A 144,179-nucleotide genomic window follows, 5' to 3' on the forward strand; every position below is an offset into this window, starting at 1 on the left:
TTGAGTGATGTGGTCTCTTTTCGGTATGCTGAAGGCTGCTCTAAGAGCGCTGTTTTGAGTTGTTTGGAGTCTAGATAGTTTCTTTTGGAGGTACCGGCTAGGAGCGCATTACAGTAATCTAGATTGGCTCCTATGGTTGCTCTAGCGATGGAGAGGCAGTTATCCTTAGTTAGGAATGGTTTTATTGCATTGATAAGTTTAGTACTCAGTGCGGAGGCCGAGACTATGGCGCTGACTTGTTTGTCCATAGATAGGGTAGCGTCTATGTGAACCCCCAGTGTTTTGACTGAAGATAATACTGGGATGACACAGTTATCTATGTTGAAGTTGAGGTGCAACGGGTTGAGGTTGGAGAGTGTGGATTTCTGGCCAGAATGAGGATTTCGTTCTTGTCCCCGTTCAGGCAGAGGCCGTTAGTAGCCATCCATGCTTGTATGGTGGAGTAGATTTGCTGTAGGGTAGTGGCGTCTTGATGATAATGCCCCGTCAGGGGAAGGAGAACCTGTGTGTTGTCAGCGTAATTTGTGTATGTGATCCTAAGTGCATCCAGTTTATCAAAGAGAGGCTTGGTAAAAAGATTATAGAGCGTGGGGGCAGTACATGAGTCTTGTGGGACACCACAGTGGATGATATAGGGTGCTGCATGAGCTGTGTTTGAGAACACTTTCATAGCTCTGCCCTCTAGGAAAGAGGTTACCCAGGCGCTGCGTCCTTAGAGAAGTGTGCAGCATGCATCAGATGACTGGTAAGTGTGATGTGATCTACCAGATCAAATGCTGCAGAAAGGTCAAGGAGAAGGAGGAGAGCGGGCTTGCCTTTGTCAAGGATGTTAGTGATTTTGTTTTTTAGGTCTAGAAGGGCGGTTTCAGTTCCGTGCCCTTTGCGGGACCCAGATTGTCTTTTTCCTAGGATCGCGTTCGATTCAAGGTATAGTTGAATCTGTTTGTGGGCGGCCTTGTCTAATATTTTCAGGAGGAATGGAACTGTTGTTATGGGTCGGTAGTTATTGGTGTTAGCTGGGTCTAGCGTTGGTTTTTTAAGAGAGGGCGCACCCATGCCTCTTTAAGGCTGTCTGGGACTATGCCCATTTTGAATGAAGCATTGATGAATGCCGTGAGAAGAGGGGTGAGCGGTTCTGCGCAGTCTTTGATGATTTTAGGGTGGCACACATCACCCTTACATTGTGAAGGTTTGAGGTGTCTGAGGGTGTCAATGACCTCGGCTTCGGAGATTTCGGTGAATGCGAATTTGGGCATGTTGCTTGTTTTTACATTTGGTTGTGTCTGTACATGAGGGGTTTGCTTAGGTAAGGTATTGTAGTGGCGAGATATCTTATTTTGGAGGAGGTTTATCTTTTCAAGAATGGCTGATTGTATGCCTGTGCACCATGCTTCTTCTTTGATGATCTCATCAGGGCATGTGGGTGGTACAGTTAATTCTTTAAAGATACTGAAGAGTTCTTTAGAGTGGGAGTTGGCAGCGGAGATACAGTGGTTGTAGGCTTCAGATTTAGCAATGAAGATGGCGTCTTTGTATTTTTTGGCTATGGATTTGAAGTTGCCTTTTGTGGTGTCACAAGGATTACACTGCCAGTTTTTGAGCGCCTGGCGTTTGTCTTTGCGCAGAGTCTGGAGTTCCTCTGTGAACCAGGAATTGGAGTGGAAGGATTTTTTTTCTTTTTTGTTTTCCAATGGGGCAACGGTGTTGACAGCCATGGTAATGGTGTCTTTGAATATTTCTGCGAGGATGTTAGGGTCAGAGGAGAAGGGGGGCGCTAGGCATGGCAGATTAAGGTGTACACTGACGTTGTCCACTGTGAGTTTTTTGGCACTTCTGGCTAAGGTCACCGGTGCTGTGGTAGGCACTTTAGTGCATATTGAAACTGGGATGTCGAATTGGAGAAAGTTGTGGTTGTCCAGGGGAGGCTAATATTGGAAGTGATGGCTGTGTTACAATTATGGTCTATGATCCAATCTAGGATGCGTCCTTTTGTGTGATTAGGCAGAGTGATTTTTTGTGAGAAGCCTAAGTCGTGGAGGTCTTTGGCTAGCGAGATAGCAGTTTTGTCCTTGGGATCATTGAATCCTAGGTTAAGGTCTCCTATAAGTAGTGATTTAGTGGATTTCTTAATATTGTTTCCTAGGAGGTGATTGACTTGACCTATGAACTTGGGGGTGGGGCCAGGTGGTCGGTATATGATATGAATATTTATTGTGCTGTTTGGTGAGAGTGCTAGTTTGACTGATAGAATGTCAACATTCCCTTCCTCTTGGTGGGGTATGGTTCTGATAGATAGTGTTTCTTTGTGAATAAGGGCTACCCCCCTCCTGATTTGGCGATCCTGTCTTGTCTAAGGATGGCGTACCCTTGCGGTAAGGCTAGTGTGATGGCTGGGCCGGAAGCTTCGTTAAGCCAAGTCTCTGTGATAGCGAGTATGTCTAAGTCTTGGGTGGTTATTAAGTCATTTACTTCTAGAGCATGGGCATTGAGAGAGTGTATATTATATTGATTAAAGCGCACTTGTATAGCGTGGGGCACAAGTTATTTATAGGTATGGTAGGAGAGTCTGATTTGGAACAATGAAGTTACTCAGTTGACATAAATCATAGGACAACTAACATAAATACAACAATATCAGCTTTTCACAACATCATAAAAAAAGTGTGTTCCAGATAAAACATCTGTTCCCATCTTTTCCCATAAATACAACAATATCAGCTTTTCACAACATCACAAAAAGAGTGTTCCAGATAAAACATCTGTTCCCATCTGTTCCCGACATGTAACATGTTTCACTTCTTGTTGCCCTTAAATGGCTGAACTCTCTTCAGGGGAGAAAAACACTTATTTTCTGTCGTTTTCAAAAATCCTTTCAATATTGTGCAGTAGGGGTCCTAAGCACACCCACCAACGGATGTCATCAAAATGGCTGTGAAATACAAAGTCCAATATTATCTTAAAAACCCAGTAGTCACAATTTGTTAATTTAAAACACATCACCGGCCACACAAGTCAGAGGAAAACCTCAGACTATGAAGCAGGAGAAAAAACGTCACCATGACAGATATTATCAAGAGTCCAATAAGTCACCCTCGACGTGAAATAAAATCCAAAATCTGAGAAGAAGAGCTATTAATAAACACTTCTATTAGGGTGAAAGAACATAATAAAATGAATCGTCCAACCACTATAATTGTGGTTCATTGCATCCAGAGGGTGGGCAAGTCACCTGAGGTATATAGGAAGAAACACACCATCACCAGAAGTACACACTGAGAAGACAGGAAACCAGAAACTCAAAAAGGAGTTAATAGCTGCAGAGTACCTGGAGTAATTCACAAACAGTGTGCAGCTACCAGATCCCGTTACTTGCAGTCTTGAATTTGCAACGTCAACCATCAGAAATTACATGTCAAATCACTATGCACCAGCACGTTGATTATAGTCAATAACTGTCATTGTGTAATTTGCACTTTGGGTGCTTGCCTATATGAAGAATGGGCCCAATTTTACGGACTGCAGTACCTTCTTTAACCTCTCCTCCATGTGGGAAGAGAAATGTTGAATTAATGGTGTACGGATACCCGTTCTTTATTTGAACATTTTTTTGAGTGAATATTAGATGCAATTACTGCCTAGACCATCTGGCTTTATTGTTATCCCTACGAAGGTCCGTTCAATATTGTCCACCATAGGGAGTGTGTGACGGCGGCCATTTTTACTTCCAACATGGCCCCATCCATGATCTTAAAAATGAGCTGAGCCTCAGTCCTCTTTTGCTTGCTCTTTGTGTCCTGACGACGTGGAAACTGCAGGGCCGGGAGCTGTCGGTATGCTTCAGACGACAGCGTTACACCGTGACATTTGGATGCGAAGTAAGTGTGGGTGATGGCCCTTAAATGACTCTAGTGGCTTTAGAGATAAGTATTGACCACGTACCTGTTGTTTTGAGACCAAGTTCTTTGTTTGAATGTGGGACTTATCCGCTGTACTTTTCAGTACATGAGTGCATGAACCCGCATCAGTGTTATGAACCTTGATGATTTCCGTGCATAATTAGGTCTATGTGCATATTAGTTGTAGGCCTTTCTATCAATTACCAGGGAGAGTGAGTAGGTGAATCGTCCATCAGACGTGTAAGATCCATTGTATAGAAGCTTTTGAAATCTAAGCTTCTGGGTTTGTTTTCTTATCTTTCCAGTTATTGACTATAACCAACGTGCTGGTGCATAGTGATTTGACACGTAATTTCTGATGGTTGACGTTGCAAATTCAAGACTGCGAGTAACGGGATCTGGTAGCTGCACACTGTTTGGGAATTACTCCAGGTACTCTGCAGCTATTAACTCCTTTTTGAGTTTCTGGTTTCCTGTCTTCTCAGTGTGTACTTCGGTGATGGTGTGTTTCTTCCTATATACCTCAGGTGACTTGCCCACCCTCTGGATGCAATGGACCACAATTCTAGTGGTTAGGCGATTCATTTTATTATGTTCTTTCACCCTAATAGAAGTGTTTATTAATAGCCCTTCTTCTCAGATTGTGGATTTTATCTCACGTCGAGGGTGACTTATTAGACTCTTGATAATATCTGTCATGGTGACGGGTTTTCTCCTGCTTCGTAGTCTGAGGTTTTCCTCTGACTTGTGTGGCTGGTGATGTGTTTTAAATTAACAAATTGTGACTAGTGGGTTTTTAAGATAATATTGGACTTTGTATTTGACAGCCATTTTGATGACATCCGTTGGTGGATGTGCTTAGGACCCCTACTGCACAATATTGAAAGGATTTTTGAAAACGACAGAAAAGAAGTGTTTTTCTCCCCCGAAGAGAGTTCAGCCATTTAAGGGCAACAAGAACTGAAACTTGTTACATGTCGGGTACAGATGGGAAAAGATTTTTTATCTGGAACACACTCTTTTTGTGATGTTGTGAAAAGCTGTTTTTGTTGTATTTATGTTAGTTGTCCTATGATTTATGTCAACTGAGTAACTTCATTGTATGATTGTATGACTATATGTTGTGCTTTATTTGAGGGTCTATTCATTTATTTCTTTGCATTTTCATATTTTTTATGTATAATAAATTATATATTTTTGTATTCCTCTTTGTACTCAACCTATTTTTTCAAGGTATAAGTATGCTGTTTTTTAAAAAGAAACACGTGCAGATTCCCAGTATTACATTTACATATGATTATTGTATTGTCCTATCTCTTTGTTTGAGGAAATATATCTCCATTACCCCTGAAGGTAGAGATAGTGAATGTTGGGGGCAAATTTTGCTCAGTCTTTTTGATTCACTAGTGTATATAATATACAGTGGGCACGGTCAAAAGCCATAGCTAGTGGTTGGTTAGTGTTGTGTAATACACAGTGGGCATGGCCGAAGTTCATCACTTATTGCATTTTATTATTTTAAAATATACAGTTGACATGGCGAAAAGATGTACAAACTGCTCATGGTCAAAGGCCATGGCTAGTAGCCTATTTATATGTTAGAATATAAAGTGGGCACAGCCAAAGATTGTGGCCAGTATTGCGCTAAAGTCTATGGCCAGTGCCTAATCCTGTTGAAAGCTGTATCCATTGTTAAAGCAAAGCAGAAAAGTGATGGCTGGAAGGTCCACTGTTAAAGACCAAAATCTATGGTTGGTAGCCAGCCTGTTAGTGCACATGGATGATGGTTGTGACCACTGTCCATAGCTGAAGGCCATGACTAGTACCCCTTCATGTGTTAAAATATATTTGGCCATGCACACTTACCATGGTTGAAGGCCATGCTTAATGCCAGTTACATTTGTAATGTAATTAGTGATGTCATCAGTGATGTGATCTGTTATGTCATCACTGTGGTCATAGGCTGTGCAACAGGGGGTGCAAAGTTAAGGTGGCTTTAGCTGAATATCAGGGGTTTTGTTGCGTTATGTTCTCACCTTAACATTCCTGCAAATAAAGCTTTTCCTTGAATTTCAAGGGTTTTGTTACAATGTATTGCTCACCTTAAGGTCCCTGCAACTAAAGATTTTTCCTTCAACTTCAAGGGTATTGTTACAATGTATTGCTCACCTTGAGAGAAAAACAAGATGGCGGCCGGTCATTTCTGAAAACCGTGATCCTGCAATGCACCATAGGAGATATCTCTATTTTTTTGGGGAAGGGGATACGCCCTTCTCTGTCAAATATTTAAATAACTACTGCATAGAATAACCCCAAACGATGCAGTGGTTTGGGATGTGCGCTTTGGCAAAAATGTAGCTTTTTTTGTGTATGGGAAAATGAATGGGACACAGGGTGCACTTTTAGCCAAAACATTTTTTGCGGCAATAACTTTGTTATTTTTTAACGTATCTTTACAAAGTTTTGCAGTCTGGGTGGGGGAGGGGGTGCAGACTTTTAATCACCTTTGAAATTTCAGTAAAATGTGTTACTCGAATCAAAAGTTATTAACAATAGAATAGAATTTTGAGGGGTTCCATGTGTCTCCGAGCGACCTTAACTATAGGGTGGCCCTATAATATATATTACATGGCCACAGTAGTGGCCATGTAGTTATGGTTAAGTTGCTGTTTCCATAGGAAGAGCACTTTTTGGGCGGCTTATAACTTCGCTCTCCCTGAACGGATCCTCACCAAACTTTGCAAAAAAAGTATTTGGGTCACTCTGAATTTTTTGCAAAGTTTGGTGAGGATTCGTCCAGGGGGGGCAAAGTTATAGGGGGGGTCCCAAAAATGTTTTTTTCCCCATAGACTGAATGGGCAAAAAATTTTGCTCGCGTCTACAGCCCAAACCGCTGGACTGATTTTCACCAAATTTGGACCAGGAGCAGCGGCTTGGTCCCGAAAGCGTACTTTTGCAAATTTGGTGAAAATCCGTCCAGTATTTTTTTAAAAAATGACCAAAAAGTAGGTAAAAAAAATTAGTGATATCTGTGTTCGGTCCGCGGACACACTTCCCTGTTCGCTCCGCGGACAGTGTCCTGATTGGCCAATCGGCTTGCGTGATGTTCGTGGACATGCAACGTGTTTGCTGATTGGACGGCGTGGAGCGTGAAGCGCATCAGATTTTCGGTAGCGCCCGCCATCTTGGATTCGTGGTTGTCTGCGGACAGCGCGGTGAAACTTTGTTCAAAATTTGTATATAGTAGTGTGTGTTGGTGTGTAGGAGTGTTTGGGGAGGGTGGGAGTGTATGAGATAGGATGAAAGTTGAGTTTTTTATGTGTTAGATGTTCTTTTTGTGTTCGATTTGTCTGCGGACATCACAGGTGTTCTGAAATGTTCTAAATAAACTGAATGGGGGGTTTTCTGAGGACTCAATATGTGTCCGTTTTGTTTGCAAGCAAACTGAAACTGTTCTAAGAACACTCGCAGTGTCCTGAAATGTTCTCAAATAAACACAATGGGCGTGTCCTGAGGACGCTGTCCGTATTGTTCGTTGTCAAGTTGAATATGTTCTAAGAACACTCGCGGTGTCCTGAATTGTTTGCAAATACACAAAATGGGGGTGTTCTGAAGACGTTGTCGAACACTCGCTGTGCCCTGAAATGTTCGCGAATATGAATGGGGGTTGTGGTTGACAAGTTGAATGTGTTCTAAGAACGCTCGCGGTGTCCTGAAATGTTCGCAGATAAACAAAATGGGGGTGTCCTGAGGACGCTGTCCGTATTGTTCACTGTCAAGTTGAATGTGTTCTAAGAACACTCACGGTGTCCTGAAATGTTCGCAAATAAACAAGATGGTGGTGTTCTGAAGACGGTTCTAAGAACACTCGCGGTGTCCGGGGAATGTTCGTAGGGGATGTCCTGAAGACGCTGTCCGTATTGTTCTCTGTCAAGTTGAATGTGTTCTAAGAACACTCGCGATGTCCTGAAATGTTCGCAAATAAACAAAATGGGGGTGTTCTGAAGACGTTTCTAAGAACACTCCTGGTGTCCTGGAATGTTCGTAGGGGGCGTCCTGAAGGCGTAGTCCGTATTGTTCGCTGGCAAGTTGAATGTGTTCTAAGAACACTCGCAGTGTCCTGAAATGTTCGCAAATAAACAAAATGGGGGTGTCCTGAGGACGCTGTCCGTATTGTTCTCTGTCAAGTTGAATGTGTTCTTAGAACACTCATGGTGTCCTGAAATGTTCGCAAATAAACGAAATGGGGGTGTTCTGAGGACACTGTCCGTATTGTTCGTTGTCAAGTTGAATGTGTTCTAAGAACACTCGTGGTCTCCTGAAATGTTCGCAAATAAACAAAATGGGGGTGTTCTGAAGACGTTTCTAAGAACACTCCCGGTGTCTTGGAATGTTCGTAGGGGGTGTCCTGAAGGCGTAGTCCGTATTGTTCGCTGGCAAGTTGAATGTGTTCTAAGAACACTCGCAGTATCCTGAAATGTTCGCAAATAAACAAAATGGGGGTGTCCTGAGGACGCTGTCCGTATTGTTCTCTGTCAAGTTGAATGTGTTCTTAGAACACTCATGGTGTCCTGAAATGTTCGCAAATAAACGAAATGGGGGTGTTCTGAGGACACTGTCTGTATTGTTCGTTGTCAAGATGAATGTGTTCTAAGAACACTTGCGGTGTCCTGAAATGTTCGCAAATAAACAAAATGGGGGTGTTCTGAAGACGTTTCTAAGAACACTCGCGGTGTCCTGGAATGTTCGCAAATAAACGAAATGGGGGTGTTCTGAGGACACTGTCCGTATTGTTCGTTGTCAAGTTGAATGTGTTCTAAGAACACTCGCGGTGTCCTGAAATGTTCGCAAATAAACAAAATGGGGGTGTTCTGAAGACGTTTCTAAGAACACTCCCGGTGTCTTGGAATGTTCGTAGGGGGTGTCCTGAAGGCGTAGTCCGTATTGTTCGCTGGCAAGTTGAATGTGTTCTAAGAACACTCGCAGTATCCTGAAATGTTCGCAAATAAACAAAATGGGGGTGTCCTGAGGACGCTGTCCGTATTGTTCTCTGTCAAGTTGAATGTGTTCTTAGAACACTCATGGTGTCCTGAAATGTTCGCAAATAAACGAAATGGGGGTGTTCTGAGGACACTGTCTGTATTGTTCGTTGTCAAGATGAATGTGTTCTAAGAACACTCGTGGTGTCCTGAAATGTTCGCAAATAAACAAAATGGGGGTGTTCTGAAGACGTTTCTAAGAACACTCGCGGTGTCCTGGAATGTTCGTAGGGGGTGTCCTGAAAACGCTGTCCGTGTTGTTCGCTGGCAAGTTGAAAGTGTTCTAAGAACACTCATAATGTCCGCGGACATTAAAAGTTTCCATAGACCATAGTTGAAATGTTTGACTCTATGGATGTGATATGCTGCGGTGGTTGCATAGAGTCTTGCATAGAATTGCATAGAGTCTTGGGTGCATGGCCATTTGGCCATGCACCCAAGACTGTATGACCTGGCAACAACCACCGCACCATATCACATTCATATTTGCTTATAACTTTGGGTGAAAAACAAATGTATAAGGAACAAAGGTATTAGATACTACGGATGTGATATGCTGCTATGGTTCTCCTTATTATTGTATACTTACTGTTTGGTCTAGTAACGGGAGTCCATGTTTTTCTTGATCATTTCTGTGATAAAAGAAAATAGCATGTTAGTATTAGTATTTTGTAATGACTTATTACATTGTATGATCAATATACTTTTTTTTTGGACCCTCATATTTAGTAGATTACAAATCAGAGTACTGTGCAATTTGCTCAGTTTCTGTATTTGTTGCTAAAATCATTGGGTCTGTGGGAGAAAAAAAAATCCATGTTGGATTAAAAAAAACCTTTTTCTGTTATGCTACAGTTTATTTGTTTGTTTGTTTGTTTTCAGTGTTCACTTGTTGTTTCTGGCTAATGCTTTACACTTTGGCTTGTTGTATTTTTTTGGAGCAGTAACATATTATTTATTTGTTTTGATATTATAAAATTTTGGAGCAGTTAGATACCAAATGGCGTATTCTGTCTATTTTTTTTATATATTTTAGTGGTATTGATTTATCTATTTGGATATTGTAAAATTTTGGTACAGTTAGATACCAATTGGCGTATTCTAACTGTGTATTTTTTGGTCTAATTTAGTGGTATTCATTTATCTGATTAGTTGTAGAATCTTTGAGCAGTTAGATAGCGTTTGGAGTATTCTAACAGTTTATATTTTTTTAACACAAGTTTACTTAGGGTTTAAATACAGTTTAGTTATCAAATTTTGGTTTTAAGAACATCAAATAAGCGTTTGTAAGATTTCCTGGTAATCTCTGCTTTAGAGTAATGGTACTATCATTACATTCAAACCATCCACATTTCTTTTTTTATATGCAGTGTAGTGCCCTGAATTGGTTGTGGCTCCTGTGTGGTAGATTATACCTATTGTTGTGAAGGTTTTCTTACCAAGTGATATTTGACCATGTGTGAATCCAGTCAGCTTGCAGTTGTTTTTGGTACCATCTGCATTGTAACGTAGAAGCATTAGTATTACTATATGTTTGTATTACTAACGTGGAGCGATTATCTGAATTGCAGGTAGAGCATAATCTACCATGGTTTGCATTTTGTACAAGTCGCTGAAATGGAATGGATTCACAATTTGGTATTGATATATATATGAAGCGTTCATTGGGGATTTCTTCTTGTGTCACATTGTCACATTGTTGCAGAGAGTGCATGTATGTTTCCACATGTATGAAATCTGAAAGATTTCATTTATAGGTATGTTTTTGTTTTCCAGTACTTGTAGTAAGTACATTAGAAATTCTTGTGGATCTTCCTGTGAATTTATAGTGAATTTCACCATTCCAGCACAGTAGTCCAATTGTTGTCTTATTCCAAAAACACTATACGTGTTGTCAGGATTGTTTGCTGCATTTCTGTGAAGTACTAACATTTGCAAACACAATGGGTCTGTACTGTGTAAGTAAATGTTGTCAACAATTGGTGGTAATTGAAATAGAATATTCATTGCTACATTTGCGTAGCAACTTACACCAACTATATTCTATATTTGAGAATTTAAATGGTCCAGGTAGTTCTGTATCTAACTGCTTTTTTTGGAGTTCGTCTTCCTTCTTTAAAGAAGTACTTGGTTTACTTTCCCTAATTGATTCATTTTTGCTTGTGGTACTTGATGAAGTATTCTTTTCTTTTACTCTCTTTGGAGGATTTTCAGTGACATCCTGTTGCATTTCTGTTTGATTTATTTTTCTTTTATAACGTTTTACTTTTTGTGGAACAGAATATGTGTTTAGGTGGGGGGTGTATAGTGAGCAAAGTCTATTGTATTCTAAAATGCAAGGAATATCAGCGTTTATTTTACTTACATCAAAGTTGATTAGAAATAGACCGTCAAGTGTACGTAAGCGTGATAGTGCTACATAGCTCATGCCTTCTTTAAAGACTGTGTTACCAATATCTATCATTGCTTTGTCTAGGGTAAGACCTTGTGATTTATATTTTTTGAAATAATACAGAAAGTTTATAAATATATGAATAAAATTAAGTACACTTACTATTTCAGGTAAGATATGTCCTATGTACTCAGTGGGTCTGCTCTTGTTCTCAGTTCTGTTGTGTTTGTGAGGTAATTATGTTGGAAGCCAATTTAGTTTCTTGTGGTATATTCCATTTTAGAACACAGTGCATTTAAATGAATGGTTAGTGTGTTGTATATATGGGTTACATTTCTTATGTATTAGTACATATAATGTGTTTGTGTGCTTTTTTTTAAATTTGTTAAATGTTCCTATGTTATGATATAACAATCAAACATACCCCCCCACAGTTTTTTAGGTAGTGGTACTGTTCTTCGAACATGTCCGCGAACATTAAATGAGTACGCGGACATCAAGTACAGTAGAAGAGATTCAGTCAGTTCCATATGATATGTATATAAAGTGAAAGTCATTATTGTTAAGTTGCACTACTAAAAACCTACGAAATTCAATGAAAAAACTTTGTTAAAGGGACGTTATGGTTAAGTTGCGCTACTAAAAACCTATGAAATTCAGTGAAAAAACTTTGTTAAAGGGACGTTATGGTTAAGTTGCGCTACTAAAAACCTATGAAATTCAGTTAAAAAACGTTGTTAAAGGGACGTTATGCTTAAGTTGCGCTACTAAAAACCTATGAAATTCAGTGAAAAAACTTTGTTAAAGGGACGTTATGGTTCCAAGTAAAACCGAAAAACCCTTGAAATTCGCCAGTTATGGTAAGCTAAGCAACCATAACTCGCGCCACCACCGTGCACGGCTAAGACTAACACCCAGGACATCAAAGATGACATCACAAATGTCATTGATGACATCACTGATGACATCACATGTGTATGTACTTTTCATGAAATATGTGTACAAGGGATTCTTATTATAATGTTGCGAAAAAAGTGTCAAGGATCATTGCAATAAATATCATGCCCTAATTAGTGCATTGAACGATGCATTGATATAAATAGCATTCTATTATGGGGTTCTATCTAGTATACTAAGCTACTCATGCAGAAACATAGCATTGTGTGCAGTGTACAAGATGAAGGTATAATATTCGTAATGTTAATATGTTGAATAATGAAATGATAATTGTTTTCTTAATAGATTTTTGTGTACTGTGAAATATGTAATAAGTAGCTAATAAAACCCATGTATTACATAATTGCTTTACTATAGACAAAACACAAAGAGACAAGAACACATACCAATATGGGTATATACAGTGAAAGTGAAGTTAGCAAAAAAGCACAAGTAGTAGCAGAAACAATTCATAACCTAACTGATTATTTTTATGCAAATAAATGATTGCTGTTTCAAAGCTGCTATTTACCCTATGTATATGTATCACTTGATGTGATTGGACCCTAACGAAAGTAGTGTGAGTACAATGTAAACAAATATGACCGTATACAGGGAAAGTACAGCCATAAAAAAACAACAGAACTATCAGAAAGTGCTGATAAGTCTATTGATTATCTGTATGCACAAAAAGGATTGCTGTCTTTCAAGTTTGTGTCTTCCCCTATGTATATGTTTCATATGATGTGACTGTACTCTAAGGGAATTACTGTAAGAACCTACTTGAAGGATACGTCTACAAATAAAATAAAATTTTTAGTTTCTGACTGTTACTGAAGAAAACCATGTGGCCTAGATATGTCAGCAAAAGAAAAAAGAGTGAGCCAGACATGTGATGTCATCTTTGATGTCCTGGGTGTTAGTCTTAGCAGTGCACGGTGGTGGCGCGAGTTATGGTTGCTTAGCTTACCATAACTGGCGAATTTCAAGGGTTTTTCGGTTTTACTTGGAACCATAACATCCCTTTAACAAAGTTTTTTCACTGAATTTCATAGGTTTTTAGTAGCGCAACTTAACCATAACGTCCCTTTAACAAAGTTTTTTCACTGAATTTATATATAGTTTGTCATGGAAATGAATGCTTGTGTGAGACCCAATAGTGGGACTTGTGTAGGCAAAAAAGAAATTGTTTTGTTGACAAATTGTTCATGTATCTATAACATTATAGTGATTTCTCTGGTAAAACTGGAGACCGCTTCAGTTAAAGTTGACTCTATTCTATATTTCCAATTTTGAGAAAAATGCTGTCTGGTTTTCTTGCGGAATTTGGCTTTGGGACTGTATGCAGGGGACATTAAATGAATCATTTCACCCTAATGAGAATCTAAAATAAACATATTTCTGCCGTGCATTGGGATGTAGCCTGGAGACATCAAACTGACAATTTTTAGTTCAGTCCATCAAATTATGGAGCTCGTTCCCAGAACTTAATAGCAATATTGAGCATGCAGTAATATAGTCTTCTAAAGCTTTCAGTGCACGAACGGCCTCTTATATGCCATGGTGTCTGGAAACATAGTCCAGTACTGGAGCAGCCACAAAGCACGTCTCCTAGTGATGGGAAGGAGAGCGAAGGGAACAAACTGTAACAAATATAACAATTAGAGCATCTTAAAGCACAGAGGATGGTCCAATACTAAATATTGGCTGGAATAGTTTTACCCATTTTGGCTTTCTTAGATCATCAAGTTGTTTTCCACTTGCTCCTAGGGACTGTTCTGGAAACTGTTTAGAGTTTCCCCTAAGCATCCGGGCTACCCTTGCATCAAGAGATTGACTGTTGTTACTGTCGGGGTAATTTAATGCATCCCTTAACTGCCAAGAAAAGTTGTAGCCTTTTTCACAATTGGGTTTCTGAATGTTTTTATCAGAGATGCCCATATTTAAGTGGCCTCCAACCTAGGACACACAAAAGGGAGCTGAGGGCTGCCTTCACACATTTAAGAAGGGCATTTCCATACACCAATGGAAAAAGATTGTATACAAAGCTCCCTTATCTCCTTTTTAGAACTGGTGCATGGAGATGACCAACGCACTGAAAGGTAATGTTTGACTCTTTCTTTTAATTTTATGTCCTTCAGGAGACCATGGTATGACCCACTGTCATCACTTTGGTGCAAACAGGTTCCCTCCACATCATGTTCACCATTTGCACGTCACAGGGCAGAAGGGAGGTAGAAATTGGAGGCAAAATCACCATTACGGCTCCCGTTTGCAGTCTGCTGTTAGAATTCTGTTAACGCTGCCTACCATTTAGCTCGGACAGGCAGCATTTTCAATGGATTTTTAGACATCTGCCTGTTTTTTGCTGGTGTAAAAAGCAGGCGGGTTCCATGGAAATCCACAGTATGTATGCCAGCATGACAATAACATGCTGGATCAAATGTTTGATTATTTGTATGATGGAGAGGAAAGGGGAGGCGGAATTGTAAATTGCAACCGATGTGCTCTGTTCCCCCACACACATGAATGAAAATATGGTGTGGAGCAAAATTGATGTGTGAAATGGTATTTTAGGCATGTGTTTTACTCCATGCCATCACCAGCATTAGCCCATAGTGTGCTCAAGGGGGCACTGTACAAGCATTTTAACATAACATAACTCCCCCAATAGCTTCCATGTTTGAGTACGTTGATTTATCGTATCATATACCATTTTCTACATGCTAGGGCACTTCTTGTGCTGGTTGATCATGCCCACGCCTTGCATGTTATGTGTGCAGCATATTAACTTTGTATTCATCACATGGTTTGTGGGGACCTGTAAGAGATTGAGGGTGGCTAACCTATATCAGTCTCCTATTTCTGAGACACAAAAATAAACATTCTTCTGATGTCGACCCCATTGCCCGAGTGGTATTTGCCTTTGTCGGCGTTGAGTTTGATTTGTTCCAATCTAGAGAGGATGAGCTGCACTCAGGTTAATGCTTGGGCCATGGGTAAGCGTGGTAACAATGAGATTCAGCCTGTAAATTGACCTGGATCAGTTAGCAGTGTAAATAAATGCCACCTCCGGAAATGGTAGTTAACTCATAGCATTAGTCTTTCTTCTGTGTCCATTCCGCATGAGTTACTGGCCCAGAAAGTCACAGTAACTTCTTACATACAGATTGATCAGAGCAACTAAATGCAGGTCCATACGTGGTCTTGTTTTTTGCTAAATATCTCCTGCTGTGAAGTATGCCCCCTCATACATGTCAGTGTTCTGGGTATCTAAACAGGAAAGGATTGGCTGAAGCTGCTGCTGGTGGTGCAAAATCAGCTAAATTCCCCTTATATTTCCATTCTGCCTTTTTGCGGTAAAAAAGGATTCTGCACCCCAAAACCACCACCAAGAAACCCGAAAAATCCATCCGTGCTTCACGCACCCAATTGAAAATTAAGTGATTTTGTGGATTTCGCATATTTTGGAAGTACAAAATAAAGAGAATCTGTGCCAAATAAACCCCAAAGCCGCAGCGGAAAGCAATTATTTCCCATCCTTGTTCTTTTGTGCACGTTTTCCCAGCAGCCCTGCATGGGACGCATAACTGCGTAGCATGGCCGAAAGCAAACTCATGACTGGGGGAGCTGATGGCTCAGACTCTCCTGAGGATTTATAACATACTTTTACTACTGGTTTATAAAACCTGCACAGGAAGGCGACACACTCACCTAAGGAGAAATTTCTGCCAAAACCTAGGCCATAATATAAATACACATTTATGTGAGTCTTGGAACTTTTCCCACTTCAAATTTGCAAAGCCAGGGTCAAGGCTGCTGCCAGGCCCTTACGCTCGGAAAGACATTTCGTAAGTGATTTTCCTCAGTTGTAGACTTTTTTTTTTTTAATTGCGCAATGTTTTTCTAGCTCTGAGATAGGGAAAATATTCATTGATTTTGCTGTAGTTTTAAGTGGTCTTGATTGATTGTACCATGCTCGAATCTTCTTATCTGACAGACACAAGAATTTAATTTGCAGGGAAATGATTGCGATCCATTTGCGTGCATGAGCCGGCGGGCTGTACATGCTGATGAAGCATTCCGCACTATGCCATTTGGAAGGCAAACACTGCAAGCATTCCAATTTGAAAATCAATTAGCCGTGAGAGTGCAGTGCTGAAAATCTAACGCCTGGGTCATTGTGGTCTACCTTGAAAAAAGAGAAATGTACTAATGGCATTAACTTTTCATTTGGCTTGCCGCATTGATGACCGGTCAAGGCAGTAAGTGTTGTACCTACCTGTAAATTGCAGGAGTAATTGGTATTGTGCTAATTCCCACCACTAGAAGTTCACTGAAGTTCAAAATAGTCTGCAGTCGAAATTAAAAGGCTGCCCTGTTGTAAATGGCTGACTACAAGATGTAACGGGCGGCGGAAAATATTACTCCCCATTCCCATTGAGTCCGACAGGACTCAATGGGAATGGGGAGGACGGATGCACCGGCACCGTTCCGTCAAGGTCTGCGAGCTGGTGCCGGTCCGCCCGCCAGGTCTGACCTGGCGGGCGGAAAGGCGCCCGTCCGCAGACCTCGTAATTTGCCGGTCCGGTAACAACGGTGCCGGTAGCTTACAGCGGCACAACTCAGGAGCGTGTTGTTGCTCACCGGGGTGACATAGAACCGAGCCTTGATCGTCGAGCCCTCATGCTCCACCTTCGCCACAAATGCACCGTCCAGCGGTATGGGCTCCAGCCCTCCAAAGGCAAATATGCGGGCTCTCGGTGTGGCCAAATCTGGTGGCGGGCACATGCTATCGTAGTGTCCCCTCGCCATGACATTGACTGAGGCCCCCGTGTCCACCAGCACCGGAACCGGCGAGTGGTTCACCTCCACCACACACCTTGGCTGCCTCCTGCTCTTCCCTTTCAGGATCCCCACGCTCGAAACAAAGAAAATGTTCTCTTCCTCGTCTTCCTCTGCCTCATCCAGCTGGGCCTCCTCCTCACCTTGGTCTACCTGGGCCACATTTGGTGGTCGGCTCTGGTGCGGAGTCCACGTCCGGGCCGGCCCCCTCGGTACCAGCACCGGCAGAGCCGCTCTGCACACTCTTGAGAAGTGGTCCGGCAGGCCGCACCGGCCACAAACCTTCTGTCGGGTGGGAGAGGTCATAGCCACATTTCTGGCACGACTCCCCTGATCTTCCTGCCCTGTCCCGGGGTCCTCCACCAGGTCTTCTTGTTCCTCTGCCACCCCGCCAGACCGCACACACCTCCTCCGACTTCATCGAGCGTGACCCCGCCTCCATCTTATTGGCGCGAGCCTCGGCCACCTCATGACACCGGCCTAGTTCCAATATGCGGGGTAGGGTGAGGCCTGGCTCTCTCAGGACCTGCCTCCTGAGTTTGCCAGAGGAGCATGCCTGAATCAGCATTGTGCGCATCATGTCCTCCGCGTCCCCCCACGCGCATCCTTGGGAGAGGCGGCGCAGGCAGCCATAAAAGGTATCCAGAGTCTCATCGTCCTTTTGCTTGGCCGACAACATGACAAACCTTTCGTAGTCCACATTGGCAAGGGGCAGAAAGTGAGCAAGCAGGACTGCCTTGGCCGCATCATAAGACTGGTCCACCGGGGTGAGTGATTCGAAGATCTCCTGGACCGCAGGCCCAGCCGAATACAACATTGTGGCCACCATGCTGTCATTGTCTGTCACCTGAGCAGCTCTGCAGTACATGTCCAGGCGAGCAACCCACCTCCTCCACCGAGGCCCCATGCTTGAAGGTGGGCCCGATGCATCGAATTCAGGGATGGGCTGCAGGGCAGCTTGGGCAACCTGGGCTCTAGCCTGAGCCATGACGGGAGGTACTTGAGGAGCACCTAGCTGTGCCCCGGGGAGAACCTGTTGAGGTTGTAGCGCTGGCCGCTGTCCTGGAAGCACTGGAGGCTGTAGGGCCTGCTGAGGCTGTGCCACCTGGTCACCACCCTCCTGATCATCAGAGTCACTCATGGGCCTGAGCGCACAGGCACCCCCACCTTGTGTCCTGGGGGCCGCAACTCAATTGCCCCTCAGCACCACACCAACAGACCTTCTCCCCCTCTCCAGGCACAATGGCAGTCCAAACTAGGGGATCTGTGACGATGCACCAGACGAGAAGAAGAGCATCCACTGCAGCCAACCTCGTGATGATGAAGGAGACAAAGAAGAAGCCACAGCGTCCAGATGATGAAGGGAACAAAGAAGAGCCGTGCCTCCACCTTGCTGCAGGCCACAGTGGTGTGGATGTCCCAAAAATTAAGCTGAGATGGTGGAGTGGACTAATTCGGCCCAGCCATCTTAGTCCTTCCCCTACCTTTCACTCGACGTAGGAATCCCAAAACTGGAGTAAAATACACAAATCAGGCATGGGCATGCAGGTTATGCTGCCTGCAATCAGAATATCCAAAAATTGGACCTGGACCGCTTTCAGCCTCCAAACCGGAGCCTGGTGAAACTCCACGGCCTCATAAACAAAACGGCCACCAGCCGCATGTACGGTTCGCAGCCACGGCGTGAAACGAAACATCCACGAACGTTCCGTGTCATGGAGAAAAATTCGGAATGCCTTTCACCGCCGGGCCCGGGCATCCGTCTGCACTCGTCGCCACTGTTGGGGGTGTGTCCTGGCCCCCATGCGTGCCCGTGAGCCCCCACACCAGACAGACCACACACTACACACGCCGTCTAGTTCGGGCTCCCCGGTCGCTCTATCGCGTCCGGGAACGCCCCGTTTATTTAACTTGCACGCGGCGACGTGCAACGTCACGCCGCCGCGTGCGCGTCCCATACGAGGCGGCGCCACACTGACTATTAAACTAGGTGGAAGAGTGCACCGGAGATCCCACGTGATTGGACAGAGTTTTGAGACTTGGAGGCCATGCCGGGAAGTTGGCAAAGAGTTCTGGTGGTAGCAGAAAACCCTGGAGATGCTGTGCCAAAGTCCTCCACCCATCTACTGGAGTTTTGGGTGGCGTGGCCATGATAACTGGGGGCCACCATCGGCGGCCTGATGCAGGTCCAGAGGTGAAACATGGGAATCCCCAGGATGACTGCACCATATCCTAGCTCTGCGGCAGAGGACCCACGATATAGCACCAGGGTCAAGCATGATGCATTGCTAAACCAATCTGGTACTCTCTATATGTTATCTTGATTTGTAAAGCGCACCGTTCACCTAGAGGCATCGTGGCACTACAGGCCAGAAACACCAGAACATATGGTTCAAATAGAAGGGTCTTCAAAGCACGACGAAAGGATAGGTGATTAACAATTACCCGCAAGGTCCATGCTTTTGCTGCCACCACGGAGAAAGCACGTCCACCAATACGGTAATACTTTACCCAATGACTTGAATAATCAAGCAAATTCAGATTGACGTGCTCTAGGAGGAACATAAGGACAAAAATCAGTCTGGAGATATTGTGCCCCTTGCTTATAGAAGGATTTATGCACAATGCACAGAGACTTAAATAGCACACGCTACTCAACAGGAAGCCAGTGTAGCTGACGGAGGATTGGTGTCACAGGAACTGTGTTCCCCTCTGCCAAGACACTGAATCAGCCTTCTTGGTCAGACACAGTGTGAAGGCAGAGTGTTGGTCAGTGGTGGAATCTCACATTAAGCATTCCAAGATGATGTTCAAGGATTGTAAAAGCTCAGACCGCAGTACTGCACAACCTCATGGGTCCTCATTGAGGGGATGAAGCTGGTAGAACGTATTGTGATAGCATGAGTGCATGTCAGTCTTGTTCGGTGGTCTATAGTTTTGCAAAAGAGAGGAGGGAGATATGTCCTTAAATGTTGTGATGATTGGGTTGTGTTTCCAAGGCAGACTTGGGGAATGGAAAGACAGTTCACAGCATGATGTTGGATGCATGAGGGGTTCGAGAGTGTGATTAGGCAATCCTGGAAGGTAAGCAGGGTATTTACCCAGCCAGCTCTATACCCTGTACTATAACCCTGTACCCCAGGTCAAACTCTAGAAAGTTAATTCTTGGACTGCCAACCCTGAACGAAGAGTGGCCTAGTGAAGGATAGGCTGTGTATAAAGGCAAAAGCTGTGGGTATTAGAAGGTAAGGAAATGGAGTGGTCAAAAAGAATACAATATAACTGAACAAGCCTGGCACTTTGATTACAAAAAGTTTATTATCAAGAGTTTGTTTAGTGTCATGTCATTCTAAACTTAATTATGGAGAACATTAGAGAGGAGGTTGCAAGGAGCTGGGTGGAAGGAGACGGGGAGCATATCAGAGAGGAACTGTAAGTTAGGAGGCAGAACTAACTTCAGAGAGGGGAGTGGAGGCTACATCAGGAGGGGGATGGGAAGAAACACAAAAGAGATGGCTGAAGGAAGAAGGCAAGAAGGAGGAGCGAGAACTGAAACTGCGGTTTAAGGGGATACCTTACAATAACGCTCCCAGTTCTCCGTTTTTACTGCTTTTTACATATAAATGCTGACAGAAATGACTCAGGTTCCTTTCATTATTTATTTGTAAAAAGCAGGAAAAAAACAGTAATACATGTCTCATGGTTGGGTCCTTAAGTTGTCATTCATGCATTGTGCATCAATGGCTTTACACAATAGCATAACAGAGAGGTTGAAAAGGTAATTGCATGTATTTGTAAGTTGCTTAAATGGCTGCAGACATGCAGACCTTGACATGCTCTGCAAGAGCACAGCGTTAGGAGCTTCCCATTGGAGGTCCAAGTGCTACTCTGCTTCTTTCATGTAAATGAATGTGGCAGAATACTAGTTACACTTTATTTTTATTTTTACATAGCAAAGAATAAATACAGATAACATCATCATACAATACATATAGATAAATACAGATGGAAAGGGTGCAAAAGTAAAAAACCATTAAACCAGGAGGAGTTGAAACAAAGCAGACAAAGAAGGGGAGCAGAGTGTAAGGGTTAAGGAAAAGACAGTGCCAGGTGCACCAGCATGGTGAAGGTGATAAATGTTAAGGAGGAGGATGGTGACAGTGACATCAGAGGTGGGAATAACTGATGAGGTGGTGGTGTGACTCAGGTGGTAATAAGTGAGGAGGAGGCTGTGGTTAGAGGTCGGAGAGGGTAGTTGAGGTGGTACAATATGATGAGAAGGAGGTATGTATTTGTATTTGTATATTTATCGTGCGCTAATCATGAGGGGACCGGACAGGAGACCCTGTATCTGGACACAGTTATTAAAATACAGAATTCCAAACTGAACTCCATGAATCAATCAACAGAAGGGAAAGCTTTTCAGTTTAGTCCTAAGAGTGAATAGCTTGTCAGCGTTGCGTAGCTACCTGGAAAGCTTGTTGCACAGTGTGGGGCCAGTTACTGTAAAACGTCTATCGCCCCTGGCACAGCAGCGCATGCAGGGGATTACCAGGAGGTTTCTGCGCAATGACCTGAGACATCTTACTGGTTGAAAACCAATTAAGCAACGTGCTCAAATAAGGCAGAGCATGGCCCAATTTACACTTAACGACCCAGCAGAGAACATGAAACTGTATCCTCTGCTGGACCGGGAGTCAATGAAGTTCTCGCCAAAAGGATTTAATGGGTGTAGCTTTAAGAATTGAAAAATGAGGCATACTGCAGATTTTTGAATCTTTTGGAGCCTTGAGATTTGATAGTTCGGGAGACCAGCATATAAAGTGTCACTATAATCAATGTATAAATTGATTAGGGTACCAGTAACTAGTTGCCAATATTCTTTGGGAAAGTAAGGCAGAACTCTTTTCAATTGTCAAAGGGGTTGGAACGGCGGCTCCAGAGACTTTCTTGATCTGTGATGAAAAAGATAAATCCTGCTCCCATATAATCCCTACATTTTGATGCATTATAAAGTAGGGAGCCCAAAGAGCAGATTAGGGAAAGGGATACAGTGAGAGTTATCTAGCAGCAAGTTCCAACCCAGCAATAAGACCTCCGTTTCGGTCGGGTTCAGATGTAAACTATTGTTAATCAGCCACTCATGGACCTTGGAAATGTGCACAAAGGACAAGAAACCTTGACAAAAATCTGTGTATCATCTACGTAAGAGTAATCCTTCAACTGAAACCTTTGTCAAATCTTCATCAAAAGTTGCAAATACAGGTTAAACAATAGACGTGAGAGAGCCCTGGTGGACACTACAACCTAACTTAATGGGTTCCAACGTATAGGAACTAATATTGACCATTTGTTCTAGGAAAAAAAGAAAACTCAGGAACCAATTAAGGGTCAAATCGGTCATCCCTGTTAAACTATGAAGCCAAGACAGGAGGAAATCATGATTCATGGCATCGAAGGCTACTCTGAGTTCCAACATAATTAGAAATGGTATCTGACCATTGTCTGCTTGGCCAAGATGTCATTCCAAACCACCAAGCGAGCGGACTCAGTGCCATGCTTAGGGCAAAAGCTTGATTGTTAGAGATCTAGAATTCCATTTTACACACTAACCGTTTTCTTCAAGACCTTTGCCGCATGAGGAGTTAACATTAGGCCTAAATTTGTTAAAACTAGAAGGGTCCAACTAAGGTTTTTTTCAATAATGGCAAAATTAAAACCTTCTTAAATGAACTAGGCACTGTACCTTGAGAAAAGGAAATCTTAAAAACATGGTAAACCATTGACACTAATTGGGCAGCAAAATTGCACGCTATGATTGCCGGACTGATATCCAACTTGAACTGAGTAGGTTTTATTTGCAGAAGTAAAGATGAAACAAGGAAGTAGACGTAGAAGTGGCAACAACTGAGGATGAGGTGGTAGTAGCAGAGGTGGAAGAGGAGGTGACCTACACGGTGGAGGTGGGAGTAGCAGAGATGAAAGAGGAAGAGATATCTAAAGAGAAAAATATAGCAGCACAGGCATAGGGGGTTCGATATATAAAATAATTGTGGATTGAAGAATATCACATTGAAGAGATGAAGAAGGAATAAAGTGAGGAGTTTGGGGAAGAGTAGGAAGAGCCTGAGCAGGAAGAGGCACATTACGTTGACTGGTGGGGGAGAAATGAAAGAGCCTAAGAATTAAGAGAACAAACTTTCATGAAAGAGTTGATCAGCAAAGGGGAGGCATTAGATAAGGCCAGTCAGACAGAATAGGAAGGTACTCAAGGGATATGTCAGGCCCTAGGTAGGACCAGGGGGTTCCTGCTGGGTCAGGGAGCATAGTTACAGTTCAGAGTATTAATGGGAGGAACCTATGGACACCAAGGAAAGAGCAGTACTTTTCGATCCATCTCCCTCTCTCTCGCCGGGAATACCTACTCTTTCTGGGAGGAACCGCTGCACATGTTCAAGGACCTGGAGGACTTGTTTAACATTGCGGTTCTGGACCCAGGAAGGTCCACATCTAGATTCTGTTGAATCAGAAAATGGTTTGGGACCCCATGTAAACCTGCAACCTGATCATGGGGTGTGGCAAAACCCACTTGCACTTTTCAGCATTGACTGTCCCTCAAGGTCTATGAGGGTCTGGGTTCCCATACCCAGTTGAAGAGAGCCTGGGACTGGGATTCTACCCTGTCTATCATCTTACATTATATATACTTTCTGGGAGCTGTCCTGGTATTAAAGTTGGCCTCTTTTTGCACACATTCTGTAATAAGAATAGAAGTGTGAACTGAACTGGCATCTTGGCTGGTCTGTTGACTCTGTTGCCTATGTAACACAGCATACAGGCACAATTTCCGAATGGTCTCTCAATTAATATTGAAGACAAAGGAAAATATCCAATCTCAGTGCCAGAGTAAAAAATAGCAGACTGGCCAATCAACGTGCAACAAGGTTTTCCCTAACACATTGTGGTATAATAGTAAACACAGATACAACACTTCATTTGTAATCATTTTCTCCAAATGACGACAATACAATACTGGATTTCTATTGTTTGCATGGTACACATCAAAAGCAAAAAAAGAGGGCGTGTGTTCACTATTCATCCATAGTGATGTCACACTCAATAATTTCTTTCAATAAGGCCTCATATCTGACTATGAACTGTTCCTACTATCTTAGACTATTAAGAGCTATCAAACCCTATTTTAGCGAAGGGAACTGCACTACGATAGCTAGAGCAATTATACTTTGCGGCTGAACTATGGGAATGCACGAATGCTGCGTGCAAATAAACAGTGTATTACAAAATTCCAGAACATCCAAAATAATACCATCAGGATCGTTAAGCAGAAATCCAAGTCTGACCACATTAGTAATGCCAGAAGGGAGCTTCACTGGCTCAAGGTAGAAGACAGGGTCTTGTTCAAGGCCATGATGCCGGTCCATAAAGGCCTTCATGGGAAAGCACTGGCATATCTCAAATCTAAAATATCCAGACACGTGCCAGGACGCACATTAAGATCTGAATCCATGGGCCAAAATCAAAGTAGCCCCCCACAAGAGACCTAACGGATTGGGTAAGGCTTTCCCTATATCCCCAGCTGTCAAATGGAATAGTCTACCTGTAGATCTGAGATTAGAAACCAACCTCCGGTGCTTCAGAAAAAAACACTGAAATCCCACCTCTTTAAATAATTATCTATTACAATTCCAGACTAAGCCCCTAGTTACCCTGCTCTCACCATCTGTCCCGTCCCCATCTTAGTGTTTTCCATTTGTTGTGGCATCTCTGTGTTGCACCCTGATGCCCGTGGGCGAACGGTGCTATATAAATAAATAAATTAAATAAATAAATAAAACAGGGAAAATCATAGGTTGGGTGAACCACCAAAATACTAATTACAAAAACAAATGCCAAAGAATTCCCCAGTTCAAAGTTGACAGGGTATAAAGTGTCAATGCTGGCTTTCTGTTGTTATAGTCACTAATGAAGTACATCTTTAAAATTATTTGAGACCCTTCTAAAGGTAATCAATTTGTAATGGAAATGGAGATAAAGCGAAAACTAGACTCAGCTAACAATCTTAAGGAAGATGTGTTGTTAGATTTGTCCTTCATCAGAGCTTTATGAATTGTCTGAACAACACATATCTACACATCAAAGCAGTTGCATTTCCATGTATATCAGTGAGCAAAGCATGGCAGAATTGTGCAGGAGGGAAAATATCCTGCACCCACCACCTTACCATCTACCATTCAGTGGGGCTTGAATGGGAAATTCATCTATAGCTCCAATCTTTTGGACATCAAGCCTTATACTTGTGTCTGCAGAGAAGAGAAAACAAAGAGGGAAAATAAACTCATGAGTTATTGTATCCTTGATATCATTGCCACTATGCAATAAGCAAACCTGCAGCCCTGCACATGTTTTTTACTGTGATTCCCATGATCTGTTACTCTTGAACTCTGCTGATTAGGGCTGATGGGAGTCAAAGTCCAAAACTCTGGAGAATCAAAGTGTGCAGGCCATTATCACAGAGGTAGAAGAGTTAAGTGCCAGAAACCTGGAGAACCAAGATCCCAAAGGCTTAGGATGGAATGAACCTTGTGAGGTGAAATTTGTGTAGTCTATGAGGATATACTGAATTGAAACGCTGAGTCTCAGTCATCATATGAAGTCCATGTAGAAAATAGGAGTCGGCAATCAGCAAGGGTATGACTCAGAGACAAGTATTGTGCCCAAAGCACAGCCGGAAAGGTCAAGAGTCCATATTACTCCGCATTAAGAGATCTGCGAAACCACTGTGTAAAGGGAAACATAAGAGAAGAAATGGCCTGAATGGGGTCGCTGTTTTTCATGTTGGCGATATCTTCACTTCAGTATTGTTAAACGGGGTCGGGCAGAGATGAAGAATTACATGAGGTAATTTTAGCTGCTCGTGAAGGAAAGGTTGCACAAAACAGACCTATTCAAAGCTTTGTGCGGCCAGATTACTAACATCTATGGAGGAACGAGTGTGAAATTAACGCATCCCATTATTAAAGGCACATAAAAAAGGCCAGGAGAAATAGCTCCCTTATAAAATGGTTCAAACATGCTCTGTGTACTCAAATCCCACTGAGGCCGACTGTTGAACAAAGTACTCACTGTCCAGGGGTAAACAGCCTCATAATTTAGAGAACAGCAGAGCCAACATGGGGCCTTTGTGACAAGATACTGAAGATAGAAAACCCTGCATTTGAATAAGCGATTTGGGTAATTGTAGGAAAACAGGGGTCCCAAGTAGCAATACTTTCCAGTTGCAAATCGTGGCATCTAATCACTATGGTCCATTATGGATATTTTATGGAATAATTAGGAGCCCCTCCAATAGGATCCTAACGTAAATGGGTTCACCCGGTTTCAAGATATTTTGTTTATTATAATTGTTAATCACTTATAAGGTACACCTAATTGAACATCACCATATTCAATCCCACCCCACCATTCTGGGACATGAAACAGGGTGTATTATGAATTGTATTCAAATAAAATCACTTAAAAGGTGGTTCCCTGAATCTATGCCGGGAAGTCACCACAATCAAATATCAATACATTTGTAACTGGTTTACAGAAACAAGAATTGGCCTGCCTGTGGAAATCTCACTAAGAAACTATGCACACATGCAGTCACACAATCAATCAATTAATTATATTTTGGATTCGAATTCTAACATTTCCAAACTTCCCAAATCTAAGTCCATAATTACATGGCTGCTTATTGTCCAGTGTTTTCAACTGCTTCAGAGAGCAAATGAAAGCACTTTATTCTCTTCAGTATCAATATAAAGTGAAGGTATCGGAGAATAGATGAAAAGAGAAATGACAATGTAAATAAACCTTTACATGAACTCCCCCTATATCTAAATGTCGTGGTCTGGGTTTCTTTGATATACATGGAAGTTGAATGCAAGCTGTGGTTAGTTGCATAGTTGCATCCGACACTTTAGGCATGTGTTCAGGGACCCAGTGTTATAGATTTAGAACTCACAGTACAGGGTTTCATCCACTTAACATTGGAATATAGTTTTATGATATTCTAATAAAGAGATATATACCGCCCCCACCACTTTACTTCACAGATTGGGTCTCACCAGTACAATGCCACCCCCCCCCCCCCCGCTTTGTGATGTTAAGAGTGAGGCGTTGATGTACCATACTTTGGCATCATTTACTATGTACTATATATTTTTATTGAATTTGTATAGCACTTATCAGAAAACAACATGGTACACAGAAACGAATCAAATGAATGAATTCATAATGATAGCAACACGTCCGTAAGATGAGAATTGAACAGTGTATAGGAAGACAAACATCAAAGATTGAGGGGAAGTTTATTGCAGAAATAAGGGGCAAGAAGTGAAAGGAGGAAACCTGGATTGGGTACATGGGGATGAGGAACCGAGAGCAGGGATAGCGACTGGGAAGAGAGAGATTGAGAAGGATAATAGAAAGAAATCAAAATAAGAAAGATAAGCTGGAGCCAAGTCCTCAAGACATTTAAAAACAACTCAAAAGAAAATGAAAAAGAGTGATTCAAAAGAATGCCATTAAAGTAACTGGAGGGCAGGCAGTATAGATTCCTGAAATTAAAGACGAACGAGAAGACAGATAGAAGAGTTTTGTATAGAGTGGAGATAAGCTAGCTGATGGGCTGGAAGACCAAGAAAAAGAATAGAGCAGTAGAAAAGCCAAGAAAAACTAAGAGATGAAACACACATTTTGGTACCATGAAAGGAATGAAAAGGACGAGCTTGTCAATCAATATATAGATGCAAGTGGCAGGAGCAGGCAACTCGGGAGATATGTGAGAAAAACTATAAGAGTCGAGAATAACACTGAGGTTCTGAGAAGTGGTAGAGACTGAGAGAGAAGATGATGGAAATGAAATAGAGGCAGGTGGTAGGAGCAAAGAAATAGTAGTGGCAGGAAAGAAGAAAGAAGAGGACTTCAGTTTTAGAAGGATTAACATGGATATAGTAATTCGACACACACGATTTGATGAAGAGTGACAGGCAGGAACCGTGCAATTAATAGTATCAGTGAATGAAGGAAAGAAGATAAAAATCTGTGAGTTATCTGCATAAACCTGCTGAGAAAGCCCAAAGGAAGATATTATAGTGGCAAGAGGAATGGTGTATTGAGAGAAAAGAAAGGGACCAAGAACCAAACCTTGTGGGACACCGTATTAGAGAGGAAGAGTAGAAGAGGATTGACCTAACAATCAAACTGGATAAGTGTGGTTGGTACGATAGGAATGAAACCAGTCAGAAACCCTGAAAACCAAGACAAGAAAGAGTGCAAAGTAGAAAAGAGTGATCTACTGTGTCAAAGGCTGCTGCAAGATCAAGCAAGATAAGCAAGGAGGATTGTTTAGCATAGCGTGCAGACAGTAAAGAACTAGAAACAGATTGATTAGCCATTTTTGTTTAATGAAAAGGACGAAATCCAGATTGGTAGAGAGGGAGAAGAGCAGAATGGGTTGCGTGAGCTGAGACATGGTTCTAAACTGCAAGGTCCAAAATTTTACAAAGAAATGCGAGCAGAGATCAAGGATGATAGATTGCAAAGAAGGGTTAAGTGACAGATTTTTTGGAATCGGTAGAATAGAGGGGCGCTGTTGAGCAGCCAAGAAGATGGCTGCTTGAGCTGGGAGCTCCAGTCCCATAAAATCCTTCAGTGAAATATTCCCTGTTCTACACTATCGATTCAGCGTTAAAAGCTCTCCACATGCAGCATTGTGACTGAGGAACCTACGGCTCAACTATCGAGTGGAACCGATCAACTGGGTTGTGTAGTATCTAATATTATAATAGAAGCTGCCTGATGACTGTGGGACATGCCTGGCCATATTATGGTGGCTTATATTAGAACACCTGGAGCTCAGGTGTAAACAGAGTTCTAGAAGGGAGGACTGGAATTGAATTATAACTGTCCAGCTCCCTCTGCTACTAGTTGTCTCCCTTCTCCTTTTCCTACATTGTAATCTAGTTATACTATTATATATGAACTTACAATAAATCCATATAACTTTATATAGTCTCCTGCTCTTCATAATATTTACCGCGGCTACTTCAAGTGGCGACGAGGATGGGATACAGTCGAATTGATGAAGCATCGAAGTACACGGAGCTGCTCCGCTCATGCCCGAGCGTAGAAGCGGCCCCGTTTTATGGTTCCTGAAGGTAACGCTCGGCGACTGCAGTGCAGCATACGAAGAGGATGACAGTCTATGCTGTACACCAATAGCCTCTGCAACAGTTATTTTGACTTAATCCGGTTACGTTACCATCGGAGCTCGCGCATGCGCTCAACGTGTTCAAACAGGAAAAGTTTCTTAAAGGCGCAGTACGCCGCTATTTTCCCAGAGCAAGCCTGCAATTCTCACGCGCTGTGAGTGTGTGGCGTAGGCTCATCGTAGGAGTTGGAAGTCCTGTTCTGTTTATATTGCAATTTGATGGAACAGTTTTATTAATCATATACGAGTGAACACCCAGCTGCTGATATATAGTAATGACTCATCAATATAATGATACAATGTGCATTGGAAACAAGTTTCAAGTGAAGATGAATACTCATATACTAGCGACGATTGCATAAAAAGTGCTCACGTTTCTTAAGCATCTGTTTACTAGGCACGTTGCACCTCAGCACAATTTGAATTGGCACGGTTTTGCGCTGCAGTGAGTTTAAACCGGTTCAAATATATATAACTGTCATGGCATTTAGCAGTGTGCCACCACCTGCTTTCTTCATGCCCAGCACTGATGAACCGGCTTTACCTTGGAAGAGGTGGATAAAATCCTTCGAACATTATGCAGGGGTAATTTGTGGTCCCAATTGCAGTGCGGAGAAAAGGAAGTCATTACTATTGCATTGTTTAGGCCCTGTGGGTCAAGAAAAATATGAAACACTTCCAGAATTACCGGAAGAAGACAGTGTGGACCTAAATGAATACCAGTTGGCTGTAAAGAAAATTGATAAACATTTTGAAAAGAAAGTAAGCATAATTCTAGAACGTTATAAGTTTGGCAAACGCACACAGGAGGAGGGAGAGAGTGTGGAAAAGTTTGTCACGGCATTAAGGAAATTAGCAAAGTCATGCAATTTCAATGAACAACTAGATGAGAGACTCCGAGACCAATTTATGTTAGAGTGTCGCAGTAGCAAAGTAAGGGAAAGATTGTGGTCAGAAAGTGATCCTTCTTTTGACACTGTTCTTCGAGTAGCAAAAGAAGTAGAGCACACAGAGGAGTGTGTTAAAGAACTGGAGAATAAAATGAAACAAGTGAAAATAGGAAACAGTAACAGTAAAATGCATGACACACAGGATGAGGAATCGATTTCAATGATCAATAATGACACCAGTAAGAGGAGGTCTGCCACTAAACAATATAATTCAATGAGAGCGGACAAAAGATCAAGCAAATATGCTCAAAAGGGTTCATCATATGAAGTTTCTAAGAAGAACAGTCCAGAGAATCAATTAAGGAAAGTGGAAAAGAAACTCCAAGGAAAGTGTTACAGATGTGGCAATGTGAATCATTGGGCTGATGACCCAGATTGTCCAGCATTAAAGATCATTTGTAACAAATGCAAAGGAAAAGGTCACTTTTCTAAATGTTGCAGATATCGTGACAGTGCCACGAATTGGATAGGTGACAATTCTGATAGTGATCGCAGTGAAATGGAGGTTCAAGACGATTGTGTATGTACCATAACTGATGATAATGATGAAGAAGTGTTGGAAAGTCCCAGGGCTATGGTGTCGATTGATGGCAATGAAGTATGTATGATGATTGATACAGGTGCAAAATATACGCTTCTGCCAAGACAGTTTTGGAACAAGAATAAACATGAATATTTACATGAAACGGATATCAATCCAAGAGCCTATGGAGGTGTGAGAATCAATGTCATCGGTTGGCATTGGGGAAAGTTGAAATTTAAGAACAGAGTTGCAAATGGTAAAATATATATCACAAGTGAAGGGAAGACTGCTCTACTCAGCTGGACTCACCAGAGTAAATTACGAGTGAAAGTGGATTCCACTAGTGTAGAATCAGTCTTGTCTATAAGTAGTGGAAGTACTGAATCGATTGAAGGTGGGGATATTATACGTAAAGCTGGTTTGCTAAAGGTTTTCCGAGATAATATAGGATGTTTTCAAGGCTTTACCCATCAGATATTGCTCAAGCCAGATAAAAAACCTATAGCTCAAAAATTGAGAAACATTCCTTTAACGGTACGAGAAGAAGTCAGCAAGGAATTAAAGAAAATGGAAGCAGATGGAATCATAGAAAGTATTGATGCCAGCGAATGGGTTTCCCCACTTGTTGTGATAAGAAAAAAGTCAGGAAAACTTAGAATTTGTGTTGATTTACGTGAGTTGAACAAATGTGTCATACCTGATCGCCATCCTTTACCAAATATACAAGAAATTGTTTCTACCATTGGACCCTCTAAAGTATTTTCGACGTTAGACTTATCATCTGCCTACCATCAGATTAAATTGCATAGAGATTCAAGGAAATTGACAGCATTCATAACTCCTGATGGTTTGTATCAATTTAAAAGAATGCCTTTTGGATTAGTGTCGGCAGCATCGGTTTTTCAGAAGGTTATGCATGGTATGTTCAAGGATAATGATGGAGTGATATGTTTTCAAGACGATATATTAATTCATGCTGTTACTCAAGAATTGCACGACAAGAGGTTACTACATGTATGTAAAAAATTGTATGATGCTGGCATGACGTTGAGCAAAGACAATGTAAGATAAATTGCACGGAAATTGAATATTTGGGACATAAAATTAAAGCAGAAGGGATTTTTCCGAAACCCCAATTAGTCAATACTATTGTGGGAATGCCAAGCCCAACTAACAAAGATGAGATTCGTACCTTTATTGGCATGGCTGAATATTACTCAAAATTTGTCAAGGATTTTGCCATACACACCGTTCCATTAAGAGAGGCACTCAAGAAGAAATGGTTTGAGTGGAGTATGGAGTGTGAAAATGAATTCAATTTCATAAAGAATGCAATAAATTCTGCTCCTGCATTAAAGAATTTTTGTACCAAAGACAAGATTATCATCACTACGGATGCCAGTAACATAGGATTGGGAGCTGTATTGTCCCAAGAGAAAAATGGTCAGGAAGCAGTAATTGCCTTTGCGTCGAGATTGCTTAAAGGCGCAGAGATTTCATATGCCACTATAGAAAAGGAGGCTCTAGCTATTAAGTGGGCAGCTGCCAAATTTAGAAGCTTTATATGGGGCAACCAAGTTGAGTTTCGAACTGATCATAAGCCCTTAACTCAAGTGTTCATGTCAAAAGGTCTTAATAAGGTATCCAACAGGATTAGAAGATGGGTCATGATGCTGCAAGAGATCAACTATACTGTGTCATATGTTCCAGGAATAAAGAATGTGTCTGGCGATTGCTTATCTCGATTAACCAATATCTCTGAGATTGTCGAGGAGGATGAAGACATGGAAGTGGTATTTTGTGTGGAAACTTCTTCCATATCCAAGGATATTTGGGATCAGGCTGAATCTAATGATAATAACATCAAGAAATTGAAAGAATTGATTCAAGGTCATGATTCCATGAAGAAATCTAAATTTGAGGAGGCTGGGTTAAGTGCTTTCTGGACGGTTGCAGATGAACTGCATGTTCACGATAACTTTGTGATGAGAGGAGATAAAGTCATTCCTCCGACGGATCTGCGTTTGAAGATTATAGAATTGGGTCATGAGGGTCACCAAGGAGTGATAAAGACTAAACAAAGAATTAGGAATGACTATTGGTGGCCTGGTTGTGATCTTCAGATTGAACGATATATTAGGGAATGTATCCTTTGTTGTGACGATGAAAAAAGATGTGTGGGTTCCAGGCAACCAATGGTTATTACTGATATTCCCAATAGTGTATGGAGGGATATAAGCATGGATATTTTAGGTCCAATATGTTGTAAAGGTGTACAAAAGTATTGCTTAGTAGTCATAGATCTTCTCACCAGGTGGTCAGAGATTTTAATTACTCCTAGTGTCACAGGTAAAACTGTGGTGGAATTTTTATCAAGTATATGTGAGAGGGAAGGATACCCGGGAAGTATTCTTTCCGATAACGGTACTCAATTTATGTCCAAGGAAGTGGCAGATTTCTGTAAAAAATTTGCCATTGAACATAAGACTAGCTCAATTTATCATCCTCAAACTAACGGAGTAGTAGAACGTTTTAATAAAATTCTGAAAGAGACCATCAGAATGGCGTGGGCCAATGGGTTGGATTGGGAGGATGCCGTTAGGGAGAAAGTAATTGCTCATCGTTTCACTCCGCACACCAGTACCGGTGTTTCTCCTTTTGAGCATAGCAGAGGAAGAAAGGCAAACACCAAATTAGCTCCCATTTGGCTTATTAAAGGGGGTAAAGAAATAAAAAAAAATCTGGTTAATGCAAAAAAAAAAATCAGGGAAACACAAAGGAGAAACAAGGTGAACTATGATAAGAAGGTACATAATAGCAAGTATGATATGTGTAAAGCTGTTGGTAAATTTGTCAAAGTGTTACTTCCTCCTGCCCTAAGAAATGGACCATGTAAATGGTCCAATCCTATTAGAGTCATAGAGGCATTTCGTAATGCTGTCAGGACGGAGGATAAAAGAATATGGAATGTAGAAAGAATTTGGATGTGTGAAAATAATGAGTGTATCAGAAAAGAGATATGTAACAGGAAAGAAATGAGAGATGTAGGCAAGAATACAGCTAGAAATGTTAAGATATCCAGAAATGCAAGCAGTAGTGAGGAAAGTAAGGTTAATAGTACTGTTGAGAAAGGATATAATGACAAATTTGAGCAGTTTAAACTTTCCTTGCCAAGTACTTCCAGACATGGAGGATGTACGTCCAGAGCTGGCAGATCCTATCGGTTACCAAAGAAGATGGAGGACTATATGGAGTTCAAGTGAACCAGCTGGGACAATTGTTACAGAAATTTGTACATAGTTTGTGAATTAATTGAAAGGAATATAGTTTGTTAGAACAATATAAAGAGAGGGAGATGTGTAGTATCTAATATTATAATAGAAGCTGCCTGATGACTGTGGGACATGCCTGGCCATATTATGGTGGCTTATATTAGAACACCTGGAGCTCAGGTGTAAACAGAGTTCTAGAAGGGAGGACTGGAATTGAATTATAACTGTCCAGCTCCCTCTGCTACTAGTTGTCTCCCTTCTCCTTTTCCTACATTGTAATCTAGTTATACTATTATATATGAACTTACAATAAATCCATATAACTTTATATAGTCTCCTGCTCTTCATAATATTTACCGCGGCTACTTCAGGTTGGTGCAGCACGTCACTGAAGTCAGAGCCAGCGGTGGGAGGAGCGCTTCCCACCCAACAGATCCAGATGCACCGGCAGCTTAAGCCGTACAACCTCGAGGCGGGAACCCTCCGAAACACTAAACATGGCGGCCAGCGAACTATAAGAGAGCTTGGAGCTCAGCCCGACACCCCACCTTCATCGCCATGCTGCTGGACTGCGGCAACTTATCCCATAAGTGTTTGCGCATGGGTGAGCCCTCCTGAAATGCGAATGCATTTACCCTGCTGTGATTAGCTGCCATCACACGCGCCGAGTCAGCCCAGGACCACTGTAATGCCGCCCAAAGAGCAGATCACCTCTTAGCTGCCAAAGGCAACTGCTTGTGCAATACTACGGCCTTTCTTGCTGCGCTTCTTATCACCCCACAACCTTTTTAAAGCCCCGTCCAAGGAAATACAGAGACAGACTCCCGCCCATTCAGGTGCTACTTGAAATCGGCCGAGTTACCATCCGAGGTTAGCCATGCTCCCTGATACACGCTTATGGAGCTGGTCACCTGGGAAACAGCGATCTCTTGGACGTGGATGCTCTGAGCTGTCCAATCTTCCATCCCACGCAAGCAGTGCGGTTGCGGGAGCTGGCAACTCCTGCACAAATCACCCATAAGTTGTGTCATGATAGGACCCACTGAGGTGGCGGCTCATACTGAGAGCCTTCGAATCCCAAAATAAAGGCTCACAGGTGCTGGTGGAAAATTTGGCCCTGGGGCACACTACTGCTATAGTCTCAGAGCACCCCCTTCAACCGTTGTGCTGTACATGCTCACGCTAGTACGGGCGCATATGAGAAGTCACGCCATTGCTCCCCTGCCGCTCCCTAGTGCACAGTATAATCAACAACTCGGACTGAGAGATAGCCTGCGCACAGCCAGCAACCAGCAGTTGTCCCTCCAGCTGGATCCCTGTCTCCACGACTGTCCGACACCTGTCTATGAAGCATGGCCTCTGTTAACCTGATTCCTAGTGGTGTTCCAGCTTTCACGATACTGAAGTGGTGAAGCGAGCAATCCCCCAGCCACAGACCTCCGGTAACTTCAGCCATCCAATCCTATCACTCTTCTCACCTGTCCACTGATCCTACCAACGCTACTAGAAGGAAACATGATGAAGGGGTCTGGCGGGCAGAATAAAAGGACCAATGGACTCATTCAGCAACACCCTGCCAAGTCCCTGGGTACTACAGATTCATCGCCTAATAGCAGACAAGCCTCTACCTCTGGAGATACCCGCAATGACTATTTATTAGCGGCAATGCAAATTGGTTTCATGGCTATCAACATGAAGCTTATTGATACTGTGTCCACCATTGGTTCACTTAAAGCTAAATTGGAGAAAGAAAGTACACACATAAATGAGGCAGAGACTAGGATTGGCGACACAGAAGACAAGGTCGACAGGCATGATCATGATATAACACAGCTGAAGCTGGAGATCAACAAAATCTGTGATCTATGTGAAGACCTAGAGTCGTGCTCGAGACGCACCAATATTCGTATAATCAGGATTCCCGAGGCGGCCTGCAAAGGTCCTATGGAAACGTTTGTCGAAGACTTGCTCAAATCTTTGTTTGACCACACAAAGTTCTCCTCGCAATTTTTGGTCGAGCGCGCACATCGCGTCTTGGCTCCTGTCCCTCAACCAGGAGCCTCTCTGCACACTATTCTGTCAAGAATGCTCAATTACCGGAACAGAGATTAAATACTATGGGCCTCATTACACGGAAGGCGGTGAGACATGGCGCTATTAGCGCCATGGCTCATGCCGGTAAAATACCGGCACCGCCTTGGCGGAAAGGGGATTTACCGCCCTATTCCAAGGTTGGTGGGGCGGTAAATCCCCCTTCCGCCATTGCCCTTCCCCATTCCCATTTCTGCCCCATAGGGCTCTATGGGAATGGGGAAGGCGCTAATTACGGCACCGCAATTTTGCGGTGCCGTAATTAGCTCCGAGGTCCCTTAGCGGCTTGGTTTTTAACGCCTGCAAAAAGCAGGCGTTAAAGCACCAACCCGCTAAGGGACCTCGTAGTAAGGCGGTAATGGTTAACGGTCACCGTTACCATTAACGGTGGCCGTTAACCATTACCGCCATCCGTGTAATGAGGCCCTATGTTTGGCCAGGGACAAAGGCACGCTTCGCCACATGTCATCAGACTTCCATATTTGCCCAGACTTTTCTGCTAACATACAAGCCCTACGGAAATCATATGTTCCTGTTAAGAAACTGTTGCGAATCAGACAGGTTCCTTCTGCATTAATGTTTCCCGCCAAACTACAGATTCAACATGGAGACCGTGCAAATTTCTTCGAGAACCCGTCCGAGGTTGCAGCACACATAGAAGAGTCAATCCCTATTCCCCTTCCGCAATGCGACCATAACCACAGCCCGCGCCAGCATAACAACGAATTTGACAATATGGACAATGACTGACCAACGCTGAAACCAACCAAAGATCTCCTACCATAAGATTGTACATCGTCATACAATACTACTATAATTGGGACCGACTGCAGGCACTGCACCCAGCTGCAGGGTAGCAGTCACTGTTCATAGCGAACCCCAGGAAATATCCACAGTTTTATTTGGGCTACATTGTCAAGTTGGGGGTGATGATGAGGGAAGTGAGGAGGATGTCTGTTGAGTTGGGGTTAATGACGTACATGTTCACCAAAAGTTAATGAGGTTGAAAAGGTTCGAAGTTGTATTTATATGTTCTTTGAAAATAAGTGCTGTCTGTCTACCTAACACACACCAAAACAAATATCTTTGTTTTACTCATGTGTGTGAGATATATTCATCAGTTAATACAAACAGGACACTATAGGTGACAAGATCTCCTCCCTGACATGGAATGTCCAGGGCCTTAACAACCCTATTAAGGCGAGGAAAGTACTAGCATATATTAATCGCCACAGGCCTAAGGTGGTAATGTTGCACATACCCAGGGGGCACTCACCAAAAGATTTCCTCCCTACTGAGGGACCCAGCGGGGCTACACCAACTACTCATCTCAAGCTAGGAGGGTGCTGACTCTGATACATCGTTCGCTCCCCTTCCAGGAAACCAAGCGCTGTATTGACCCTCAAGATATGTGATTCTATGGGGTAAGCTGTCTGGTATAGATACATAGTTAGTCAATAAATATGGGCCTAACTTAGATGACCCTGAATTTCATGGGCAAGTGATGGGAATCCTAATTGGGGGATGTCACTCCCGGACTATATGGCGAGGCGATTTTAATACAATCCTGGACTGTGCGGTGGACCGATCGAGAGTCACTCAATGTGATTTGACAAATGCTGGCTGCATGATATTGCAAATTATGCAAAAATGGTTGACGTATGGAAGGTCCGTAACCCCGGCCTGCTTGAATATACCTATTACTCATTGGTGCATGATGCACAGTCCAGCATTGACTATTGGCTGGTCTCTGTGGTGCTTGTTGCGTGTGTGCATGAATGCAAGATATATCTTAGAACCATTTCTGATCATTCACCGGTTTCTCTGATGATGATAAGGGGCTGCCCTTGCTCCCCTCACTCACCATGGAGAAGGCCTCCCTCATGTCTTCTAGATTCAATGTTTCTTGAGTCATTGCAGGATGGAGTCGTTGACTTCTTCCAGAGGAATGAGGGATCCGTTCCTCATTCTACCATCTGGGAGACATTTAAGGTGTGGTTGAGGGGCAAGGTGATTTCGGTCTCCACTGGAAGTCTAAAAGAAACGAGGAGAGAATTAGGAAGGGTGGAAGTTGACTTGAGACAGCTTGAAAATGAATATTGCACATCACACAGTAGGGTTCTGTTAGGCCTCATTAAAGGTAACCTGCTGTTATTTACAGAATTGGCAGGCAGAGAAATCCGCTTGATGAACCAGCCCACCCAGGCTAGGCGATACGGGAGGCGGATAGACTGGGCCGCTTCCTCGCAGGTGTGATCAGGTTAGAGAGAGGGGCTCAACACATCACTGGGATTTTGGTCAGGCAGGTAACATACTCACCACACCTGAAGAAATCAACAGTGAGTTCCACCAATACTAAAAGACCTTATATGCCAAATCTGATATGTGTACTGATGCAGAACTGCCGAGTTACTTCAACGAGATTCCACTCCCATTGTTATTACAGGAAACACAGTTGCTTCTCAACTGTCCACTCGCACTTGATGAGGTAGTGGATGCAATAATGACCCTTCCATCGGGCAAGGCTCCTGGCCCCGAAGGAATAGGTGTTGAACTATATAAAGAGCTTTATCTGATCCTTGCACCCAAGAATCCCTTCAGTCCGGTCATTTACCAACTACATTTTCGGAAGCCGTAATTACTATACTGCTAAAACCAAACCGGCTAGCCTCCGAAATGGCCTCGTGTAGACCATTATTGACAATCAACACAGACACCAACATTTTCACCAAACATTTATCTGCCTGTTTTCTACCTTTCATGTCAACCCTGGTTCACCCAGACCACTCCGGTTTTATTCCTGGACACTCTACGGCGTTTCATTTGCACAGACTCTTCTGCACCATGTCCCAAATAAATCCAAAAGTGGTTTGTCTTTGCAGTACTTCAACAGATGTAATTGGGGAATCACTTCATAAAATATATACACCTGTTATACGCTTGTCCAACAGCCAAAGTTCGCACCAGCGGCACACTCTCATCCACTTTCTGCATGGTCCGCGGTACAAGACAGGGCTGCCCATTATCCCCTCTTCTCTTCACATTGGCGATAGAGCCCTTAGCTCATATAATTCGATATAAACATAGTTTGTTTGTTTGTTTCTTTATTTGTAACGCGCCGCCAGACCCCGAGGTATCAGGACGCAGGGACAAAGGATATTTTATGCTTGCAGGGTTACATAATGAGGCACACAGAATTTACATAGTTACATATTACATGTTACATACTGAGATATAGAACATACAGGTTATAGTACATAGCACAGCATGGATGGCAGACAGCTAATAAGGATGGCAATGCAGTCAATTTTCACAAGAAGAAAGGTAATATACAGTGATATCTAGATAGCATAGCATGGATGGCAGACATAGCTAATAAAGATGGCAATGTCGTCAATTTTCACGAGAAGAAAGGTAATATACAATGATACCTACAGAAGGAAATCATGAGGGTCTTTTAGAGCAAGGGAGAGGTCAGGAGGGGGCTGAAAAGGCCAAGGAGGTTAGAAAACCTTCACTCTCTGGTCTAGATTTAGAGATCATTCGATTTCAACCAGTTGATAATGTTGCACCTGAAATGTCGGTATGTTTGGTTTTCCCTCAGTCACGGAGGCAGGGAGTTCCATAGTTGGGCAGCTTTGACAGGGAAACTGTTTCCGCCAATGGTAGCTCGTTTGAATGGGGGACTGTCAAGCAATTAGTGTAAATTGTTCTAGTAGGTCGGATTGTCGGTCTTTTGTTGAACCTCTCAGTGAGGTTAAGAGGTGCTGCATTGTTGAGAGATTTAAAAGTTAGGAAGGCCGTTTTGAGCTTGATTGTATCAAGGGTAGATAGCCAATTATTATTTCTCCTCACTGAGGAAATGTGATCTTTTTTGGTCATTCCTAGTGCCGCTCTCAAGGCATTATTTTGGAGTATTTGAATTTTCTGACTGATATATTTATTAGCTCCAATACAGAGAGCGTTACAGTAGGCCAACTTAGATAGCACAAGTGCTCTTGCCAGTGTGGTACATCTGCTCGTTGAGAGGAAGGGTTTGGCTGATCTAATCAGTTTACACCTGTAAGCCGTGGCAGATGCCATGGCATTCACTTGTTTTGTCAGGGTGAGACCAGAGTTTAGGTAAAAACCTAGTGTTTTTACCTCCTTCATTACCTTAATCGTGTTGCCATTTATATTGAAGGAAATGCATTTCTGGCCAAGTTTGTTGATGTTAGGTGTGGTACCCAAGATGACGAGCTCCGTTTTATCATCATTCAAGCATAGGCCATGGAGTGCCATCCATGCCTGGATGATGATGTATATCTTATTCACCAAGGCCAAATCCTGGTTGTAATCCCTCGAAAGTGGGAAGAGAATCTGAGTGTGATCTGCATAGTTTGTGTAGGTGACACCAAGACAATCCAGATCATCAAAGAGAGGTTTGGTAAATATATTATACAGTGTGGGGGAGACGCATGAACCCTGGGTAACACCGCATGAAATGGGGATGGGATCAGCTGCATCTGAGGTGGAGAAGACTCTCATCGTTCTTTCACTCAGGAAAGATTAAATCCACGCTATGGCGTGTTGTGAGAAGTGTGCAGCTGATTCTAAGTGGTTGCAAAGAACCTTATAGTCCACCAGGTCGAACGCTGCTGAGAGATCTAGGAGGAGTAATAGGGCGCATTTGCCCTGATCTTTCAACTCGCGACCTGGGCTTTGAGGTCGATAAGTGTTGTTTCAGTTCCATGGTGCAGTCTGAAGCCTGACTGCCGGGTACCGAGGAGTTTGTTCTGTTCCAAGAAGCTCTGAATCTGTAAGTACGCCACCCTCTCTAATATCCTAAGGAGGAATGGCACTGTTGTAATAGGTCTATAGTTTGTCGGAATAGCAAGCTCAAGTGTTTGCTTCTTCTGGAGATGGAGGACCCAGGATTCCTTAAGATTGCTTGGGATAGTGCCTGATGTAAATGACGCATTAATGAACATAGAGATAAATGGTGAGGCATCTTTTATAATTTGGGCAGGACATTGGTCTCCTCGGCAGTTAGAAGGCTTGAGAGAGAGTATTATTTTTTCAACTTCTATTATTGTAGCTTTAATGAAGTTGAAGCAGAGTTCTGGTTTAGGTGGAATCAATTCATTTCTAGATTGGGTAGTGGAGGTTGGTACATTTAGTATTTTTGTTGGCAATTTTTACTTGAAGAGTGGCAATTCTGTCAGTAAGTGCTTTTTGTATGTCAGCGCACCATGACTTATCTTTGACACAATTATCAGGTGCAGAAATTGGGTTTTCTAATTCCTTTAGTATAACGAAAAGTTACTTAGTACCTGCCTGTACTATTCTGTTGTCAAAACTTTCTTTTATAGTTCGTCGCATTTCATTTTTGTATTTTGTAGAGATGTTAATGAGGTTCACTTTATTCACCTGAGATGTTGTTAACCTCCAGATGGATTCACTTTTTTGTTTTTCTTTTCTCTGTGGCTTAAGATAAGGTGTGAACCAGGCATTTAAATGTGCTCTTGGCTTACTACTCGTCATTTTTAAAGGGGCAATACTATCGAGGGCTTCTGATACAACTTTATTAAATTCATTTACTAAGGTAGATGGATCAGGTGAGTCTGGAAGTGAATTTAATGTAGGGAGTATAAGAGGTAAGAGTCTATCTGAAGTTATCTTCTTTTTATTTCTGGTTGGCATAGCAGGTGCTATGGGGTTGCTTGGTACATAGTTCATTTAAGAGTCAATGGTGAAGGCTATAAGCGAGTGGTCCGTCCAAGCTTGGGGGCTAACACTAGTGATGTTGATGTTGCAATTGTAGTCGACCACCCAGTCAATGGTTCTCCCTTTGTCATGGGTGGGCTGAGTAACTTTGTGTGAGAAGCCAAGTTCTGGCGATAGTTGTGGCTTGAATATCATTAGGGTCATTATACCCTGAGTTCATGTCTCCTGGTAGGAGTACCTTCGATGCATTTTTTAAGTTGTCTGACAGTATCATGGATAGGTCCTCTTCGAAGGAGCCAATGGGGCCCCGAGGCCAGTAAATTGGATGTATAGTGATAGTTTGTGAGTCTGAGATAGGTAGCTTTACAGTGAGGGATTCACAGGAGTTGACCTGCGTTGAGCGAATGGGTAGGTAACGCTGATGTAGAGGTAGGCATAGTTTTGTTACGGTAATGGGTCATGGTGGTGTGACATGTATTAAATTTAGATGGTTTCAGAGTTGTCTTGAGGCTAGTATTTTGAAAGGTGGTACTCGATTTTGTAAGGGTATCTTTGGAGTAGTAGGTGTGACCAGTCGAGAGCCTAGCTAGTGGTCTGTATAGTTTGGATAGTCTTGAGCGTAACTTGAGGTTCCTGTGCAAGAGGTCACATGGGGCATTTGTTATGGTCACGTTAGGTAGGGTATTAGGCTGGAGAGATCTTATCGCCTGATGGGAGTGGCTAGTCATGGCATTTTGTGAAGTTTTTGGGTAGTCCAGCATGCGATTGTGGGTAGAGTAGTCATGAGAGCCATTAGTTGGAAGGTGGTGGCAAGCATCATGTGCTATAATGTTCAGCTGCGGAGGTACCTGTAAATGTGCCACTCAATAAATAATAACAGTGTATAACACAAGTAGGCTAGTTCGACTATACACTGGTATAGTATAACACAAGTAGGCTAGTTCAACTGTGCACTGGTATGGTATAACACACATAGGCTAGTTCAACTATGCACTGGTATGGTGTAACACAAATAGGCTAGTTCAACTGTGCACTGGTATGGTATAACACAAATAGGCTAGTTCAACTATACACTGGTATGGTATAACACAAATAGGCTAGTTCAACTGTGCACTGGTATGGTATAACACAAATAGGCTAGTTCAACTATGCACTGGTATGGTATACCGCAAGTGGGGCAGTACGAATGCGCATCTAAGCTTGACATGCGGGTTACATATGTAGCTGGTTATGCCAATGTAGCCTGCAGGATTTCTAAGATTGCTCTCCTTGGATAGTCTAATGCAAGCAACCTGATTTTATACTTATAATTATAGTATTAGACTTAGTAATAGCAGACAATATACCCTTGGTATTATACAGTGGAGGTTTTTGCACTATGTACCTAATGTTAGCTTGTCTCCAGTGTGACGTTCGCCTCACAAAGGGATCACTTCAATGCGATAGTTAGCTATAAGGTGCACTCGGCTCTAAACTAATTACATTTATTGTGCGTATGCTTCCGCATCTGCGTGTAGGACGAGTGAGTTCATAGCAGGGTTCACGGCACTTTGAGATGTAGTTCAGTTTTCAGAAGCGGAGGTATTTGCACAAGGCAGTACTGTTAGTTGCAACAAGAGACTCACGTGTGGTGGCTATAGGTCGATAGTGTGTCTGGCAGACGGCTTGACGGTCATGCATGGACAGACACTGACAGGATCATACCTGTGCTTTGTGATGTGTGCCTCAGGGTGGGTGCCGGCTCACGCCTTCCGGCGTGGTATTGTGGGTAAAGGTTGGCTCCGTGGACAATGGGACGCTCGCTGTGTGTGCTCGGCGTCAGGTTGCTAGGCAACCATAATAACAATCGGCCCGGCGGCCATGGTGTCTCCATATAGTGGGCCCACCACAAATTATATCCCTCTATGCCGATGACACACTGCTATATATCCGTAACCCGGCACAAAAAATGACTCCATTGATGGAAGAGATCCGCAAATTCACAACGCATTCCGGTTAGCGAATTACCGTGGCAAAATCGGAATTGTTCCCATTGACCAATGCTACACACATCCCATCAGACTTAATGGGATTCAGATGGGTCCCACACAAACTCAAATACTTGGGAATTCTGGTCTCTCTTTCACACCACACACTACTCGCAGATAACCACAAGTCTTACTTAGACAAACTGGCTGCTAAACTGCAGCTATGGGCAAGGTTTCCGATATTGTTATATGGCAGGCTCTCAATACTTTAAATGATCGTAGTTCCCAAATTACTGTATTATTTTTGCACTATTCCGGTATGGCTGGGACGTACTTTCTTTGATAAGTTATGCTCCCTAGTAATTAAGTACACATGGGGAGTAGGTATTCCGCGTATGAAATGGGAGGGTCAGACATAACTGTTCGAACAGGGCGGCCTCATGGTGCCTGACTTTGCGCTCTTCTATATTGTCTCGCAGACGCATTATGCATCAATTATCCTTGGGGGTGAGCAAACTGACTCTTGTACATTTGACCCAGTCTGTACAACAGTGAATGCCTGATCGACACTTTTTAAGAGACTAGGGGTGTTGACACCATACTGCGGATCGGTCCCCCTCTGGAAATGCCCTGGACTCCCCCGACTTATGACAAAGAAATCCAAAGTAAGTGTGATGCTGTAGAGGAGCTGTCTCTACACTCTGAGAATTCACAGCCAAACTGGGAAAAAACCCAATTAGATCCCTTCAATATTTTAGAATGAGAACAGCGTTTAGTAGCCATTGGTCCTTGTTCCACCAAGAACCATGCACCTGTGAGCCACTGGAAATGCTGGTGACCAGTAAAGACCCTATGAGACTAGTGTCCAGACTGTCCAAATCATGTCAGGCCAATCAGACAACCATCAATGGAGCAAGGGGAAATGGGAAAGAGATTTGGGTATAACAATACACGATGAGCAATGGTTGCGCTGGTGCCGCTTGAAAAAAGAGATCTCCCTAAATGCCCAATTTAGGCTAATGATATTCAACCAATTGCGCTACATGCCTGTGCATGTTTTGAGATTTGCGCCAGGGGCTAGCGACAAATGCACAAAATGCAGCGCAACAGCCACAGACTCTCTACATATGTATTGAAGCTGCCCACGGATTGCCCAGTTCTGGTGGGTGGTACGTAAGCCCTATACGATAACACTGAAATCCCCCCTACACTTTCACCCCCTAAATACCGACTGGGGGACATTGGGAAGGTAACTGTGAAAAGCTGTAGACTTTTCAATATGGGTTGCTTAATTGCCAAAAATGTTTTATTGAAATACTGGAAACCCAAAGTTGCCCCCGGCGTCAATGAATGTTTCAGGGAATTGACTTGTGCCAACGAGAGGGAAGAAGGCTATAGGACCTATGGGAGCCTTTTCGCAAATACCTACAGGAAACGAATGTCGATCAGTGAAATGCGTTTTGTTCTATAGTAATTAATGCTCGGATACGAGTCCTCCAAACCTTGTATGGACCATGGATGCTGATGCAATACGATGTCATACTCTCGCTTAAGTATGTGTTTTGAGGCTGTTCGGTTTTGTGCGGTGTGTGTGGCTCATTGTGGTGTGTGATGCGCTTGTGTTTTGTTGCACTAGAGATGTGTTGTATAAAGTGTTGTGTTTAGGATGAGTCCATGCAACCCCTGCTTTGCAAGAAGCATCACACAAATGTACAGTAAAAGGTTGGAGGGCAAAGTACATACTTTACTGTAAGTACATGGAAACTACAAAGGTATTAGTTTGAGCCATATGTATTGTAATTTATGATGTGACGTACAGTACAGCATGGAGCTTGCAAAGGTGGTAGGAAACGTTGCCCATACTCTACACAGAAACAATATGCACTTCTCTGAACTCCATACACCACGGCATGATACTCCCTCTCTCTCTATCTCTCTCTCTCTCTCTCTCTCATCCCCTCTCTCTCTTTCTCTCTCTCTCTTTCTCTCTCTCTCTCTCTCTCTTTCTCTCTCTCTCTTTCTCTCTCTCTCTTTCTCTCTCTCTATTTTTCTCTCTCTCTCTCTCTTTCTCTCTCTCTCTCTTTCTCTTTCTCTCTCTCTCTCTCTTTCTCTCTCTCTCTTTCTCTCTCTCTCTTTTTCTCTCTTTCTCTCTCTCTCTCTCTCTCTCTCTTTCTCTCTCTCCCTCTCAAGGAGAATGTGGATCCCGGATAACATACACTGCCCCCTTTCTTACCACTGCCTCACCACAGCAAGCTGCATGAACCTCGGTACATGAGAGGGTATGTCTATGCTACTTTGCTGTACGTTGCAAGGTGCCTCCTGACGAAAACTTTCCTTCATCAGGATGGCCCCAGAGTCAGAGGTCTCAAAAAGATGGTTCAAAAGAGGCATATGTATTGGCATACGTGTCGCCTCTAAAAACAATTACATACCCAAAGCTGAAGCAGAGGCTTCTAAACTTCCAAATCAAATCCTACGTTCACTGTTTCAGGGATAAACAAGTCAGGCTTAAACATACATTCCACTGGACAGGAAGCAAGGAGCTGAGTCATGATTTCAGGTTCTCCATACTTCTTTTTGGTTTTTAGAGACTGAAGTTCTAACACCCAGGAATGAACTATAGATGCCGGGCTCTTAAAGGGATCAGGTCCAAGGTTAGAATGTTTGGGCTGAGCTTTGGGGCATACCTCAAGGAAGAGCGGGCACACGGAACTCAGAGTTTGGATGCCAAACCGGACACATTTTTTTATTCCACATTAAACATAAATCACCAAAAATGTGACACCTTTCCAAAACATAGGTCATAATCATCAATAACAATCATCACACATTTATTGAAAAACACTTCTACTGGCAAGTGGTCCAGGTGGACCATGGCTCCCCTCACCCCCAAGCGGCGGTGCATGGTGATGAGGCACTGCCCCCTCCTCACCATGCCCTACTCGGGGAGCATTAATGGGAGGCAGCGCCTTTTCCACTGATCCCAGCTGCTCCCCGGTCCTGCCACCGCCCTTACCCCGCCAGGATCCTCTGGTAGCTGTGCCTCATTCCAGCTCTGGAGTCCCCCGGAAAGGGATCTCCATGTCCCATGGTCCTTCCAAACCTGCCACAGGGTTGAGGACCGCCGGCCCATTACCCCCCAACCTGCACAAATGTCCTTATTGTCGCTAAAATGTTATAGAGCAAAGGTTCTGTTCCGGGCTGAGATAGATGCACCCTGTCTTGATGACAAGTCCTTTAGTAGACCGTTACTCACTACCTGCCAGCGCCCGTGGCCTGCGCCCATCTTTGCCAGTTTGTTGTTTAATTTCCCTGCAGACATATTCAAATGGTGCTCCAGCCCCGGACACTGCCAGTTCAGTCTCAGCATGATCTCTGACCGGGCGAGCAATGCCCCAGGGTAGGCTCGGCAAAACTAGGCAAATAAGGATAACAAGTGCATGATGAGGTTCCTCCGGCCCAATTTCACCAGGTCATTACCCCCTATGTGCAAAACCACCAGGCCAGGGCCCGACAGCCCCTTTCTCATCCGTCCTTCCACCAAAGAAGGCACTTGGGAGACTTGCAAGCCCCCCCGCAAATCCAGCGGATTTAGAACCCTTCCATGCCTGCCAACAATGATGGCTACTCATGCACTCTCCGATCCATCCTTCTTATGAACGAGTGTCCTACGACCCACACCACTGTTTTCTCAGTCTCTCTGCTTTAAGCAACAAGAAATGTTAGCCACATCAAGATATGCTGCCACAATTTTGTCATTCTTACACCCCCTGATAGCCTCCAAGTCCTCACATGCCCCCCAGGTGACCCTCTTATTTAGCACATAAGATGTGGCCTGGTGTAACCCTTGTAGGCTTGAGACTTCTACCTTCAGATTGCCTTCATCTTTTGCTCCTGGCACCCATAACCGCCGACCGTGGTGGCTGCCCCAATTCTGAAGGAGCGTGGGGTGAATCCCATCCCCCGAGCCCTACTTTCACCAGCGACTTTTCGGTGATCTTCCGGAACTGGCATCTGGATAAATAAGAGCCATCCCTGTGTAGAAACAGTGGGCTCCCCTGCTACCCTCTGTGCCCCAGGTAATCCAGCAGTCGTCCTAATGGACAGATATCTGTTACTGCGTGCACCGTTGGTGTTACCTTGCACCCCTTTCCCTCCTGGTCCATTTTTGATTTTTGCAGCCATATTTGGGCCCTGCTGCCCCCCTCAAATGCCAGGGCCTCTCTTGCCAACCCCCCACCATGTCAGATGTGGCTGTGTCCACTATTATCCCAATCCTGAATGCCCCGCAGAATGCTGTAACAAACGCTGTCCTAAATAAAGCCACTTCCCAGTCATCACAACAAATACCCCATTAGCACATGCACCATTGTGCCAGTTTTTCTGGCTCTATGGGTCTCCTCCAGTCCCCCCTAGTACCGCCACCCGTTTCCAGCCAGTTTGGGCCTGTTTTATGGCAACATCGGCAGAGAACCCAATGGCGGCCATCTTTGCTCCGGCCGCCCCAACAGTTACCTCTTCTGCCCATAGTCGACCCAAGAAACTGATCACTGCTCACCTGTGAAATATGTCCTCCGTGGCCTGGGCTCCACAAAATGAATTCCTTTAATGCCCTTTTCGTATGCCCTTTTTGTTTTCCTTGACACCGAAACCTGTATAAATGATGCTAACTATGAGCGCCAAGCTCCCATAGCATCTCGGGTAGATTTGCCATCACTGGTTCCGTCCCTGGTAGCCACCCCTGGAACTTCTGCAGTTGGAAACGGGACAAAGCATCAGCCGCATTGTTAAGGATACCTGGAACATGTTTTGCCTGGAAGCGTATATTAGCGTTCAAACACAGCAATACCAACATCTTTAGCAACCTCAACACCATAGAGCAAGCTGCCCTCTGACTGTTGATTGAACATACCACGGACATGCTGTCTGACCAAAACACCACATCCTTGCCCCCACAGTTCATTACCCCAGGTTGTTAACGCCACTATGATTGAAAAAAGCTCCATAAAGCTAATGTTCCTGCCACACCATTTGTTTCCAAGGATGGCCCCAAAGCCAACAATCCCAGCTGCGTCTGTACATAGGCCCAACTGGCCGTTGTCCCTGACCTCGGTTTGCCAAACCTGTACCCTGTTGAAGTCCTTCAAGAAGCGGCCCCAGACTAGTAAGTCTTGCTTCCGCTGTTTAGACAACCTGGTGTGGTGATGTGTCTTTGTTAGTCCAGACATTGCTCCGGCGATGGACCGGGGGAATGGCTGCCCCATTGGAATTATTCTGAGTGTGAAATGCAGCTGCCCCACCATGCTCTGTAGTTACCCCAATGTGACCTTCTTGGGTCTAGGACAGGTGGCTACTGTCTCCCTGAAGTCCTGTACTTTGTCCTCCGTGGGCCGGCAAAACCATGCCCTCAAGTCTATTTCAATCCCCAAGAAGCAAAGGGAGGTTGTTGGACCCTGGGTCTTCTCTGCCACCAGTTGCACCCCCATATCTTTGTCCACCTTCTGGAATCCTCTAAGAGTCCTAGCACATTCGTCTTTGCCCCCCACTCCCATGAATAGGAAGTCATCCAAGTAGTGGAGGACTTGAGTCCCCTTGCATACCCCCTTGGCTACACATTCCAGGAATGTACTAAATGCCTCAAAGTCTGCACAGGAGATGGAGCACCCCAAAGGCAAGCATTTGTCATAATAGTATCTGCCCCCCACCTGAAAGCCCAGCAGATGGTAATCCTCTGGGTATACTGGTAGTAACCGGAAGGCAGCCTAATGTCAGCTTTTGCCAACAGATCCCCTTTTCCCATCCGCCGTAGCTGTGCCACCACAAAGTCAAAGGAAGCGTACCTAACTGAACATTATAAGTCCTCATCTATAGCGTTAAATACTGATGCCCTCTTGGGAAAAGATAAGTGATGAATCAGGCAGTATTTCCCTGGCTCCTTTTTTGGGATGATGCCTGATCACCCGTGGCAGCGCCTTGTTTGTTCGGAGAGCAGCAGCACGGCAACGGTGGAGGCCTCCATGCAGGGCAACAGCAAACGAGGCAGGAGGTCAGATCAGTGGGTCCACAGGTCCAAAGACGACTTTCTCTCAGCAGGCGAAGGCTCGGGCAGGGCGGCGTGATCGCGGCAGTGACAATCTCCTAGGGTACGATGTAGAGAACTCTGCTCTCCTCATTCGCCAAGGGCTGTTTTTAAACCACCTCAGATTGCTGCCAACGCACCCACCCCCCACCGAGCCAGAGCCTGCGTAACTGCCTTGGCCACCCCCGACTGGGGGACTAGTTCTGGCCGGCATCTGCCAGCCCCCTCCTCCAGGCCACCCCACCCCCACCCAAAGCGTCAATCCTGCAAAGGCTGGCTTATGCCTCTCTATGGTGTGGCAACCTATTGAGACAGAGTCATCAGTCGACTCCCCTTTGCTATTGGTAAATAGGTATGGGCAAACCACCCCTGATGCCACTGCACTGCCTCTGAAGAATGCCCAGGGATATACGGAGTGACAAAAGGGGACCTCTTTTTCTGGTCGAAAATATATGAGAAGAAAAGCATCAAAACCATTGAGCACAAGCCATCAACGCCACTGCAGTGAAGACCAAAGAACAGCAAGAACGCTGCTACACGTGGACGCATAGAACCGGAAGTGTCTTGTTTCTAGCCATTGCCTACTTATATTCTGCTGTTATGCCCCCTGGCGTGAAGGAAGTGGAGATGCTTTGGGAAACTCCCAACTTTCCCGAGCAACAGGTAAGAAACAGTATAAAATGTGACATACATCTTAGAATGGGACTTAAACTTACCATCTAGCTCCTTGATCAGACCCTAGCCAGTAACAACGGTGTAAGTTATCGCTGCAAAATCAAATACTGCACAAAGAAACAGTGCACACCTGTCACTAAAGGTTCAAATCAAACTGCCACCAGGTCACCCTTAATACTGTGGGTTGCAGTGAGGACCATGCCACATGAAACATATCCAACCTCACACTTTCCCCACTTCATGATACTTGGGTATAGGCAACTCACGGCTACTGCTGCAACACTCAACTCACAGTCAGAGTGGTAAAGTAGTCCCATACAGGACCTCTAATTTCCTGTTGCTTTTTCCCTAATTTCCTGTTGCTTTGCAGGGATGTATGTGTAACCTACTCACGTGGGTGTCTCCTTCATCATTATTTTATACTCCCATGTATCCAGCTTTCCTGGTTCTGCAAAAGCTTCATCCGCATGTATTCCTTCATCCCTCATTCACATATCCTTTAGCCCTCTCCAGCCAACCTCGGACACTTTCACAATGTGGATATGCACTCTCCTCTTTTCCCTCCGGAAGTCTTCCAGTAGAATTCAGGCTCCCACACTATCTTCCTGGGTTCAGGCTGGCGGCAGACAACAGGGGTGGTCAGATCCGATGTTCATGCTTTCATCAAGTGAAATTAAATTAGAACAGCGACCCAAAGATAAGGGTATTCCTTTGCTCAGATAAAAGTAGGAAGGGAATTTGCCCATTTGTGCTAAACAGGATTTCAAGGTGGATTGCGAAGCCTTACCCAAGGAGCAAGCCAACAAGTGCAACACTGCAACACCAACAACCAAGTTGTGAAACACATGAAAGCCTGAAGAAAAGAATCACCAATGCAAACATCTCGTGTGAATGAAGGTTCTGCCTACCAGGGGCCAAGCCAAGACCTCATATTTGCATTTGGGGCAATGGCCACATTGTGAAAGGAAAGAGGGGTTTCCCCAGTGCGTATCCCATCACAGGCAGCGTGACTGAGCAAGGGAATGTCCCTGAAGAGAATTAGGATACAGACCAATCGGCAGTGGTTTGTCGCAGTCCAATAATGGGGAGGTTTTTCAGGTATTGGGGTTGTAAAGTTGAGGTCAAGTCGTTGCACACCAAAAGCTAAAACAGACCTCTGTTCACAGGCATACGTTAGTGAAAAGGAAGGGTGATGGGCTCTCATCTTAACAAATTTGCGGTTCCACTATTCACTTAATGGACGTCATAAATACAAGTACATTCTCAGTTTCTTCTGCCTAAACTAGGGGCAGCAGGAAACGCGGAGGAAACGTCTCCACGCTCACTTCCGGGATTAAGGCACGTCCTCTGGCACCCGCCGTCCGAGGAACATCAGGTGCTTGATAAACTGATAGAAAAGGAAACTAGAGCGAAGCTATTAAAGAGACAATAAAAAACACTTTTAAAAAAGAACAATTTGCAAACCAGAACTGCATCACTGCTTTCCTGGAGAACTTCTTAAGTGATGCAAGATGGTATATTACATGTAAAGTTGTGTTTTCTGACAAGCATGATTGTGGGTTCCAAATGGGTGTAATTTTGTCAAATGCCCCACCTTGACGCCCACTCTGGCTCTGGCCTTTCACTTGCTGGCTGGTTGCAAATAAAGATATATGAGCTTGGTCTCGTATGCCCAAGACGCCCTTTGATGTCTGGGAGAGTTTGTGGGCAGAAAAACCACTGGGGGTTGGGCGTGCAGAGGAGTGTGCTGCGGCTGGGAATCAAGGTTTCATTTTGTCAACATGGTTTCGCCAATTTGCGCGTATGGTGAACGCATGCAGCTATTTTTATAAATGCCGTAGACTTGGACACATTAAAGTGACAAAAGAGGTAACGTTCTCTCGTCACCACTGTAGTCCCGCCCATGCAGGGAATGTATGTCATCTAGTTCCCTCCCAGTTCCTGCTGCCTTCGTTTGTTTCTTCTTTCAGCAATGGTGCCTGTGGCTGGTTATACAAACACTCATTATAAAGTTGCCAGTACTGTTGTTACCGGACCGGCAAACTACGAGTTCTGCTCACGGATGCCTTACCGCCCGCCAGGTCTGACTTGGCAGGCGTACCGGCACCCGCGAGCAGACCTTGACGGATGCACCGGCACCATTCACGAATGCTGCCGGTGCATCCGGCCTCCCCATTCCCATTGAGTCCAATGGGACTCAAATGGAAATGGGGAGTAATAAATACTGGCACCCTGTAAAGGGGATTTACTGGATCCACCGGGGCTGTAATGCCCCGGTAAGTCCCTATTGCCGGGTGCCGGTAAATTCATGACTTTGGCGGCAGCTGTGCCGGTATTTACGGCATGGCTACCGCCAGACTACAATGAGGCCCATTTAGCTGTAAACTAGGGCCCAAAGCTGTTAGAGTCAATGTTCTCGTTTACACATTCCTTGCCACTGCTTCACATTCTGAGTACGTCCTGATAAAGCCAGTACATTTGATGTCTGCTGGGTATTCACTTGCCAGGAATTCGCCATATCAGCTATTTCCATTACCTGTCTAGCCGGGTGTTACGAGGAAACTTGAGGGATAAAGACTGAGCGGGGCAGGAGTAAGAGGAGGAGCCTCAGGGAGGAAGAGGGTGGAGTAGTCAGTAAATAGTAAAGAGTGAAGAAGATCAGACGTATCCTGTTGTCGTTATGCGCGTGCACGCCATGATATGATGTGAAGATAACAACTGGCGACGAGGATAAACACTCGTTTTCGAGCACGCCAGCTGGCGTGCTTTGCAGCCGTCCTTTCCCACGGGCGGCCCCAGAGCCTGTCCGTCGCCATCCAGGTGTCCTTGATGGGCTCCAACGCCCATCCTACTTACCGCAAGGGAGGACCTTGCAGTGATTCGGCCTGTCAAAACCATAGTATTGACACCATACCATCTCAGAGTTATGGGGACATGGACCGCTACAGAGTCTGGAAATTGCAGAGAGAAAATGTATTTGAGAAGTGCTAGCCATTCCTATGACGGCACCCTCTGTACCTGCCTAGAAGTGTCCGCTAGCCCTAATATTTACCAAGCAAGAATTAAGCCGCTTCTCTATTGGGTTCGCCTAAATACTAGTAGAGACTTGACCTGCCACAAAAAAAGTATTCTGGTCTATTGCGTTCGACATACGGGGCAGCAACTGGATGTGGGTGAAATTTATCAAAACAATGCCACTAGAATGAAATCTTTCCCATCTATGGCACGAGCGGGAAATGATGTATGGCAGCTTTCTTCAAACAGAATATCCTTTAGTGCACTCTCAGATTTTCTAGCCGAATCAGACCTGCGCTCCAAAACCATGACCTATTTGGATATCAATGCTAAATATACTGCACTCTGCACACCCTAGGTTACATGGTGTAAGATAATTCAATCGATCTTATAAACTATAAACATTTTATTGATCCAGGTGTGGGGAGAAGACACTGCTCTGGCATATAGGCAGTAAATATACATGTGGTTTGGTGAGTTCCCAAGACGGGGAACTCCCGTCCCCTTCATGCTATCTAAGGCTGGACGCCAAGTTAATTCATATATATGTATCTATGAGAATGCCTTCATTACTTCATAGTAGTAGAATATAAACAGCTTTAAAAGTATTCTATATACACACGTAAAGATGATACATTCACCAATATTGATTTTTGCATAGAAGATATTTTGAATTTTCAATTTTTCATATGGTGGACCCCTTTTCTATCCAGCGATATATGGAAAATTAAAAATACCTTCTTTGCACCAATCAATGTATCATTAAATGTGTCTATGTAGAATACTTCTAACGCTGTTTGTATTCTGGGGACGGGAGGTCTCTATTTGGCTATCAAAACAGCTTGTGGCTGTGAACACTGTCTCAGTTGGTTAGACAGCACTGCTCAGAGACCACTGGTGACTATGTTCAGACTAGATATTAGCCCTTTGGCTACCGTTACCTGAAATTGGGCGAAAGGGAACTCATGGCCTCATTACGACTTTGGAGGCAGCCATGCCCTTAATAAGGGCATGGCAGCCTCCAAAATCGTGTCCGGGTCCGGGTTCCCTGAATGGGGAAATACCGGGCCATTCTGAGTGTGGAGGGCCCAGTATTTCCTCCTTCAAGGAACCCGGGTCCGGTCCTTCCCCATTCCCATTGAGCCCTCATAGGGCTCAATGGGAATGGGGAAGAGCCCTCATAGGGCTCAATGGGAATGGGGAGGGTGCTAACAACGGGCCCATTACAAACAGGCCCGTTGTTAGCTCCCTGGTCCCCTCGCGGGACCCGCTATGGATGTCTGGAAAAACCAGACGTCCAGAGCGTGTCCCGTGAGGGGACCTCGTAATAGTGCGGAGTGGGTTTAACGGTGCCAGCACGATTACCGGCGCCGTTAAACCCATTCTGCCCAAGTTATAATGAGGCCCTCAGTGTCTTGTCCGCTCCACAATAATGTGAGCAAAACCGTTGTCCACCTTCTTTTTTCTGCCCCCGTACCAGCCCCTATGAGAAAACTTGTTTAGATAAAGTGTTAAATGCTTTTGGGTCGAGGCACACTGCTGGTGCTCCGACGTTTCGTGAGGTTTGTAATACCAAGTCATCCTTCGTTTAGGTCAAATATCTGTATACTGCGTTTCGGATAAGATATGGTCTTATCTAAATGGCAGTATGGCCAACTGTGTTGAACCCCTACCCAAAAATGAATTGGTGAAACAAGTGCTATAAAAGTTGACATCATGACATGTTTTTAGCATGGTCTTTTCTCTTTGCCAGGTTATCGTCGACACAGAGGGACCAACATGGTCTAACCTAAAGCTATGGTTCATAATCCAGGCCATCAGTAAATTTAGGTAGAACTGCATGATTGGACAAAATATGTTTTAGGATTTTGCTGTGGCAACTGACACCTTTCTAATGAAATCTGGAATTGACCAAAGTGTCGACTTGGTATACTAATGATTTCATTATGAAAAATATTGACACTAATTTCCTTTTTTTCATGTTTGAATTATATGTTTGTTTGTTTGTTTGTTTGTTTGTTTATTTATTTCTAATGCGCTCCAGACCCAAAGGTTACCGGGCGCAGCAAAAAAGTATATGCGAAGCTTACAATGTTACATGAATAAAATTTACAATGAATACAATTTACAGTATTGAATAGAATTTACAATATTACATACATGTATAGTTACAAACTTACAGTGTGTTAAGTAGTTACCATGTACACTCAGAAATGTGCAGGGGTATACATACAATGTTAAAACAGTTATAAGTATAATGAAGGTAGCTGATAGTCTCTATGTGCAATTGAGAGAGGTTAGGCGTACAGTGGAGTGGAATCATATACAGTGTCGAGGCATTGTTAGCATTAATGTGTTTAATGAAGTTCCTTTTGAGGTGTGAGAAAGGTTGGTCTGCTCTTAGGTTAGGTGGCAAAGCGTTCCACAGATTGGCAGCTCTCACAGGGAAACTGGTACCACCAATTTTGGCAAGTCTGAATCTGGGTGCTACCAGGCAGTTGGAATTAGCAATTCTTGTAGGTCTATTGGACGTTTTTCATTTTCTTTTGTCCGTCAAGTAACTGGGGCAGCATTGTTGAGAGCCTTATGAGTTAAAGAGATCCTTTTTAGATGGATTTTATTGTCGGTAGAGAGCCATTTGTGTTGCCGCCTAATACAGGAGATATGCTCCCTTTTCTTTATTCCAAGTGCAGCTCTAAGAGCATTATTTTGTAATGTTTGGAGTCTTTGGGTAGTGGCTTTGTTGGCACCACTATAGAGGGTATTGCAGTAATCGAGTCAGGAAAGTATTAGGGCTCTCGCCAGGATTAGACAACTGTTATTGGATAAGAAGGGCCTACCTGCTCTTATCAGTTTGCAGGTGTAGGCTGTGGTAGAGGCAAGGGAGTTAACCTGTTTAGTGAAAGACATGGTAGAATCGAGGTAAAAACCAAGTGTTTTTACTTCCCTCGAGACTTTGATCACATTTCCATCAATACTGAAAGCAGAGTAGTCGGGGCCCAGTTTGTTAAAGTTGGCTTGTGTGCTCAGAATGATCAGCTCTGTCTTATCATCATTCAGGCAGAGACCATGGATTGCCATCCATGCCTGAATGATAAGATACACTATGTTCACCAACTCCCTGTCCTTGCTATGATCCCCAGAAAGCGGGAAGAGAATCTGTGTATCATCTGCATAGTTGGTGTAGGTGATACCTAGATTATCCAGATCATCGAACAGAGGTTTGGTGAAAATATTGTATAGGGTAGGGGAGACGCAGGATCCCTGAGGGACTCCGCATGTATAGGTATAGGGTCTTCTGCTGCCGATGGGGAAAAAACTCTCATAGTTCTCTCAATCAGAAAGGATTCTATCCAACTGATGGCTTGGGTGGAGAAGTGAGCGGCAGTTTCCAAATGTTTACAAAGGACCTTATGGTCGACAAGATCGAAGGCAGCTGAGAGATTTAGTAAGAGCAGGAGAGCTGTCTTGCCTTGATCTCTCAGTTCGTCTATTTGGGTCTTTAAATCGATAAGGGGGGTTTCCGTTCCGTGTAATGGGCGGAAGCCAGATTGGCTAGTTCCTAGTAGCTTATGCAGTTCAAGGTGTTTTTGAATCTGTGTATAGGCCACTTTGTCCAAGATCTTCAGAAGAAATGGAACTGTGGTAATTGGACGGTAATTAGTAGGGATAAGAGGGTCTAGTGTCTGCTTTTTGAGCAGCGGGAGCACCCAAGATTGTTTTAGGTTAGCAGGGGTGATGCCTGTGGAGAAGGACGCGTTAACAAATTTGGAGATAAAAGGTGATACATCTCTGGCAGCGTCTTTTATTAGCTGTGCTGGGCAGATGTCACCTTTGCAGTTGGATGGTTTAAGGGTGAGGATGATTTTCTCTACCTCTAGTGTAGTGGTTTTGGTGAAGGAGAATTTACTAGTTTGGGGATAGTGGGTGGCATTAGTTGGTGGCATAGGCAGATTAGCGAGGTTGTGCGAGTCTTTTTTTAGTTGGATTTTGTTTTGGACGGTATTTATTTTGTTAGCTAGGGCATGTTGAATATCTGTGCACCAGGTCTGGTCCTTAGTGCAAGTGTCTAGTATGGCAATGGGTGATTCAAGTTCCTTCAATATGGAGAAGAGTTCCTTCATGCTTGAATTAGAGTTGGCAATACGATCGTTATAAGAGTTCCTCTTTGCCAGGCAAACTTCCTTTTTGTAGTGGCGTGAGATGGATGTTAGGTTGGCCTTATTCTCATTGGTTGGGCATAGTTTCCAGTTAGATTCACATTTTCTCTTAGTAAGGCGTAGGGCCTTAAGTTCAGGTGTAAACCATTTGTTTAGGTGGGCTTTGGGTTTACTTGTGCGCATTTTAAGTGGGGCAATTTTGTCCATAGTCTCAGTCATTATTTTGTTATACTCATGAATGAGAGTACTGGGGTCTAAGTTGACAGGAAATGCATTTAATGTGGGGAGGATGGCAGGTATGACATTGTCTATTGTCATGTTCTTCTTGTTTCTGGTCAGGCACGATGGTCCAGTGGGAACAGCTATGGGGGATTGTCGGGAAGTTAAGAGGTTGAAGGACACTAATGAGTGGTCGGTCCATGATAAAGGCAAGATGGACAAGATGGCTGCTGTACAGTTAGAGTCGGCGACCCAATCTAATATTCTACCCTTCGTGTGGGTAGGATTGTTGACTTTTTGGGAGAGTCCTAAGGAGTTAATGGCGTTGGCAATGGTCGAGGCGTGCATGTCCGCTTGGTCGTTAAATCCTAGGTTGAAGTCCCCTAGTACCAGCAGTTGTGAATTAGTTTTAGCATTGTTGGTTAGTAGCATATGCAGATCCTCTTCAAAGGTCCCAAGCGGGCCTTTAGGTCTGTAGATTAGGTGAATGGTTAAGGATTGAGTATTATTTATGATGAGTTTTGCAGTGAGGGCTTCACAGGATTGATAGGTTTGGGAAGGGGCTAGCCTTAGCGATAGATTCGATTTGGAAATAATGGCAATTCCACCTCCACGTGTGCCCTCTCGGTCTTGCCTGCATATGGTCTAGCCGTTAGGGATGGCCAACATGAGTGACTGGCTTGCTGCCTTGTGTAGCCAGGTCTCAGTTATTGCAGTGAAGTCCAAATTCGCCTCAGTGATTAAATCAGCCATGTGCTTTTAACAATTACCAGGAATTGCCACCAAATGCTTACGTACTCATATCATTTACCAGAGATTGACCATTTAGAATTTAAGACTAATTTAAGACTACTCACCACTTTTTCCCTGCCTCTGGGAGAATGCCCTCCACAGCATGCTCTGTGTATGCCCTTACACCCCAATGTTTTCGATGTGCAAGGATGTAGACAGCACTGGGAGTTTGGATAACAGATCTTAGTCATGCAGTTCTGGACAGCCTCCTTCCATCCACATGACAACAGTTGCCGTGGCTGTGGCACCAGTTATCCAAGACAATAAACACACAGTTTTGCCTCATCATTTATTGTTAAATCCAACCGCTTTCTTTTTGGGATGTAACTTTGGAAGGCAAAATGGTGGTAAAAGGAGTCGGGCAGGGTGACTACGAGAGTATTACGCCTGAGGCGTTTCAGATCCAGGACTGAATCAAGTAGTAAAACTGCCTCCACCCGGGGGTTACGGTGGACTCGGGCACACCGCCAACGTTTGGGCAACACAAGAAATTCAGCATGTGAAACACACACATTGCAAGTTGCTCTATTAATTTCTCTTTATTTAACCGTGAAAAAAAGACATGGCAAAACAAAGCAGCAAGGACAAGGGGTGGAGCCATGCCTGGGAACAGCCACTTAATCAATGAGGGACGGAGCCAGTTCAAATGTTTTCGGGGGCTCCATGGCAGTTTTGAAAGCTGGTAGTGAGTTGTGCCATTAAACCCCATGTGCTGTTGACTTTCCCCCTTCCTCTGAGCTCAGGAGGCTAAATTGCTATTACGCCGCCCTTTTGCCCAGAGGATGCATCTTTTACCCAATTCAGGGGCTATTTCGTATCCCAAAGATGCTAATCATTAGAGCAGTTACGCCTTTGGCTTCACCATAGGGGGTCTACTTCTATGGCCTGGACAGGCATTTGTCCTCTGTCACTATCCATTTGCTGCTGCTGCCGCCATCAGGTTAATGAGTGTGTAAACCTAAATAAATACACTGCTCACCCAGGTGAGAAATTTGACAGGCTCTTGCTGGCGCACCCTTTGCTGTCAGAGACACTGAGCCATATGCTGGGGTCACTGCAGAGTGGTACCTAATGCCTTAATGATGTAGGGGCTACCCAGTGGCAGAAACCGCTCATGCTACCAATCCAAACATGGCTTAGTTAGTGCTCCATGAAACGGTCCATGCATGTCCCACAACACATAAGGCTGGGTTTCCAGCCGGAAGAACTGTGAGTTTACATTCAGCCACACCAAAACCAAAGTGTTTATTCAGAGAGGCTGCCCCACAGACACCTGGAAAAGGCTCTTTCAGGGGTAAATGACGTAGCACAGCAACCGATCAACCTGAAGAAGACGATGTAGACAATGATCAAGGCCAGGAGAAGCAGGCGGAGAACAGTGCCACTCGCAAGATTATCAAATCAGAAGTACTGTATGTGATGAATCAACTTCCGGGTCACCAGTGGTCCAGGGGTGAATATCGGTTTCTAAACCATCAATCAGCCCCACACCTCTAGTACAGCAAACGGGACCTGAACAGATTGACATAACAAGCAAATTATAAACCTCCTTGTCGAATTTTGTTAATGTGGACGGAAGGGCAGGCTTATCACCAAAAGGTTGCGGATCGTTTGTTAGTTGCAACACAGAGAAAATACAATTATTACCTAATGATAAAAGGGACTGTCCAGTCAACGTTGTTTCAAAAATATCTACTTTATTTGTACACAACAGACAGTTCTAGCAACACTACGAAATACAACCCACCCTGTAAAGGAATGCAGAGGACAGACAGTTTCAAAGAGGAAAACGGATGCACTCTGGATACTGACAGGAGAGTAGTCAACATGGTTAATAACCACAACAGTTTAAGGTTTCTTGGCTTCAGCACAAAGGGAGCAATGGGTCTTATAATGTCTCTAGGGGACTTCTGGGAAGGTCCACGGGGACAGAACCACAATGTACCTTGTACTGTAAAGTGTTCTTGGTGCTCGACAGGGTCAAGTTGGCTTCAGGGCACTTTGCAGGATTCTGTGACAGAGTTCAAGATGGGCGTAAACTGCAGGATTCTGGCGGCAAGACAATTCGGCGAGCAAGGTTGGACAAATGGCTGCATCCTGGCATACATGGTGGCTAAGAGTCAGGAATCGTTGTGTCAGTGCTGATCAGAAGTTCTGAAGCACTGGTCGAGACATCTGGGATGTCTTTGGCAACTGCAGCTTCACACCGGTCAGCGTTGCAGTCGGTTGCAGCTTGAGGAACTCGACTGGCTCAAAAATGTTCATTAAGGTGGACGTCAGTATATGCTTTTCAAGGCACATCTCCCAGCTTCTTCAATGGGCTTGTGTCGTCCTTTAAGGTGGACGGCCCACATCTGTGCACATCTGTGCAGTGTGTTGCAGGCAGCTGCCTTGTCCTTGATTGTTGGGTCAGAGACCTTCTGGCACTTCCTACATAGGAAGCTTACTGCAGAGCCTAGCATGGCACGCTGTGTGCTGGCTGGGTACCGGTTCTGGAGCTGCAAGAGGGTCCTCTGAATTCCTAATCTCCCTCTGTTCCCTTGGAGATGTTTAGGAGAGGGATCTTGCGTCCCTCTTTGGAGTTCCTGGCCTTCCTTCTTTACTGAAGGAAGGTAAACTGTACCTTCGGCCAGGGCTCAAGGATGAGTTCTTCTTTCTGCTTTTGGTGAAGCCTTCAGATGAGGGGCAAAAGGGGGGCTCTGCTGTCTTTTAAAGCCAAATGCGACACAGTGATTGGTTTCGGCTAAGCTTACCTTAATGAACCAATCCTGGGGTCTGTACAAACAATCTCCTGTATGCTTGAGGTCATAACTAGAGTGCTTTACAATGGGTAAGGTAAAGGGGTGAAAACATGTGATACTAAGTCCCACCCATCTCCCTGTCTGTTGTTGATCAAAGAGTCTCTCTGGTTAATGGATCTCTCTGTGGTTCCTGTTTAAAGCGGCAGGTCTCCCTTGAGCTGAGGCAAGACCAGAGACTCTGGCTCCTGCACATTCTCTGACCTAATGAGGAGGCTTACTGTAAACACTCATTCCCGTACATGACAGTTCACTGTCAATGACAATGAGGGCGGGCGCTGACTTCAGGTTGACACAGTTATATATGAAAGGCTGTTGGGCTTTTCTGTTTCCTTTGTTAGCCTCGTCAGCCAGGCCCCATGTGGGTCTGTTTGAAGTAGGCTCTATTTGTATGATAATTGCTACCACCAGCTGCAGGGCTGAACAAAAGAGCAGGGAGGATCCATGGCCCAGAAGGTAAGTAGCTAGAAGCAAGGTAAGGGGCTTCCACCAGTGCAACCTTTCACTCTCCAAGTGACATACATAAAACATTTAGCAGGTCATTCACACAGCATTCCCCACTCCCATGACTTCATGCATGTAGGCATGGAAACCACAGCCGATAGAAAGCATCTCTCAGCATCCCCCCCTTACGGAAACATCAGAAAAGGAATCATTTAAAAGGAACTCACGTGGGGAAAGTAGAACTTCACGCACACCAACCTCTAAGCGATCAAGCAATCCTTCAAAATGAAACCAAAAGGTACCTCCTCTATTTCCACATGTGCACAGTAAAGTTATACTACACTCACAAGTGGGATTCCCAACAGCCTTTCCGCTGACAAGAAGTGCGCTCCAGGTCAAGCATCACACTTCTAAAGACTTGACCCCTTAGATATCCACCTGAGCCAAACATAAATACACGCCCACAAGACCCCAGATGAAAACACTTCCAACCCCTGCCATACCTTACAACACGGAAGAAATATAGGGTTAAAGGGATGCTGAGGGCGGCATACTCAGACATGAGCATAAACTATACCACACCAGGCCAACAGTCCATTAAAAATCAGTCTAAAGCACAATCACTCACTGCTTAGTAGCAGACTGGCACACAGCGGACAGAACTAAAACACACAACGGGAACCACCGGGCAAAGTGCACACGTGCTATATCAGACACACGCAAAAATCAAGCACGTGTCCCATGTGACCCAGTTTTTTCAATGCAATATCTCAGACAGTAAGCAAACTAAAATAGCATCCAGCACCCACACACTCTAAGGTAATCGAGGAGGAGACAGTGTGGGTAGTGCAGTAATACACAGTGCATTGTTTTAGCTAGGTTCCACTGAAAATCTAAACACTGGTGCCACCCTCAACAAGGGTCCATGGTTTGCTGGGCTGTGGGCCCAGAAAAGCAAAAGACAACGAAAAGGGTCCCATAAAGTACAACTCACTGCAGTCCCACCAACCCACCATCCAGTAAGTACCATAAAACATAGGTTAAATGTGAATACTAACAGTAGGTGCTTGCAAGGTCCATAGTCAAGTATTTCATATCTACTATGACGTCGAAAGCTGTGGGAAATACATTAGACAAGGCAGAGCAAAACATGTTATTTTGAATAAATCTAACAGAGAGACCCGGCATGCCATCAGACACACTCCAACAAGAAACAGGCCTCCCATGTCCTGTTGTTGTACTGCACAGAGTTCCAATGTGAGTAACAGCAATCTGAGGTGTTGCTAGGTCTGGAAAAGATCCGGGGCTATGCTAATTTTGGGCCTATCGGGACTGGGGAATAGCCAGCCATTTTGGTGTTAACCCCTGAGCTTCTATCCGGGGCTACAACCAAAAGACCTGGGGCTATAGCCCCCTCTCCCCCCCATACCAACGCCTCTGACAGCAATCTAGGGCAATACCAGACAGAAATCTACGTTTCTGTTACGTGTTGGCCCTCCTCAGAACTGGGCCAAACTTCAGATAGTCCAGAGAGGTGCCCAACACATTGTGGCCAGAGTTCTTCAGTAATACAGCTGGTAGTAGTACTATTCCACTAAACTCGTAGAGGTCCATCGTCCAACAAGTCGGCACCCACTTAATAAAGTACCTGAGCAATCCACACAAGCGGCCCTTGGTGAGCAACCAGCTTATCCAGTTAGACAGTTTTCAAAATCAAATGACTAGGTTCATTTTTGGGTACACATCAGGGTTAGTGGATGACGTGTCACAAAACCCGCAAGCAGGCTGTTGTCATAATCGCATAATCGCATACAGATCTTGTCTTCGGGAACCATGGAGTAAGTGCACCAGGGCACAGAAGGGAAGCGTACTCCGACTGTATAATATCAGAATAATCTTGAGTGCAGGGAAGATTCAGGCTAGCAGGCTTTGTAGATTGAAGAGCTGCAGTAAGTGGGGTGAGACAAAAAGATAGTTACAATTTGGCCTTATTATTTGCCCTACCCCTTAATAACCATTAGTAGGCTGGGTAACCTGATGCAGATAGTCAATCCGCTGCGGATGGGAGACTGAACAACACTGTAGCCACAGTATTGCACAAGCCATTTTCAGGGCCGATTCTCAACTGGGTCTTAAGTACCGAAAAGGTTGTTAAAATCGTTAACGACCTTTTCAGTACTTAAGACCTATTCTGAAGGTGGCGCATTCTTCCGAAGTCGGTTTGAATGCACCACTTTCGGAATATATGTGGCGATTGCTAGGATGGGTGGGAAATCAACATAGCAACCGCCACATTAGTTACCTTACAGGTTCGATCCCCGGGTCCGCGCTTAGAAACCTCTGGGTATTTAGCGAGTTATAAATTACCTATCATATCATATCATAATATCATAGCCCAGTGGCTGTTGTGAAATAAACTTACTTTAATGACAACGTGCATTCACTTCTTGAGAGTTCAGCTATTTTAGAGTACAGAGATCTGAGTTCAGCCCTCACATTGGGTGACCAGACGATGTGATCTCTAGGCCCCCAACAAGTTGGGAATTTTCCTGTCTGCACATATTGGCTGCAGAACTTTTCTGAGGGGACCAGCTATTGTGCAAATTAAGAGGAGCGGTTTTCAGGTGCCATATTGGTTAAAGGACTGTCTGCTTCCTAAGGCGTGGTGCTGCAGCCCAGCTGTGCAGGACGATTGCGAGGAGCACCTCTTTGAAAAGCTTTAAAGGACGTCTGGTTTATGTGAGTGCACTTTGGCAGGAAACCAAATAGGGTTTTGATAGGGTTGTTTATTGCCTCTTTTAGGGAATGATAATTGGGGATGCGTATGTATGGAATCAGATAGGTGGTTGTGTGAGAATGAATTAATTATTATATCTTGTAAGCCGGCACCGGACTCATTCAATGGGGATTTACCGGTGTAGTCCGACCTTTGCGGGATCGGTAAGTCCCCATTGAAAAAGCCATTCCCCATTCCCATTTGAGCCCACATAGGGTTCAATGGGAAGGGGGAAGGAGCTAATAACGGTACCTCAATTTGTAGTACCGTTATTAGCTCTGGAGTCCCTTAGCGGGTCCAGTCCATAACGCCTGGTAAAACCAGGCGTTGAAGGAGGGACCTGCTAAGGGAACTCGTAGTAGGGCTGTAAGGGATTACCGGCACCGGTCTCCTTAACGGTGCCCGGTATCCCTTACCGCCCTACTCGTAATGAGGCCCAGTGTTGTAGCCGAGAGTGCTGTAAAAGAGATGAAGATGTAAAGAGGATTTTTTGGCCATGGCAGTATAATAACATGCTGTCTTTTGTGTATGAGAAGGAATCGGAAAAGAAAGTGGGGTGGCTAAGAAGTGTATAAATGGTTGGGGGAAATTGTTAAGAATTTGGGAGGAAGAATTGGCTTTGCGCTGGGGTTCCGATTACATTTTTGTGCCACAGTTTCAGCTGTTAAATTTTGGTAGAAATAGATTGTTGTATCTGGATTATTTAAGTATGGAGACTCTGCTCGATCACTTGTGCCAGGTGCTTTAAAGGCATAAAGTAGACATTCTAAAGTACCACAGGGAATACGTATGAGAACCTAAGGGGAAAATATTTAAATCACGGCCAGAGGAAGGGACATTTCATAAAGGAATGTTAGAAAATATGCATACTTTTTAGCTACATGGTATAAGGGTTCCAGAATTAGAGAAGCAATGTAATATTTTAGAATTATGGAACATATATGATGAGAAAAGGAAGACCCACTTAGATATAGAAATAGGATCAACAATGATAGGCGCAGAGGGTCTCTCTGCATTAGCACCATATGGTTGTTATCCATTGGCGCCCACCGATGGATACTTCAATCCAGAGTATGAGCCAACAGAACCTACTCCAGTGGCCGCGGATAGATGGAGCCAAGAACCAACTGCTTCAGAAAGGGGCTATAGAAGACTGAGAATGGGGGCAGAAGAGAAATGACGCCTTTGTTAGCCCGGGTTAGCAGAGAGGTTACAACTAGAAGGAAAGGAGAGGGTTATGCCCCAAAAGGGGAGGCTTCCGGATAAGTCTGATTGGAGGGAATGGCAAGGGGATATGCCACTGAACGAAAGGTTAGTCGAAAGACTAAAATTGGAAGATGAGAGAAGGTCAACATTCTCGACGGGTAGGACAATGGAAGAGGACTAGAAGTGCCTTCAACATCCAGAATAGAACATATGTTGAGGGGGAACTTGAAAACCAGAGGGGAAGAGATTGGGACAAAACAGAGTCACAAAGAGAAGAGGAGGTATTGGGACTACAACCGCAAGGCTGCGAAGAAGGGAATAGACAGGAAGGAGTTGTTGGACTGGAAAAATAGAGGTACAGCCAAGTACTTTTAAGACTTGATAAGACTTGATAACTTGTCCATCAAAGATGTTCAGGCACACACTGATGAGAATAGTGCTGCTTTAGGTCTAGGAATTGGACAAGAAGGAAGAGAGATGGATGTAGTAATGGAGGGGAGTGACTGGGGAGGGAGCTCAGAGTGCAGCTGTCCCTGCATTCAACATAGGAGCAGTCACAGAATCCACACCATCGGGTCTTAGGACACGCTGTGGTCACTGCATGGCGGTTGTAAGTAAAAGTGGAAGAATGGGAAAAATAAGAGAAACTCAATTTCCGTTGCTTCAGAAAGGACAAGGAAAAACATATTATGTCCCCTGCTCACACATGCACCAGAATAATTTCATGAAGGAACTGCCCTTGATCAGTGCAGGAGAGGGAAGTAGATGTATGCGTTAGACAAACATACTGCTGGGGTCATCTAGTTATTGGGGACATGAACATTTCCTTTTCAGCCTTACTGGGGTACAGACACAAATGTATTCAATTTAGGTACCTGTGTCAATATTATCGGACCCCGGTGCAGGTTGCAATATATACCCCACCGGAGAATGGGGAGTGCCTGAGATGTCAGGCATCACAGGCTAACATCTTGCATGTAGGCTGGGCATTTCCTCCCATATTAGCGTTTTGGAAATGGGTATGGCAAAATATTATGGAAATGCATGTGATGCTCATTGACGTTTGCGTCTCCGCTTTGCTTTCCTCCTCAGTCCAGGAAAAGCACCTGGTTTTAGGCCTGCACCAGATGTTCATTGACGTTTGCATCTCCGCTTTGCTTTCCTCCTCAGTCCTGGAAAAGCACCTAGTTTTAGGCCTGCACCAGATGTTCATTGACGTTTGCATCTCCGCTTTGCTTTCCTCCTCAGTCCAGGAAAAGCACCTGGTTTTAGGCCTGCATCAGATGTTCATTGGCGTTTGCATCTCCGCTTTGCTTTCCTCCTCAGTCCTGGAAAAGCACCTGGTTTTAGGCCTGCACCAGATGTTCATTGACGTTTGCATCTCCGCTTTGCTTTCCTCCTCAGTCCTGGAAAAGCACCTAGTTTTAGGCCTGCACCAGATGTTCATTGACGTTTGCATCTCCGCTTTGCTTTCCTCCTCAGTCCAGGAAAAGCACCTGGTTTTAGGCCTGCATCAGATGTTCATTGGCGTTTGCATCTCCGCTTTGCTTTCCTCCTCAGTCCTGGAAAAGCACCTGGTTTTAGGCCTGCACCAGATGTTCACTGACGTTTGCATCTCCGCTTTGCTTTCCTCCTCAGTCCTGGAAAAGCACCTGGTTTTAGGCCTGCACGAGATGTTCATTGACGTTTGCATCTCCGCTTTGCTTTCCTCCTCAGTCCTGGAAAAGCACCTGGTTTTAGGCCTGCACCAGATGTTCATTGACGTTTGCATCTCCGCTTTGCTTTCCTCCTCAGTCCTGGAAAAGCACCTGGTTTTAAGCCTGCACCAGATGTTCATTGACGTTTGCATCTCCGCTTTGCTTTCCTCCTCAGTCCTGGAAAAGCACCTGGTTTTAGGCCTGCACCAGATGTTCATTGACGTTTGCATCTCCGCTTTGCTTTCCTCCTCAGTCCTGGAAAAGCACCTGGTTTTAAGCCTGCACCAGATGTTCATTGACGTTTGCATCTCCGCTTTGCTTTCCTCCTCAGTCCTGGAAAAGCACCTGGTTTTAAGCCTGCACGAGATGTTCACTGACGTTTGCATCTCCGCTTTGCTTTCCTCCTCAGTCCTGGAAAAGCACTTGGTTTTAGGCCTGCACGAGATGTTCACTGACGTTTGCATCTTCTCTTTGCTTTCCTCCTCAGTCCTGGAAAAGCACCTGGTTTTAGGCCTGCACCAGATGTTCATTGACGTTTGCATCTCCGCTTTGCTTTCCTCCTCAGTCCTGGAAAAGCACCTGGTTTTAAGCCTGCACGAGATGTTCACTGACGTTTGCATCTCCGCTTTGCTTTCCTCCTCAGTCCTGGAAAAGCACCTGGTTTTAGGCCTGCACCAGATGTTCATTGACGTTTGTATCTCCGCTTTGCTTTCCTCCTCAGTCCTGGAAAAGCACCTGGTTTTAAGCCTGCACGAGATGTTCACTGACGTTTGCATCTCCGCTTTGCTTTGCTCCTCAGTCCTGGAAAAGCACTTGGTTTTAGGCCTGCACCAGATGTTCATTGACGTTTGCATCTCCGCTTTGCTTTCCTCCTCAGTCCTGGAAAAGCACCTGGTTTTAGGCCTGCACCAGATGTTCATTGACGTTTGCATCTCCGCTTTGCTTTCCTCCTCAGTCCTGGAAAAGCACCTGGTTTTAAGCCTGCACCAGATGTTCATTGACGTTTGCATCTCCGCTTTGCTTTCCTCCTCAGTCCTGGAAAAGCACCTGGTTTTAAGCCTGCACGAGATGTTCACTGACGTTTGCATCTCCGCTTTGCTTTCCTCCTCAGTCCTGGAAAAGCACTTGGTTTTCGGCCTGCACCAGATGTTCATTGATGTTTGCATCTCCGCTTTGCTTTCCTCCTCATTCCTGGAAAAGCACCTGGTTTTAGGCCTGCATGAGGGGTTCATTGACGTTTGCATCTCCGCTTTGCTTTCCTCCTCAGTCCTGGAAAAGCACTTGATTTTAGGCCTGCATCAGATGTTCATTGACGTTTGCATCTCCGCTTTGCTTTCCTCCTCAGTCCAGGAAAAGCACCTGGTTTTAGGCCTGCATCAGATGTTCATTGGCGTTTGCATCTCCGCTTTGCTTTCCTCCTCAGTCCTGGAAAAGCACCTGGTTTTAGGCCTGCACCAGATGTTCACTGACGTTTGCATCTCCGCTTTGCTTTCCTCCTCAGTCCTGGAAAAGCACCTGGTTTTAAGCCTGCACCAGATGTTCATTGACGTTTGCATCTCCGCTTTGCTTTCCTCCTCAGTCCTGGAAAAGCACTTGGTTTTAGGCCTGCACGAGATGTTCATTGATGTTTGCATCTCCGCTTTGCTTTCCTCCTCATTCCTGGAAAAGCACCTGGTTTTAGGCCTGCACCAGATGTTCATTGACGTTTGCATCTCCGCTTTGCTTTCCTCCTCAGTCCTGGAAAAGCACCTGGTTTTAAGCCTGCACCAGATGTTCATTGACGTTTGCATCTCCGCTTTGCTTTCCTCCTCAGTCCTGGAAAAGCACCTGGTTTTAGGCCTGCACCAGATGTTCATTGACGTTTGCATCTCCGCTTTGCTTTCCTCCTCAGTCCTGGAAAAGCACCTGGTTTTAAGCCTGCACCAGATGTTCATTGACGTTTGCATCTCCGCTTTGCTTTCCTCCTCAGTCCTGGAAAAGCACCTGGTTTTAAGCCTGCACGAGATGTTCACTGACGTTTGCATCTCCGCTTTGCTTTCCTCCTCAGTCCTGGAAAAGCACTTGGTTTTAGGCCTGCACGAGATGTTCACTGACGTTTGCATCTTCTCTTTGCTTTCCTCCTCAGTCCTGGAAAAGCACCTGGTTTTAGGCCTGCACCAGATGTTCATTGACGTTTGCATCTCCGCTTTGCTTTCCTCTTCAGTCCTGGAAAAGCACCTAGTTTTAGGCCTGCACCAGATGTTCATTGACGTTTGCATCTCCGCTTTGCTTTCCTCCTCAGTCCTGGAAAAGCACCTGGTTTTAGGCCTGCACCAGATGTTCATTGACGTTTGTATCTCCGCTTTGCTTTCCTCCTCAGTCCTGGAAAAGCACCTGGTTTTAAGCCTGCACGAGATGTTCACTGACGTTTGCATCTCCGCTTTGCTTTGCTCCTCAGTCCTGGAAAAGCACTTGGTTTTAGGCCTGCACCAGATGTTCATTGACGTTTGCATCTCCGCTTTGCTTTCCTCCTCAGTCCTGGAAAAGCACCTGGTTTTAGGCCTGCACCAGATGTTCATTGACGTTTGCATCTCCGCTTTGCTTTCCTCCTCAGTCCTGGAAAAGCACCTGGTTTTAAGCCTGCACCAGATGTTCATTGACGTTTGCATCTCCGCTTTGCTTTCCTCCTCAGTCCTGGAAAAGCACCTGGTTTTAAGCCTGCACGAGATGTTCACTGACGTTTGCATCTCCGCTTTGCTTTCCTCCTCAGTCCTGGAAAAGCACTTGGTTTTCGGCCTGCACCAGATGTTCATTGATGTTTGCATCTCCGCTTTGCTTTCCTCCTCATTCCTGGAAAAGCACCTGGTTTTAGGCCTGCATGAGGGGTTCATTGACGTTTGCATCTCCGCTTTGCTTTCCTCCTCAGTCCTGGAAAAGCACTTGGTTTTAGGCCTGCATCAGATGTTCATTGACGTTTGCATCTCCGCTTTGCTTTCCTCCTCAGTCCAGGAAAAGCACCTGGTTTTAGGCCTGCATCAGATGTTCATTGGCGTTTGCATCTCCGCTTTCCTTTCCTCCTCAGTCCTGGAAAAGCACCTGGTTTTAGGCCTGCACCAGATGTTCACTGACGTTTGCATCTCCGCTTTGCTTTCCTCCTCAGTCCTGGAAAAGCACCTGGTTTTAGGCCTGCACGAGATGTTCATTGACGTTTGCATCTCCGCTTTGCTTTCCTCCTCAGTCCTGGAAAAGCACCTGGTTTTAGGCCTGCACCAGATGTTCATTGACGTTTACATCTCCGCTTTGCTTTCCTCCTCAGTCCTGGAAAAGCACCTGGTTTTAAGCCTGCACCAGATGTTCATTGACGTTTGCATCTCCGCTTTGCTTTCCTCCTCAGTCCTGGAAAAGCACCTGGTTTTAGGCCTGCACCAGATGTTCATTGACGTTTGCATCTCCGCTTTGCTTTCCTCCTCAGTCCTGGAAAAGCACCTGGTTTTAAGCCTGCACCAGATGTTCATTGACGTTTGCATCTCCGCTTTGCTTTCCTCCTCAGTCCTGGAAAAGCACCTGGTTTTAAGCCTGCACGAGATGTTCACTGACGTTTGCATCTCCGCTTTGCTTTCCTCCTCAGTCCTGGAAAAGCACTTGGTTTTAGGCCTGCACGAGATGTTCACTGACGTTTGCATCTTCTCTTTGCTTTCCTCCTCAGTCCTGGAAAAGCACCTGGTTTTAGGCCTGCACCAGATGTTCATTGACGTTTGCATCTCCGCTTTGCTTTCCTCTTCAGTCCTGGAAAAGCACCTAGTTTTAGGCCTGCACCAGATGTTCATTGACGTTTGCATCTCCGCTTTGCTTTCCTCCTCAGTCCTGGAAAAGCACCTGGTTTTAGGCCTGCACCAGATGTTCATTGACGTTTGTATCTCCGCTTTGCTTTCCTCCTCAGTCCTGGAAAAGCACCTGGTTTTAAGCCTGCACCAGATGTTCACTGACGTTTGCATCTCCGCTTTGCTTTGCTCCTCAGTCCTGGAAAAGCACTTGGTTTTAGGCCTGCACCAGATGTTCATTGACGTTTGCATCTCCGCTTTGCTTTCCTCCTCAGTCCTGGAAAAGCACCTGGTTTTAGGCCTGCACCAGATGTTCATTGACGTTTGCATCTCCGCTTTGCTTTCCTCCTCAGTCCTGGAAAAGCACCTGGTTTTAAGCCTGCACCAGATGTTCATTGACGTTTGCATCTCCGCTTTGCTTTCCTCCTCAGTCCTGGAAAAGCACCTGGTTTTAAGTCTGCACGAGATGTTCACTGACGTTTGCATCTCCGCTTTGCTTTCCTCCTCAGTCCTGGAAAAGCACTTGGTTTTCGGCCTGCACCAGATGTTCATTGATGTTTGCATCTCCGCTTTGCTTTCCTCCTCATTCCTGGAAAAGCACCTGGTTTTAGGCCTGCATGAGGGGTTCATTGACGTTTGCATCTCCGCTTTGCTTTCCTCCTCAGTCCTGGAAAAGCACTTGGTTTTCGGCCTGCACCAGATGTTCATTGCCGTTTGCATCTCCGCTTTGCTTTCCTCCTCATTCCTGGAAAAGCACTTGGTTTTAGGCCTGAATGACGTGTTCATTGACGTTTGCATCTCCGCTTTGCTTTCCTCCTCAGTCCTGGAAAAGCACTTGGTTTTCGGCCTGCATGAGATGTTCCTGGATGTGTTAAACCAGGACAGATTCCATAGGAATCCAGAGTAAAATGCAGCCTGCTACCCGTAACTTTCAGGCAGCGTTTTATTTTTTACAAAGTGGAGAGGAAAGTATATACTACCTGGTTTTACTGTTCACTTTTTCACTACACTTTATAAATGTTGAAAATTGCATGTGTGCGACCCAATGGCACAGAAATGCAAACATTGGTAGTCCCTGGCATGCAATTTGCATTTACTTCAAATAACCGTGACTGAGTCTTTCCCCCTACTTGTTCATTGTAGTGGGAGGATGTAGGAGTGATGGGCACGCAGGTGAGCCCTGATGGGCCTCCTTGACAGCACTGTCTTCTAGCTTCCCCCGGCTCACTGCCACTACGCAAGGCAGGCAACGCGTGTCCAATGTTCCCTAGAAAGGCTGTAAATGACTAGGCGCGCAAGACTTTGTCACAAGTTTAGATTGTGCACGTGACAACCTATACACAGGTGTAGAAGATCAATATTCTGCTTATTTAACTCGTCTCGATGAAAAGAACACTGTGGAACAAGTAAATTGGAATAGTTATATGTGATTTTACCCAAGCAGAGTAGTACATTTCACCGAAATCAATATGCTGAAAAGATACTGAATTGTTTTTTTCCTTTTTTTATTTGGCTTCCCCCCAAGCCTCCTGTTTTTCTATCCTTTTAATGCCACCCCCACACATTTTACCACCTTACAATACTATGTATATATATTTAATTAACATGTTCGGTATTTTTTCAGTATTTCGGCTTTTAGTAAAACTTACCACTCTGATTTAGTTTCGGTAAAATGACTGGGTACCCACTGGAATTGCCAAATTAGTCTGTAGCAGTTTTGTCTCTGAAATAATAATGGTTTCAACTGTTGCACTAGTCTTATAATCTTAACATTGTGTGCAGCCATGACATTCAGGTTTAAGACGGGCAACATGTATGGACAGCTAGAGATAGTGTGAGATTACACCTGTACATCTTTAGCAAGACTTGCCATTGCTGGCTCTATTTGCTAGACCAAGGGACTCACTATGGTACAACACAACAAAACACACAAACAGCAATGCAGCAAATTCTCACAATTCAGCTCCTGGCCACATCACTAAATTCTGACCCCTCATCTAAATTAAAATAATTCATTTCACAATGTAGAAATATGCATTACTACTTCTTGTGATCAATATCATTCGTGGTAATGAATTAAAGAAAAATTAATTCAACATAATTATGTGAAGTTTAGCGATATATGTGATCATAAGAGAGAATTCCCTAATAAGTGGCGTATCAATGGGGACCGACTCAATCCGCCAGACTTGCACTGTAGATGCTTCTTTTGTTTTCAGGTTGAAATCAAACGTAGACTAGGAGTGTCCTAAAAAAGCAGGAACAATCATCCCCTCCCTGCACAGGCAGTGAAAGGGCAATCATGGATTAATAAAGACAGGCAGGCTCAGAGGCGTTGCTCGGGAGGTGGGGGTGGGGGTGCTGAGGAGGCTATAGCCCCTGGTCTTTTGGTTGTAGCTCCAGATAGAATCTCAGGGGCTACAACCAAAAGGCTACCTAGCCCCGAGTCCCAACAGTTCCGCCATTAGCCTAGCCCCGGACCTTTTCCAGACCTAGCAACACCCCTGGGCGGGCTGCAGGCACCTTTACTGGAAGACATGATTGCAATTAATCCAACAAGCTCTTTTGTTTACAGCTGCCCCAAGAAGAGCACTGTATTTCTCGCTGTTAAGACAGTGCTGTTGGGATGCATGCCCCTGTTACAGAAATGTGGGGGTGGAGGGAGAAGCTCCCTAAGGGTACAGAAGGCTCTAAGGGAATAGCTGACTGCAGGGGAACTCATGTAATTCCCCAGCACACATACTACAGAATGTTCTCACCAGTGCATCCATCGCATCCGCTGAATGGCTGTGCTTGGAGACGGCATCACTGCAGCACGTATGCCCTCAGGGCACTTCTGTGGTGGCATGTCTCACTGCCCTCATATAAAGATCTGTTCCACAGCAATTCAGTGAATCCCATCTGTGAGTGGGGCAACTTCCTTGCTGCAACATTGCAAGGCTGCCTGGGTACAGATGTTTACTTTCTGACCAGCCGGGTATTTGTGTCCCCGATTCACTCCTCATAGGGTTCTCTTTCGCAGGTACATGTTTTGGGGAAGCTGTATTTGACTATATTTGACCCATTATATGTTCACTATGAACATATGGGGGCTGATTTGCCCTATAAATTGACAGAAGGGACATATTACATTTGAACTTCAGTGTAAAGCGGACCCTGCCCCCAAATATTCATAATTTGCACGTCCGGAGTGCCAATGGGGAATGTAAAAAGGTGGCACCCCACCGTGCAAGTGAAGTAAACGCTGCCTTCCGTGTACTCCTAGCAGGCTGCGTTTACAATGGATTCCTATGGGGTCCTCCTGCTTTTTGCATGCAACTCCATGCCTGCGCAAATGCGGGAGTATTCGTATGGCCGAGAGGAAGGGAGCACCGGAAACGTAAGGTATGTTCTGTCCCTTTCTATGCCATACAAATGAATGAAAATGGGGCATGACGTGAATGGAAGGGGTAGAGACTAACGCAATTCTTTTACGTCTTTCATTTACGTTACACAATGCACCGGCCGCAACTTCAAGAGCAAGTAATACCAAATTCTTTACCATCAACACATTCTCCAAAAAATAAAATATATAAATCTATGTTTTTGTTGGTGGTTTCTTAGAGACTCGGGCTCAAAGAAACTCCCAGACATACCATGGGTCGTACAATGATGTAACCAGGATAGTGCAATTGGTGAAATTGGAAGGCTGAGGTTTGTGCCCAGATTTTTCAGTGTCCCAGTTTGCAATTTAACAGCAGGCTACACCTCTTCCCATCCAATCCTAGCTCTAGTTTTAAAGTAATGTATAAGGCTGAGGAAGCTACAGAACTCACTGCTAGAGCTGACACAGTCTTGCTTTTCTCTTCGCACCAAACAAGAGATTGCATGGCCAAAGAACCTTTCCTTGCCTGATGCGCCCGGCCCAACAGCACAAATCCCACAGCTGACTGTCCCAGTACAAAGGCCCCACAACATCACCATCCTTCTCACCACAAGACAAGACTCACACCTGGCATCCCACCTCTCTACCAGCACAGATTATATAAACAGCTCCTATTATATTTAATCAAGATGTGCCATCAAACATCATAAACCAATATTAGTGAGACTTTTCCTACAGCACCCACTGAGGAAATTCACTAGCAGGAGAACCTCATTTTGATAGTTGAAGGAATAATCTACTGGCTCGTCTTTAGATGGAGGTCATTCCCCACCATAATGGAAAGCAAGGTGGCCTGAGAGAGAAAGAGAGCAAGCAAGAGACTGGCACTGGCCACAGCTATCAGGCCTGTGTTGGCTCCTCAGCCCCTATGGTGGAAAGGTTTTCTGGGTTGCCATACGTAGTGCTTAATTTGTGTGGGGGGGGCGACTTGCCAGGGCTCAGGCCTGTCACCCCTTTCTGAGCCCCGGCACTTATTTACGTTGTGGTGTTTTTGCAACTCTATCATTTTAACTGTCAGCCAGTCTTAGCACAGTGTGCACTGGCCCAGGTCTCTGCATTCTAGGCTAGTTCATTGTTACTCATGAATATGATGGCCCAGGTTGGCAGGACAGGGCTATAGGAGATGGTAGGTGGCAATGCTGGACACTTGCACACTGTTACACTCACTATGCATTATATTGCTGTAAATGATCTAGTTCACTAACCAGCACTGTGCTTTGACGATAAAAGATCAGTCAACAGCCAGCAGCCCCAACACAGGGGCAAGGTCAGAAAAAAAGGCCACTATTGAAGAGGAGTGCCTGTCACGAGTGCCAACCTATGCAACAAGGTCGGTCTTGCTGCAGTGTTTGCCAGGCATGTTCATCAGTTCAGTGATGATTGTGCCTGTACTTGTCCGTCAACTTACCATAAGAGGAAGGCATGTCTGTTCTTCCTTTCTGTCCATACATGGTTAAAATGTTCCGCTTGACATCGATAGGATGTTTGTGCCGTGGCCAAAGCACTGGCCACACGGGACCATCTGGCATGGGCTCCTGTTCAGGCACGCAGCCACAATGAGAGAGGTGACTGCCTTGCACCACCACAGCAGGAGCCACAGACTCATACTGATCGAACAGTCCGTCTAATTACCTTCTGCAAAGCCAGTCACTCACCAGCTGTGAAAACTGATCAATACTTATTGGCGGTTACTGACAGATTTATGTATGCAATTGTAACCACTATCTCTGTGCAAAAGAAGTAAACATTCAAGACAAAATCTAGCACACACTTACAGAGAAACAAAGGTGTCCAGTGCACCAAAATATGGGGATTGACGGTTGTAACGTAGTGCTTTAAATGTGCTTCTTGTATTTCATGTAAAATGACAATTGGAGGATGGGGGATTGTGCTGAATAATGTTTCCATTACGTTTCCATTTTATTCGAACTCTAACATCCATAAAGGCCTATGAGGCACGATAGAATGGAAACTTGCAACACAAGAATGATTTTGCAGAGCCTCATTCCGGAGAACTGAAGGAGGGTTGGATGAGTGAGGGGACCTAGGTGTTAACACGAGGCTCAAACTCTGCCTTCTAGCAATGAAAAGAGCTCCTGAGTCCCCCATGCCGTCCTATCCTAACTAATCACCCAAGCCACCATTCCGGCATCATACCCTGAGACTACTCAATCTAATTTGTAAATATGTAAATACTAGCCTCAGGCTCTCAATGATAAAAATACTGTAATGTCCTCCATTCCATGTCCCGGGTTTATGTTCCTACTCTTACCCCTTTACTGCCCCATGCACATCATTCAATCCAACAATTCTATTATGTAAAGGCACCTTACCCTAGGACTGCCTCTGATCTCAAATCCCGCCTTCCACACTTCACATGTTATGTGACCCTGAGCAAATTCCTTTGCCCCACTGTGCCTTAGTTGCCTTAACACTACGACCCCTTGTCCAGCCGCACACTCTGCTTGCAGAGTTTGCCCACAACTGTACACTCACCTGCATGCAGGGGTATGTACTGCCACACTGAGGAGGAGTCTGTTGTAGAAAGTAACGGGGCAGTACCCGCATCCAGCTCCTCAAGTTCAAGCCCTCTGCCCCCACCATCCTGTGTTCATTCTCATGCTGACTGACATCCTCCCTTCATTTTCCCTCTCCTGCTAATGCTCCGTCCTCTTCTTCCACCTCCTACTGACCCTTCATCACTGCCTCCCTGTGCTTCACCTCCTGCCCTTCCACCGCCTTCTTTTCTTGTCCCAAATCCATTTCATTGTCTTGCTGCCTTCTGCTGTTCCATCTCCTTAATGGTGCCACCTCCTCCTGCCACGGTGCCACCATCTCCTATATAAGAAACAAAGACTCTCTCATCACCTCCTCCCACATCACTTGAGGGCCCTCGCCCAATGACTGCATGCTACTGTTATGCACCCCAACCCATTCCGCCTCTCTCTGTTCCCGCTCATCACTTGCTGGCTCTTCACCGTTGCGATCTTTCATTGTGTTCACCTCTACGTCCATACGAATTTCCTCTGAAAATGTGTTTGCTCCAATCTCACTATGCTCTTCTTATACGACTACATCTACCTCAATATTCTCCTACCCCTTATTCAAAATTAGTGGGGATTGAATCCAAACCGTGGTCAGAAATCCAGTTAACCATTGCACATTACTGCAGGCTCCTGCAAAAAAGAATTGCAAAAAGGACGCTACTCGAATAGGTGAGGAAGCAAAATTGGTTCAGAAAAAACTGTCCAAGTACACCATTGAAGGGGCAATGTTAACTAACGTAGGCGGGTCAAATTCACAGCAGGCAGTGAATATGCCACAGGTAAATAACCAAAGACAGTTTGATCAAACAAATAATGGATTTGCTCCATGAGGAAGGGATATCGAGGAAGAGGTTGGCAAGGTAATCAAGAGAATTGGCATAATAATCAGAAAGCTTTTCAGAATATAGAAAACGGTAATCAAAATATGCAATATGGGCAGATGGGGAGATCACCACCCATATGTTGGACATGTGGAATGACAGGGCACATGGCTCGAATGTGTAGAAGCCATGGGATGGTGCAGAATGATCATATTTCTAGACAGGGAATACCAAATCCACCTGCATATTCCCTGCAGAGAGGAAATGGCTTTGCGCAAGATCAAACAGTGCAGTAGCAAGCGCAGAGAATGCAGCAAGGCTTGCAATCACAGCAAGTGACAGGTAATCAACCACAAGGACAATCGCAGCAATCTCCTATGCAACTTCAGCAGAACACAAACATAGAACCGCCTATGATGTGGAGAATAGGAGGTGTCACTGTGATGGAGTGAGACTGTACCCGAAATAGGACCACTCACTGGGAGACCTGATATATTCAGTCCTATCTATAACGCTGAATCCTCATGAAGAACCGAGGATAGACGTAAATATAGGCGGAAAAGCTTTTTCCTTCTTAATGGACATGGGTGCAACACGCTCATGTATACGTGAGGGCAAATTTTCAATGTCTGGCAATGTGATGAATACTCAGGGCTTTACAGGAGCGACGAGTCAAGAATACGATATGAAAGAGCCACTGCTTTATTCTAGGCACACACCTGTCAACATATTAGGACAAGATTTAATGACAAAAATGAATATGACCATTTTGTTTACAGATGAAGGCATAATATGCTCAACACCGGGAATGCATTATTTAAACCTGTGAAAAATGATCATGGCATTCGCAGTGCAAATAGCGCCTAGAGCGATACAGCTCAAACCCGAGGTGTTCAATTATGGGATATTTATTCTGTTAACATGGCTGCCAGGTCTAGTAGGGAGAACCATGAGAATACCAGATGAGTTTCCATTCAGGCCTCAGATAGCCATGGACGAAGAGGAGGGGCACATTTTTCCCTTAGACATAGAAGCAGCTACAGTCCGAGGAAATATTGCTTTGCTTGATGCAACTGATGATAAGGGTAGACAATGGAGCACAATAATTGCTATTGAGAAAGGCTGCAGAGTGACTGATGTCACTGATGAGGAATTGTTTGGAGATGACCTATCTGATATTTTTGTAATATTTGAAATGTGCATTACTTATTTGGTAAAGGCAATCAAGAGAGAAGTTTCGCAGAGAATAATGCTAGCAAAGAAATGTCCTGAATATTTTGATGAAGATATGGCGAAAGTGCCAGTTTCATTATGGACCACTGGCCCCTATGACGTAGGCCTACTGAAAGGGGTTGGGGAAGTAAAGATTACATTGAAACCAGGAGCAATTTCACCTTGAGCACGGCAATATCCCATGTCTCGAGAGGCAGATGAAGGCATTTTCAAGATGATTTCCGCCATGATGGAGCAAGGTATTTTAGTGACGTCAGAGTCACCATGCAATACGTCAGTGTACCCTGTGAAAAAAAGTAAAGGGGGTCGTGGCGTTTAATACAAGATTTGAGAGCAATAAACCAAATTGTAGAGGCCGAGTTCCCTTTAGTCCCGAACCCGTCTACAATTCTATGTAATATACCTGTTGATGCACGATATTTCACTGTGATTGACTTGAAAAATGCATTTTTCTCAATCCCATTGCATAAAGACTCACAAGATTTGACATTGTTTACCTTTAGACAAGTGCGATTAAAAAGCACAAGGCTTCCCAGGGGTACTGTGAGTCCCCATCAATTTTCAACAGAGTCCTCCAGATGGACTTGAGCAATATTGCTTTAGAAAACGCTGTGCTGCAATACGTAGATGACATTTTAGTTTGCAGCGCCACAGAGGAAGAGTGCAGACACAATTTTGTTCAGCTGATGATTATACTTGCTAATAAAGAATATAAGGTTGACAAGGAAAAGTTACAATATTGTCAACAAGAAGTGTTGTACATAGGCCAATTGATTTCACATGAGGGAAAGAAGGTCACTACTGAAAGAGCTGGGGCTATTCTAAAGAACACCTAAGCCGCACACAATAAAACAGATGCAGAGTTTTCTACGATTATGCAATTATGTCAGGGCATGGGTCTTTGACTACAGCTCGTATACACGGCCTCTCTTACAGGCCTTAAAGAAAGCACAGTCAACGCAAGAAAAAATCGTGTGGACTGAGGCAATGGAAGAAGGGTTTGATGAATTGAAAAAAGCAATTTGCACAGCCCCAGTCCTAGAGATCCCCAATTATGCAGAGGAATTCTTTTTATTCTCATATACAGATGGTACCTTTTTGACAGCAGTACTCACACAGAGAACCACATTGGGGTTCAAGGAATTTTGGACCCAGTGATGAGATTGCGCTTACCATGCGAACAAAGTTCGGCAGCCTCTGCGTTCGCCATAGAAAAGGCTACAAGCATAGTGATGGGATGTTCTATGACATTGTTTGTTGAACACGCACTACTTGCCAGTTTGGAAAAAACGAAAAGGCCCGTTGACTTCTCAAATGGCTTCTGCCTATGAGGTAGTCAAATCGAAACCAGCGATTAAAATAGTTTGATGTAAATGAGTGAACCCAGCTATGTTTATAGCTGAGCCAATCACAGAAGGAGAACCTGTACACGATTGCACAAACTATGAAGATTTCTATGATGAGCTCCCTAGAGTAAAGGAGAATGCCCTCACGGGGGGAGAGATTGTTCTCATTGACGGGTCTTCAAGAATCGATCAAAATGATGGGCAAAGATATACAGGTGCCGCGGTAGTGAAACATCTGGCAAATGGAGAATTTCGAGTGCTCGTGAGTACTCGATTGCCATCTCATTATTCAGCGCAAGCTGCAGAATTATTGGCATTAATACTTTTTTTAAATGTATTTATTTGTTACACGCCCAGACCCTCGGGTATCACGGCGTGGTTTCAAGACAGCTTAGGAGTTAATAATACATTGTTACAGAATAAAAATATAAGCATTGCTGGTTAATTGGAGCAGAATGATGGAAGTATTTACAGTTTACAATATTCACTAACAGGTTACATTTGTGCGGAGACCTGACCCTAGGTGCTAATATTGGTTAAATAACCAGGTTTTTAGCAGTTTCTTATATGCAGCGAAGGAGGATTCTTTTTTGATATTGATGGGGAGGGTGTTCCAGTGTTTGGGGGATAGAGCGGTGAAGCTGCTACCCCCCCGCTCTAGTGGTTTTGAAGCGAGGGGGTGCCAGAAGGAGTTTATCATTAGATCTTAGTGATCTCCTGTATTCTTTTAGGTGTAGAGTGATGTTAAGATAGATAGAGCCTTTTTTGGTCAGGCATTTGTATGTGATACATAGTGTTTTAAAGATGATTCTGGCTTTGATGGGGAGCCAGTGAGCGTCCTTCCTTGTCTTGGAGATATGGTCTGATTTTTTTATACCTAAAGCTGCTCTTAGGACTTTGTTTTGCAGTAGTTGCATTTTAGCTAGATTGGTATTGGATGTGCCTAGTAATAATGCATTGCAGTAATCGAATTTAGATAGTACCAAACCTCTGGCTAAGGTGAGGCTGTTTGCTGGGGTCAGAAATTGTCGGCAGAGAGCAATGAGTTTGGAGGTGGATGCCGTGGAGGAGGCGAGCGCGTTGATCTGATTAGTCATAGTAAGACTGGCGTTGATGTACACTCCTAGTGTTTTGACTTGTTTCAGCACAGGAATAGCAGTGCCATCAATGTTAATGGTTGAGTATTCTGGGTGAAGAGTTGCTATTTTGGCTGGAGATCCTACGATGAGGACTTCTGTCTTCTCGTCGTTAAGGCAAGACTGTTTAGTGCCATCTAGTTTTGTATTATGACATATATTTTATTGACAGATACAGTATCCTGGTCATAGTTGCCTGTGAGAGGTATGAGGATCTGGGTGTCGTCTGCAAAATTTGTGTAAATGACACCCATGTCATCTAGTGCTGAGAACAGGAGTTTGGTGTATGGGTTGAACAGCGTAGGGGAGAGACAAGAGCCTTGGGGCACTCCTATTGGGACTGGGATGGGGTTGGCCGCTTCTTTGCCTACGGACACTCTGGAGGTGCGATTGGTTAAGAAGGATTTCACCTATGCAGTGGCTTCACTAGAGAAGTTAAACTCACGGGCGAGTGAGGTGCAAAGTTTGTCATGGTCCACCAGATGAAATGCAGCAGAGAGGTCCAACAGCAGGAGAATGCAGAGTTTCCCAGAATCTCTGATAGCATCCATCTGGATTTTGAGGTCCAAAAGTGCTAGTTCTGTACTGTGGTTGGACCTAAAGCCTGATTGTCTGGTGCCGATGAGCTGATTAGATTCCAGATGGGTTTGGATTTGGTTGTAGGCTAGGTTGTCAATGATTTTTAGTAGGAAAGGGACTGTGGTTATGGGGCGATAATTAGTCAGAATGGTGGGGTCTAGGTTTTTTTTTTAGAAGCGGGGTAACCCAGGCTTCTTTGATGCAGGCTGGAACTGTGTTGGAGTTGAAGGAGGCGTTAACAAATTTGGTAATGGTAGGGGTCAAAGTGGAGGCACACGCTTCGACTAGTTTGGCTGGGACGGTGTCTCCTTTGCAATTTGATGCTTTTAGTTTGCAGATAGTGTTGAGTACAAGATCTTGGGTGACAGGTGTGAAATGGAAAGGGGGTTTGGGGTTGTCACTGGAGGTGGCAATGGGCTTAGGAGTGGGAGAATTTCTATCTGCTCGGAGTAGTCTTTTGGTGGTAATTTTGTTCTGCAGCACAGCAATTTTGGAGGCAAGTGCGTCTTGTATGATAGTACACCATTCTTTACTGGCGTTGGTGGATGTATCGGCTGGTAAGGGGTTTTCAAGTTCTCTAAGGATAGAGAAGAGCTCTTTGGAATCTGATTCTGCATTGCTGATGCGAGCATTGTAAGAGTTAGCTTTGTGGGCAATGATGGTTGTTTTGTAAATTGTAATGGTGTCTTTGAAGGTTTTGGCCGAATGGGGGGTTGGGGTGTTTACTATGGGCATGTTCAAGAGCATGTTTTTTTCTTCTTAGGGTGACTAATTCTTCGTTAAACCAGAAATTGGATTTTTTATTGATGCGTCTTAGTTTAGTAGTGACGGGCGCTACTGCATCAATAGCTGTGGAGAGGCATTTATGGTAATACTCAGCAATGGTAGTGGGATCGTTGCTGAGGATGGAGTGAGTTTCTAGTATTTTGTTCAAGGTGGGGTCAAGATTCGCTACAGTAAGCTTCTTGGGTTTTCTACTTTCAATAGTATCAATTATTTTGACCTTAGGAGGGCAAGGATCGTCACTGGTGAGAGTAAATTCTATGCAAAAATGGTCTGTCCAGCTAAGTGGAGTAATCGGGCCTATAGTGATTTTGGTGTTGAGGGTGAGGATCCAGTCAAGGGTTCTGCCCTTAGTGTGGGTGGGGGCATTGACGTGTTGGCTGAAATTCATATCTTTAAGTGCAAGGAGAAGGGAGGCTGCTTTAGTGTCTTAGTCATCATTGAATCTGAGATTCAAATCCCCAATGATGATACATTTCGTTTTAGGTTTTAGGATGGGTGCCATTAATAGTGGGATGTCTGTTTCTGGGTGGCTGTTAGTTCTAGGGGTTCTATAGATAACCACAATGTTGATTGTGGTGTTTTTTGTTCATGGCAAGTTTTGCGAGCAGTAATTCATATCCTGTGATTATTTCAATAGAGCTTGATCTAATTTGTATGGCATTTTTTGCTATGATGGCAACACCTCCTCCTAGAGAGGTGGTTCTATTGGATCTGAGAATAGTGTAATCTGGTGGGATGGTCAATGCTAGCAGAGGACCTGCGATTGAGAATCATGCAGACCAGGAAGTGACAGTGTACAGCGACTCCGCCTATGTGACGTCGACGGTGCACGCAGGATTAGCGTGCTGGAAAAGGAGGGGCTACCTCCGAGCGGGCGGCCCGCCAGTGCAGCACGCAGCCTTATTGGACCAGCGTGCATAGCAGTCGTTAAATGCGTCGCTCACACGAAAGGGACAGATTTTATCTCATGCAGTAATCAAGCAGCAGACGCTGAAGCCAAGCGCATAGCAAATACAGATACAGGGATGATGAATATTGAAACCATGGATGTGAATGAAAGGATGAATGTGATGATGATTGTCAGTGAGGGATATAATCATATGCCAAAAACACAGATAGTAGAACTCCAAGGGGAGGCACTGCAAGAGGAAAATAATTTGTGGAAGCGAAGAGGGTGTTCTTTAAACCCCTCTGAAGCATTGTGGTGACAAGACAGCACTGGTAAACCAGTGATGCCTATAGCCTTATTAAGGGTAGCGCTAGAAGAGTTACACTACCCAGCGCATACAACTAGGGAGAATCTTGCTGTAACTATTGCTGAGGATTGGTTTGTACCGAACCTGATGGAGCACGTTGCATTTTTATGGTAAATTGTATTGTTTGCCAACAATTCACGGCTGGGCATACACTGTGCATAGTGAGGGGAGTTATCCCAAGACCCAATGGCCCTTTTCAGCACTTGCATATCGACTATGTCGACATGATACAAGTTTGCAATGAATACCGATATTTGCTTGTTGTAATGTGTCCTTTTTCTAGATGGAGAGAGGCAGATCCATGCACACACCCAGACTCTAACTGTGCAGCTAAGTTCTTAGAGCGGGAAGTGTTTCCTAGATGGGGAGTGTGTGAAGTAATGAGATCGGATAATGAACCTCATTTTGTTAATACAGTTTTCGAGCAGATCAGCTTGTTGCTTGGTATAAAACACAAGTTCTCTTCATCATATCATCCCCAAGGAAATGTGATCTGTAAAAAGCTCAACGGCCTGTTAAAAGAAAGAATAGCCAAGTTAAAGCTTACTCTGAAAAAAAGGTGGTTGCATTGCCTACCACTGGCATTATATGCACTAAGGAACCAACCAGGTTCTAACCACCATCTTACACCGCATTAAATCGTGACAGGAAGGTGAATGAGAACACCCTTAATGCCTCCACCCTGAGTTAGAAGTGATACTCAGTCAACATCAGAAGTTTTAGGACTTGAATTGCCTAACTATTTGAACTGTATGACTTCCAGTTTATCTGTAATTACAGGACAGTTGCAGAGACGAGGATGTAAGGCAGTACAGAACACAGAAGGAGATGCTTCAACAACCCAAACTACCCAATTTCAACTTCCCAAATTATACCCCGGAGATGCGGTCTTAGTTCTTAACCACACAAGGAATTAGTGGGACTAGCCCAGGTTCAATGGTCCATTTGTTGTTGAGGACATAACACCATCTGCTGTCAATTTGCAGGGTAGGCGCACTTGGATCTTCCTGGGGATATCAAAATCTACGCTGGAGAAACCCCTCTGCCTACACTCCACCGCAAAGAAGCTAGAATCATCGGGGAAGAACCACAGCACATGCAGACGAGATCTATGACGAAGAAGAAGGACGCATAACCTGACCAGTGGAAAGCGTGAAGAACTCTTTTGTGGACTGTGGCTTGATTTTGGATACTCCCTTTTGAGCTATGAATAAAAGGGCAAAAGAACACACTCAAATACTCTGTGCATCTTAGTTGCAGGGTTAAGGGAATATCTGCATTCTTAAAGCCACAGTAGCTTATTGACTTTGGACTGAGGCATGCTTAAGCCTTGATAACTAGAAAAGTGAGAAAGGTTTATTGACATTGGACTGAGGCATGTTTAAGACATGATAAGAATAAGGATATGCCAGATTCTGATTGTGGACACAGCAATTGGAAGAGGGCACAATACCCCGATTCCTTCTACACAGAGTTCTTGTTTGGTTCTTCTCATGGTGTTACACAGTGATGACTTTTCTAGGCACATACTTAAATATTTTGTGTTGGTGTTCCACTCTTATCCTACGTTGGTGGGGAGAACTTGCTGCATTCCAGCTTTTATTCAAAATCCTGACAATGAAAACCTCATAAGAAGATTGCTCGTAATCATTACTGAAGGACTTTTGAAGTTGCCTGAGTACAGTGAAGAAAACACAAATGCCCTTATCAAACAACGCAGCACATAGACTGGTCAGTGTGGTGTTCTTTCATCTAATTGAAGAATACCTGCATCTCGTTGGAAGACACACGGATGTGGTAACATTTCTGAGTGATCCAAGAAACACTGCAAACTTGAATGTGATCCTGGAAGGCATAATAATCCACATGAGCATCTATTCTGAAAGAAATCATAGAGTGGTGTAGAAACTTTCCTCTAAGGGACAGATCGAGGAAGAAAATAAAAGACAAAACTTTTGTTCATTCTGACAGGGAAGCAACATGTCATCTGGATTGAAGCAGATTCGAGGCATCGACTGGGACCTGATATATGAAGTAGAGCTCGTATAGACATACAGAGGACATTTTTCTTCACAATAAAGGAACATTTGCATCCGATTGGTGAAAAGATTGGTTCCAGAAAGAAAGATAAAATCATTTCTTAGCATCCAGAAAGCAGATAGTTGATCAAGGACGAATGCTGAATGAAGACAAGAGCTTCCAGAAAGCAACCTAAAAATGCAGAGTCATTAAAGTTTGTTTTTCCTTCCTTAGCATCAAATGATCGAGATGGGGAACTTTAACAGCAACGTTGTGTTGCCCCATGAGAACAGACGCACACATTGTCCAAGAAGTAGATGCTGTAAGCTCAAATACCACTGCATCATCTACACATGCATTATATTCATGCTGATATTGCTTTCATTGACAGAAAGAACTGCATTTTATATAGGAACAAATGGAGCAAATACTCCTATATATGTTTCTGAACAGAAGGAAAAAGTAAGCGTGGCAACTACAAGGCAGCCTAGACCCTACATAGTTATTCCTGTCCCAAGAAAAAATGTGAAGATACCTGAGCTTGAAATGGATGTTGTTAATAATCAGTCACAAACAGCACTTGGTTCAGAAATTGCTTTTTAACACTGGATACAGGGTCGGCGGATCAGGCAAGGTAAGGGGTTAATAGAGGTTGGACCTACACAGATAATGCATGCAAACACACCTGGCCTAGTGACAAGAGGCCCAAGCACAAGTCCCAAAAAAGGTTACACGCAGAGATTATAGGAGAATCTTTATGGCCGTTTTAGCTGTTGCTAGAAAAAGACAGGTGAATAAGGAAAGACTTGCTGAACTTTCGTCTACGGAGGGAACCTGGATGGATGTTCCTGTAAATAAAATAGCCAGAAGAAGCTATGTTGATGCATTTAGAGACGTAGTCGTAGAAAACTACATGAAGAGTTTGAGAACCAAAAGAAGCATCTAAGAAGATATTTATGAGCTGACTGATTATCTGAACAGCACAGCACACTTGGGAAACAACATATGATACAAACACATGAAAGAAGTGGGAAGAAGGATGTCAGATGAAGAATGCTTTCTATGTGCACTCCTGCCATACAGCATGAGGAAGTCAAAGATCGTCATAGCTATTGAAATAGATGTCCTAACTGCACACTGATAAGAAAAAACTAGGGGTCGTCAGAAATGGCCAGTGCGCTTGTTAATACCACATGTATTATGAGATAATATGGCCTGCTGCAATGAAACCCTTCCACTAGCGCCCCCTATTGAACACCAGTACAGGTAAACATGAAGTTGAAAAGGAAGGTAAATTCAATGCGCAGATCCCAAAATTCTCATTGAAAGTCCAAATAGCAACGTATTCATATGGCTTAAAGTCCCAATTTATTGGTCACAAAAACAGCTGACACGTGTTTCGACCTTTCTGGTCGTTATCAAGGCGTCAATCCAAAAAGTCGTGCAGTTCAGAATGGTTTATAGGGCAAGAAGTATGATTCCCTTCGTTACATATCTGTAGTCGGCTAGAATGAATAAGAAGACTAACACTGAGAATTAATTTGAAGAGAAACTCACATAGCAACTCTGATAGAAATCTACAAGTCAAACATACATTAAATGAGTATACCATCAATTAGCACAGCAAATGATATCTAATCTCGTGTGTGAAGCAAGGCCAACAGTAACTTCTAATGCATATTCATAAGAAGACATGGATCTCATGATCCGAATTCAGTCCAGCAGTAGTACATCTAAAGTGGCAAATAAGTTTACATTCTAGCTGTCTAAGTTTCATACAAAGGTTGCCACCCCGTTTGTTGGTAGAGGCTCTGGCCAGGCCCAGAAATCGTATAACTGTTTTGTTGGCTAGTTGGTGTTCCAATTGCCAATGCAAAGCTAATGGTAAGTTCACACCGGTTTTGTTCAAACTTGATAAATGTTTTCTTATACGAATTCTCAACTGCCTGATCGTGCTTCCTACATACATTTTTTTACAGACAATATGATTGCATAAACCACAAATTTGGTTTTGCAATTGATGTTATCTCTAATTACTGTATTGATCCCATTCTGATCTGCAAAAGTCTGACAACTGGGATGAGCAAACTGGCACTGATTGCAATTGCCACATTAAAAAAAAAAACCTTTGTCTGTTGTAACAATGTTGTTGGTCTTTCTGTATCGGAAGGATCAAAAAAGGATGTACTCAATCTGTTACGTAGTGTATCCGCCTTAGTAAAGATAAAGTTGGGCCTGTCAGAGACATAAGGTCTGAGTTCTGGGTCCAATTTTAACAGATGCCAATGTCTGGAAGCAAGTTTGAAAAGTGTTGAAGAATCACTGGTGTATTGAGTAATCAATGGAACAGGTTACTGCCTAACATCCGAAGGACATTTAGCACCCAACATATCCTCCTGTTTGGCTGTTTGGTATTTGCTGGATGCCTTACATAAAGAGGAAACTGGGTAGCCTCATTGCCTAAAGCGAGTTGTGAGCTTTGTGCGTTCAGTATGAAAATCCATATCCTTTGAACAGTTCCTCCTAGCTCTATAGAACTCACCACATGGGATATTAAGTATAGTAGCTCTTTGGTGACAGCTTTTGACATGCACTATAGCATTGACAGATGTAGGCTTACGAAAGGTTCTGGTTTGCAATATGTTGTCTTCAATGAAAATGTCCAAGTCTAAAAAAGTTATCATAGTAGTGCTAGAGTAACCAGATGAAGTAATTCCAAATTCATTGTTATTGATAAAAGTAACGAAATCTTCAAATGAACTGTTTGTGCCTTGCCAAATGATTAAAACATCGTCGAACAAGGGCGAACAATGGCGAACGCCAAGAAACAGCTGAGCAGGTGACTCAGGTTAATCTAGTTGTCAACTTGTCAAACCACCATTTAACTAATGACCAAACAAGGGTTATTAACAAAGGACTCTCATTTGCTCCTTCCAAACGTACAGATTTTGTTCAATTTCAAATAGATCTTTTAAGGTTCATTAGGAAATTGAAATAAACATTTTTTTTTGCTACACAAGTGAAAACATTTGTTTCCAAACCACCATTACCTCCGCTTAGCCAACATACCATGCGGCATATTGATCACATTGAGATGCTCGTTTCTCTTACCCCAGAGTCATCTACAGTCAGAGAGCAAATAATGTCAGACCTTCATGTTCATACTAGACATTTAGACATCATGGAGTTGAAACCTCAATCTAAATTTACACCCATGTTTAGTGGTGATAATATCATTGATACCTTTCACAAGGCAATGGTTAAGGACCTACACAATCTTTTAGATAATCCATCTAAACAAATTTACCGTTGCAATCTAGACAAACAGGAAACATTAGCTTTGAAACAACTAGAGGAGGATCACACCATTACCATCAAGGAAGCCGACAAAGGTGGCAATATTGTGATACTAAACACAGAGGACTACATTCAGATGGGATTGAAACACTTACAGACACCAGATTGCTACATCAAACTTAGTAAGAATCTCACCAAACAAATTATATTGGATTTACAATCTCTAATTGAACAATGGCATGTATCAGGGTAAACATTCCTTACTATTACTGACCCCAAGATGTCCACTCTGTATTGTTTGCCAAAAATACATAAAGATTTTAATGACTTGCCGGAAGTAAGGCCTATTATGAGTGGCATCGGATGGGTCACAGAAGGCATTTTTCAGTACCTTGATGCAATTTTTCAACCCTTTGTCATCAAAATGAGCACCTATATTAGGGACACTACACAGGTTTTACAATACTTGCAAACTGTAGTATGGCAACCCTCCTTTCGTCTGGCTACTCTTGATGTTTCGGCTTTATACTCTAACATCAAACATGATCTAGCTATCCAAGCAATTGATTATATTTTTCGCAATACATCAGCATCCTACCATTGTCACATCCAAATGGTCAAATCATTTCTCAAATGTGCTCTTGCAAGTAATGTTTGTCTCTTTAACAATGTGTATTATTTACAGTCAAAAGGTGTTGCCATGGGCGCTAAATTTTGACCGTCTTTGGCAAATTTGTTTATGGCACACTTTGAGGAAACCCATATACTTGATAAACTGGCATTCAAAAATCAATTGGTATGTTGGAAAAGATACATAGACGATGTTTTAATCATTTGGCAAGGCACAAACAGTTCATTTGAAGATTTTGTTACTTTTATCAAAAACAATGAATTTGGAATTACTTTATCTGGTTACTCTAGCACCACTATGATAACGTTTTTAGACTTGGACATTTTCATTGAAGACAACATATTGCAAACCAGAACTTTTCGTAAGCCTACATCTGTCAATGCTATATTGCATGGCAAAAGCTGTCACCAAAGAGCTACTATACTTAATATCCCAACGTGGCGAGTTCTATAGAGCTAGGAGGAACTGTTCAAAGGATATGGATTTTCATACTGAATGCACAAAGCTCACCACTCACTTTAGGCAACAAGGCTACCCAGTTTCCTCATTATGTAAGGCATCCAGCAAATACCAAACAGCCAAACAGGAGGATTTGTTGGGTGCTAAATGTCCTTCGGATGTTAAGTAGAGACCTGTTCCATTGATTACTCAATACACAAGTGATTCTTCAACACTTTTCAAACTTGCTTCCATACATTGGTATCTGTTAAAATTGGACCCAGAACTCAGACCATATGTCTCTGACAGGCCCAGATTTATCTTTACTAAGGAGGATACACTACGTAACAGATTGAGTACATCCTTTTTGGATCCTTCAGATACAGAAAGACCAATGACATGGTTACAACAGACAAAGGTTTTTTTTTAAATGTGGCAGTTGCAATCAGTGCCAGTTTGCTCATCCCAGTTGTCAGACTTTTGCAGATCAGAATGGGATCAAAACAGTACTTAGAGATCACATCAATTGCAAAACCAAATTTGTGGTTTATGCAATCACATGTGTCTGTAATAAACTGTATATAGGAAGCACGATCAGGCAGTTGAGAATTCGTATAAGAGAACATTTATCAGGTTTGAACAAAACCGGTGTGAATTTACCATTAGCTTTGCATTGGCAATTGGAACACCAACTAGCCAACAAAACAGATATACGATTTCTGGGCCTGTCCAGAGCCTCTACCAACAAACAGGGTGGCAACCTTTGTATGAAACTTAGACAGCTAGAATATAAACTTATTTGCCACTTTAGATGTACCTCGGCTGGACTGAATTCGGATAATAATAATTTGGCATTTATATAGCGCTACGAACCCTCAGGTATCTGAGCGCTGCTTATTATTACCCACGGTGTGTGGTGCTGATTTATCGACCTAGGAATGATGAAAGGCTGACTTTGGCCCTGCCGGGATTCAAACCTGCGTTAGCAAGCTCTCTGCACAGATGTCAAAGCGAGTGCTCTACTCGCTGTGCCACTTGACCGTCGTCAGGATCATGAGATGCATGTCTTTGTATGAATATGTAATTAGAAGTTACTGTTGGCCTTGCTTCACACACGAGATTAGATATCATTTGCTGTGCTAATTGATGTTATACACATTACATGGTCGCAGTAGCGTCCATGTAGTTATGGTTAAGTTGGTGTTTCCATAGGAAGAGCACTTTTTGGGTGGCTTATAACTTCGCTCCCTCTGGACGAATCCTCACCAAACTTTGCAAAAAAAGTATATGGCCCAGTCTGAATTGTTCTGCAAAGTCTGGAGAGGTTTGGTCCAGGGGGGGCAAAGTTATAGGGGGTCCCAAAACTTTTGTTTTTTCCTATAGACATAATGGGAAAAAACTTTGTGCACGGCTACAGCCTGAACCGCTGGACGGATTTACACCAAATTTGCGGCAGGAGCGGCGGCATGGTCCCGAAAGCGTGCTTTTGCAAATTTGGTGTAAATCCGTCCAGTAGTTCTTAAGAAAATGACCAAAATGTAAGGCAAAAAAATTAGTGATATCTGTGTTCGCTTCGTGGACGGACTTCCCTGTTCGCTCCGCGGACCGCACCCTGATTGGCCCATGGGCTTGCGTCATGTCCACGGACATGCAACGTGTTCGCTGATTGGACGGCGTGGGGCGTGTAGCGCGTCAGATTTTCTGTGGCGCCCGCCATCTTGTATTCGCCGTCGACCACGGACAGCGCGGTGAAACTTGGATTAAAAATTGTATTTAGTGGAGTGTGTTGGTGTGTAAGAATGTTTGGGGAGGGTGGGGGAGTATGAGATAGGTTCAAAGTTTTGTTTTTTTATGTACTATACGCTTTTGTTGTGCTCGATTTGTCTGCGGAGAACACGGCTGTTCTGACATTTTGTAAATAAACTAAATGGTGGGGTGTTCAGAGGACAGAGTATGTGTCCTTTTTGTTCGCAAGGAAGGTAAAATTGAGCTAAAAACACTTGTGGTGTAATTAAGTGTTCGTAAATACACAAACTGGGGGTGTCCTGAGGACGCTGTCCGTATTGTAATCTGTCAAGTTGAATGTGTTCTAAGAACACTCACGTTGTCCCGAAATGGTTGCAATTACACAAAATGGGGGTGTTCTGAGAACGTTGTTTGTATTGTTTGTTGTCAGGTTGAAAGTGTTCTACGAACCCTCCTTTTGTCTGCTGATATTACAATTTCCCATGGGCCTCACCAGACTTTTTGTCCACTAAAGAAACGATAAATCAGGCTGGTGTGCGCCGACATTATGTGATAATCCTATAACTGGCACTATTGACCTGGCTGACTTGCTTTTGCAACACTAAATCATATCTCCCGCCCCTAAGCCTGACATTATGAAAGCATTCATATTCCCCGCCTCTCTCCGTGACGTTACAGGGTGCGTCATCAAATGCGCCCAATCGTCTCCAGTCCTACGCGACTTTACACAGAACCCGGAAGACAACACACATTATGTCACAACACAGCGCGCCACAATTCGGAATATGAAACTGTGATTTAAATGCAAACAGCAAGATTGTAAATTTTGTAAAGTACATTTATTTGACATCAAATGTTTAGAGAATATTCAGCGATTTGCATTTGTCTTTGTTGTCGATCCGCAAAAGTTCATGTTGAGCCACACAATGTTCCTTTGCGGTACAGAGGGTGTTAGATCAGCTTAGAACACAGTGCGCCACAATTCGGAATATGAAACTGTGGTTTAAAAGTAAACAGCAGGATTGTACATTTGGTAAAGTACATTTATTTCACATGAAATGTTTAGTGAATATTCAGCGATTTGCAATTGTCTCTGCTGTCGATCAGCAAAAGTTTATTTTGAGCCACGTGCTGTTCCTTTGCGGTAGATAGGCTGTTGGTTTATGATAAAAGCAGTAAATGGTCGCACTGATAATCGGAAGGTTGCTCCAACAACGAGGCATTAGACCACCATAATGGTTGGTATGTTGCTTCTAGCCGCTAGTACTGCGTAAGGGCATATTGGTCCTTGGCGATTGTCCCATAAAATGGTGAGGGTCATGAAGTTGCTTACATGGAGCTGCACCTGGCAGTTGAACAATCCATCCGCTGGAGTCTGAAAATCGTGACATTGGCAAAATGGGGCAACATACCTGTTTTAAAAAACATAAATTAGTCTCACCAGCCGATCTTTATTAAAAATATTCATTTTATTTATTAGGGCGTGAAACTATTTGCTAGCGAAGATAGTGCAACGGAGTATGTTAATAATAAAATAATAATATTTTCGCATTTATATAGCGCTAAGAACCATCAGGTATCTCAGCGCTGCTTATTATTACCCACGGTGTGTGGTGCTCATTTATTGACCACGAAGGATGAAAGGCTGAGATTGGCCATGCCGGGATTCGAACCTGCGTTAGCAAGCTGTGCACAGATGTCAAAGCGAGCGCTCTACTCGCTGTGCCACTTGACCGGCTACAGTGAAGTGGCACAGCGAGTAGAGCACTTGACTGGCTACAGACCGGTTAAATTATTTCTATTAACCCATCCTGTGTCGTCTGCCTTTTTCAGAGCCCTCTAAACGACAGGGGATCAATTCGGCGGTGATAGTGCGCGGTAGAAAACAATATGCCACATTGAACAAACAAGTACTTGACCGGGCTTTTATGCCACGCTATTGTTATTATATTCCGGTATAAAATAATCTAAAGGGTTACTTACATTATAATTGCATTTTCCATTGTCCAAGTGTAGTGCAGTCCCAAAATACGACTCTGTGTGTGCCAACGATCTTTCTCAAAGTGATATAATATACAAAAATGGTTTCGTTTCAGAAATTTCATCTTTATCGTGTCTTACGTTTTTGCTACACTTCTTCAAAAGAAGTCTTTCAGCACAATCTCTGTCTGTCAAGGTAAAAAAAAAATGGAACCTTATACTGGGAGTCGTGGGCCTCTCCGGGCCGCGAGAAAAAAATGGAAGCAGCTGACCTTCACTGTGAACGAGCATAAATGCTTACTTTGCAACATCCTGTGTAAATCCATCTGTGAGAACTTGCTGTTTACACTACATCTTTGTATATTGTTTGCGTGCTAATAAAAAAAGTTTGTTTAAGGGACGTTATGGTTCCAAGTAAAGCCGAAAAACCCCTGAAATTCGCCAGTTATGGTAAGCTAAGCAACCATAACTCGCGCCACCACCGTGCACTGCTAAGACTAACACCCAGGACATCAAAGATGACATCGCAAATGTCATTGATGACATCACTGATGACATCACATGTGCATTTACTTCTCATGAAATTTGTGTACTAGGGATTTTTATAATGTTGCGAAAAAAGTGTCAAGGATCATTGCAATAAATATCATACCGGAATTAGTGCTTTGAACGATGCATTGATATAAATAGCATTTTATTATGGGGTTCTATCTAGTATACTGAGCTACTAATGGAGAAACATAGCATTGTGTGCAGCGTACAAGATGAAAGTATAATATTTGTAATGTTAATATGTTGAATAATGAAATGATAATTGTCCTGAAATGTTCAAAAATAAACAAAATGGGGGTGTTCTGAGGACGTTCTTCGTATTGTGTGACTGCTTAGCTGTATGCAATGAGGGAATGGCACAGAGAGTAAAGTGGAAATGGTACAAGGGGTGTCGAAGAGTTATGCGGTCCGCGGATACCGCGGCTGTCCGTGGACAGGGCGTGCTACATCCGGGGTTTTCCAGCAAATCCAACATGGAAAGAAGATTGTACGGATTAGCCAATCAGATGTCGAGGTTGTGGATTTGTGTTGAAAGAGACTGTGTGTGGTAAAGATGGCAGAAGTAGAGAAAGTCAGGGTGTTGGTGCTTGGAGATATGTTTGTGCATGGTTTACAACAGTACGCTCGATGCAGGCATGTTGAAAAGAACTTTGATGTGAAAGGAGTGGAGGTGGTGTGGAGCACTGTGCCTGATTGCAATGTACAGGGAATTGTACAAGTTTGTGAAGATATGGGCAGGATCAACAGTCCCCATGTGGTAGTTTTGCACTATGGTGCTTTCCATTTGGGCAGCGTCAGTGCCCCTACTTTGTTGGCTGATTTGGAACGCTTGGTTCAAGCCGTAATGAAGATCCTTCCAAATGCGAAAGTAATTTTTTCTGGATTACTACCTAGGGCAATATGGGACAATAGTTCCGTTTTTTGTCCTCAACAAAACATTGCTAGGTGTGTCATCAACCGAGGCATGTGTGCCTTCATGCTTAGAGCTGGTATGTTCTTCTGTAATAATGAGAATATTGATGCCAGTAATACTGTTAATTTTAAAGAAGATGGCATCTCTTTATCTTTTACGGGAAATGCCTTTCTATTTTGGAATGTAAGGGTTGCTTTGGGGAAGGTTATGTGAAGATTTTAGGAGTAAAGTAAGAAAAAAAACAAGAAAAAAATACAAAATAACAGGTGTCTGTCAAGCATCTGTAAAAAAAACAAAAAAAACAGCTCTTTTCAGAGCCAACTTCAAAGGGGAAATGGGGCAGACTATTTAAATTTACATTCACCACGCTCAGATTCTCAATATGTCCGCGGACATGGCGGTAGTCCGCAGACATCAAAATCACTACTTGGGGGTTCAGTATGTTCTCTGTTACATGTATATGAAGTCAGGGATATTATGGTTAAGTTGTGCTACTAAAAACCTATGAAATTCAGTGAAAAAACTTTGTTAAAGTGACGTTATGGTTAAGTTGCGCTACGAAAAATCTATGAAATTCAGTGAAAAAACTTTGTTAAAGGGACGTTATGGTTAAGTTGCGCTACTAAAAACCTATGAAATTCAGTCAAAAAACTTTGTTAAAGGGACGTTATGGTTAAGTTGCACTACGAAAAACTTATGAAATTCAGTAAAAAAACGTTGTTAAAGGGACGTTATGGTTCACAGTAAAACCGAAAAAACCCTGAAATTCGGCAGTTATGATAAGATAAGCAACCATAACTCGCGCCACCGTGCACTGCTAACACCCAGGACATCAAAGATGACATCACAAATGTCATTGATGACATCACTGAGGACATCACATGTCTGGCTCTCCCTTTTTTCCCTTTACTGACATATCTAGGCCACATAGTTTTCTTCAGTAACAGTCAGGAAGTAAAAATTGAAAAGGTACTATATTTGTAGACTTAGGGTCAAGTCACATCATATGAAACATATACATAGCGGAAGACACAGGCTTGAAAGAGAGCAATCCTTTCTGTGCATGAAGATAATCATTAGGGTTATCAGCACTTTCTCATAGTTTTATTTTTATTGCTCTACCTTCCCTGTATATGCTCATATTTGTATACATTGTACTCACTCTCCTTTCCTTTGGGTGCAGTCACATCATGTGATACACATACATATGGTAAGTAGCAGCTTTGAAACAGAGCAATAGTTTCTCTGCATAAAGACAATCAGTTAGTTTATGAACTCTTTCTGCTACTACTTCTGCTTTTTTGTTTACTTCACTGTCCCTGTATATACTCATATTTGTATGTGTTGTTGTCTCTTTGTGTTTTGTCTGTAATAATTATGTATTAAGTGGGTTTTATTATCTACTTATTACATGTTTCACAGTACGCAAAACTCTAATAAGAAAGCAGTTATCATTTCACTATTCAACATGACACGATTATGAATATTGCACCTTCATCATGTATGCTGCACACACTGCTTATGTTTCTGCATGAGTTGTAAGAGGATTCAATCCAACACTACAGCTAAGTCAATGCCTAGTCTGGGATACTGAATGAAAACCCTTATTGATATATCTTTATGTCCAGTTCATGCGTTCTGGATGACTACCCCTATATAACACCCCTCTCTTGGAATCCTCCTGACCCCACTGAGCCAAGAAGTAGTTCTGTTTTGCAAGTTAAAAGGTTTAATTGATAGTTTAAACAATAGGTATATATATCACACTTTAGAATAAATTAATAATTGAATAGCACACTTAATCTGATATGATAAAGATTAACAACGGAGAATCTGGCACTAGCACACTTCTTGATAATCACTAAGGAGTTGACATGAAATGGATAAGATAGCAACAATACTTTTATGGGTTCAAATGGATGCAATGTGGAATGAAATGCAGTAAAGAAAATAACTTGATAGGATTTCAGCAAAGACAATGTAATCACTTTCTTGGACAATTCACCCCCCCTTTTATGCAATGCAGGGAAATGGAAGGAAGGCACACAATTCTCAGAAATGCAATTCAAATGTAATTCAGTTCACCCAGCAACTTAGACTACAGAAGTTTAAAACACAGGCAAAATGCTTTTATATGTGCTGGCAATGGAGTGAAAATATGTTATAATGCTTTTAATTCCCTCTAGAGATTCAGGGTGAGTGGTATCTAGTTAATATTAGTCCAGGCTCACACTAGCAATGATTCAGGGATAATTATCAGGTTAAACGAATTTCTGGCAAATGGAAGGCAAAAAGCTTCTGTTTTCACACGTGGAGAAATTTGCAAATCGCGGCAAAATTCGCGAATGCGTGTTCCGCGATTGCAGTAAAACTATAAGGGGTAGGAATGTGGTTCTTGGTGCGATTAAAAGCTAAGATTCTAAGCTTTCAGATGCAAGTTACTGCAAGTCTCTAAAACAAACGGTCGCGGAGATATGAGCGATTTAGTGAAGGTCGTTTTTGGTTTTACAAATTTTAAACGCAACACTTTTTCAGCTTTAAAAATGATGGCAGAATAACACAATTGCTAAGCTGCAGTTCTACTTAGATTAAGAATGGATTGAATTATATGATTTTAACTAAGAGATGTGTTCTGAGTTTTGCTGAGTACTCACAAGAGATTTTGAACCGGAAAGCGACTTGGTCACGGACTTCAGTCTGGTCAGGTCTTCCCGAGTTCCGCTCACAGCGCCTGGCCTCTGGAACTGCTCACAGCATCGGGGTCAGCACTCTCTGGTTCTGCTAACAGTGATCTGGGTCAGCTCTGCTCTCTCTCTGGTTATGGAAATTTGATAGATTTGAAGTCTCTATGTCTGCTCTCTGAAGGTTGATGGAGGTAAAGTATGGATTTTTCCGGCAGAGCGTCCCGCTGCAGATGGAAATGAATGTCTCTACCTAAGTTTCAGTGGTCCATTTATATGTTCTGCAAGTGGGTGTGTGTGTTGGTCATAACTAAAATTGCCCCTCTCACTTGTCATTGGTCCAGCTTTCATTTCTCCCCTGATTGGGGGAGCTAAGTTGTGTCAGAGTGATGTCAGCCATTTATGATCTCTTGAAAAAACTCCCCTGTCATCTGTGCACCCAAATCTATATATGATCAAAATACATATTTCACAGTTACACAGTTGTTTGAAATTACATACCCATGTCACATATCACATGAGGTATACTCTGTCCCAAATCTGCTGTTTCTAAGAGCTTGCATTCAAAAATGGCAACTTTTAGCACTTTTTAATGTGCTAAACAACATTGGATCTTCATTAAATTTTATACAACTGTTCTTCACATATCTACCCACATACCAATGCATTTTCGTTTGTCTAGCTGAAACAGGGAGTCTGTAATATTAATAAACAGCAGGGTTTTGTCCCAGAATATCCCACAATTTGGAGTTTGGGCTTGAATTAAAGGTACATTTTTTAAATTAAGTCTCTCAAAGTTATACATTTCTGTCATTTGATTACAAAGAGTTATCAGTGTTTTTGTAAAATATATATTTTACTTTCAATTCAGTCCTCAGAGTGTTGGAGTCCGCCTCCAAGACTTGGGTGGTTCAGTCACATGTGTCCTCCGGGCAGGCAGGCCTTTGTTGACAGGAAACAGTAAAAATCAACATATTCCTTTCAGAGGAGAGGGGCCATTGTGTGGTCTCTAGGAAGCTGACATCAGGAGGCCAGGGAGCCACTTTGCATTTAATTAACAGAACCCTGTGATTTCCTGGCTTCTTGTGTTGAGTTCTGAAGTGTCAAGAGTTCTCAGGACAGGCAACCCCTTTGAACTTTTGATGAAATGAGACCCCTTTCTTTGCACTAGAAAGTTTTGCAAGACAGCTCTCCTGTCAGAGTTTAGACCGCCAGCGCCACCCTCAGGATTTTGCGGTTACTGCATCCCTCCTTGTGATTTTTTTTAGATTGATTCATTTCAGCAAGTGATATTACATGGAGTATATTGTCCATGTTCAGGACATGGCATTGGTGTGTTTCTGCAGTAAAGTAATTCTGTGCCCATGATTTTGCCATATTTGACATTCAAGAAAAATGAATTCCCAACAGTTATGGGTTTGCTTTTGGCAATCAGCATTGCCTCTCTGAGCTCACAATATAGGCGAAATGGGATTTTCCTGTGCATTTTCTGGGGAGCTCTGGCCATTATGATGTTTTCAATGCCAGTACTGCACAGTTTTGAGGTAGGGCTCGGATGCATGGGTACATACATCCCACAAGCCCCCCTTCTTGCGGTGGCCATCTGATCCTTCACTGGTGGGACCCGCAAGATCTGGGATGTAGTTCTCATCTTCTTCCGGTAGATGGCACAGTTCAGCATCTTTTCCTCCATCCGGTGGATCGATCGGTTCTCCTCGCCGGTCCTGATGGGAATATTGGGCGGTACCCCGGCCCATTGCGTCTCTGCTCTCGGTCTCCGGATCGTCCTCCTTGGCCCGTCTCCAGGTTTTCTTTCTCCTAGGACGACAAAGGAAGAGCGGCAATACCTACTCATAAACGTTTTTCCACCACTGTTGAGATAGTGGGGCAGCATATGCATTTCATCATAACGAAACATTACATTCTTATTTTGATAAAAAACAGTATAACTAAGAGACAGTTTCATGCAAATCACAATATTTTAGAGACTAGATGTGGTATGTTTTATGATTGGAACTGAATTAGTCTGAGACAGTACCCGCTAGGATTCCAGAGGATTCCTCCAGTTGTTGCAGAGCGTGCCTGGGATGGCAACACTTCAACTGGTTTATGTGGACCCACTTGTCTTCCCCCGCTGCCAAAGGACCTTTGGGGATGTGGATTTTGTAGGCCACAGGGGAGATCTTGTCGATGATCTCAAAGGGTCCCTTCCATGTAGGCAAAAATGTGCGCTGCTTGGCCTGGTTCCTTTGGAAGTTGTATAGATAGACCCGGTCTCCCACCTGATATTCCTTCCTGGAAGTTTTCAGGTCATAATGAGTCTTCATGCTATCAGCTGATCTTTCTAGATTCCGCTGAGCATAAGCAAAAGCATGTTGAAGGTGTTTCCTTAAATTCTCCACATACTCATGAGTTGTGGAGGCATTTATCAGTGTCTGCTCTTGGGTCCTGTAGAGCAAATGCTGCGGAAGCACCATCTTGCGCCCAGTCATCAACTCAAACGGTGACATTTTGGTTGCAGATGAAGGGGTAGATCTGATGGCCATTAGGACCAGAGGTAATCGGATATCCCAACTTGGCCCAGAATCTGCCACAAACTTCTTTAATATGCTCACAATTGTCCGGTTATATCTCTCTACTGCCCCAGAAGAAGCTGGTCTATAAGCAATATGCAACTTCCTTTTGACCCCAGTATCTCCCACATCTTTGTCATTACTTCACTGGTGAAGTGGCTACCTCTGTCTGACTCAATCCTTTGAGGTAGACCAAAACGGGAAAAGATGTGGTTAATCATCAAGGCAGCTGCCGTTTCTGCCTTGCAGTTTGGGGCTGGGAGACATTCCACCCACTTGGTAAACAAGCATGTCACAGTCAACATGTACTTATTCCCCCTAGCCGAGCGAATCACGGGGCCTACGAAGTCGATTTGTAAATCTGACCATGGCAGGGTCATCCCCCTCTTTTGGAGAGGCGCACGGTGCGTGAGGGATGATGGCTGAAATTGTGCACACACAAGACACCCCTTCAAGTATTGGTCGAGGTCCTGCCCCATGTGTGGCCAGTATGCAACCTCTCTTAAGATTTCCAATGTTGTGTGAAACCCCCTATGACCGGCGGTGGCCGCATCATGGGCGTGACTTAACATCAGGCTCCGGAATGAGGTAGGAACCACCCACTGATCGTGGCCAGCTTTGGATTTCCTTACCAGCAAACCGTCTTGGATTCGGAACATTTTTGGACATTTCATCAACACTCTTAGGTCCTCTTTCCCAATGTAATCGGTATTCGTCAGGGGAAAGTTCTCAGGGTCCTCAAGGTGCTGGTAAAATTGACCAATAATTGGATCCCCCTTCTGAGCTGTAATCAAATCAGCATCAGGGGTCTCCTTACTCCATTGTGCAATTGAAAGGTCGTTGTGAGCATTTGTCTGGGACCTAGTGATAGCCGTGACCTGGATTTCCCCCAACAGGGACTCAATCTCAATTAGATCCCCTTGGATGGCCCCGGTTTTGGCCAGCTGATCAGCTAAGTCATTTCCAGTTTTGTCTGGTCCCTCTACTTTGGAATGACCCTTGATCTTTTTCCAATAGATGGTCATCTCATTCGAGGTGACCAGATCATCAATGTTTTGGATCAACTTCCCATGTTTCAAGGGTTTGTTGTTAGCACATAACATGCCTCTGGTTTTCCAATTAACCAGGTGCTCCACGAACCCGTTCCGTACATAATCCGAATCTGTGATTATGACCAGTTCGTGGAGTTGATGCTGGACAGCAGTGAGGATGGCCTGATGCACAGCCATCAATTCTGCCACCTGACTACTTCGGGGACCAATTTTGTATCCAGCGGAGGGTTCTGGGGACTCATTCACCCATGCATTCCCTACGCCGGCCACCAGTTCTTTCTCCCCGTTGTTGTCAACATGGTACGAGCATCCATCCACATAGACAGTGGGCATTCCCTCACACTTGTCCTCTTCAAAGACTTTGTGTGGGGCATTAAGGTATGCCTCCGTGTTGTCCTTGATTTTTAGACTTTCGTCCTCGAGACAGTTTTCTCTGGCACAATCATGCAAGTCAGCCAGACCTTGCGCGAGTGGACTCTTCTTGTTTTGGCCACATCTGACCTCCACAGGAAAGCCTTGCATTGATAGAATCCAGGAAGTAATTCGGGAATTACTCACATTTCCGGCCCGGATTCTGTCACTTTGGAGATATTGCAGAGTCTGGTGTGGAGTCTCCACTATGATGTGTTCCCCCTGGATAAACGGGCGGTAATTCTTCAATGCCCACACCGTTGCCAGGAGTGCCTTCTCACAATCGTTGAATTTTTCCTCCACAGAGGATAAAGTTTTGCTCGCATAGGAGATTACTTTATTGACCTTGTCATGCTTTTGGTATAATACTGCCGTCAAGCACGTATTAGAGAACCCCGTCTCCAGGAAGAACTCCTTGTTTCTGACAGGGTAAGCTAGGCAAGGCGCTTGTGAGAGGCTTCTTTTGAGTTGTTTTACTGCCTCGGCTTGTTCTGGACCCCATTCCCACTTGACCCCCCCCTTCAGGAGATGAATCAGGGGTCTGGTGATCTCTGCGTAGCCCTCAATGAACTTTCTGCTGTAATTAGTCAGTCCAAGGAGGCTCCTTAGTTCCCGCAGAGTTGTGGGGTCTTTCAGTTTCTGAAGTGCTTCCACTTTCTTTTCCTGGGGACAGAGGCCCTGAGGAGTAATCTCATGCCCCAAGAAATTAACACGGGTTCTACACCACTGTGCTTTCTGAAAGGAAAGTTTTGCTCCGGCGGCCCTCAACTGCGTCAGAACATAACGGATCTCCGCTATGTGTTCCTCCACAGATGAACTTTTGATGAGGACATCATCTACATAAGCCAGGTTACCCCTCGCACCCAGGTCGGGCATGGCCTTATGTAGGAAAATGTTGAATTCATTGCCGGAGTTAAGGTATCCGAAGGGAGTCCGGGTCCATGTATACTGCTGGCCCCCAAAGGTAAAAGCCAGCTTGTATTGGTCCTCCCTACTGACCGGCACGGTCCAGTATCCATTGGTCAGGTCTATTGCAGTGAATACCTGTGACCCCTGGATCTGGGCCAGCCCTTGGTCAATGTAGGGCAGAGGCCATCGGGAAGTATGGACCCGTTTGTTGAGCTCCCTGAGGTCGGCGCAGAGTCTCCACTGGCCGTTTGGCTTCAATATTCCCAGCACCGGATTATTGAAGGTGCTGTGGACGGGACGGATTATTCCCCGGGACTCAAGGTTCTTAATTATTTCAGTAAGGGACTCCATTGATGCGAGAGGCAAGCGATATTGCTTCACAAACACAGGAGTCATGCCAGGGTCCGTGGGGATTGTTGTTGTGTGGATGTCGGTGCGACCACAGTCATATGAGTCTACCGCAAAGAGATCTTGGAAATCCAAGAAAACTTGTTTCAACTTTTGCTTTTGTTCCAGAGTCACACAGGCATCAGCTAGGTTGACTCTCTCTTCCACCATCTGCCTGAAGCCTGGAAAGACTTCTGGTTTGGCTATTTCAGCGGCCTCCTCCAGCTGGGTGGAGAAGTCCCTGGTCAGAGTGCTAATTTGGACCGGAGGCTTCAGGTGGGAAAGGCAGCCCTCATGGACCTGGAAAATCACCTCATCCCTCCTGAAGTCACAAGTCACATCTTCCTTACCATAGGGGCAGGAAGTGTACACTAGGAAGTTCCCCCCATGCCGGGTAAAAATCCTGTCTGGTGTTGTATTGTCATCCCTGTCACTGTCAAAACAGTCCTTGGGGATTGGTCCTAACAGTTAATTTCCAAGATCTATGGAAAAATGTCGGTCATCAACCGCCATTCCAATAATGGTGCCTGCGGCTAGAGTAATACTCTTTAAGTCGCTGTTATCCACCTCTATTGGAATGGTGTCATGTTCTATGTTGACTAATGGAGTTGGGTTTACCCCCAACCCTTGCTGTTGGAGAGAAGCATTTAGATGTATATAAGCATCAGGGTTTTTCAAATGTTGTCCTCTTTTAACTTTCACTTCCAGGGAGAATTGTCGGGTCCTTTCTGGGATGGTGACTTCCTCTTTGATCTGAATTTCAACTGCATAAGGTAGCAATTGAGCTGACCTAAATGCTTTTTCTGTATCATCAAAGCCCATGGGATTATCCGCTAATCGGGACCAAGCTTTGAAGTTTATTAGGTCCAAACTAATGGCAAAGCGATTGAGAATGTCACCGCCTAAGTAAAAGGCGGCAGTGACGTCTCGCACGACCCAACAATTATGGACTATGCTCTTGTTGCCAATGGAGATTTTGAGCATACACCTGCTTGGCAGGAGATGTTTGGAATTAGGCGCTTCCAGGTCCATTTCCCATTTGTCTATCAGTTTGAATGTGGGAATGGCTGGATCTTTTGGGAGTTGGCGGAACATGGCTTCGCTGATGAAGCTCTTACCGTTGTTCACACACACTCGAGCGAGAACAGAGTCCTTCCCATCATTTAATTGGACAGGGATGAACAACTGCTCTCCAATTTGCTGAATCTCAGCCAGGCTTTGAGCTGATTTCACATCTTTCTGGACTATAGGAGTGGGAGTTTCTGATTGTGGATTAGTATAGAATTTCAGGGTGTTTCCTTCCAGCGTGGAGTACCACTTTAGACTGGAAGGGAGGTTGATTTTCAGAAATAGAGAGGACCCTCCATCACCAGTCTGTTGTCCTACTGCTATTACTGTCACGTCTGGAATTTGGCTATTCTGGAAGTGAAATTCTACTTGGTCAGATTTTTGTTCAACCATGTGGCAGGTGCCGTTTGAACTAACATGGTTGACACTCTGTTTTAATTTTATTGGGCGGCTAGTCTGGGTCCAGAGGACCTTGTTTACGCAATCTATTAGGGGTGACAACCTTCTCAGGAGGTCATTCCCTAGTAAACAAGGGGTGCCCTCTGGGGTCACAACTATGACCGGGTGTTTCAACTTGTGTCGCCCAATTTTAATGTCCAAGTCTGCAGTCCCCTCAACGGGAATTTCCTTCCCGTCAAAGTTCTGCAGTTGTCCAGGAAGAGAGGTGAGAGGAATTTGGTAATTCCCTCCCCTTCCTGCATTCAGTTCGTCAAAGGCCCTTCTGGACAGAAGGGTAGCTTGAGATCCCGTGTCCACCAGCGCTGAAATCGTACCCTGTCCCTGTACTTGTACCGGGGCATAATATCTTCCCTCCTTCTCCTCAAGGGGGCACAGATAATGCACATTTTTGGACAACTGGTGGGCTAACTTTCTGGTTTTGGACATCGCTAGCGAAGAGATTTGGGCAGAATTCTGTGGAGAGCCTTGGGGATCTGAAAGAAAAATTTGGCAACTGGAGATCAGAGCCATTGTGGGTTCCCCTGGCTCCGGTTCTGGGCCGCCCCCCCCTTTTTGGAGGCAGTCACCAGGATGGGTTTGAACCAGGGGATTTTCTTGCTGTTGGTTCTGGGATGAGATGGTGGGCGGCGGTAGCTCAGTCTCCACATCTCCCCAGTCTGGATTTGCATCCCTAGGGACCCATTTTTCTTTGGGAGGAGTTCCCCCCTCTCTGAAGGAGAAGATCCTTTTCCCAGGATCCTCTGAGGATCCCTCTCCCACAAATTGGAAGACCTGTACCTCCTCCTCAAACTGAGTCTGTTTGGGTCTTTTGTTTCTCCTACCCCCCCTCTGCTCCTTAGGAGGCAGACTTTCAGGGGCAAGAGATTTTGTTTCCGGTTCCTGGGTTTCCAGGGGCTGTTTACAAGTGAGGAAGGAAGCTTCCTCCAAGGCTTTACACCCCCCTTCCCCTTGTGCCTCCTCCCTGGGAACCGGTGAGTTATCGGGGTGCTGCCCCCGTCATTGTTCTGGGGCACCAGGTCCAGAGTTGGGTGCGTTCTGCGCCGGCATGCCGAACTGAGGGTTCTGCTGAGCCCTCAGTATGTGACCCAGATCCCGCGCCATGTTTTGAACCTGGCGCTCTAACTGGGAAACCCGTTCAGGCTGATACGGGACCCTGTTTTCTCCCCTGGGCTGATCCCGGGAAGGGTAGCTGTCCCTCCTCTGGTAATACTCCGGGTTGGGAAGATTTGGGTACCCCTCCACCCTTGGCCTCCCCTCTCCCGGATTAGGTTGTCTGGGCTCAGGGAATTGGGGAAAGAAGGATGGATGATTTTGGGGTTGGAAATTGGGTGGATACCTGGGGAAAAAGTTCTGCCCAGGATTTGGAGAATTTCTGCCCTCCTGTGGGAAGTTGGGAGGGAAGTTCCCTGGGTTAGGTGCTTGGCTGGATCCCCCCCTCTTGGGCTGGAGGAGTCCACACATAACCCAGGATGGGTCGATTTCCCTTGTAACGGGGACTTACATAATCAGGAGAGCGAGGGACCCCATTTGCGGGGCTGCCTCCCTGGCTCCCTGTCTGTGACTGGCCCGAGGACCTTCTGGGCCTAGCATTATTAGGTGCAGGTAGGTTTTTAGGCCCCCCCATCTCCAACTCTAAAACGGGGGTGACCTTTACCTCTGCCACCTTGGCAGCAGCAGGGGTGTTGTTGGCTTTGGGGTTTTTGGGCGCATTATTTTTATTTTCTATTGGCTTCTGCACCTCATAGATCCGGGTCGCCTGTTCGATGACCCAGTCTAAAGATCTTTTCTCGTGAAAATCCCTCACGAGCTGGGTCATTATGTATTTGGGCAAGGCATGGAAAAACGTATTAATAAATTCTCTGCTATCCGTGCGCACCCTTCTTGTGGTCTGTGCAAAAGCACGCTTTAACTCCTGCACAAATTCTTGTGGGGCCTGATCCTCCCCACATTGTAAATTGTAGGCTGCCTTGCGAGCCTCTTGAGGATTTCTGTGAACAGAAAAATGTTTCAAGATGGCCGCCTTATAGGTGGACCATCTTAAATGATTTTGGTCCTCCAGCCCCGCAAAGAAACTGGAGTATTCCGGGGAGAAGGTCCACTTTACATATTGAATACAGCTTTGGCTGTCCTTCAAATGGAAAGTCTCCATCATTTGCTCAAACAACTCTAAGTGCTCCCAAACAGAATACTTAGCGTTTTTATGGTAAGGCGTGATGACGCTCCTGATCGCCTTAATCTGCTTTAAGGGGTCCTTAAGCAAGGCCCTTTTTGCCTTATTGGCCTTTTTGGTTCGGGTAACCCTTGTCCATTCATCCTCTGACTCAGAGGCACTGCTCCCAGAGGTTCCTGTCTGCTCTTCCAGGTTTTCCCGGATTCTGCGAGCCTGGGAATGGCTGGCCGAATGTGGGGACCTGGTCTCCTGTGTCCTGCGCAGTTCAGAGGAGTCTTCAGATTCCTCCTTGCTGCCAGGATTTGATGGGTACCCCCCCCCACTGACCTAACTGGGCAGAGGTTTTCAGGATGCCCTTAATGGGCCTACTCTCCTGGGGTTCCCCATTAAATTGCACTGTGCTGGGGTGCGCATACCCGGATGCCCGCCCCTCCATACCTGGGTGGTACTGGCCTATGAGCCCCATACTTTTGTCTGGATAGTAGTCTGCCATCCCTGTGGCCCGGTGCTCATGTGCGCCAGGGAATATGGGGGTGGCAGAGTCCAGTGACTGAGAGGTATGAGGGCCTCTGGTACTAGGGCTCCTGAGGTTATGCTCCGGAGCTTCCCTTTCCCAGCGAACCTCATCTCTATCCGCCCCTGCTCCCTGTTGCAATGCAAGAGCCTGCATTTGTGCCTTCAGTTCCTCAGTTAAGGCCTTACTAGACTCTATCAGTCTCTCCTGCATCGCTACCTGTTGCTGGAGCCTATCATTGTGCTGGCAGAGAGCCTCATTCTCTCTCTGTGTTTCCTGATTGGTCCTGGAGCACTGGGCCAGTCTTTGCTGCAGGAGGGTTACCTCCTGAGCTGTGTCCCTATTGGCCTGCTCCTTTCTTGCTAGAGCATCCTCCACCCTCCTGGTGTGCTCTAACAAGTTCTGGTGTTCTTTTTGGAGGTCACCCAGTCCCTGGTGGGCCAGGTGATTTTCTTCCATTTTTCTTTTTGAATGGCAGACTTCCTGGCCTAAGGCGTCTCTTTCCTGACTAAGAGCCTGCATTTGTGCCGCCAGGTCGTCCCTTTGCCTTTGGAAGGCACCAGCTTTCTGGCGTTCTTCATCAAACTCTGCCTGGGTATCCAGGTCTTTCATAATCAGCTTGTTGCTCTCTACCTTCACTCTATCTAGATGACTTTGCAGGGTGGCTACCTGCTCCGTGCATGCCCTGTTAAAGTCTAATTGTTGCTCCAGCTTTTTCTGGCTCTGCAGTAAGGAGTCCAAACTGTCTTGGTGCTCCTTCTGCAGGGCCAGAAATCTGGTATCCTGGTCCGTCTTTTCCTGTTGTAGGATGCCCATATCCTCTTTTATTTTAATGATATATTGCCTACTATCATTTTCTGACTCCTGGCTCCTCTCCAGCCTCTGCTCAGAAGAGGCCAGATCAGATCGGGCCTTCTCTAATGCCATCTGTTGCCTATTTGCCAGATCTTGGCTTTCAGTGCATTTATCCTGCATGTCTCCCATATATAGGTACAGGTATGCTGCTATCCTGGCAATCTTATTGTGTTCATCTTTGGCTTTAGGAGCCATATATAGTTCACTCAGGGCCACATGTAATGGACCCTGATCTCTTCATAGGTCTGACCCTGTTTCAGTGACCTGTCGCGTGATGGCCTGCAACCAGGCATCCTGGCCCTGTTCAGTCCATTCACCTCTCACAAATAGTTTATGTAAGAGGTGCTCTCTGGCTATTTTCATGTCTACTAAGGTCGTCATTCTAGAGATTGGTGTCTGTCCTGACTTACAGAAGTTTGTATTTTATTTTTGCAAAACAGACCTTTTCCTAAGAGCGTTCCTATGAGGAGTGCTTTACAGCGTAACACAGCGTGGTGATCCGACCGGATATGTGTATCTGGTCAGCTGGCACGCTGTATTAATCTGCACAAATGGTAGATCTAACCCAAACGTCCGGCACGAGCCCCCAATTTGTAAGAGGATTCAATCCAACACTACAGCTAAGTCAATGCCTAGTCTGGGATACTGAATGAAAACCCTTATTGATATATCTTTATGTCCAGTTTATGCGTTCTGGATGACTACCCCTATATAACACCCCTCTCTTGGAATCCTCCTGACCCCACTGAGCCAAGAAGTAGTTCTGTTTTGCAAGTTAAAAGGTTTAATTGATAGTTTAAACAATAGGTATATATATCACACTTTAGAATAAATTAATAATTGAATAGCACACTTAATCTGATATGATAAAGATTAACAACGGAGAATCTGGCACTAGCACACTTCTTGATAATCACTAAGGAGTTGACATGAAATGGATAAGATAGCAACAATACTTTTATGGGTTCAAATGGATGCAATGTGGAATGAAATGCAGTAAAGAAAATAACTTGATAGGATTTCAGCAAAGACAATGTAATCACTTTCTTGGACAATTCACCCCCCCCTTTTATGCAATGCAGGGAAATGGAAGGAAGGCACACAATTCTCAGAAATGCAATTCAAATGTAATTCAGTTCACCCAGCAACTTAGACTACAGAAGTTTAAAACACAGGCAAAATGCTTTTATATGTGCTGGCAATGGAGTGAAAATATGTTAAAATGCTTTTAATTCCCTCTAGAGATTCAGGGTGAGTGGTATCTAGTTAATATTAGTCCAGGCTCACACTAGCAATGATTCAGGGATAATTAGCAGGTTAAACGAATTTCTGGCAAATGGAAGGCAAAAAGCTTCTGTTTTCACACGTGGAGAAATTTGCAAATCGCGGCAAAATTCGCGAATGCGTGTTCCGCGATTGCGGTAAAACTATAAGGGGTAGGAATGTGGTTCTTGGTGCGATTAAAAGCTAAGATTCTAAGCTTTCAGATGAAAGTTACTGCAAGTCTCTAAGACAAACGGTCGCGGAGATATGAGCGATTTAGTGAAGGTCGTTTTTGGTTTTGCAAATTTTAAACGCAACACTTTTTCAGCTTTAAAAATGATGGCAGAATAACACAATTGCTAAGCTGCAGTTCTACTTAGATTAAGAATGGATTGAATTATATGATTTTAACTAAGAGATGTGTTTTGAGTTTTGCTGAGTACTCACAAGAGATTTTGAACCGGAAAGCGACTTGGTCACAGACTTCAGTCTGGTCAGGTCTTCCCGAGTTCCGCTCACAGCGCCTGGCCTCTGGAACTGCTCACAGCATCGGGGTCAGCACTCTCTGGTTCTGCTAACAGTGATCTGGGTCAGCTCTGCTCTCTCTCTGGTTCTGGAAATTTGATAGATTTGAAGTCTCTATGTCTGCTCTCTGAAGGTTGATGGAGGTAAAGTATGGATTTTTCCGGCAGAGCGTCCCGCTGCAGATGGAAATGAATGTCTCTACCTAAGTTTCAGTGGTGCATTTATATGTTCTGCAAGTGGGTGTGTGTGTTGGTCATAACTAAACTTGCCCCTCTCACTTGTCATTGGTCCAGCTTTCATTTCTCCCCTGATTGGGGGAGCTAAGTTGTGTCAGAGTGATGTCAGCCATTTATGATCTCTTGAAAAAACTCCCCTGTCTTCTGTGCACCCAAATCTATATATGATCAAAATACATATTTCACAGTTACACAGTTGTTTGAAATTACATACCCATGTCACATATCACATGAGGTATACTCTGTCCCAAATCTGCTGTTTCTAAGAGCTTGCATTCAAAAATAGCAACTTTTAGCACTTTTTAATGTGCTAAACAACATTGGATCTTCATTAAATTTTATACAACTGTTCCTCACATATCTACCCACATACCAATGCATTTTCGTTTTCTAGCTGAAACAGGGAGTCTGTAATATTAATAAACAGCAGGGTTTTGTCCCAGAATATCCCACAATTTGGAGTTTGGGCTTGAATTAAAGGTACATTTTTTAAATTAAGTCTCTCAAAGTTATACATTTCTGTCATTTGATTACAAAGAGTTATCAGTGTTTTTGTAAAATATATATTTTACTTTCAATTCAGTCCTCAGAGTGTTGGAGTCCGCCTCCAAGACTTGGGTGGTTCAGTCACATGTGTCCTCCGGGCAGGCAGACCTTTGTTGACAGGAAACAGTAAAAATCAACATATTCCTTTCAGAGGAGAGGGGCCATTGTGTGGTCTCTGGGAAGCTGACATCAGGAGGCCAGGGAGCCACTTTGCATTTAATTAACAGAACCCTGTGATTTCCTGGCTTCTTGTGTTGAGTTCTGAAGTGTCAAGAGTTCTCAGGACAGGCAACCCCTTTGAACTTTTGATGAAATGAGACCCCTTTCTTTGCACTAGACAGTTTTGCAAGACAGCTCTCCTGTCAGAGTTTAGACCGCCAGCGCCACCCTCAGGATTTTGCGGTTACTGCATCCCTCCTTGTGATTTTTTTTAGATTGATTCATTTCAGCAAGTGATATTACATGGAGTATATTGTCCATGTTCAGGACATGGCATTGGTGTGTTTCTGCAGTAAAGTAATTCTGTGCCCATGATTTTGCCATATTTGACATTCAAGAAAAATGAATTCCCAACAGTTATGGGTTTGCTTTTGGCAATCAGCATTGCCTCTCTGAGCTCACAATATAGGCGAAATGGGATTTTCCTGTGCATTTTCTGGGGAGCTCTGGCCATTATGATGTTTTCAATGCCAGTACTGCACAGTTTTGAGGTAGGGCTCGGATGCATGGGTAAATACATCCCACAGAGTAGCTTAGTATACTGTATAGAACTTCATAACAGAATGCTATTTATATCAATGTATTGCTTAATGCACTAATTAGCTCATGATATTTATCCCAATGATCCTTGACAGTTTTTGGTCAGCATTATAAGAATCCCTTGTACAGAGTTTTCATGAAAAGTAAATGCACATGTGATGTCATCAGTGATGTCATCAATGACAATTGTGATGGCATCCTTGATGTCCTGGGTGTTAGTGTTAGCAGTGCACTGTGGCGCGAGTTATGGTTGCTTATCTTACCATAACTGCCGAATTTCAGGGGTTTATCGGTTTTACTTTGAACCATAACGTCCCTTTAACAACGTTTTTTTACTGAATTTCATAGGTTTTTCGTAGTGCAACTTAACCATAACATCCCTTTAACAAAGTTTTTTCACTGAATTTAATATATGTGTGATTTACAGATTTCTATCAGAGTTGCTATGTGAGTTTCTCTCCAAATTAATGCTCAGTGTTAGTCTTCTTATTCATTCTAGCAGACTACAGATGTGTAACGAAGGGAATCATACTTCTTGCCCTATAAACCATTCTGAACTGCACGACTTTTTGGATTGACACCTTGATAACGACCAGAAAGGTCGAAACACATGTCGGATGTTTTTGTGACCAATAAATTGGGACTTTAAGCCATATGAATACGTTGCTATTTGGACTTTCAATGAGAATTTTGGGATCTGCGCATTGAACCTACCTTCCTTTTCAACTTCATGTCTAACTGCACACTGCATAGTGCACCTAGCTTTCTGTAGTACAAGAGGCCAGTTCATGGGTCGAACAGCCTCTTTCAAATGGGCAACTGAAGGAACATATCCAATGAAGATGACTATGTTCAAGACATAAAGACAAGAAACAATGCCAAGACAGAGAATATTGTGATCAGATACGAGAAGTCTGGAGTAAAAGGAACTGGAATAAGAAGAGAATTAAATAAAAAACGGAAAGTTCCAAGACACTCTACAGAAGACATCCATAGATGGAAAAACAGAAGCCAGATGCAGATTTGGGGAACTGTCCTATCACAAGATGGCTGGGAAGAAGGAGTAGTAATCTGCAGAGACTGTGTAATAATGGGTCACTACCAACCAACAATCGAAAATGCACAAATGTTGTGTAAACCATTATGGCCAAAACTTGCTAAACTACTGACATGGGTCGAAGACAGAGGAGGACACCTGCAGATAGTATCAATGGAAAGTTCTAAATTATGCTTCAGGAACAATGGTACAAGAAAAATGGGGGAGAACCAGAACTGTGAACGAATCTTCGATGCACCAGGAATGAATATCGGAACAACAGTAATCATGGATCATTATTGGGCTTGTGTATCGAAGGCCTACACCAGACTGCCTAAAGATTGGGGAGGAATCTGCACATTGGTGAATGTCCATGTTCCTGCGTTGGTGATTCCTAAAAGTGACCTGAACATTGATAGTTTCCGGAAAGCAGATGCTCATCTAAGAAAGAAGCGATCTGTGAAGCTGATAAAGCAAATGAAGAGAGAGAACTACTTTTCAGCCAAATTAATAAAACCTTTTGACCCTATTCCATATGAACATAGACTGTTCAGCCAGACTTCTTCCGTGTTCATGTTGATCTTCATGCCAAGGATCCAGGTTGGAGCAAACATCAAGTGGCTTCAGATCTCCAGATGGGAATTGCTGCAGACGATTAATACTACCATAAAGGGATTCAATGCTATCAGAGAAGAACTGAGAGCTGTAAGATTGATGACACTCCAGAAAATATACGTCCTGGGCATGATTACAGCAATGGATGGAGGTGTTTGTGCCGAAATGGGAGAATCATGTTGAACATTTATACCTTCTCATGAAGACGAGAACGGAACTTTGACAGAGGCCATAGACATGCTGATATAGCCCCATGGCCAGATGATAGAAGAAGTTGAAGACATTGCTGATGACAGTTGGTTTGGATCACTCTTCTCGTGAGTTCCACAATGGATGGCAGATATGTTCAAATTTCTTGGAGCTTTGTTATTATTAGTGATGCTTGGATTCTGTGTGATCAAGATAATAATCTTGCAGTGGATCTATTGCAGTCCAAGTGGACAGTGCATGCTCATGACATGGAACAAGGATGAGCATCTGAAATCAGCTGGATGATTGAAGGGAGTCATAAAAATATGGATCTCTAAGAAGCATTTCTTCAGACCAGGATGTCTAGATATAGAATATGATGTGAGAGTGGTCGAAAAAAATCCCCCATAGGGGGGAGTGTAGAGGAGGAGTCAAGTACACCCACTCCCACTGCCCCGCCTACATTACCTGAAACGTATGAACCAAAGTGTGTGACGTATACTGAACAAGTAAACCAGCAAAGAGAAGAGCGTGGACTCTGTTCAGTACCCATAAGAATACTTATACCTAAGAGAATATGGGAGGTAAAGTACCCATTGAGGAAACCATACTTGCATTCAAGACACTATGATGGCCATTTGAACGAGATTCCTGGAGAAGCAAAGAAACTAAATGACAAGGATGAATGGTGACGTCATACAAAGTTGAATTGACACCCATATAAAAAAAATAACCAGACCAGAGAGGCAGACAATTCATAAAGTACAAGAAGGTGCCAAGGATAAGTGACATCTTGGGATCAAGATGAAGAGACTTATGCCACAGAACGGATGGAGATACTTAGTGAATTAAAACGTGTACAGATGCAATGAAACGCAAGCAGCAAAGCAATCATGAAGCTAGCCACATGCTTTTAAATAGATTAGACTGTGGCAAGCGCCAACATATACATATATACCTCTATAGAAACATATGGACAAGTAAAGAATGAATGTTTCTATTACGTACATAAGAAGTACTGAACAAAGCAAGAAGGCCTCAGTTTAGTGTTGCAGTTTAGAAAAGCAATTGAATTAAACAGAATAAAAGTTCAGCTACGGAGTTCACTGAGCCAAGAAAGCCAAGGTCTTATCAAACTGGAATTGGCTGACATTGGATACAATTAACGTGAAAGAATAGAAGCTCCTGTTCAGAGAGGTCAAGCAAAAACAAAGACGTCAGAGGACTATTGAAAATAAAATCAAATACACGAAAAGGCTCAATTTCATGGTGTCCAGTCACGTGATGGAAGAAAGTTGGACAGACGAGATGATCACACCTAGGCACGGAAGCCGGCTAGTGCCCATACTCCTTAAAAATTCGAAGAGAACAGTACAAACTCAAGGCCAACTTCAAAGCACTATTTGACACTGGACCATTGAGGTGATTATGGTTGTTATTTTAATTGGTGGGAAGCTGGTGCAAAGACAAGCTCACCCGCACCTGGATGTTCAGTCTGCGTGCTGCTAACGTAGGTAGGAAAAGTACTGATGGAGTTTAGAAGCCAACCAATTGTAGGGGACCACGTAGTTGGGGGCCCTACAGTGCGTGTAGCCAATGGGAATTGTACGTTTAGTGACATTCATAGTGGCCATTTTGAACGGAGGGCTTAGTTGCCCACCTCATGTTAACTATCCAATTACCTCGTTCTGTTACTCTATACAGATATAGATCCTATGCTTAGTTATTCACTTAGAACCAACCCACCTCCCGATAGGTTCTTGTAGTTTGCCACGTAGGATGACGTTGGTAATGACGCAGGTCAAAACGTCGATGATGACCAGTTATGGGTATAAGAACCCAGCTTTTTTTGAAGTAGTTAGAGTCAGAGTATCGAGTGATTGCTGATGTTCGTTGTACTCCCGGTTTGATATACTTGATATTATAACAGACCAACTTTTGCCAAACTATTTGTGTCGGCTTGATTATTGATGTATTAATAAAATCTGCATCCCCATCTATCTCCAGCGTACCGCTACTCATCTTAAAGGTTTGGACAAAGCCTCCAGTTCATACTCTATTGGAGTGGGGACACGGAAGCACCAGCACCATTCCTAATGTTGCCATTGCTTCCCGTGAGCAGTCTGCCTACTTTGGCCGCTGCGCCCAGCAGGGTCAGACCTGTCGGGCACAGCGGCTCCTGCAGGCAGTCTCATAGTTTGCCGGTCTGGAAACAAGGGTGCCGATGAGTTTACCGGCACCCTTGTTTCCGGACCAGCAAATGTATAATGAGGCCCATTGTCCAGGAGAAGGACAATGGGCAAGGACACAGTCTCTTTTACCAAGATTGTGAGCCTAATAGTTTAGTTATTTTATCAGTGTAAGGTTCAGAAATAGGTTTACGACAGACTGTTTTAGACGGACATCTTGACCACACCTTTAGTATTTAATTGAGGTAGAGAAACCCCTCTTAGTCATAGGGACCGGTAGGGTTTATCCTTATTTCCTTTTTTAATAAAAATGTATATCAACAGGTATGCCACTCCTGTGTCCACATCATACTTCTGCACACTTACAGCTGCCTACATTTGTATGAAATATTTTGGATTACTTCCCTCTCATTCAATGTTATCTTGATTTATTGTTTAAATTAAAGAGAATATTCACATTAAAAATACCATGTGACTTGTCCCTGAATTTTGAGATATGATGGTCATGGTTGGGGGGTGTTGGATGAGGGGATATTTCTCTGAAAAACAAACCTTCAAAAATGATATATTTTATAGGTAAAGTCACTAGAGTGTTTTCTGTAAAAATGAGCAAAATGTAAGCAGGTAACCTTCTCAGGAGGTTATTACTTCATTATATATGAAGTGTTCTCACACATAGGGCCTCATTCCGAGTGGGGCGGTAAGGGATAACGGGCACCGGTAAGGACACTGGTGCCGCTAATCCCTTACCGCCCTACTACGAGTTCCCTTAGCGGGTCCTTCCTTTAATGTCTGGTTTTACCAGGCGTTATGGACGGGACCCGCTAAGGGACTTCAGAGCTAGTAACGGTACAGCAAATTGCGGTACAGTTATTAGCTACTTCCCCAATCCCATTGAGCCCTATGGGAGCTCAAATGGGAATGGGGAATGGTTTTTTCAATGGGGACTTACCGGTCCCGTAAAGGTAGGACTACACCGGTAAGTCCCCATTGAACGAGACCGGTGCCGGTACCGTTATTGGAGGCAGTCATGGCGCAAATAGCACCATGACTACCTCCAATCACGGAATGAGGCCCATAGTCTTTGTGGCCGAACTAAACCTTTACTGAATTTTCCAATTTGTTTGCAGGCGATCAGGGGCTCCAGACCATTTCAAAGCTCTATAAGCCTGGCAATTCATAACAGACTCTTCATCCCACTGATGCTTGCTCTGTTAAGTATGATAGATTGAACAGTCTTTTTGTGGTATTACATCATGCTCAGTGTCTCAAAGTGCTTGGAAGCAGCTGTAAGGCTGCACCTTAGCATATTTACACCACCACAACAAACAACAAAGAAACCCTTCTCTAAAGCATGTAATGATTTGTATATATATTGAATAAAGCAGTTGATACTCAGAGGATAGGTTGAGGTAAACGTGTACTGCGCAACTAGTTGTGTTCCACGTCTGCTTAATTGTTCATAATATCTCACAAAACACTTTTGCCAGGATAAAGTCTGAACCAGCCACCTATAAACAATCTGATTATTTACATTACAAATAACTCTCCTCTCTGCGCTTCCCATTACTTACTCATGAATAATCCTGCCTTCCCAAAAGCAAGTCTAAAACACTTTTCTTGGCCCCAGCCTCCCATCCTCCTGGTTACTCTTAGTCTCGGGAGGATAGCTCAGGGGCAACATGCTCACCTTGGAAGCAAGATGACATGGAGCAACACAGGTTTGATCCCCGGGTTCGCGCTTAGAAGCCTCCGGGTATTAAGTGTGTAATAAAAAACCTATCATATTGTCATATCCAAGTATAGAGAAGGCGACCCGTCCCTGTGTAGGGGGTGGACATCTGCAATGGGACATGGATGAGGAGAACTAGAAGTAATGAAGATTACCGGTAAGTAATCAGAGCATTACCTTCATGTACCTCTTCATCATCCCAATCCTTGCTCATGAAACATTCAAGAATGAAAACCTGACCCTTTGATCAAATGGCCATCCAGGACAATGAGTTACTGCACCCCCAGTGTACCTTTAATGAACTGTGCATGGTAACTCTGAAATCCCTTCAGCATGAGGCTGCTCATTAGGCAGACTGGGCGAACCCTTGGTCCAAACATGAAAGGGGAAGCCAAAGTAGCCACCTTACAAATCTCTAAGGTAGCTAACCCCTGGCAGGTTATAATCCCAGGTGCTATTGCATCCTTCAGCCAGGAGCTTATAATGAAAGGTGGGGCACTTTGACTGCTCTTGGAAGCCCGGAAGGTAAGAAGCAAGCTTCCAGAAGATGGAAACACTGATGTCCTCTCCAAGTGGGTGAGGAGGACCTTACATATGTCCAACTGAACAGTTTCCCTCTCACGAGGGAAGGCATAATGATCACTTGAGAAAGATGACATTTGAAAAACCCCTTTCTAGGGTTGATAGCAATAGTTGAGGCCACCAAATAAGGTAGAGAACTGCAGGCGGCCTCTGTGCCCCAATTTGCCTCGCAAAATTAATGACAATGGAGAAAGTCATCTTCAAAGAGAGGAATTTCAAGACCACAGCAGGAAACGGTTATAACAGGGGCCTACGAAGAGCCTGCAATGTTGTTGGAAGGTCCTAAACCAGAGCCAAAGATCTTACTCTGGGACAAGCTCCTCAAACGGTGAAACATGAAAGATCCAGCCTCTTTTACCCTTGCCTTAACAAGGGTCACTAAAAGCCTGAATCGCAGCTCATTGCGCCCAAACAGAGGAATGTGACAGCCCCAGGTTGAAGCCATCCTGGAAAAACTGGGAAATCTCCATCACGCCTCACTACAGTGAAAGGACCTCCTGTCTTCAGTACTGAGTCACAAACAGATCCAATGGTGGCTGCAAAATGTAAGGGGCAAAAAAATGCCCACTTCACCATGAATGTAGTATCACTTTAACTAATCCCTTTCAACAGTCAATCTACCCACTGCCAACTGCTTTTCCGTGAGAGACTCTGAACCCAGAACAGGAGGGTGGACCTGTGACAGGTGCAACGAAGGAAGGTCCATCTTATGAATCAGGTGTGAACACCAAACATTCCTGGGCCATAGAAGAGTCACCAAAATCACCTTATTTTCTCTAGTGTCCTGGATATCAGCAGAATCAGGGCAAATGCATAATACAAAGTCCTGAACCTTGAACAAATCAGTTGTTGACCAAATCTACTGTGAGGAAGTTGGGAAGGATCGACTCTAGGTGCCCACCTGGAAATTATCCACACTGCTAATATGTACTGCCCAAAGGGCAGGAGATTAGACTCTGCCCCCAAGCACAGTGTCCTGATGGTACATTCCAGTGTGTTGGACCTCCTCCCCATGTCTGATTGGCTTAAGCCAGGACTGATGTGTTGACTGTTCTGATCAGTGGAAAAAAGAAAATAGATGGCTGGTAGTTTTAAATAAATCATAACCATGGTATAAATCTGGGCAACTATCCACTCCATCAGTTTTCAGCCTTTTATGCCATTACAGAAGAGGAAAGTGCATGTACAAATAAGGCATGGTCCCACCCCAACACGGGCAGTCCAACTGAAACGTATAGGTCATAGCCTTTATACCAAACTGTGGGAGGCCCTCTACTGAGAAATAACACAGTTCAAATAACCTGTTCTGTGGGAGGTTTCCCACTCAAGAAGGCCTACAACCATGCCTTAACTCTCCTCTGAACAGGAGTACCATCAGAAACCCCAGACACATGTTTCAGCCATTTTGGACCTCCTCAGTGAGGTGAAGCTGTGCCTCTCTAAGCACAGTGCGGAAGGGCTCCATGTCTGGATTACCCTGTGCAATTTAGGGTTAAACCCAAGCATTTTATAGAAAACTGTGGGAGCCCCTCTACTGAAAACAAACATGGTGGTTCAAATAACCTGTTCCTTTTGCATATAGGTCATATTCATTTTGCACAAGACCACAAGCAAGCCGAGACATGTTTCAAGCTCAACGGCACTTATCAGTGATATGTGGCTTGAGTATCTAGGCACTGCAAGCTAAGGGGCCACTTCTGGGCATACATGTCCCATGTGGATGAATTGCACAAAACAGAAAGGTGATGGCTGGAAGGTTTGGAATGAATCATAACCTTTAGCATTATTGTGGCCAATCAATCAGAGCTCTGTTTTTCAGCCTGCACCTCTGGATCTCTTTGCTGAAGAAGTGCAGAGTCCGACTAATCCCTTGAAGCTCCCTGCAATTCAAGGGCACTGCCTGCTCCCTTTAAGTCCAACAACTCCGGGTGATCTTTTTCTCTCATGAAGGCACCCCAATCCATGGTGCTGGCATCTGTTGTGATAATGACTGTAGGAGAGAGATCATGGGGAGGACCCCCTCAACATGTTTGCAGAGTACTGCCACCTCTGAGGCTGAGCTAAAAAGCCCTATGACATGGGAATGTACGCTTTGAAATCTTGGAAACTGTGGCTCCACCATCTGTGCAGGCATGACAACAAGAGGCAGAAAAAAAGACAAGCTCGAGAGCTCACAAATTCCATAGCAAACATTAGTCCTTGGTACCGTTGTAAGGGCCCTGAGGAGACTGACACGGCTTCCGCACTGCCTCCATAAGAGAGATAGCCCTGTTCTCCTGGAGGAACACAATTTCTATGTATGGGTGGAAGACAGCGCTGATGATTTGCATCTGAACCATCTGAGCCTTCTTGTGTTTGATGAGAAAATCTTGTTGTGTTATGATCTCACAGGTCCTGCTCAAACTGCTCTCTGTCTCCTAAAAGGAGGTGTATTAGAGACTTCTAAGCACTATAATTCAAACAAAATAGAACATCTGAGAAGGGTTTCAAGATTGCAGGTCATATCTTTAATATACAATATACATAAAAATAAAAAACACTCGAGCGGACCTCATTTCAAACCACTGCCAATTTATGGCGTGGGCAGAAGTGAAGTGCCTGAATGGTTCACCAGGCTGCTTTTTATACAAAGCTGAGCCTGCATCAACATAGGTCATGTGTTATTCATTTGCAAAAGATAATAACGCAAATATATTTAAACTACATACACAATAATTTACTTGACCCCAAGAGGGCAGGACAATATTGCATATTCAACAGATGTTATTGCTATGTCAAGAGTCTCTACTTTGCTTATGGCTTAATCACATGCTTCATCCCCCAATTCACGGACGTGTGACTTGTGTTTGAGGTCCTTAAACACAGAACCTGCCTGGCCTTCGTTACAACAATGGTCACCCTTTTTGCACAACCTTTCAAAGATACCCTTCCTGTTGAACACTATGGGGGGGTCTCTTGAATGAGGAATTACCGGGCCATTCCGACCTTGGAGGGCCCGGTAATTCCTCATTCAAGGAACCCATCCCCATTCCCATTCGAGCCCCCATAGGGCTCAATGGGAATGGGGAGGGTGCTAACAATGGGCACGTTAATAACGGGCCCATTGTTAGCACCCTGGTCTGCTCGCGGGACTCGCTAAGACGCTTGGTTTTACCAGCCGGCCTTAGCAGGTCCCGCAAGCAGAGCTCATAATGAGGCAGTAAGGGGTTGACAGCTCTGGCACCTTTACCGGCGCCGTTAACACCTTACCGCCTACCTCTTAATGAAACCCAATGACTCAGTGTGTAACTAGCCTTTGCTTAGTGCAGCCAGTCTTTACATAGCATTTAGCTAAAAGAATTAAGCCATATTGAAACAGCGTTTCTTACTTCGCTGATTGGGAGGACCTGCCTTTAATGTTATTAAACCTAAGTTTATCAGTGAAGACCAGGCGGCAAAAACATGCACTCTGTATGGACCCAATCATTTTTTGTAATAACTGATAGAAAAAACCACAAACACATTTCAATTTTGATTTACTCTGTGAGACTGACAAATGCGACCCCTTTTTTAACCTTACTAAGAGCACAGGGTTTTAATTGCAAAAGGGATTAGCTTAGGGATAAGAAAATGCATATGATTATTACATTGTAACATATTGCACCAGCCAATCACCCAGGTGAGGCTATATAAGAACTCTGACGTTTTCCCTTGAAAATAGGCTTGCCGGTCCTGTAATGAGGCTGGTGGGTAACTCTGATCGGTTATTTGCAAATGGTGGTGCGTTTCATGAAACAGAGTTCCCACATGCTTGTCCTGTTTATGCACAAGGTCCACTTTGTATCCAAGATTGTCACCAAGCAGTTTCATCCCATAGAAGGGCAGGTGAAGTGCTGCCAATGTTTGAGCATTGTCTGGCTTCCAATCTTCAACATGAAAATGCCTCCTGCCCATCACAATTGTGCCCATGGCCAGAGGGATGCTCGGACCCCATCAAAAGCCTGGTGTGATATAAATTCAGCCTGTAGGCGCATGCCATTGATCAGGCTAGAGCAATCCACCCCTTCCTCCATATTTTCATGCATGATTTGGAAGCTCTCCAGCAAGGATGTTGCTGTATAAGAAGTCTAATTCCCAGTTCACAGCAAAAGGTGATCCCCCCTCTCATAGGTCCTGTTGCTCTTAACAGACACTTCTTCTTCTGCAGACATAGAGAGTTGCCCCATAAGGCTGGACAAGTGCGAGGCCCCCTCGATTGAGGTTATCAACTTCCTCCCCCAACGGGTACAACTTATTCATGAAATGAGGAATAGAGAGTCTCTGAGATCCTTCCATTCTTTCAAGAGCTTCTTTTTGAAAGCTGGAATAAGAGGGAAACATTTTCTAGAGTTCAACTTGAACAGCTGGGCACTGGGGTCTCTTTCCTCCAGTAGGGGTGCACAGTCCATGAACTTCATGCATTTGGTGACATGCTTCAGGAACTTCCCCATGACCTTCTCTGCGAATAGCTTACACGTGAGCTTAACTTCAAACTCCGAAGACCTAGAAGAGGAAGATATATAAGAGGAGTAAGAAGTAGAGAGAGTCTTGTTCTGCTTATGCGCCTTTTTTCATCCTCTACCTTCTCCTCTCGCAGAGCCTCTCTGAAAATCGCCTTCATTCATTCATTGGATCTTGATCGACCCCTTATATCCCTTTTCATGGAACAGAGATTCTCAGTGTCTGTTAAGGAAGAGGAAACCTCCAGATGCCTTCAGTACTCGATATGTTTCCCCATTCTTGTAACCAACAGAATGTTTCACATACAAACACTCCAGCAGTCATCCACTACAATAGCCCCTCGGTCAGGCAGCAGAAACTTTGAGGGCCACAGCCTGGGAACCGAGCAATGAGGCAAGCCATTCCCAGGTACAAATTACTCCCTTCACGGATGCTGCCATCTTCCGCAAGTCACAGGCCAGTACTTAGCCAACTTCCTTCACTGGTCCTTTCACTTCACCTGCACAGATTTCCCAGGGCTGCAGGAGAAACAAACATGGCTTCTACTCGCTTGGTGCTGCTTCCACTGGACAGTGGGCTCTATTTCCCCCTTACCTGCCTCTTCAGAAGTCCATCTTGGTACTGATTCTCACAGCCATGGCCCTGGATCCGCTAGCTCGCTGTCAGGGTGTGGGGCCTTGGCCCAGCTCGGAATCCTGGCAGAGTCCAACTTACTCAAGGCCCATCGCTCCTCCACACTCAACTGCCGCCACAAACCATTGCAGGTGATCCAAGGGTGGCCCAGCTTTGTGACCCCAACAGCCCATGTGCCTGCCCCAAAATTATTGTCCAGTTGACGGAAACCATACCGGGAGGATCTTACAGGAGTCCACTCCCTTATTGGGCGTTGGAAGGTGGAGTGAAGAAAAACGTTGATGTGCTTTAGAATTTCTGTTGGGTCAACGGGACACATTCATCAGTAACTACTGGGAAGAGGGATGTGAAGGTAATTCTGACTGGTCGACAAAGAATGTATCAAAAAAAGCATTCAGCTACAACAATGCAGTGATGTCCAGGCACACAAGGAATCACTGCCAACACGAGAAGATGCTGTTGTGGAAAAAAAGAGCATGCATTGGTTGAGGGCTGGGTGTTTGAGGTAAAGAGCATTTTTTTAAAAATGCTCTTCCTACTTGCAGAAACCAAAGCCATGGCATAAAAACCTTAGCAGGTCTAGCCCCTACCACGGCCAGTTTTGAGGGGGAAAGTAATAATGGCAGCCTTCTCTCCAAAAGGTTGTGGATCATTGGTTAGTTGCAACACAGCGAAAATACAATTATTACCCAGTGATGAAAGGGACTGTCCAGTCAAGGCTGTATCAAAAATATCTACTTTATTTATATCACAACAGAAAGTTCTAGCAACACTATGAAATAAAACCCACCCTGTAAAGGTATTCTGCGGACAGACAGTTTCAAAGAATGAAAAGGGATGCACTCTGGATAACAACAGGAGGGTAGTCGGTATGGTTAATAACCCCAACAATTTAAGGTTACTTGGCTTCAGCACAAAGGGAGCAATGGGTCCTAATATGTCTCTACGGGCCTTCCGGGAAGGACCAAGGGGACAGAACCACAATGTACCTTGTGCTGTGTTTGTTCTTTGTGCTCGACAGGGCCGAGTTGGTTTCAAGGCACTTTTCAGGGTTCTGTGACAGAGTTCAACATTGGGGTCAGCTGTGGGTATCAGTCAGCAAGAAGGCTCGGCGAGCGAAGCTGGATGAACAGCTGCAGGCTGGCCTACTCAGCAGCTCATGGTCAGGAATTGTTGTCTCATTGCTGATCGGTGGTTCTGAAGCACTGGTCGAGACATCTCGGATGTCATTAAGCAACTGTGGCTTGACAAAGGTAAGTGTTGCAGTCGGTTGCAGCTAGAGGAACTCGACTGGCTCAAAAATGTCGTTTAAGGCAGACGCCGGTAGATGCTTGTTGAGGAACTTCTCCCAGCTTCTTCAATGGACTTGTGTCCTTTAAGGCAGACGGTCCAAGGCTGAGACATGTGTTACAGACATCTGCCTTGTCCTTGGTTTCGGCTTCAGACATCTTCTGGCACTACCTACCTAGGAAGCTTGCTGCAGAGCCTAGCAGGGCACGCTGTGTGCTGGCTGGGTACCGGTTCTAGAGCGGAGAGAGGGTCCTCCGAATTCAGTATCTCCCTTTGTTTTCTGGGAGATGTTTAGGAGAGGGATCTTGCTTCCCTCTTTGAAGGTCCTGGCCTTCCTTCACTGGTGGAAGATGTAAGGCAGACTGTACCTTCAGTCAGGGTCCAATGATGAGTTCTTCTTGCTACTCCTTGTGAAGTCTTCAGATGATCTGCCAAAAGAGAGGCTCAGACAAATGGGCCCCAGTTATTGGGGTAGGTTAAGGCTACCTTAATGAACCAATCATGGGGTCCCTACCAAAAACCTCTTGTATCTGTGAGGCAATAACCAGAGTGTTTTGTAACAGGAAAGGTAAAGGGGTGAAAATCTGTGGTACTTAGTCCCACCCATCTTCCTGTCTGTTGTGATCAAAGAATCTCTCTGGTTAATGGATCTCTCTGTGCTTCCTGATTAAAATGGCAGGTCTCCATTGAAGCTGCAGCGAGACCAGACTCTATAGCTCCTGCAAACCACATTCTCATAAATTAGGAATGGGGTCCCCCTGCAGGGTGGACTACTGTAAACACACTGGGCCTCATGATGAGTTGGGCGGTAGCCCTTAAATCCGGATGTAACATTATTAGAGCACAATTGCAATCCAGCTGGCGCAATTCCAGTCGGGCGCTATTACAGTCAGCTGTAATAGCACCAGATGTAATACCGCTGACAACCAAACGCACTATTGGAGACCTATCACAAGTACAGCGTTAGCGCTCCTAGCGCCAGAAAGCCGGTGCTAATACTGCTGAAAATACCTCGGCCAAATGCTGAAGGTAAAATAAACCATGTGACAGAAACAATGCCCCAGAAAGAAACAATGAACACATGAGACCTACAAAAGACCCATCAATGCCCCACACAACCTTCCAAACACCATTTTGCAATTAGGAGCAGGTAGGAGACAGCAATAAAGCCCCAGGTGGAAACAATGCACACAAGAGGCCTACAAAAGACCCACCCATGCCCCACACACCCTTCCCAACACCATGTTCCCAATTGGCGCCAGGAGCCTTGATGTGGACCTCTACATGCTGCGCCAGGAACTACAGAGGCCTGACAACCAGTCCAGGGCACAGGGAGCACAGGGTGGGGGGGTGGGGCGGAGGAGGAGGAAGAAGAGACCAGACCCAGCAAGGCGGCCAGCCATCCCCAGGGTCAGGCCAACACCCTGGGCCCCTTACTGATTGTCAGTTGGTATCTGAGTACAGGCTGGACAGGGCAACCATCACCCAGTTGCTGGACACAATCCAAGGTGATATAGCTATCCAGATTGCCATCAGCACCACTGTGCACCCACTCATGAAGCATGTGTCAGTCCTACAATACCTTGAAACTGGCAGCTTCCAACACACAGTTGCCATGATGCATGGTATGGCCCAGTCCACATTCAGTGCCTGGCTGGGACAGGTGCTGAATGCACTGCTGCACCATGTGAATGAACACATAGCATTGCCCGCAACCCAGGCACAGGTCAGTGAAGTCAAGGCACAGTTCTATGCCATTGCCCAAGTCCTGTACGTGGTTGCAGCGCTAAACTGCACAGATGTTGCACTGGTAGCACCCCAGGACCATGAGGCAGCCTACAGGAATCAAAACATTTCCATTCGCTCAATGTGCAGATGACCTGTAGCCCAGACCTGACTATCACCCACTGCTGCGCCCAGTTACCCAGGACCCACCAACGACTTCATGGTGCTGCGCAACAGCACACTGCCAGCCTACATGTAGAGGCACTGAGCCCAACACACAAGGATAGTGAGTGAGTACAAATCCTGCCAGAAATGAATGCCAAAGTACCCCAAGTGTAGGGGTGGGCAGACACACAGGAATCCTTGTATGCCACGAGGAGACACAGCCAGCACCATCACAGCACCAGTTCCATGCATGTGTGGCACATAAGGACACCTGCACTTGTCCCCCATACCCGAATCCACAGAAGGGGATGAGCACACACTTGTGAATTCAAAATTGCATATGGAAACACAACAACCACAATGCACCTTGTCTGTGTTGCAGTGCTGCTTCCCATCCTGACACCCAAGAGCAACCTCACCCAGGGCACCACACAGGAATGCTAAGTGAGATCAATGCAAAACCCATCCACAAAACCACTGTAGATGAGCAGGAAAATACACGACCATGAACATCCCAGTGATAGTGAATCCTGAATGGGCATTTACATGCATGCTAAATCAGAAATAATGTGCCATCTAGCAAACGCAACATCAGCCACAGAGACAGCCACAATCCATTACTAATAAACATTGTCCGTGAAAAGGCAGACATGACGAGACCCTCATCCTGATGTTACGGATGCAGCACTGTGCCATTCAAAGCCAGGGGGTGTTGCATATTGAAAGTTGTCCTCAACGTACATGGTGCACATTGCAGAGCAAACCAGGGGCACATGAAGAAACCATAATCAAAGGACAAGTGGAAACATAACGTTTCTTGTTCAGCACATATATCCATACACATAGTTCATCAAACACTGCTGCAAGTCCATTAACACCAAGTGCATGCAAATGTAACCTGCCACAGAACACCTTACTCATGGACGCAGGCTGCATGTAGGGGTCAGATCATGCATTTCCCTAAATATGATGGATGTATACCAATATGCCAATGACATAGCATGTAACCATTGCACACATAGATGACCATCGTGCATAGTCAATTGATGCATATCCCTTGCACACCAAGTAAAGCAATCTAGGCCTAATGTACACATTTCATCCCCTGCAGACAGTGGTCGAAGTGAGCGGAAGCGGTCGGGAGCGGTGCTCCTATACTTTTTTAAATTACCTTTTACAGCTCCTATACTTTTATCTTAAAAAGAAACCGTTCCGGAATGGTTTTCTTTTAAAATAAAAGTGTAGGAAGAAGTTGAAACCTTCACTTTCATTGCACTGCACTGAACGTTCCCTTAAACATCAGGTGTAAGTGTTTTGGGGGGTGTATTGTGTGTGGGAGGGGTTGTGGCAATGGGGTTTGTGGGGAGCAGGGGCAGGCCAGCAGGGAACATAGCTCCACTACTTCTTTTCATACACTTCGACCACTGCCTGCAGATGATTCAGGATACCCGCAGTTCACATGGCTGATGACCCCTGTACGGAATCCACAAACTCCGGCAGGGCTAGCATAAAACAATGCCCACAGTCGTTCCTGCATATGTGTGGAAAGGACATTTGGTTTGTTGAAGGCACATTTCACACCCACTGGCCTGGAGAATAAACTGTCACAGTGGCCTTCTGGTTGTGCCAGCGCTCCATCAGCTCCGGACTGGCCTTTAGATTCTTGGTGCACTGTTCCATGTACTTTGTCATTCTAGACCAAAGGCCAAGTACATAGTCCACCACATCTCATGTGCGGCATGAGGGATTGCATTACCACCCCTCTCTCACCCTACTGAGGGACCTCATGTGGGGCGTCCAAACAGAAGCTCAAAGAGGCTAAACCTAACTCCGCTCTGTGGCACCTCCCCGTAGGCAAACAGTAGGCATAGCAGGAGAATATTCCATGTTCTCCTTAGGTGCTTTTTCAAGCAACCGATCGTGCCTTTCAGGGTCTTGAAACACTGCTCAACAAGCCCGTTCGTTTGTTGATGGAAGGATCTAGAGAACCGGTAGGTGACTTCACACTCTTCCCACATAGCCTTCATATACGCTGGTAGGAAGTTTGTTCACCTTTCAGAAACAACTTCCTTAGGAAACCAACATGGGAGAATGCCCCAATCAGAGCCTTTGCAAACACTAGGGCTTTGACACTCCTCAGAGGGACAGCCTCAGGGTACCTTGTGGCTGGTTTGGGGATCCAAAGGACCTATAATGTCCTTGCCTATTCTCTCGAAAGGCCGCCCAACAACGGGTAGTGGAATTATGGGGCCTTTGTGGCACCATCTGACTTGCCATAAGCCTGACAAGTCATGCAGGACTGTATTAATTCCTTAACTTTCATGACCAACTGCGGCTAGTAAATGTGCGCAGGCAACCGGTCCAATGTCTTTGTCACTCCCAAGTGACCTGGTAAAGGAATTTGGTGAGCCAAATCCAAAATTAACTTTCTGTGGCATTGGGGAATCACAAACCTTCTGGTGCCCTCACCCTCAGAGTATTTTGGCTCACTGTACATGAGTCCCTCCTCCCAGAACCCTTCGAACAGTCTAGTGGCCTCACGCTTGGCCTGCTCCTCCACCTGCTTTCGCAGGCCCGCCACAGTGGGACAATCTCTCTGGACTTTCAAGAAGTCAATCTGATCTGGGCCCGGAGCTGTTGCAAACTCATCCAGCTTGGTCAGACCCTTCTGATCTGAGCTTACCTGGTTCCCCACCTCAGGTTCCTCCGCTGTGCCAGGCAACTCTGAAGTCACTGAGTCCCCTTCTACAAATGTAGGGTCCTCAGTGGCTACTGGCCCCTCTCCCATAGGAGTAGATGACTCAGCAGTCTGTGGAACTGGACATGGGGCTATCGGACACGCCAGTCCCTCCAACAATCCGTCTGGAAGCACTCCAGGCACTAAGGCGCTGAGAGCCTTCAATCTAGTAGCCTCTTTGGCCCTCGATCTGGTAGCCACTGCGACTATCTGAGGGTCAGGAAGATCATTACCCAACGGACATGGGACCGGGATGAAGGCTTTCACTGCTACACAGCGCTGGGTCGTTTAACCTCGCCAGCTGAACTCTATTATCGCCAAGGGGCACTTACTCCTTCCGTTAAACCCACTGACCCTACAATAAGGCCCATCAATATACTGGCATGGATGTCCCCACTGCCTGGTGACAGCTGTGATGCTAGCCGCTTTGTCTCTGACCACCAGAGGTTTGTGTCCATTAATATATACATGCTCTGAGAATAGTTGAGTATTATTGGGAACTGGGATCTCTTCTGGAGACCTGATACTGTTCCCACTCAGTTTAACCAAGCCACATTCAGCTACTCCTTGACCTAGTGGTAAGTACTCCTCTAGGAGGCCCACACTAATGAGGGACTCCTCCATGAGTCCACCATTTACTATGGCTTGCTTGGGTAAGCCCTTTCAGGCAGGATTCCCTTTCCTGTGGCCCAGCTCCTTATACACAAAACAACCTTTGGGTTAAGAGAACGCAGGTGTCCCAGTGTTAGGGGTGCCTGCGCTCTTCTTTTCGGTGTATATGGCTGCACTAAAGTTTTGTAATTTCCCTTCATTATTTTCAGGACCTGGCTTAGAAGAGGTGTGGGTTTGACCTTTGTCCCATCCTTGTTACTTTTCTTTTCTGAGGATTTATCATTTGATTTGGGTGTGCTCGCCTGACCCTTTTTCTGGACTTGAGTACTCACAAACCTGTCGGCCGCCTATGCAAGCTCCCTAGGGTCTGTAATAGTCTTGTCCACAAGATGCTGCTGTAGGTCGACCTCACAAATCTTCAAGACATGCTCACATGCAATCAGATTGTACATCCCTTTAAATGTGTCAACTTTGTTACCAGACACCAACCTGCTCAGATATTTCAACAAGTGTGTGAACACTTCAAATGTCTGCCCACTTTTCTTTCTGAGCTCTCTGAAGCTCTTGACAAACTATTCAGGAGTTTTACAGAACTTCCTGAGGAGGACCCCCTTCATGCTCTCATAAATGGGCCTTTCCTCAGGAGTTTACTGAAGAATTGCATCAGTCCCTGATGTCGGTAAGCGACTCATCCGGGCTGCTCCGCACAGTACCTTGCCCCCCTCCTGTAGCTAAAAAACAAGCTTGAGCGCTTCAAACCAGTCAAAACTATCCTTCACCACTTCATAAGCCTGCAGTAGGTTTTTGGGGATGTGGTGCCCGGCTAGTCCTGGGCACCCTAGTTTGAGCCACCACCGCTGCTATCGCTAGAAGAATATCTATTGGCCTCCTTCTTCTCTTCGAGTGCCAGCTTGCACCGCTTTAGGGTGATCTTGTACCACTGTTTTTGTTCCTCCTGCGCTAGTTTCCTCTCCTCCAGCAGGAGCTTTCTAGCAGCTACATCGTTAACAGCCAGAACAATTACTGGGCCACTTAGAGACTGTGCCGAGGACTGGGACCTGTGGGATGCCGCACTAGCCCCTGTCCTCACTAACACTCTAGAGTATTGGGAAACCACACGTGTGCAATTTAGCAACTTGAAGCATTTGTTGTGCTAGAATGAATTACCAATAAAATACTTCAGACCCAATATCCGGACAGACTCAAAGGAGATGGTAAAATACTGCTTTTTTCTCAAAAAGTAAAGCCGGTCAAATAAACACACATCAATTCGACTCATGTAGGATCACACTGTCTTAGCATTTATGTGTAGCTTATATAATGCTAGATGCATCACCTATGATATGCAGTGACAAAATCGCGGAAAAATATATCACCTGTAAAAATAATCGCAGCAAAAATGCTGTAGTTTGACCCGTTAAACGTGTACCCCATTACACCATTTAAGGAGAGCAGGTGTTACGGGGGTGTCCCCCAAGCCCCTTAAATGGTATAATGGTTCCAGGGGTTGCGGGGGTGTCCACCGCATCCTTTACATGGATTGCAGCATCAAAATCACAGCATTTTTGCCGCAATATTTTGTGTTCACGGCCATTTTTGCTGCGATTTTAACACATGGAACCTCACCTATGACGTCATCCTACGTGGCAAATTTCAAAAACCTATCGAGGGGTGGGTTTGGATTAGGGGTTCATGTATACTTATAGAAACTGTGTGTGCTATTTCCTCATTGGTGGTCTCTGTTATGTAAGACACACCTTGAGCTACTTCTAATCATATGGTATAGGGTGCTCGTCATAGCAGAAAATGTGGCAACGGAATAGTATTTTGCAACATTGTATATAAAAGTGTGTGGCAGGCTATTCTAATTGGCGGCAACCCAAATCCAACTATGGACATTCGCTTGGTTAGCAGCACGTACATAGAAACGAAACACAGGTGGTTGGAGATACGTCAGCTTTCCTCTTCTTTCCCAATTAGGCCACCCTCTCTCATTGGTAGGCCTCATGCCAGTGTCTTCTGTTTGAAGGTTGACCTTGCCAGTCTGCTCTTTCTTGGGACATTCAAGGGAGTGTAGGTACACCGCTATCTTAGCTCCAGGCCTAATTAATAGCCCTTGTTTGCAAGCTCTTCGTCACGTGTTGCAAGACCATGAAATTGTCCATATCGACAGTGCTTTTAACCTCATGTGATTCAACTTTTGCTAGGTGCAGGTCTCTTTTTAGCCTTTAGAGACTTGCTCACTCCATCCCATATTGACTGTATGCCTTGTAATCATCCAATATTTGCCATCAGTAAATGATCTTGTTCCTCCTAATCTTTGGAAAATATGCCCTTGTGCATGGTCTGCTCATAGACTCCCTTTGTGCTTTTCCTTCATCTCTCGAAATAGCATCCTTGGCTCAAAGCCAATGCACTCCTTTATTTCGCATGGAAAACAGCTTCTTCATCGTCTTTCCACGTTAAAACTCTGGGCTTGTATTTTGAGGTAACTGCGTGGATTGGCATAAGCCGTCATCCATCTTGTTCTGATGGTAGTCCTAAAAGTATATGTCCCTCTCATAAACGAGCTTGTACATATTCTTTCTACCTTTGCGTTTCAGCATATGTCAAATTATTGACCAAGGTGTCACTGCAATCTTCTTTATGTTCAGCCGTACTGCATATCAGAGCACATGTTTCTCTTAGTATCCCAATTACATCGCTTTTCTTAAGTATTTTCATATCGTTTCAACCTAGGTTCATATATTTTCTCACAGACATTCTTTTGCTGTTATTAGAATTTATTTAACGCACATCCATGTTGTGCACCATTTTATTCATGGCTCTTTTCTGACAACTCAGCAAGGGATATCCTTCTTGGTAGGTTTCCTTCAATGTTTCAACGTGAGAGTATCTTCTGAATGGCTGCCTGAGTGCATATCATTTTTCATATAGCCGACAAGGTATGGACATGTCGCACAAATTTGTGCATGGGTTCCCAATTGTGGCTCCTCCTCTGTCATTCCAATAGGGTCGGGGAGAGGGGGCATTGATTAGGGATATCGCGTCCACCTGCTCCTCTACATCCTCCCTCAGGTCGCATTCTCGACCAGACTCTTCGCCTCCAGATCTGCAATTCCTGCTTCATCTTCCTCAATCATCTCATCATATTTTATTTTATTTGGAACCCATGTTTCTGTCACCACCCTCAGGTGGTCAGCATTCTTTATGTGTTCATCCACACTCCAGGTCATCAAATGACAATCTCCTGCCGGTGCACAAAATATCCATCGTCCCACATATTTATTCTGATCCTGGGGATAATAGAACTTTCTTCCTGGAGGTGCAAGAGAGCTCTTCTTTATATTTTATCGGGTACCTTCTTCTGTTTGCATCAGTTCTCCAGTTTGCTTGTTAATGTCAATCACTATTTTCATTCCAATAGCTTTCTTGGCTGTTTTTTGGCATTGTCCCAAAATGATCCTTATGAGAAAGAATCCCAACATTACTAAAAATAATATTGCTCCATGTAGTTTAAAAGCATTTGCCAACCCACAATGGAATCCATGCAATCAATGATGAAAACCAATCGTCCCCTGCTGTTTTATCATCTTCATCTTCCATCTGTGTGCAGGGTCGTCAGCATTGTTTTTGCCTCTCTCAATGTCCCATTTTCTCCAGCATGAGAAGGTGTAAATGTACAGCAAGAAGGTCCGACCTTGGTGCACACGCCTCCTTCCATTGGTGTTATCTGATCCAGGACATACCTGTTCTGCAGAGTCATCAGCCTGATGGTTCTCAACTCTTCCTTTATTGTATTGAATCCTTTTATTGTTGCATTGATCATCTGCAGGATCTCCCAGCGTGTAATGTTGGGCCACTTGACATTCACTGCAGCTTGTAGTACTGGTTTGAATATAGATGTCATTATCATGGCGGTCTTGCTGAATAATTTGTACTCATCAGGAATGTTATTGTAAGCCTCTATTGACTTTGATGAGAAGTAATTCTCTTTCTTCAGTCGGCGAAGATGAAGTGATCTCTTTCTTCTGTTATATTCATTCATTATCGGGAACTCTTCAATATGGAGGTCACTTTGGGGAATCACTAGTGCTGGGATATGTACATTTACTATGGAGCACACTCCTGCCCAATCCTTAGGCAACTGCATGTAGGCTCTGGATCTACAGGCCCAATATCGATCCATCAGAACTACAGTTCCTCCTTTCATTCTTGGTACTTCAATTGTTTCTCCAACTCCTTTGTTCTTTCCAACATAGATCTTGCCATCATTCTTGAGGCAGGTCGACACATCCTTCACTTGCAATATATGCACTGGTCCTGCTTCGTTCTCAACCCAGGTTAGTAATTTTGCATGCTTGGCCCATGATTCTAGGCATTCATCATTCACCTTCTGCACCTCGCAGATTCCTTCTTCCTTCAATAGGTGTGCAGGGCATGATATTAGGCCATCTTCCCATCAAGTGCTGGTTGCTACACGTCCATGCCCCAACAGTTGTGTTCTTTACCAACATCCTTTTACTCCTGATTTTTCAGTCATGTCGGAGCAATTCATTCCCTTCATATCAACAACTTGTATCTTCTCTCCAAATAGGGATAGATACACACGTTTTTTGTTTGTCCACCCTAATCCACTATCCATCCTTTTGTCTTTACAAATGTGGATTTGTATGGAAAAGTCTTTCTTGATCGCCATTTTAGGGTCGCCCATTTTCCTTCGAATTGTCCTCTTGTGGTGCAGGCTGCTAGATGACTGATAAACAAACAGAAAATCGTCAGGGCTATATTTAGTCACACTCCCCTCTTTTGCTTAGTTTATTTGTAGCCAGTAGCATGCAGACTATTTAGTTTTTCAGAGAAATATCTGTTTTATTATTTCAGTACTATCCAATCATTTATACATCTCTCTTTACAGGGAACACATTTCTAAACAGTTCATTTATGCACATTCATTTGGCCAGACAGAAGAAGGCCTTCAACATAATATTTTATACAATAGAAACAAAACAACATCTTTCTTAGACACAAAATCTGGACACTGTTGACTTACAGTGTCGTTTAAATAGTCCATTTCCTGAGTTGTATAGGGCATGTCCTAGTTAAAGCAGTGCTGGTGGTTGCTTTATAGAAAAGTCAACACTGTGTGTTTCGGCCGTCTCATCACCAACTGTGGTGTCTAAGTACACAAACATATGTGTAATGTGTCTTATTCAGTAGTGGCCTGTACCATCTTTTTGCGGGTGGGAATCCCTACTATTGGGCGGAGTCCAAAAATTGAAGCACAATTCATCACCAATCTTAGAGAAGGAGTCTGCAGCCATGAGTCTTAATAGTCGTAGACATAGCAACTTGCTTCTGATGTTCTCTCTCCCACCTCTTTCATGTTCTGTTGTCTCCCACCTATTTCGTGTGCTGTTATCATAGGTTAATTGCCTAATGAGACGATTCATCTAAATATGAGTTAATACTTTCATTATCTTCTCCAGTATCTCTCTTTACTCGGGAAAAGGTTTTTTTTTATATCAGAACGTAATGGGGTTCTTGGTTACTTAATCTGGAAAATAGGAATAATGGGGCTGGTGGGGCATGTCTTGTTTTCTGGTTTCTCGCTGCTTATAATATTTGTGAATGCCAATGTTATAAGGAGAATAGTCAAAATCAGAATGCCACAGAAAATTCCACAAATTATTTTTATTTTTTTATTTTAAAAATATAAATTTTTATCATTTTAACTGTAATTCATAACTTTATAGCAAAAATTGAAAAATGATTGCCAAAACAATTCTTAAAACGATGAAACCATTTTTTGGATCTCTTCATATTAAAGCTGGATAAGATTGAAGTATGTAAGAGAAAATAGCAAGTAAGGATATGTGGACGATTGGCAACATAAAAGCTCAAATATTCTTTTCTCTCTTTGATTATTTCATATTTTTTCTCTATTCTAGTCTAGAGAAGATGTTTCAAGATTACTGCAGCTGAATTAATCCATAAATCAATTCTAATCTAAAAGTGTTTAGTTTTCTTTATCCAAGTTCTTGACCATAGATCTTGTGGTCATTCTTTGCTGTTCTTTTGTTGCTTCACTGTGGGTATTTGCTTCGTTGGAGATACGTGCTTCACTGGGAATACTTGCTTCACTGGGGACAGGTGCAGGAAAGATCAATGTTGCTTCACTTTCATAAGGTTTGACATTGTGCAGGTGGATCCACACCTTTCTTCCTTTCAGTTTCACTGCAGTAGTGTGGGCCTTCAAATCGAGGGGTGCTCCAGGTGTGTCACATCTGTGTACTAACACTTGATCCCCTTCATATACTGGCAATGCCTTTAACGTGTTTTCCAAAATGTCCTATTTGTTTCCATTTGAACCCTAATGTTGGCGCTTGATCTGTTGAGAAATTAAAGAGATACTTTGAGTCATTGCGCATCATTACGACTTCAGCGGTAACCATGCCGCTATTGGTGGCATGGCTGCCGCTGAAATCAGGTCCGGGCCCGGGTTCCCAGAATGGGGAATTACCGGGCCATTTTGAGTTCAGAGGGCCCGGTAATTCCTCCCTCCAGGAACCCGGGCCCAGACCTTCCCCATTCCGATATGAGCCCCTATAGGGCTCAATGGGAATGGGAGACGGTGCAAACAACGGACCAATTACGAGAGGCCCGTGGCTTGCTCCCTCTTCCCCTCGCGGGACCCAGTAAGGATGCCTGGTTTGACCAGGCGTTACTTACCGGGTCCCGCGAGGGGAGCTTGTAATGAGGCGGAACGGGTTTAACGGGTCCGCCTCCTTTAGCGGAGCCCGTTAACCCGTTCCGCCTCAGTCGTAATGAGGCCCATTGTTTTTAAATAATTGTGCATTTTGTCACCTAGTGCCCTTGCTACACTTTGGGTGTCTGTATTTGCCCTTGTCGGGGGGCTGAGAGTAGTTCTCATTCGGCATCCAGTCACCAGCTCATGGGGCGTTAAATGGTGATCTGAACCCGGTTGGTTCCTCAGTGAATATAATGCAAGAGGTAAGCAATGTAGCCATCCTTTCTTTAATGTTTACTTGGGCTTTGCTATCCTTTCCTTCAGAAGTCCATTTAACCATTCACATTTCCCGTTGGCTTGCAGGTGATAGGCTGAAGCAAACTTATGCTTAATGCTTAAAAACGAGATTATATTTTCAAAGAGTTCATTCACAAAATGTGGTCCATTATCGGGATTGCAAAACTTTGCACACACACACTCCCATCTTGGAAAGACCTCACAGACCCAAAATGTTGCCATGCATGCAGCATCAGGATGCGTACATGGACCTGCCTCAACCAATCTGGAAAGGGGGCAAACTACAACTATCATGTATCATGGCCATCACATGTTTAAAACAAATCCACATAATCTATGTGCAAATGTTGGAAAGGGCCATTAGGTTTTGGGATTACTCCTCTCACAGTTCACAGTGGGGTGCCCTGCAGTGAATTCTTGGCACACGATACAGTTTACAATGAACTGTGCCACATGCTCACTGAGGTTCGGTACAAACCAGTCTTCTGCTATAGTAGCAGCTAGACTCTCTCGAGTCACATGCAGAGGATAGTGGAGCTGCTCCAATCCTATTCTCAATAATGCTAGAGGCATAACTGGATTTCCAGTACTGTCCTGCCTCCAAGTTGCCTGAGTGGAGGGTAAAGAACACCCATACCTCTTTTCATCCTTTTATATCAATTAAGTGTAAAATGGACATCAAATAAAATCCTTCTTTAACCAGCGTGCATCGCCCTTTTACTTCCTTTAAATCTTTTAACTCATCTTCATATATAGTTGAATAATATGCGGCACGTTTGGCCTCTATGTCTGCAGCTTCGTTCCTGCAAGAGATTAAGTCTGTTATTTTTTTATGCGATGCGCATTTAACAATGGCTATGGTTGCTGGGAAGCTTAAGGCTTCAAAGAGTTTGTCTAATAGCTCTGCATGTTGCACTGGAGTGCCGGCTGCATGGAGGAAACCCCTCCTTTTCCAACGTGCTATGCCTGCGTGTACTGTTGACGTCACATAGGTGCACTCAGAGTACACTGTCGCTTCCTCATCCCCAAAACTTCATAGTGCATCAATAAGCGCAGCTAATTCTACGGAAACGTCCAAAACTACTGTATCCATTTGTACGAATGGTATAAAAGACGGAAGAAGACCTGTACCATTCGTACAAAAGGATACAGGCTTTTTTGGGCATTTCCATTGAGAATCTGAAAATACTGAACATGAGGAGCGGGGTTGCGAGAGTGTCCCACGCTCTCCATGTTCAGCATTTTTGGATTGGGGGTTGTCCCTGCATAGGGGAATAAAGTAAAAAGACTAACACAGGAACTGTGCTGATTGCATTTTTTTATTCATTAAATCCTTCAGTACTGTCTTCTGTCCACAACAAATTAGTTTTATCCACCTGTGCTTCTTTAAGTGCTTTTAAAAGTTGTCAAATATATGTACTGTAGTCAAAGACCCAAGCCCTGAAATAATTACATAGACCTAAAAAATGCTGCATTTGTCTAACCATGTTTGGCTGCATGGTTCGCATAATAGCTTCTGCTCTTTCAGGTGTCACTCTTTTCCCTTCATCCGATATTAACTGTCCTATGTATAATACTTCTTCCTGACAATACTGTAAAAAATATTTGTCTGCTTGTACCCTTTCTCTGCGAGTATCATCATAAGTTTGACAGAGTCTTCTCTGCATCTCTCTTCTGTCTCACTACATACTAAAATGTCCTCCACGTATTGAATAATGGTGCTTTCGAGCACAACATTTCCTAAATCCATCTGAAGGACTCTGTTAAATATGGACAGGGACTCACTGTACCCCTGGGGTAATCTAGTATGTTTCAGGCAAATTGTTCTATATGAAAAGGAAGTCAAATCCCGTGAGTCTTCATGTAAGGGGATTGGGAAAAATGCATTTTTCAAATCGAAACAGTAAAATACCTGGCTGTTGATGGCATATTGCATTATATTGTCACAGGGTTTGAACCTAAGGGAAACTCTGCTTCGACTATATGATTTAAAGGGCGAAGGTCCTGAATAAAGCACCAAGAACCCCCCTTCAATTTCTTAATAGGGTACACGCCTGTGTTGCAAAGTGAATCTGATGGTACCAGAATGCTCTGCTTCATTAGTGTGGATATATTTTCAAATATCCCCTCCACGTCTCTGGACATCGAATACTGTTTTGCATGTGGCAAAATAGCTCCTGTTTGAGCTTAATTTTCACTGCTCCTACTCCTTTTATTAGGCAGACATTATATGGACTTGTGGTCCATAAGATACTTGCCATTTTTTCCATGTCTTCATGAGCAAATGGCAGCTTCATTTTTACCTACGCCATTCTCTGTGGTACCTCTATGCTCTCAATTTTGATCCAGTAAGTAAGACTTATAAAGAATACTAATTCGTCATCTGAATAATCATCTCTAAATAGTTCCTCATCTGTTAAGTCTGTCAGTCTATATCCTTCATTGAGGGCTATCACGGTTCTCCTTCCTCTTCCCACATTGAATGTCCCATGAAGCATCACCCTTTCTTCTCTTAACACTGCTGCTCCTAATTCCAAAGGAATAACTTGCCCTTCCTCATAATCCATGTGAATTTCTGGCCTGAACAAAGATTTATCAGGCATCCTTATTATTTTATCTGCCAATTTAGGTAACCATGATAGTAAAATGTGCACTCCATACAAAAGTATTTCTTTGTCTAGAGGGACTCCCCTTCAAGCTTTCCTTCCTGCAAAGGCTAATATAAATTCCCTCACATTTATATAATGTATATCCCAGGGGTTGAACACACTATGCCTTTGTCATTAAGAGATATCGTTCTGTTGAGTTTGTCACTATATCACATCCTAAAATATTCACTGATGTCTGTTTAGAATATAGCAATGGCATAGACATGTGGTGTTCCCTATATAAATAGGTAATTCATCTGTAAATGAAACTAAAGTCGTCATCTCAGTAAATCCCTGAGCATTCATGCCAATGCCTGACATTGAAAATATTCCCTCACAGACACATGAAAGAGATGCTCCAGTGTCTACAAGAAATGAGTATATCTTGCCTCCTATCATCACCTTAACTCCTGGTTCCTCTTGGGGGGTCTGGTGTTACAGATAGTACTGAACACATCAGGTTGTCCTGTGGGCTGTCCTATTGTGGGTATAAATTCATCCCCATGCCTGTGAACGCTTTTCCTCCTACCACAGTCACACTCCCTAATTTGGCTTTAACTACCTGTGTAGCTCCCGTGTTCATCTGCCATTGTGATGCGCCTGTCTGCTGTATAGTAATATATTGTATCTGTTGAGTGGGTGTCTGTTGCATTTGCATAGGTGCTTGCTGTTGCTGCCCCTGTAATGATTGTGTATGCATTGGTACTTGTTGGAATTGCTGTGTTTGTGACACTTGTCTCTGCATTGGCGCTTGCTGAAACTGCTGTGGTTGTGGCGCGTATGCCTGATTTTGCATGTGATCTTGGACATAATATCCTTTTGAATCTGTATTATACTGTGGAGCATATCCCCCCCACCCCTCTTGAAGATTGCACATTCTGCTGCTCTACTTCTACATACTCTAGCCATGTGGCCTAATTTTCCAAAATTCCAACCTATTAATGATTGTCCACCATTGAATCCTCCCCTTCCTTGAAGGCTTTGAAATCCTCCTTGTCCACTTCCTCGAGGCCACTCCCTCCTGGCATATAATTATAACCACCCTGGTCTTGAACACTGACTACATTATTTTGCTGTGGGACCTGCATTACTTGTGCTGTGCTTCCCTCATTACTTGTCAACATTGCTCTTTCTATGGCAAACTTTGATAATTATTTCTGCACTAACTTTGCCTCTTCTTGCTTTCTACCCTCCGTTTTCCTCTTGTCTTTCTTTCTTAGTATTCTGCAATAATGCATGATTGCCAATTGTATCTCTGGCCATTGTTTTGCTTCCATTCCCACCTGTTTTTTTAACTGCCTGTGCACTGCCAGTCCCGACATAATATGTGGTAAAATAATGCTACAGTTTTATCTCACGGTTCGTGTGTCTCCGAACTCCATCTATTCTAAATAGCCTGAATGAAAGCAATGGGGTCTTCATCTTCCCTCATCTTCCTAGTCAATATTGTCTCAATATCTGATGCAGCTGTATATTCCACTCTAAACGCTCACCATAGGTCTGCTGTACAATTATTGAATGGCACCCCATCATGCACTGTGTTGTTTACGCACTTACTTTTGGATACCCTGCTCTTTTCCAAATGTCATCAGATCTCTCCCCTAGAATGGTTGACAATAGGCCTTTTCTATCGCCTACAGCTAAAGTCCTTCCTGACGTCCTTGTCTCCAATTCCTTAATCCATTTTCCTGCACTGGAAGTCATGCTCGGCAGTGTGCATTTAAAATGATCCTTATCTATCTAGGGCCATGGTATACATTGTGGTCGACCCCCTCCTTTCTCTAATAGTGGGAATTGTGACAACCCTAATCCTTTGTTATGCCTACCCACACGCCATGTCTTCCAGGCAGCATTATCATTGCCTGCTTGTTTTCTCCATGGCAATGCCCTTAGTCTGCTCATATAGGGCAGGGACACATCCCCTGTACTATGCAATCGTACTTGTGGCTGTTCAATGTATGCTATTGGTTCTGGTGTTTTTCTTATAAGGGTTCTCTAGATCTAACTATTTTACCCATTTATCTACGCTTGATTCTCTTGAAAATCCATATGCGCCTTCTTCTCGCGTCTCCCTATTTTGTTTTCTTTCCTCGTCTGACATCATCATACCCCAACTTGTATGGCTCTTGTCCTCTTCGGCATCAAGATCTAACCCACTTAAGGATATAGTCCTATGATCATTTATTCTGACATCATCTAAACTTCCTCCTGTTCTCCTAAAGGATACTCCTTGTTCGTCCTCTTGAATTCTATACCCTTCCTTATCCCTCATGTGTCTATATAGTCTCCCCATTCTTGTTCCTATGCTCTCTGTATCTTCTTCTCTCCATGTTGACATATCTAATGGTCCTCGCCATCCACCATGGGATGGTTGCGACCCTCTCTCTTCTTCGGTTCGCTCTTATGTTTCTATGGGTATCATGCTTCTACGGCATAAATATTCAATCTCATCATCTTTAAATCCCCTGCTTCTGTTAATTTCTTCATCCCTTCTCCTTATTTCCATTGATTCCTCCTCCTCTCGCCTTCTTTGTAACATATGTGTTTTCAATCTTTGGGCTTCTACTTCTTCTTGTTTCTCTTCTTCTAACCTCTCCTTTTCTCTTTTCCACTTGTGCTTTCTTCACTCTTCCCTTTGTTTACATTCCTTGTCTGTCTCTTGTTTACATAATCTCTCTTCTTCCTTCTCTTTCACTTTTTTGTCTTGTTCTTCCCTTTCATCTTTCTTGAACTCCACCAATACCTTTGTCATCTAATTTGAGTAATAATTGTCCCTACCCATTCATTCTGTACTATTGTCGTACCCTTAGCTGTATCTGTTATTCTCATTTGTTTCTCTGCCTCTCCTTCTATCTCTATCTGTTTATTCTGTCTATCCATCTTCTCATCACGCTGTTTACTTTCATTGCCTGTCTGTATATATTTGCATTTTCTACTCCTACTTTCCTGTTGTCTCTTCACTGTTATAGGCAGGGGGTTTGTATGGTGGGTCAACATACCCTACGGCTGCTTTCAATTCCTTTAAAGGATAAAACCCCTCCTCTTTATTCTCAATGTCTTGATTCTCATAAGGGAAAAGAGGAGCTGAAGGCATTGCGTCTTCGCCTTTATGCTGACTAAGCGTCCACGCCTTATGACTGGATCTTCTTTCTCATTCTGGTACATTTTTCAAAGCTCTAATACTGCCAATCTCTTCTCTACCTTCTTTCCCTTGTAGAAAAGGTCCCAGACATGACCTGCACCCCAGCCCCTCATTTCGAGCTACCAGGAAGGTACTCACCAAGGTACGTGACGTATGAAGAGCAAATGAACCAACAGAGAGCCGCACTGGGACTCTGCCCAGTGTACATTAGAAGATCCGTACCTGTTGAAGCGCCCATAACCAGACAACCCTGGGCAGCACGGTACCCTATCAGACAGCCATACCAGCCACTGATACGAAATGAGGAGTACCTACATACGGTCCGCGAAGAGACCCCAAGAGCCTTAATGGAAGGCCAGTAGAAATGACATAAGTGCCTGAACAGACTCGCAAATGAACAAAACGGCTATCGAAGATAACACTCCAGCGCGAGCAATTATGAAAATAGATGTAATGGACACAGGAGAGAGACGATGCTAAAATGTAAGGAAACGTGTTACAGGACAGGATGAAAATAACCAACCAGTCAAACGTGTGTAAATAGGCTTGGAATGCAAGAAGCTAAGAAAACGATACTGCTTGCTATGCTTAGTGGAATAATGGAAGCAGTATGTGCCAAATATATATCTACCTCAAGAAGTACATTATACAAGTGCAACTCCATTTTGTAAAGCAGAAATGTGCCCAGGCT

This window comes from Ambystoma mexicanum, chromosome 4p (assembly GCF_040938575.1).
Source record: "Ambystoma mexicanum isolate Mex_15411 chromosome 4p, UKY_AmexF1_1, whole genome shotgun sequence".
In the NCBI taxonomy this organism is placed as follows: domain Eukaryota; kingdom Metazoa; phylum Chordata; class Amphibia; order Caudata; family Ambystomatidae; genus Ambystoma; species Ambystoma mexicanum.